Source organism: Macaca nemestrina, chromosome 7 (assembly GCF_043159975.1).
Source record: "Macaca nemestrina isolate mMacNem1 chromosome 7, mMacNem.hap1, whole genome shotgun sequence".
In the NCBI taxonomy this organism is placed as follows: Eukaryota; Metazoa; Chordata; class Mammalia; order Primates; family Cercopithecidae; genus Macaca; species Macaca nemestrina.
Genome location: NC_092131.1, coordinates 50,741,831 through 50,886,009, shown reverse-complemented (window position 1 = coordinate 50,886,009; position 144,179 = coordinate 50,741,831). Strand labels below are relative to the sequence as shown.

Here is a 144,179-nt window from a genome sequence, read left to right as displayed (position 1 = left end):
CAATTATGGAGGCACCTGGAAGCATTGTCCCATCACCCCACCTAGCGGAACTGGCAATGCCTTGGATGTGTGCGATGAGAATTTTTAAAGACCAAGCTTCTTTTTGCCTTGAATCCCTTTGGCTGGTCATAGCCCTGTTTTACAGCACAGGTCATGCTCTCTTCTTGTTTAATAAATTGATGAATATAACCAGACAGAGGAACCTATCTAGATAGGCTCAACATTTTGGGTAGGATTCATCTTCAAAAAATGTGAAGTTTGTGGAATAGTGACATGGAGTTTGGTTCAGCCTGAGCAAGGATCTGAATTGGATGCTGTGATGTGCCAGCCCAGATCCTCCTTCAGCACTGAAGAACCTCTTCTCCCAGCTGCTGGGGGTTTTGTTGGCACAGTGCCCTTGGCTGTCAGCCTCTCTGGGAAGATCCTGGCTGAAGAGAGCTTCTCTACACAGGACACCTCGTGTCAAATTGATTGATGTGTGGTTCATAGGTCCTGGCCCATCTAAGCACCACTCTGAAGAACCATCTTCACTTCAGAGCTCCTAGGAGGTCACCTGAGACATTGATGCAGACTGTATCACAGCCTAACTTCTCCCACTTGCCCAGTCCTCACCCTTCCCTTTCCACGGTTGTTGATCCCCAAAGCATTCCTAATAAACATGCCGTGTATTCATCTCCATTTCAGAGTCTGCTCCTCAAAGGACCTTACTTGTGACAGGATCTGATCGAATTATCTTTATAGAAGATATGTTTTAGCTGCCTCTCCACTCCCCCAGCCTGGGAAGAGTGTTTTAGAAGAGATATTTGACAACTAGGGTAGGGAGGGGGGACCTAGTTGCTGGCTTACCCCATTAGAAATAGATCTCACTTTGCTTTTCCCCCGTATCTCTGGTTCTGATGCCTGTTCGTTGTATTGCATTGTGAATTGTTGAAGGACAGGGCCATCTCTTAGACATCTTTGTAGTACCCCTGGTGGCTAGCAGAGATCAGAAGTGCTTAACACCAGACTCAGTACCCATGTGTCCTCTCACCTCATTAAATTTCAAAGGCATTCATGTCTTATTCCTGCTACTTTCCAGTGGGTCCTCATAAACAAGGTAGAGGCTAAGGTGATTTGGTGGTAAATCATATGAGAATAATTTATATATGCCTTTAATAACTAGAGCCAGACTTTCTATGCTACTGTTTAGAACTCTTGGGACAGAGATTAGGTGTACAGAGCTGAATGATGCCCCTAAACAGATACGTCCACATCCAAATCCCTGGCACCTGTGAATCTTACCCTACTAAGATTGAAAAAGGGATCTTTGCAGGTATAGTTAAGTTAAAGGTCTTGAGAGGAGATCATACTAGATTACCAAAGTGGGCCCTAAATCCAATAAGTATTCTGGTAAGAAGAGAAAACACAGAAAGGCAGAAGAGGAGGCAGTGAGTGACCACGTCAACAGAGATGGTAGTGATACAGCTGTAAGCCATAGAACGCCTGGAGCCACAGAAGCTGGGAGAGGCCAGGAACAGAATCTCACCTGAGCTTTTAAAGAAAGCATGGCCCTGCTGCCCCCTTGACTTCAGACATCTAGCCTCCAGAATTGAGAAAGAATGTTTCTGTTAGAAAGAATAAGTTTCTATACCATCCAATTTGTGGTCATTTACACAGAAGCTCTAGGGAACATTAGGATTGGAGGGCTAGAGAATCCAGAGTGAGTTCCACCTATACTATGAAATCCATATGTTGAGACTTGGATTTCTACTCTGACACCCCCCCGACACCACCCTGTGCCTCTCCCATCGCAGAACAGACCTCTGCAGTATGTTCATAGGTAGGACATTGAGATCACCCAGAAGTCTAGAGTAGTGACTCTGAGGCCTGTGGCTCAGCACTGGCCATGCCACGCCCTAAACACACCAGAGGAGGGAGATGGAGCCTCATTTGAGCAACTTTCCAAACGTTTAACAAAGATGTCCTTGAATTCATGATCCAACTGCTCAAAAAACTCTCAAGCAAATGCAACACTATGAGATAATGTAGGATTTACTGGAGTAAAAACGAATTCTTAGCACTCATAGAATAACTTTCAGTTTAGATGAGAAAACGAAGGCAGCAATGTTTTAATGTGACCTATGGCCGTAGTCAGAGGCGGAGTCTGAAGTCGAATTCAGGACATTCTTCCACCATGCCATACCAATGTACGTTCTTAGAACATCTCTGTTTTTGGTTGTTCCAACATTTTTAAATTACCAAAGACAATTGCTTATCTATGCATTTTAAATGAGTTATATAAAAGTCAAGTATTAGTCCTAATTTTAAAATAGCTGTGTTTTGGACAGATATTTAGAATTCCAAACCAGTTTGCATCCTGGTGACATTCAGCTAGATGGAAATAGAAGCAAACAAACAAAAGGAAGGCTTAGAGAACTGACCTCCCAGCTGCACGGAAAAATGGCTTTGAGGCTGTTCACCCCAGCTAGGAAGAGCTGCGGTGAAACAGCGTGTCTACACCATACACATACATATTCAGACGCTTTGTCAAAAAAGCCCAGTGCTAGAGCATTTCAATTAACAAAGTGGGATGGTTTACCTGATAAAATGCTCCCTGTGTGAGTGTAATTACATATTTATACCCCACAGAGATTTTTTAATTTCTGTTTGGTTTGTTTGCCTTGAAAGTGTTTGTCACTGGGAGTGTTCTTGATGTGCAATTTTAAAGCAGTGTTGGCCAACTGTGTGGCTTGTTTTCATTTTAGATTCATTACAATTTGAAGATGATGCTTTTCCCCCTGTATACACACAATATTGATACTTCCACAAGAAGACAATACATCAAGGGACAGGAAAAGCATTAAAGGAAATCTGTCAAGTACCTGTTTTTTGGTTCTCCCCTTGTTGCTTTCTCTTGTTTAACTCAACCAGAGGCTACTAATTGAATCTGAAATGCTTGAAAACATGTTTTCTTTCTTTGCAAGTATGCTTGTTTCTCATCTTCTGCACATAAAACTTTTCCTTCACTTCACCTCCCTGTCATCAATATAGCAAATAAAGCTGGAGAAACAGAGGTCCTTTCTGTGGTTCTTCACCCTGTCCTTCCCTGATGAGTACAGAGACACGTGGATCTACATTGCTGATTAATTGGGGCTGCTTTCATTCCATCAGTAAGCCTCAGAGTCCCTGCTGTGTCCTGGGTACCACTGTCCAGCTTTGGGTATACAGAGATAAGTTGTAGCCCCTGATCTCATGGAGCTTGTGTGCTAGCAGAGAAGCCACGCATGGAGAGAAGCACTTACAGTCCAGCAAGGCAAGTGCTGTAACCGAGGTGTACCTGAGGCATGGGGGGAGGCACTGTGGAGGTGGAAATCAATTCGGCCCAAGGCAGGCTTTATGGAGGAAGAGGTGGCTCTGGAGGTGGGTCTTAAAGAGATCACTCACACACTTGAGAACTCATCAGTTGCTCAGACCAGAGATAAAGCCCTGAGTAAGACCATAGTAAATGCTAAGATTTACTACATTAAACCTGTAGACTTACAGATCACCTACATAACATGCAGCGAAGTTTGATGGCCACTATTCTCCTTCCACCCTGGGTTACACAATTTGTGTTCATCTCAGATAATCAGATCTTAGCTGATCTTTCTCATTGTTCCGCCTCAGACTGCAACACACTCCAATGCATTCTTCACAGTTGCCAATCAGGTCGTGTTGGGCCATGATCAGAATCCTTCACCAGGACTGCCTGGAGAATAAACTCTCCAGATAGATTCTCCTCCTTCCTCTCTGGCCCATGCTCTGGGAAACAAATGACCTAGAATTCCCCATTTCAACTGTCTGTGCTTTGCACAGCCATTTCTACCTGAATGTCCTTCCCTCCATGAGATGTTTTTCAACTGTTTGCTCTTTAGCGTGCCTGCCAATGCCATCCCCCAAAGGAGACTTGCTGGGTTCTTCCTTCCAGCCACCGTGATGTCTTGTATACAATCAAACTTGTTTTAGTTGGCTCAGGTTGCTATAGCAAATATGTCATAGACTATGTGGCTTACACAACAAACAATTATTTTTTACAGTTCTGGAGGTTGGAAATCCCAAGATTAAGATGCCAGCAGATTCACTGTCACTCATAATCCATATATCTCCTTTACATTTTGCTCACTTTAGGAATGTGATTGAGTAGAAATTAAATAACCACATTTATTCTCTTTAGATGTTCTATTTCCCTAACACAATTGTAAAGCTTAGAAACCTATAGCCCTCCAGAAATGAAAGTCCACGTTCTGTGCATGTGCATTTCTTTCACATTTTCACTGGCTCTAGGTGTAGGATTTTCTCCCACTGACTCCAATTTAAGGAAATGTTCAGTGGTCCCCTGGCTATTGTGAAAAATTGACTTAAGGTCTCTCCTATTGGTACGCAGGCAATGACGTCATTTTACCTGGTAGTATATGAAGTTCAAATGCTTGGGAAGTTTGCCGTATAAATCAATAAATAACAATAGTAATTGCATATTTATCCACTAGGCCACCTGGAATATAGTCGTGTGATTTTACTCAGCATTCAGGGAAATGCAAGGTTTTCATTTTCTCTCTCTTTTTGGAAGGAAGCATACTGCTGAGACTATTAGAGAAAATGCAAATCTCCTCGCTGTTTGGGAAAGCTCCAAAAGAGTGAAAGTGAGCAGTTGTTACCAGCAGTGTTTGGATGAAAATGTAAACTCTTTGTCTTTAAAAGTGTTTATTTAACTGCAGAGAGTTTACACAGCTTGTGGAGAATTACAGTGGAAGAAATTACATTTCATTTCCACCATCGTCAGTTTTCTCCACCTGCCAATGGTCCCCACTTCAGTATGCTGGGGCATTAGTAATACTTAAAATGATTACAAAGAAATACCAACATTTCCTATTAAGATGAGGAAGAATGCAGTGGGCTCAAAATGAGGAATTTGCATCCCTCCTCGTCCCTACACACTGAGAATAATTTCTTCTAAAATAAGTTTTCCTATCAGATTTATGTTCTACTTTCTCCTCACCCTGTTGCTAATGAGGAGGACAGAGAAAGTTGCTAAAACCACTGACCCCTTGACAAACAGAACTCTGCTCCATAAATATGTGCTGAGTAAATATTTTTAAAGTGAATGATTACATTCATTAGTGATCGATTAATGATTACTGATTAATTAATGGATTTATTCAAGTTATTTTTGAGAGGGAAGATATTCCATTTGAGGCAGAGGTAAGGTAGGGAATGTTTAGATTTCCTGTCTCCTCCTACCTAAACTCTTTCCCTACTTTCTGCCAACCCTAAACATGGGTGCCACAAGTAGATGCCAATTAATAATGGGTGAGCTGACGATCACCAAAATGACCTCCCTGCTTTGAGTTTCTAGAATCTAAGTCATAAAACTCACATTAACACTTTGTTCTTCTCCTATTAACATAGAAATTATAAATCTCAGAAAAGCATATCCACTCCTTATCCTATTGAGATGATGATGTGGCCAAAAGGAAACATGCAATCATACCACATCATGTTTTCAAAGTGCAATGAGTGAGGCCTCTGATGGTTCCTAAACCAGATGGTCAATTCATGTGGGGAAGCTTTAAAGAAAAAAACAAAAACAAAAACAAAACCCTCATAATTCTTGGGGCTATCCTCAAAAAAATCCGATAAAATGGATCTTCATGAAACCTAGAGACCTATATTTTTTAAAACTTCCCCAGATGATTCTTGCGATCAGCCATGCCTGGGAATTGTTTCTTCACACTGCAACAGTGTGGTCCCCAGCAAACATTCAAATATGTGTGATATTTGGATGACAAATACAAAATGAAAGATATGGACATGTTATAAAGAATATATTTAGTTTCCTGTGCAGCAGATGCTTGGCCGACTAAAAGGCTGATGACCAGATTCTTGATTTCATTCACCTTACGTTGATTATTCTGCAATGGCCTGGAAAATCACTGAGTTGTTTTGAAATAAGCACCTTTACACTCTATCAAGGTCAAACCTTTTACTTGATGTACTTAACTAACCATGTAAAATATTACATCAGCAAGCCTACGAGGCACTTAGAGATATATTCACATTTGCATAATGTCCTCTGTAAGTTAGTCTTTGGTCCTTAAGGGTGTTTAGAATAACTGCATGCAAGAATATATTTAATCCAATCTCATTTTAGCTTTTGCTCTTTTAAGATTTCAAAATTAATAAATCCTCCTGATACTCCAAATTACCATGAGCTTTTATAAGCATAACTTTGTAACTTTAACCCATTTATGAACATACCCCACAGGCAAATGTACTAATGAATAAGAAATAACATTAGAAGTTTAAAAGATGGTCTCTTTATGAAGTAATGTAAGAAAATCCTGTTAGCTGGATCAAGTACAAAAGTGCGATTTCTTAAAAAATAGAAAATCCGTCACAAAATTACATGTAATTACAATAACCAAAGGATAGAAAGTAAGAATAGTTGAAGTACCATGCATTATTTAACTTAGTACATGTTATCACTTGCTTGCATATGGATGAAAGCAGGGGAAAAAAGGAACTGACATAAACTCTCCGCCTGCAGCTAAAGAAATTGTGGTATTTTGTACCTGACTTCCTTGTATGTGAATTCTTGGCCAAAACCATCAACACACCTGATAGGTAGAATATGCTTCAGGTTTCTTCAGTCATTACCTGCTGGCTGCTTCTCTTCTTTAACCCCCTTCTCACTGTCTACCTTATTCTAAGGTTACATTACAAAATAAAGTCAGTGTTCAGAGCTGAAGAAAATACTAAAATCAGCTTGGTCAACAAACTAGGCCACTCCTTCAATCTGGGCAACAAAATTACGAGCCATATCTTATTATCATAGGCACACTTACATGTGAATTTATATCTTCCAAATTATTTCGTGGTGTTTTTATTCCATTTGTTGGTACTAACTGCCATACTGCAAAACAGCCTCTCTCACACCCTCTAGTTCACTGAGTAGGACACTGTCGCATACAAGGGATAAATTGCTTGCCCAATGTCACATGCTAGTGCCTGCCTGGGCAGAAAAGAGAATTTAGATTCATTGAGATGCTAATCTTACATGGTTCACTAAGGAGATGTCTGAAAAAAGGATGAAGTACTGCCTTAAAGCATTTGAAAAGAAGATTGTGAAGAGCAGGAAATGATATTATGTGATAAGCTGCGAATACGGAGAGAGTCTTGCATGTGGGCCAGCGGAGTCTTCACGGCAGAATGTCTAGTATGTTATCTGCAGCCGAGGGCATGAGGAGAGGGTGGGGAAGCAGTGATGGGTGGGATGTTTCCAGATGGAAAAAGTGGGGCTGACTTCTGCAAGCCTTTCCTGGAATGGGTGCTCTCCGATGTTGCTGGCAATCTTCCTGGAAAGCGCCACAGCATCAAAAGTTTCTATTCTTCCTGTGTTAAGTAGAACTGAAATGTTAGCAAAATCCTATGTTCAAAAATTAGATACAGACTTATGTTTATGATGAAAAATTAGGAATAACTTAAATAACCAACAAATGGAAAACAGTAAATGATGGTATATTTATGTGATAAAATATTTAATGTCATGGGCAAGTGCTTTTTCTATAATATTATATTTAAAAATATAAGTGTATCAAGTAAAATAATCCCTAATGAAACACATTAAATTGTTAGTAATGATTTTATCTCTAAAGGGTAGGGTTAGGACAGGGTTTAATTTTTTTGTCATTTTTTATGTTTTTCAAATTCTTTATAATAAGCATGTATTACTTTATAATCAGAAACATAACTTTTTTTTTTTTTTTTTGAGACAGGATCTCACTCTCGCCTGGGCTGGAGTGCAGTAATGCAATCACGGCTCACTATAGCCTCAACCTCCTGGGCTCAAGTGATTCTCCCATCTCAGCATCCCAAGTAGTTAGCACCACAGGTATGCACCATCATGCCTTGCTAATTTTTATACTTTTGTAGAGATGGGGTTTTGCCCTGTTGCCAAGACTGATTTCAAACTCCTGGCCTCAAGTGATCCTCCTGACTCAGACTCCTGAAGTGTTGGGGTTATAGGCATGAGCCACCATCCTCTGGCCACATTTTTAAATTACCATACAAGATTCTTTCACACAGTTGGTGGAAGGATGAATTAGTATCATCACTTAGTGTGCAAAGATATATGTAAGGATGTTTATTTTAGCATTAATTGTAAAAATAACAAATTGGAGAAAACAAATGTCTACCAGCAAGGAAACGGATAATCACTATAAATATTATAATTGTTATTATTATTAAATAAGTAACATTTATTGGTTCTTATTAAGTGCTAGACATAGTTCTAAGTATTTAAAGTGTCTTAATCTTTTTCATCTCCACCATAATTTTTTGAAATATATACTATTATTATCCTCATTTACAGATGAGATATTACAGACATAATATTCATTACCTCTAGCTTTTAAAGCTTGAGATTCTGATGCACTGGCATGGATGCCCATGATAAAGCAAATCACAAAAGACAATATTTCAGATAATTATCTTTTTGTTTTTAAAAAACGTGTATACAAAAATGTAAGCATTTGTGCATTTAAACAGGTCTGAATAAACAAATCAGATTCTTGATAGGGCCTTCTGGGAAGTAAGTGTAGAAGTGATGAAGGAAGTTTTACATGTTAGTTCATATAGTTCTCAATGTTTTATATTGATTCTTGTAATTAATATATTATGTTTTTAAAAGAACAATGGCTGGGCGATGCCTGTAATCCCAGAACTTTGGGAGGCTGAGGTGGCAGATCACCTGAGGTCAGGAGTTCGAGAAAATCCTGGCCAACATGACAAAAACCCATCTCTACTAAAAATACAAAAATTAGCCAGACGTGGTGGCAGCCGCCTGTGATTCCAGCTACTCAGGAGGCTGAGGCAGAAGAATTGCTTGAACCCGGGAGGCTGGAGGTTGCAGTGAGCCAAGATTGGGCTGCTGCACTCCAGCCTGGACAACAGAGTGAGACTCCATTTCAAAAAAAAAAGAAAGAGGAAAAGAAAATTACACTATCTTTAGACAACTTACATTGAGGAAAACAAAATGCAAACCAGCTAGAAGAATTCACAAACCACCAAACAGAACTTGAGCGTGCAAACTACAGGATGGTTGATATTATCTTAGCCAAGACTACATGGATAAAAATAGTAGGGGCACATTTGAGCAAAGTTACTCAGAGAATAATGAGAACTACAAGTTTGGGGTCACAAAGGAAATGGCTTAGTTAAGCAAAGGGTATATATTAGGAAGCCAGCAAAATGAACTTGGTAAGGTAATATAGTTTGTTAATGGAGACCCCTGAATAGCAGGTTCACAATGTGGGGCTTGATCCAGTAAGAGGTAGTAACTACTGTAAGTTCTAAGGCAAAGAAATAACATGTAGGACACAGAATATTTTCAGATTCATCTTACAGGTGATTCAGATGGATTAGCAAGAGACAAATCCATAGGTAGTTAGGGCTAGATCAAAATCAAGGCATAAAATAAGAAAGATCCAGGACTAACGCAGAGACTTGGGGAAAGGAGAGGAAGAGCCATCTCAAAACAGCTCCACCCTTAGCCCAGGCAAGAAGGCCCCTGCCTGGGATCCAGGATTTTAGAAGCCTCCACATATTGCAAAAATTCAAACAACTAAATTTAGTCAGTTTAGTAATGAGCACATGGACATGTCTTTCTGGGTTGAATGTTCTCTAAAAATCCACTCTGTAGGCCTCGGGGAAATGCTTTTCCACCCTTTTTGTCCTATTCCCTTAAGGTGAATGAAATGCAGTGATGTTCAGGCATCAACCATGAAGGTTTGCGGTTTGCGCTTCTGCCAACATTAGAAACATACTGCTTTGCAGTACAAGAGGGCCTGAGCAGAAGTGCTTGCGATCAAGAAAATGCAGTCACTTCCTCGCCACATAGAAGACACAGATTTTTGCATAACAAAATATTTTGCTCAGCAGCATTGAGCGTGCATTTTTGTGCTTCTCTTTGTGTTTCCATCCATGGTTTCAGAGTCCTCATGATTAGTGAGAGCTGAGGAATACGCTGTATTAAATAATTTGTGTTACTCTCACATTTGAGGATCTAGATATAATATCCATGTAACACACTAAAGATTTTGTGCAGTTTCATTCTTACAAAATTATTTAATAAACTTGTTAGAAATGTAAATAAAAATTGAATTAACCTGTCAGCTTTATCTAAATAATTTTGCTTTAAAATATTTATATTTATTATTTGTATTTTAGCTTTTAACTTTAATAGTTAAATTTAAATATTTTAGAAAAAGCTTTTTTGAAAACACATTGATAAATAATTTTTATTTTTGGTAAAAATATCTTAATTTGTCAATATCTACCTCAAGTTATACCTTTTCTGAAAATACATTTAAATGTATTCTTGAATACAATTTCATTTTATTTTTAATCTTTCAGGTAGTTACTATTAATACAAATTGCATGAAAATCTTGATTATAACAAAATAATTGGTGATTTGACTGAAAAGAAGCCAAGAAAAATTAATTGTATTAAATTCACACATAATGACTTATGAAATATGTATATCTTTATTTTATCACTCATCTAAACAGTGCCAGCCCATCAACAGAACACCCAGACATGTATAATTATAATTAAATTCTATTGCCTTTGACATTTGGCCAACTTTCAGTCATATGTAAATTATAGCTTTACCCAAACCATGTTATCATGAAGGTATTTTTCAAGGGAAAAAGGAATGCAATTTAGTCAATGGTTTGTAAGCTTGATTTTTTATAACTTTCAAATGCTTAGATATGGAGTATACACGCCACTATTATATTCTTGCCCTAGGTCTCTAAGATGACACAGGCAGTCCCGGATTAAAGAGACATTAAAAAGAAATGTCTAATAAAGGACATGGGAGCAAAGGAAATGGAGGCATTAAGGATAAAAAGATGACTAATCTGGTATCCCCAATGACAGAAGGAGGGAAGTTGGAGAGCGCAGCTTGAATCCACCTGTCCTTTCGTAAAGCCTGGTGAGTATGAGTGGTTGTAATCAGTCACAAACCTCAGGCGTCAGCTAAGGAACCACAAACTCAGAATCAATAGTATCAGTCAGGAGTAGGAGGGTCAGCTGACCCACACCTGACCCAGCCCTGTGAGGACAGCAGCTATGGAGTAGTCCCTGAGCGTGGTGGCTGGAGTGGACAGCACTCTGCTGGATGGAATCAGATTTCAGTACTTCTACTACGGACAATCCCAGAGTGGATTTTAAACTGAGATTCAGAAACAGGTATTATTTCAGAACACCTAATCACATCATAAGGTTGCCAGAAGCAAATTTTATTAAATAAAATCTCTAGATCTTTTCTGTTACTGTTCTCTAAAAATCACTTCCTTCTCTCTCAGCTGGCCACACATCTGGGCATTGCCTCACACTGTGGTGCTCTGCTGACCTCGTCTTCATGTTCCTTAGGCTTTGTGTTAAGGTTACCTTTTTCTTTTAGGTCATCTAACACTTTAAAGGACCAATCACTCTCTTCGCTTGGCCTCAGGCTACTTTTTCCTCCTTGTCACATTCGCCACCCAAGTAGGCATTACCAGTGGCAGCGGGGCCAGCACACTGATCCTTCTCACAGCCTAGTATGACTGTTCTAACTCATTTCCGTCTCCTCTGGCTCTGCCCTACATGGAGCAGGTCTGAATATGACCCTCTCACATTTGAGTGAAAAAAAGATTAGGATTTCAGCAAAGAGCCATGAGGAAGGCTAACCCCCACGCTAACAGATGATTTCAGCTTTTCCTTCCTTTCAAATTCCTTCCCCTCCACCTCAGCCACTACTACCACCTAAGGCATTAGGAATCTTCCGGGGTCAAAGCAGTGCTTTCCATAACTGACACACACACAGTCTTTAAATAAGACTTTCAGGCTGGGCGTGGTGGCTCACGCCTGTAATCCCAGCACTTTGGGAGGCTGAGGCGGGCAAATCACCTGAGATCAGGAGTTAGAGAGCAGCCTGGCCAACATGGTGAAATCCCATCTCTACTACAAATACAAAAATTAGTTGGGTGTGGTGGTGCACACCTGTAATCCCAGCTACTTGGGAGGCTGAAGTAGAAGAATTGCTTGAACCCAAGAGGTGGAGGTTGCAGTGAGCCAAGATCATGCCACTGCACTCCAGCCTGGGAGACAGAGCGAGAATCTATCTCAAAAAAAACAAAAACAAAAACAAACAAAAAAAAACTTTCAAAAGGTCTTTCAATACATTTGAACGTTTTGTAGACTGTCTTACTCATTTTATGAGGTTAAGATGTAGTGACACTCACCCCTACCCACATTCAATTCATGCTGTTTTAAAAATTCAGTTCAAGTCAATTAATCATGCATAGGATAAGACTTACTAATGTATTCCCAGTCTCCATTCACCACCAACCCCCCACCCATCCACACACACATATCACCCCCTTACCAGCTAAGGGAATGTTGTCCATTTCTCCTCATTCTGTCATCCTCTAAGCACATTTTGGCATTTGCCAAACCAGTTTGGGCTCTTTGTGAGACAGAATTTGAGGAACGAGTAGACAGAAAAAAAGACCTGAGAAAGAGAAAAACGGGAAAAAAATCTTGCTAGCTGAGCCACTTCCCTTGCTCTCCTTTGTTGTTAAAAATTGAGGTGATAGGTAAAGCTGAAAAGGAATTAAAAAAAAAAAAAGCCTGAGCTATTTATTTTCTTACTTTTCCAAATGGAAAGATAGAATTTCAAAATGGTGGCCTTTTCCTACATGAAAAATTTACTATAGAGAGGCTTCCAATATTCTATTTCTTGGCCTGTTGGTGGATCCACAAATGTTCTTTGTGATGGATCACTGAGCTAAATATTTTTTATTTTTGCATTTTTCTGATATGAGAAAAAAGTTGAAAGTTATTAAAAGCATGACTTTCTGCGGTGTTGTCCACTAATAACTGAAACTCAAAATGTTGGGAAAAGTGTAAAACGATCTTTTATTCTTTTTGATAGTCTCAGAGTTGGGAACAGCTCCTAAATTTGGAAACATCTAGGTTTGCACATTCACTATTACTGTCTCACCCATTAAGAAAAGACTGACTCATTTAAAAGCTACTTTTTACACATTTAGAATTTAGGGAAATCCTGGAAATAATTTACCAAACACTACCCTGCTCCTCACTTTACTATTGAAATGTATTTACATTTTAAACATAATACTATCCAGATATTTGCTCATAATTCTGCCATGCTTATTGTTCCAAGAAATGTGGATTTCCATCCATCAGAGAGTTTGAAATCAGGTTCCAAAACAAGGAGCCTAACTCTGAACAAGAACCCATCATTTATCATGAGGATATAATTCACCTCAAGAAGTTGCCACAGTTTAAGTATGCCAGATTTAGGGATAAAATCCCTTTGGGTCTGTGGAGAGGGTGGAAATTTTAATCAACTATTTTCTAGCTCATAGAATCCCATATGGTGTTGGGTCATTGTGAACATGGGAATGCTTTGACATTGCACACCGCTTTTGTTTCTTCCCCTAAAGTAAAGCCACAACATCCTCTGTTTGAGGAGCTGCATTAGGTGGAAGTTACTCCCAAGAGCCTGTTGATATATGCTGGCAAAGCTACCCAAGCAAGTCACGCGTGAGTAGTCTTCTTGCTAATGTTTTGGCATGTCATGATTATGCACTGCTAAGTCTTTGTCAGGAATAAACCTGTTGCCAATATTTGTTGTTCATGCCTGTTGTTATTAATTTTCTTTTTTCCCCATCCTTATAGCAATCACGCTCTATTGCAAAGGGGAAGGAGAAAAAGGAAGGAAGATGAAGATTGCTGTCCTTCCCAATTGCTTGCAAGAGCACAGGGAGATGAAGTCTGGGAGAAGGAGAGGAGGGTGTATCAAACAACCTCCAGAAAGGAAGGTCATTGGCATGAATTCCTAAGCCTAAAGCAGTTGTACTCTACCTTGGCTGCACATTGGAATCACCAGGGGAAATTTTAAAAGGTTGATGTCTGGGCCCCTCCCCCATGTTTAAATGTGTCTGGGGATGGGCTAGAGCATCAGGACTTTACTTAACTTCCTGAGGTGACGCTGATGTGGAATCAAGATTGAGAGCCACTGCTCTTAACTCAGTGAGCAATCCCTGCCAGGATCCACTCTTCAATGGTTCCTTGTCTTCCATTCTGACTCATGAAATTATCCCCTTTCAGATGTTGTAGGATCACGTGATATTAGAGCCATCCAAGATCTGCAAGACCAGTTCATCTTGCCCTCGCTTTTGAAGTAGCTATGATGTGCCTGGATCTGGGTCACTCTTCTGCCTCTTACTTAAATGAGCTATGACAAGTCCCGATGTCTCTCCCAGCCTCTTTTATCTAAGATACTGGACATTTGAGAAATTCAGTGGCCATTATAAAGGCATCAGATTCAGTTTCAGGCATAGTTGGTTAGTAAATGATCCCTGTTTCTGTTTTTATAGATGGCAGTATACCCCAAAGGGGTAATTGTCTGGAGCTCTTTCTATTATCACTGATGCTGTCAGCAGTTTCTTGCTCAAGTGCTGATTTTTTGTTTTTTGGTGTTGTTGTTGTTGTTGTTGATGACAGAGTCTCCCTCTGTCATCCAGGCTGGAGTTCAGTGGTGTGATCTCAGCTCACTGCTGCCTCTGCCTCCCTGGTTCAAGCAACATTTGTGCCTCAGCCTCTCAAGTAGCTGGGATTACAGGCATGCACCACCACACCCATTCAAATTTTGTGTTTCTAGTAGAGACAGGATTTTGCCGTGTTGGCCAGGCTGGTCTCGAACTCCTGGCCTCAAGTGATCCACCCGCCTTGGCCTCACAAAGTGCTGGGATTACAGGTGTGAGCCACCGCACCTGGCCTGTTTCTGTTTTTTAATAGGACCAAGTGAAAACACATCATTTGAACTCTATCCATTGGTCATCTCTCATCCCCTTCTCCCATCACCAAACAAACACACATACCCACAAACTTGGTTCAAGAAGATTTATAATACAGGGGCAAACAGAAATGTTAATACTGCCTTGGGATTTCTAGGGCTGGGACTGCTCACTGACTCCAGCTCTGAAAATATTTCCACTTTGGAGTCCCAGACAATCTATCCACACCTTCTCTGTTATCTCCTCCATCGACAAAATGGAAAAATTCCACCAGAGATTAATTCTTGCCTGCATGGCACTTTAAAGATTAAAATGCACTACATTAAAAAAGCAAAGCATAAACCATAGGGAGGAGTAGACAAAATCACCAAGGGAAGAGGTAATAACAAGTGAATCAACCAGAAGGTAAGCCTTTACTAAAAATGAGTTACACAATTGCTATAAACTTAGATTTCCTGTCTTGATCCCTTGAGTATCTGTAGTTTGCCTGATTGAGACTTAACTGAAATCAAAATTCCAGGCAAAGCTGTTGTGCTTATATAAAAGGAAAAGCCTGTTTTTTTAAATTAAAAAATCCAAGATAAGTTAGTTCTTAGGTGAATATTGGGGTTCTCTCTCTCTCTCTCTCTCTCTCTCTCTCTCTCTTTCTGTGTGTGTGTGTGTGTGTGTGTGTGTGTGTCTTTCTCTCATTTGTTGGGCCTTACATCCAAACATGTCACAGTTGATGGTGTCTTAAGTCATGGATGGATACAGCTAAATATCTACCCGTGAAAAGCTTTTTCTCTACTGCCAAAAATTCTAAAACACTATCAGGTACCAATATAGACTCTTGTCTATATTGGAATCACTGCATCTTTCCTGGAAGTCCTGCCCACCACAGGACCCAGAAGCTTTCCATGTATCTTTAAGCTGGAATGGACACGTGCCACCAGGTGACACTAAACTGTGGCCAGGATCAGGACGGAGGTAGATGGCACAGACCGCTGCAACTCCCAGATGGTTGGCTAGTTGGGCAACCTCATTCTAGTTATTTCATTAATCTTGCATATAACATCAGATTTTAAGCCAGTGAATTTTCTGGATTATGCTTTTCTTATTATGGAGAGAGTTTTACTCTACTTCTTCTTCTCAATTCTATACAGTATTATTTTTAAATTTGTATGTTTTAACCTTCAACCAAATTGCAAGTCCACTGAGAGGAAGAATCATACATTCTATGGCTCCTGCATACCTCAAGCCCAAAGCATCTAGTGTGGTATGGATAAAGGAGAGACACTCAACAGCTGCTGGTTTCGTTGCTTGTTGAAGCTTTAGTGCACTATGCAGTATCTCCACACAGATTTCTTTAACCGCCTGGAAATAAACCTGTCTGCCACAGATACTCCTCTCTGAAATATACCCCTGTATACACAGGAGGCTCTTGCAGTTAGCTCTATTATTGGCCAGACTTTCAGAATACAAGTAGTACATTCCTTTATCAGAGAAGTAAACAAAAGTACAAAATATCTTTGTGATTCAATTGCTTGGTTATAAATACAGGCATCAACTTTTTCTGATTTTCTGGTTTTCCACATAGCTACTTATGAAACCTCTATTTTTCCTGCCGATGCTAAGGTACTAGGGAAATAGAACGTCCCCCGCAACACACCTCCCCAACACACACACTAGCAGTGTGTCCTTCTCAGGGGGAGCCACCAGCATAAAAGTCTGGAATGTGCTTGGCTTTGCACCCATCACAGCAAGGCATTAGAAATATTGGATTTAGTGTTGTGCGTCCACAGATATAAAATTAGGCCGACAGAAGTCTGGATCTGGGCCTCGCTCCATACTGCTAACTTGTAGAGCACCAGTAGCCAAAAGGGTTTGGAACGGTTGTCTCTCTACAGATGCTGCCATTCATTTCTGTGGGAACAAGACCACTTACATCTAATTACAGTTTCTGCTTAAATTAACAGGACAGATATGACAGCAAAAACTTCTTCAGACTAACTGGTGGGGAGACCTTTAGCTGACACAGCTTATGAAGTAGTTGGCTTGCAGCAAAGCATGTCAATTTTTAAAAGTAATTTAGAATTCATATGATTCCACCCAGCAATTTGTGGCAGCAAAATACTTGGGGTGGGGAGGTGGGGCAGTAGGTAGGCAGGCAGGCACACACAACCTTTTAGAAAGAATAGACTATCTTACAGAGTAGATGATTTGAGAAAGATTGGGTTATTTTATACATTACCATTACACACTAATAAGTGGTGGAGCTGCCATTTGAACCCTGAGAGCCAAATGGCAGAGCTCTTGCTTTTAACCTTGACTGCCTCCAGGGATATCTCAACCCCTAATACATGTTGAAAATGCCACTAACAAATAATTAAAGGAGATTTTGTGCTTAATACTGGTTTGATGACAGTTTTACCAGCGTTCATTCTGGCCAGTCCACTTTATTCTATGGAATCCGAGGTGAACTGGATCCCTCAGGAACCTATAAATCCCTAGAATGGGTCACTGCATAACCCTCAGGATAGTCCTTATGAAAGCCTGCCTCCAGTCAGGAAATGGTGCCAGGACAACTTTGCAAAGTGATATCCCAAAAGACATGAAATTCAGGGTTCATAGAATTTGCCTCTGAACTGCTCTCTTATCAGTATTACACCTTGCTCCATCTTCCTTCTTTCAGTTTGCTAAACCTCTCTTATCCATCTACCTAACTTGTCCATCTGATAGCCCTTACCAGACTCCAGTTCTTGCATTCATGACCTGAGCTCTGACTACCATCTCTTTACTTTGATCAAACAACTGAGCAAATGACCACTTTGGCAGGGGGCAGTCTTAGCATAACAGATACCCACATACTGCCCTGTGGACAGCTCTCACCTGGAGCAGACCAACTCTGGAATCAGACATATGCTGGATTTGGGATGTCTGTTTCACTTGGTGCCTAGAGAAGGACAAGGAGGAACCCAGTCTTGTTATTTGTGAATGCAGCTAACAAAAATAAAGTTTGCAGCAGTCATTATAGAGTTTCCAGCATATTAGACAGGTATATTTTAGAAGCATAGATAACTGTATACAATGGAGATATACATATAAACATGTACATATGTGATACATTTTTTATGAGAAACAAACCCCATTTAAAAGTTGTATTTTTAAATGAATCACTTAAAATTCTCTTAATCACTCATTCTAATTCCTAATTCAAGAGCAGGAAGTCTGTCTTTTTAAAGCATAGTTCTGGAGACTGAATCACAGAAGTCAGAGTTGTGAAGTGATAGCTTCTTGTCTACAGCTGACTGACCTTCATATTTTTCCTCCAAAGCAGAATAATATAACAAATTTACCCGAAAAAATTCTTACATTAGAAGTCAGCAAACCATGGCCCTTGGGCCAAAATCTAGCCCACTGTTTTTCTTTGTAAATGTTTTATTGGAACACAGCCATGCTCCTTTATTTATATATTGTCTACAGCTACTTTTGCACCACAGTGACTGAGTTGAGCAGTTGTGACAGAGACCTTATGGCCCACAAAACCTAATATATTTACTATCTGGCCTTTTATAGAAAAAATTTGCTGACCTGTGTCCTAGATGAAAAATACAAGACACAGCTTGCAACATGGATTTTTATTATCAAAAAGAAGCTTCTTAGTAGGTCTGCTCTAAGCCTAACAAAAACACTACACTTGATGTACAGAACTCAGGACACACTGTTCTAAACAGTTGATTTTTTATTCCTATACTTTAAAGTCAAATCATTGAAAACTCAACCTTGAACTCAGATACTAAGATATTTTTACCAGTTTACTACAAATCATTCATTCTTTATTCCCATAGTCTCAGACTAGAAAGATTAATATTTGCCTGGTTGATTTAAATAATAAAGAATAAGTGAAGAAAAGCGATTAACAGGTTAATATAAAATCTTGGCTAGGCGCAGTAGCTTGTAATCCAAGTACTTTGAGAGGGCGAGGTGGGAGGATCATTTGAGCCCAGGAATTCAAGATCAGCCTAAGCAACATGGTGAGGCCCAGTCTCTACGAAAAATAAAAAAAATTAGCCAGGCATGGTGGTACACACCTGTAGTCCCAGCTACTCAGGAGGCTGAGGTGGGAAGATTGCTTGAGCCTGGGAGGTCAATGCTGCAAGGAGCCCTGGCCGTGCCACTGCATTCCAGCCTGGATGACAGAGTGAGACTTCAACTTAAAAAAATATATAAATCTCCATTTCTTTGAAGGTGAAGATAAAAGAATTGGGGAAATAAATAGTGATAAAATTGATTCTTCCTTAGAGGAAAAAAAATACTGCTTTGGACTACTTTAAATAATTGCTCATTTAAATAGCATTTGGCTATGTGATAATGAGACAGGTTAATGTTTTCCAATCCATTCCAATCTCTCCTAGACACAAAATAATTTCAAAACATTTTCAGTAAACAAAATGAAACACAGCTTTACCTATGAACTTAAAGAAGGTAACAAGGGGGACTTCTTGAGGTTGAAGCACACTGGGGTTGAAGAAGCAGAGCTTGGGAATTACAAAAGCATGTGCTGGACTCATGGCCATGAATAAAACCATCTCTGAAACTTTGGGCACATACATAAAAATCTGTCACCTTTTGAGTCCAATTCACATTTGTTATTTTAACAAAGTGTTTCTGTTTTTATTAATGCTAGACCATTGTTTGGACTACTTCTTTGTGTGGGGGAGGAGAAAAAAATGGTCAGCATCTCAGATATATAACTGACATGCTACCTGACATTCATTGCTTCAAAGTACAGGTGGAAAAGGATTTGGGCTAATTGCAAGCAGTTACTCTCATCTCATCTCCACTGCTGTCTTGCTGTGTTATCTTGGACAAGCCATTTGCCTATTCTGTGCCTCAGGTTCCTCATCTGAAAAAAAGGAGATCATGAAAACGGCCACAACCTACCATCATGTAAAGCTGCAACAAGAAAATGAGATAGAGAATAAATTAAAGGTTTAATTAAAATTAGAATTTTTCTTTCAGGAGTATGTTACTTGTATTTGCAACTCAATTTAAACATAACTGAAGCATTTTCTTACCTCTAGTTGTGCTAGCAGTCTAAATAGAGAAAACCCTCATTAGTTCGAATATACCAAGATTGGCAATGAGGTCCTGTCTTCCCCCAGCCCTCATGCTCAGATGGGCCTGGGCAAAGTTCTTATCTTCCCTAGGAAAAGGGTGAGGCCTCAGGGAAAACTCTGGGAAGCAGGGACATAAAGAGTGGGACCCCACCTTCCAGGAGCCTCCCAGGCCAATCTCGAAACCGGCCAAAGAAAGGAGAGGTAATTATCTGGGAGAATTTTGGAACTGCTGTCATTGTCCTGTCAGTCCTACACAGTCACCAGACCTAAAATTATTCCTATTGATAACATAAGTCAGAGTGAAAAAATCACCACGGGTGGTGCCAAACAAAGTTGGCAAAGGGATGGATGTGGATGGTTCATTTTTAGTACTCAGCAGCTAGTCGAACAAGCTTGCTCTGGCCATTTTCTTGTAACCCTGTGACCCATATTTTAGCCAATTTACTTTTTTCAGCCCCCACTTGTCACATTATGATGGGTAATGATGACAAAAGAAAGGCTTAAAATGGGGTGAAAGCCAGGGATCACTGTCTCTCTCCCTTAAGTATTTGTTGGCGAAGAAATGAAAGAATCTAGTATTTTCACTTTACCATTAAAGCTTTGATACAGGGCTTGTTACCACACAGCAGAGTCTTGAATTCATTATTAAATGAAGAGGGAAATCTTACTTAGTCCTGGACTTATCTCATAGAATCTTAGAGTTGAGTAACATTCAGAAACTGCCTTTGAATTTGTAGGTCTTGAATTTCTCTTTGTCTTATCAATTAGAACCTGAGAAATAATCTTTTAGGACTCAAGAATAATAATAAAGTAAGAAAAGTGTTTTTCCTATGCCTCCCTAATGTGACTAGTCGGATGTTAATATCAGAGGGGTGATCATATGCAAAACAAGAAAATATACATTATTAGCTATTGCTAAAAAGTGCCATTTTACACAGATCTCTAGCACATTCTGAAAGCTGAAACCGACACAGAGCCCTACTTAGAGAATATGACCAGCAGTCCTTCAGATAGCCACTCCAGTGAGTAAAGTGATAGAAATGGAAATTTTAGCCTTTAGCACACTGGTACTATCCTCCTTGAGGCCACCAATATGCGTTATGATCAAAGGAAAGGCAATTTAAATTTGTTGGGCTGAATTCTTTTTCCCAGCCTATGGGCAAACCTGTTTTATTTGCTTGACCCTCTCTACTCCTAAAACTATTTATGGTCAGATATTACCAAACGTGTGAAGAGCCACAGAACAAAATTACATTTCTTTTAACCAAGGGTAGGGGAAAGAAGTTAATTTCATGCTATTTCTTGAGGTCAGATAACAAAATGCACATTTACCCAGGAAGAGAAATGATAGGCTTTTCTTCCCAAAATTGTGAGTCCTGAAAGTAAAAGCAGCTGAACCCAGGAAGTTGATGAAACTACACTTTGAGAGAACAGCTCCTCAGATGGAGAATCCTATGGCAGCCATTAAGTTTGTGCCATTAAGAGGGAAACAGACAACTGAGATGAGTACCAAGTACTTTTGGGACATGGAGGAATTAATCCATGAACTTCAGAGCTGGAAGAGAGACCTGAGGGATCGTGGAGTCAAACCCCTTTTTACAATTGTGGGAACAAAGGTCCGGAGAGCTGCCTTGCCCATTATACACAGCAAGCTGGTAGGAAGGCAGGACTAGAACACATGGCTCTGCACACAGGTCAGTCTTCTTTCTATCAAGTTACATTGTCTCTAGTTCAGGAAGGTTAAAGTGACTTTAAAAATAGAGGAAATGCTTTCTACTTATATAACATTCTGATCAGAAATTAAACTCAACTAGGCAGGCTGTCCTAGCCTCTGTTCTTTACATGTCTAAACCTTGGAACTGAATCAAAATTATCACTCTATTGGTGGGAATGTAAACTGCTAAAGCCATCATGGAAAACTGTATAGATATTCCTCAAAAAAATTAAAAATAAAATAATCATGCAATCCAGCATTTACCCAAAAGATTTTAAATCAGTATGTGGAAGAGATGCTTGCATCCCATATTCACTGTAGCACTACTCACAATAGCCACGTTATGGAATCAACCTAAGTGTCTGTCAACAGATGAATGGATAAAGAAAATGTAGCATATACAGACCATGCAATGCTATTCAGCCTTTAAAAAGAGAAATGTTATCATTTGCAACAAAATAGATGAAATTGGAGAACATTATGCTAAATGAAAAGAGCCAGGCACAGAAAGCTAAATGCCACATGTTCTCACTTACACATGGAGTCTAAAACAATCAAACTCATAGAAGCAGAGAGTAGAATGGTGGTTACCAGGGGTGATGGGATGGGGGAAATGTGGAGCTAATGGTCAAAGGGTACAAAGCCTCAGTTAGATATGATGAATAAGTTATTTTCTTTTGAGAGCTATTGCACAGTGTGGTGAATTTCAAAATTGCTCAGAGTAAATTTCAAATGTTCTCATCACAAAAATAATAAGTATTTGAAGTGCTGGATATGTTACTTAGCTTCGCTTAATGATTCCACATTGTATTCATAAATCACGACATTACTTTGTACCGCATACATACAACTATAAATTAGATCCATTTATAATAAAAATAAATTAACTAACTTAAAAAAAATTTTCTTTTTTGAAACAGAGTCTCGCTCTGTCCCTCCCAGTTCAAGCAGTTCTCCTGCCTCAGCCTCCCAAGTAGTTGGGATTACAGGTGCGTGCCACCATGCCCAGCTAATTTTTGTATTTTTAGCAGACACAGGGTTTCACCATGTTGGCCAGACTGGTCTCAAACTCCTGACCTCTGGTGATCCACCTGCCTCAGTCTCTCAAAGTGCTGGGATTACAGGCCTGAGCAACCATGCCTGGCCTAAAAAAACAATTTATGACTCTAATCAAACCCATGCTTTGTCACAGCCAACTATCCAGGTAAACAGGACCCACAACTTCTTACTTCTCTGGCATCCCAATCATCCTCCCACTCCTCAGTGGATTCATTTGTGAACTACAGAATTCCAGACAATGCCTCACTTTTTCCTCCTAATCCTGTCTTCCTCTCCCACTACTACCAACCAGGATGCAAGTTTTGCCCTGGGATTTACTAGATTAAAAGAATTGAGGCATACTCTAAGAAAAGACACAGTTTGCAAATTCAAGTAGTTTACAACTTTTTATCAATATAGTAGACAGCAACCAATACATTTCAAATAAAGCTCAATTCCCCAAGGGGGTGACTACAACAAAGGTACCTGAGAGAATACCCTGAAGATCATCATCTCTACTTCTAAAGAACCAAGAGAAAACACAGGTGGCCACAGCTTCTAGATCAGTGGTTCTCAACCTTTAATAAGCATCAGCATCACCTGGAGGTTTGCTGAACACAGCTGAGCCTCACCCTCAGTGTTTGTAATTCAAGAGATCTGGGGGTGGGGCCAGTGATTTATTTGTATTTCTAACACATTATCTTGATGTTGGTGCTGATGTTGATGCTGATACTGCTGGCCTGGGCATCATACTTTGAGAATCACTGCTGTTTCAGATCAACACTAGGAAAGCCTTCGAATGGGAAAATATAAACTCCTGTTTCCTCCTGAATCGTATTTACGTGTCAGATTCCATCATATAATATTGATGAACAACCTCAAATCCTAACAATAAAGCTCTTGCTTGAGGTTTGCTTTGTATTGAAGCCTTGGTAGACTCTCACATCCCCAGGGAGTTATATATCAAGAATGGGGTCCTTTAACGGCTGAGAGACAGGTAGACTACAGCTAAGATGTTGATTCTAAGAGGAAACTCTAGTCTGACATCCTCAAAATCTACACAGCTCCCTGTCTGATTATCACAAGCTAGAGTGACTTAATCTAGAGCCCCACCTAAAGTCAGATCAACAAAACCCAGTAGCCCATACAAATCTGATGCCAGATTCTGGGGCAGAGCATCCAATGGATGATGTTCCCAGAGGCTGGTGTCAAGGACCCTTGAGCTGTGACCTCAGGCAGGCTAGACGATGATCTCAGTAATTCCGTTCTGAAATGATGCACAGACCAGGAGCTGATGCCGTAAAAATATCCCCAAACAATCCAGGCTTTTTTCATGTGCTTCTGAAGAACTTTTAACAGTTCTTCCCTGTCGGATGGGCCAATGAAGGGGGAGAAAAATCCCTTGCACAGCATGCTATGGTTGACAGAGTAATTTTCACATGTATTCTCATTCAATTCTTATGATTCTGTGAGTGTTAGTGTTAGTATCATTCCCATTTTACGGATGAGGAAATAGAAATCCAATAAAGTTTGCCCAAGGTCAAAGATCCGAGATTCAAACCCAGGCCGCACAAGCTCGATGCATGATGCCACACTGCCTCTCAGAGGCCGAGGAACAGATGTACAACAGCAGCCCTGAGAAATGGTTCTGAACAAGTCAGGAGAGCAACCAACAAAACTCATTAAAATTCTTCACGCCAAGCAAAGTAACAAGACAATAGGGCCAGGGGCAAGCTGTTTGGCCAGCAAATGATGGAGAAGTAAACAAAAACAAGATATAACTGGAATGCTTTAAAAAAAAAAAAAAAAGACAGATGTTTACATAGTCATTTCACAATAATAGATTGAGACTTATTTCTCTGAGAGCACACTTAAAGGTTCTTACATAAACTATCCCGAGAGATCCGTAAGCAGAATGCTCACCACTCTCCCAGAGACATACTTTAATTCTCCATTTTGCTAAAATTTTTTAGAGTTATCCAGGAAGAACAAGTGCTATAGGAACTAAAACTGCTGTAGTTGAAGGTGGTCAGTTTCCAGTGCTGGAAACTCAAATAATAATTAAAAGAATACTTATTGAGACAGATTTAAATATGTATTCATGGCTGGGAGCAGTGGGTCACTCCTGTAATCCCAGCACTTTGGGAGGCCGAAGGAGGCAGATCACCTGAGGTCAGGAGTTTGAGACCAGCCTGGCCAACCTGGAAACCTCATCTCTACCAAAAATACAAAAATTAGCTGGGCATGGTGGCGAGTGCCTGTAATCCCAGCTATTCGGGAGGCTGAGGCAGGACAATCACTTGAACCCAGGAGGTGGATGTCGCAGTGAACCGAGATCACACTACTGCACTCCAGCCTGGGCGACAGAATGAGACTCCCTCTCAAAAAAGAAAAAAAAATGTATTCATGAAGATGCACTTTTCTCATAAGCTCATTCTCCTCCTTGCTTCTTATCACTATTATGTCCTGAGTCGAGCCAGCCCTAGGCAAAACTGACAAACAAAAGTTTATTTTCAGCACTACCTCTCTTCCTAATCTCCACTCTCCCCATCTCTTATGAAAATCCCAGGTACTTCTTCCTACCTCCTTTTGGCTAAAGACTCAGTTTTCTTTCCTTCCCAGTCAAAATCTGCCCTCCAGGAAGAATATGATGTTTTTCACACTCTAGACCAATGGGTCCCAACTTTGGCTGCATATTAAAAATCACCTAAAAACAACAACAACAACAATTTGTTGTTGTTCTCCACCCTAAACTAGTTAAATCAGAATCTCTGACAGTGAAGCTCTAGCATTGGTATTTAAAAACTAACAAACAAAAAAACAACTCCTCTCTTCCAAGTGATTCTAACATGCGGCCAGGGTTGGAAATCACTATACATACATTGATAAGAAGGCTTATTATATTACTCTTTCCCAAAATATTTGTATTTTATATCATAACAAAGTCTTAGTAGTGGGACATTTAGGCAAGCTACATGATCAATGAAGAAAAGAGGAAGAGTTAGAGAAGAGAAGACTCCTTTGTTGAAATTACTCCCTGCAGGCCGGGTGTGGTGGCTCACGCCTGTAATCCCAGCACTTTGGGAGGCCAAGGCGGGCAGATCACAAGGTCAGGAGATCGAGACCATCCTGGCTAACACGGTGAAACCCCGTCTCTACTAAACAAAATACAAAAATCAACCGGGCATGGTGGCGGGCGTCTGTAGTCCCAGCTACTCGGGAAGCTGAGGCAGGAGAATGGTGTGAACCCAGGAGGTGGAACTTGCAGTGAGCCGAGATTGCGCCACTGCACTCCAGCCTGGGCGACAGAGCAAGACTCTATCTCAAAAAAAAACAAAAAAGAAAGAAAAAAAAGAAATTACTCCCTGCAGAGGTGGATGTCATCTTAATTAGTGAGCTTCATGAGTTCAGCAATGAGGTCATTCAGACACCTGCATTTGGTTTAGAATCATTCTGTCTCATGGTTTCCCTCTCAGACACACCATCCTTTGACTGGTGTTCATGTTGGTGGCAAATAGACCGTTCAGTTATTTCTTTTTTCTCTCCATGATGGCAGGCTGTTTTCCTTCTTAGGTCTGACCAAATCCCTGTCTATAACTTTTAGCATTCAGCTAAGGGAGTAAAGTGCCCTGATTTATTTAACATAGTAAATGCTTTGGAGATGGTTCCCAGGTCATTCTCTAGAAGAGATGATCTGAGATGGCTGTCCTTTTCTTGACAAGCCTCATAGGATAGCAATTTGTTAGGATCACTGAGAAAGCAAGGTGTGGTTCTCAGTTTTGCAGGCTCTGAACCAGAGTTTTACTGTTGCACCAGAGGGTGATCAGGCCCTCGTGAGCTGGCTCATACCAATATACCACATAAGTCATAACCCTGCTGTACTCCCTTTTACTGAGATCTCTGACTGTCAAACGGACTACTCCTCTTGGTCAGCCTAACAAAGTCAGGAGCTTACAAAGTCAGGAGCTCTCTTTGTGAGAATAAGGATGGAGCAAAGGTACATTTAAAAAAGTGCCTCCACAAAATCTTCCAGAGGTCCCATCTAGAACTTCTAGAAAACCAGAGAGTCCAACATTTTAGCCGTACTCACTGCACTCCTTTCTTCTTGCCTTTGAAACAGAGGCCTGCTTACTGAGAGTTAGGCTTCGAGAGTGGCAGAAAGAGCAATCCAAGAGGATACCTTTGTTGAAAGGAAATTGCCAAAAAGAGTCAGTTATTCCAGGTCTAATGCAGTCTCTTCAACCAGACCAGTGGTTCTTAAACTCTTCTGCACATTAGAATCACCTGGGAGCTTTCAAGAATCCTGACACCTGGGCCACGCCCCCAATCAATTGGATCAGAATCCCCAGAGATGGGAGCCCGTGGCATCAATATCTTAGGGATGCTAAAAATACTACAGAAATGTGTTGACAATGAACTCAGATTATGGTTTTTGCGGATTTTTTAAACTACCACAGGTGATTCCCAAAAAAAGCCAAATTTGTGAAACCACTGAATTATGTCTGTGCAAATGATTTGCATAGCCCCAGTCAGATTCCCCTCTCCCCCAGACAAGGCTGGAAATAAATCCTTACTGTCTTTTTCTATCTGCCATCCTACTTAGGGGGTTTCAAGGTAAGGAAGGTTTGTATTTATATTTATATGCCAGACACAGAAGAGGCCTCTATGTACTTTGTCTCCTTAGTTCTGGACACCGTCTTCTCATCCCGATTCATAGGACTGAGTTACTTTAAAGTACATGTATCAACCACAACCCTCCAGTTCTCCTTAATCAGAAACTCTGAGATTGGGTGCCGGGAATCTGAAGATTTTTTAAATTCCCCAAATGAGCTGATTCAAAACTAGGGCTGAGAATCTCTGAGCCAAGTAGATCACCTGGCATTTGAGACATTTTTTGGCACTTGTCATAATATCATTTTTTATTCAAGGCCAGATTATAGGGTGGTTCAATCAGACAAATGCCTGTGGCACTTATATATTAGAAATGCTAAAAAAAAAAAAAAAAAAAAAAAAAACACACACACAAAAAACAAAACAAAACAAAAACATGGAAATATGTTGCCAGTGAACTCAGTTCTTTATGCATCCTAACACAAAGGACAAAATATAGCATGGTCCCATTTCTACTAAAGTAGATCACCTTTCAGAAGAGATTAAAATGGAGAAAGGAAAAGAAAGGAAAACAGGCCAGGCATGGTGGCTCACGCCTGTAATCCCAGCACTTTGGGAGGCCAAGATGGGTGGATCACGAGGTCAGGAGATCGAGACCATTCTGGCTAACATGGTGAAACCCCGTCTCTACTAAAAATACCAAAAAATTAGCCGGGCGAGGTGGCAGGCACCTGTAGTCCCAGCTACTCGGTAGGCTGAGGCAGGAGAATGGCGTGACCCTGGGAGGCAGAGCTTGCAGTGAGCTGAGATTGTGCCACTGCACTCCAGCCCGGGCAACAGAGTAAGACTCCTTCTCAAGAAAGAAAAAAAAAAAAAGCAAGACAAAACATCCTTGCTAGTATTGATCACTTCTCACTAAATAAATGTTGAACCATGATTTTCAACATACTTGGTGCTTACATATCTCAATCCAGCCCTAATACCATGTCTGATTTTCAATGATGCTATTTGGACTGGTTGTTCTGAGGGAGACCATACAATAAAATAACAAAGCCAATAGCACTGACATTTATTGAGCACTTGCTATGCACCTGGTGGTAGATGCTTACTGTAACTTGTTACTTACCATAGCTTCTTTAATAGAGGGGAAGCGTTCATCACTCATTCATTCAAGTATTGACTGCCTCCTGTAGAAAAAGGCAGTAGAATGTTTAATATTGCCAAGTACCTAAGCTTTGGAATAAGACAGCATGGGTTTGAGTGCCCACCCTGTGAGCTCCTTGGTTGTTACCTCTTCTGTAAAATACGGATAGCAATAAGATAACCATAAATGAGTAATTCATTAAAGCACTGAATGCAATGTCTGGTAACTATTCAGTAAAAGTAATAGCATCAGAGATGGTCATTGCTCCTATGTGTACTATGTGCTAGACACATGCTGGGTGGTGGGTACCCTTATCTCATGAGCAAATTCAACCATCCGTTTGTTTATTCATCTATTTTAGTAAGTCATTCAGTCAACAAACCATTTTTTAAGGCTGTGCTAGACTGTGAGGGCTCACAGGTAAGGAGGAGACAGACAGTAAACAAATCATGGAAACCAGAGGTGATGAGAGCTGTGTGGAGGGGTGTGTGTGTGTGTGTGTGTGTGTGTGTGTGTGTGTGTAGCGCCCTGGCAGTGGAGAGGAAGGGGCCAGGACCTTGGGGAGGGGGTAGTAGCCAAAAGCTTCATGGAGACACTTGAGCAGTTTCTGGAAGGAAGAGCTGCAGTGTGAGACCTGAGGGTGGGAAGTAGGTAGGAGAAGAGCATTCTAGGCAAAGGAAAAACCATGCAACAGTGTAGGTTTCTAGGATGATGGCCATCGCTGGCTGGAGAGAAAGGGCCTTGACTTTTCTCTGGATTTGGCAGTCTAAGGGGTTGGGATTTGATTTTTGAGCTGTAGATTTAGATCCAACTACTATACTCCTCTATATCCAATCTTCATTAAGATTTAATGAATTACCTATGTTGTCATTATGAATTAATTAAGCAAAGCTGAGGCAAGCAGTGTTTTCACTGTAGCAATCACCCAGTCATTTACTGGCACAAAACTATAAGTACAAAGGCAAAAACAAAATTTGGTTTGAAGAACATTTTGCGATGAATATATCAATAACATTTTCTTACTATCACTTGGATTTATTAGCTTTTAAATATCAAATGCATGATACTACAGCAAAACGGGCTTTTGAAATGTTAACAGAAAGAGGTATTATCAACATGCACTTATTAGGTTAGAGTATATTCTAAACACAAAGGATCCCATCACTGGGGTTTTAATAGAAAGCTCTGCTGACGCAGCTTACAAAACACAGACCAAACCTGTAGCAGGTTGTGTCACTCACGTCAACTCCAGAGGAACCCATTTTGAATGCTTCTACACACTCCTAGCAGCCAGGACGTCTCCTGGGAAGTACATTTTAGCCCTGAAATCTAAATATTTGCAACAAAATATAAGAAAAATAAATAGAAGACGATTCACAATAGTGACTGTTGGGAATGAAGGTAATGTTTATTTTCTTTTCATACTTTTCTGTATTTTTCAAATTTTTCTGTAATGAATGCATTTAACTTCTTAAACATTTTCCAAAAACTACATAATTTAAAACATCATGAGAATACAGGAAAGACACTGTATCACTTGGGCTTCACATGTAGTCTATTTCGCTTTGTCAAATGGAACTGTGACAAAGACATTGAACGCAGAGCTTAAGTGCCTCAAAAAAAAAAATCACTCCTGTTAATTGCTGTAAAATTTGTCTGTTAACTTTCATTCCTGTATATTTTCCTTTCTTAATGATATCTTGTTTTGGAGTTTATGATTTAACTAATTTTATTTTAATGTGTGATCAAATTATTGTCACAGCTGATAAAACAATTGTAATATAATGGCTTAACATTGATCTATTCCTTAGAAAAGCTTTGCTAGAAACCTAATAGGAGCAAGAGACTTGGAGGTAATTCATTAAAATTTCTCCAAAGAACTTATAACAAACAAACCACATGAAGTCAATAATGACAACATTTTAATCATTTATAAATACCAATAGCTAATATCATAGTTTGATAATCAAATCAGGATTAATATAATCTTATAGACTGCTTCTTTTCTCAAGAAATTAAATTATACAGAAAAAAGTCATCTCCTAGTCATACTCTTACACAGCAAGAAATATTTTAATTGTAAATGTGCCTTTTAGAACCTTTAAATTTCAAAAAGATGAGGAGGAGGACAGATCCTGTGTACTTACTAATCTGTAAATAGAGTACCAGGCCAAGAATCAATTCTGAAATGCGGCATCAATTGCACAGGCTTCCACTTAGTTTTAGTTGAATAAAAGCCCTACTAGATACGCAAATAACATCAAACTTGCCGGATTAAAGAGCGGCCCCTCATACTCTAAATCATGATTGTCAATCATCACCCAGGATTAAGGGATATATTTTTAAAACCTAAAAGCAAGCGCTTCCTTTTAACTTCTGCCTACTGCGCATTTTGGATTATCGCCCAGAAATAGTATTACTTGAAACAAGACTGCCTCCCTCCTACCATCTATGAGAAGTGCATTGTTACCATCTGCTGTTGTCTATTTGGAATAAAACTCAGCAAGGCATGCAGCTTAATGTTCAGAGCCCTTCAGCAGACTATGCTTGTGTTTAGAACGCAGCTTCACATTTAAATGGAGCCGATTTTCGGTTTAGTCAGTGTTTTCTCAACATTGCTATCCTCCCCACCAGAAAGAAGCAAATTAGTCTAAGAACTAAGACGACCACAACATATTTACATTGTAAAGTGGAAACTTCCTTTAAACCCTGCAGTGACCAGTGAAGCTTTACTTGTAAACTCTCCAGGTTTATTCAGGTGAATAATTTCCCCATTTTGTATTTTCTCATTAGCATTACCCTCTCCAGGCATCCATATTACTTTCACTATTAGGAAATATTCTTTTAAAAAGCATGTGTTCTTAGCAAATAAAACTCAAAAGACGTAATCATCAAAGGGCCTTGAAATAGTTGAGGCCCTTGTAGGCCAATAGTTAAGTGCAAATAATATCTCTAAAGTATCCACAACAAACCGATAACAGGTTTATTCATCTAGAGGTAGAAGGAGACTGAAAGTTTGGAGGGGGAAAGACATTTTACTTGTCTATTATTTTCTTGTGCTTTTTATTAACATGTAAATGTATTAATATTTTAAATGTATTAAATATTTTTTAGTCATAACCAATAAGAATATTTAAAATTGTGAAAAAGAAAGAAAATATATACTGGTTCTTTAAATTAAAAAAAAAATCACATTCCAGGACTAATCTTATCAAGAAATAACCTTTTAATAAGATTATTAAAACAAAGTATTAATTTCTGAAAAGTTCAGCATTCTATTAAAATACTAACAAAACACTGAATTACAGCCCAACAGTTTGCTTCATTGAATTCATTCATCTGCTCCTGGCAAAGACATTCCAAATTTGAACTTAATTAATATTCCTTCTCCTGGTTTCCATAGTTTCTTTTTAAATATGAGTACCAGCAGAAACTGGTGGCAACTTTACCCATATTCTCAATAATAACCCCCTCTGGCTGTCAATATGTACGAAAAGGAGAATTTTTTCCATACCCAGAAGAGCCGCCATTTTCATGTCTTTTGTTTGAAAATATGCTGGTAACATTTCTTTCTCTGTTATTTCACATATGCAGTTTGACATACTTAATTCTTTCCCTGCCTGTGGTTCACTCAATGCTCAGCTGAACAATAAATACTTAAGAGTAGTGTGGCAATTCCTGGATCTGAACAATACCCTCCCATTCTACCTCTCCATACCCTCAAATCTGCAGTGGTCTACAAAACTGGGGCCTGATAATTAAATGTCCTGGTTGGAATCAATATTATGGCTTGAAAGTTTGTTGGGTATGAAACACTTCTTTGTTTCTATTCTAACATCCGAATGAAGATTTTGACCACAGTAAACAAAGGAATTTGTAAGAATATCTGTATGAGTAAATGACAGGTGGATTCACTAAAGTGATTGGTTTAGGCACCACTAAAACACTGTATTCCATACATTTTCTCTAATGCTAGGTATTTTCTCCTAGCCCAGAGTGGATAGTCAGTCTCAGACCTGATCTTGGGCTTCCTCTCTGTGCCTCTCCTCCTCTCGTTATCCCTGCATGTCCTAGCCTGGCTGATTGCTTTTGTGAATCACTATGCTGGAGGGCTGTAGCAGCATACTAAGCATTTCTGTATCCACTTCATTTTAGTCTAGAATGTCCACGTCTTTCTGCCATGATGCTGTTGCTCTTATTTTTCATCTAGCTTTCCCAACTCTGTGCCTTGGCACATTTCACACTGCCGATGCAAAATATTTCTGCCAAGTAAATGTGTCTGTTGTGGGTTACAAGAAGGTTTACAGCCTTGATCTGGCATGAGCTCCATTTCCTCTGGTTTGCACAAATCAGGTCTGGACCATACATCACATCAGCTCTTGTGGCCCCTGCTTGTGCTGCTCTTAGCATTCACTCCTCACTGGCCATCAGTGTCAAAAGTACATATGTAGACCCCACCCAAGAGGCCACAAGGTCAGTGACCTCTGGTTACTTCTCTTTGGTCTTGTTGACAACCACGGCTATAAGAAGAAGTAACCACACAAGGCAGTCTGTTCTCATGGCCAGTATTGACCTTGTCTTATCCATTGCTACTCTATGAAACTCACTGATCTCTTTTCCTCTGAAAGGTTTTCAGTGAAAAAAATAAACTTGCAAGCAAAGGTCAGTTAGAAAGACAACATGCCAGGAAACAATAGACTACTTTTTTCTCATTGTATATTTCTATATGTCAAAGGACAAAATGCTTGTTTTTAATATGAAAAAGATGGGGCTTGCATTGAAACAACTGTTTCCCAAAAATCCTAAGAATAAACCCAAATGGAATTTTTTATTTATTAATTTAATTTTTTTTTTTTGAGACAGAGTCTCGCTCACTCTGTCACCCAGGCTGGAGTGCAGCAGTGTGATTCCCGCTCGCTGCAACCTCCACCTCCTGAGTTCAAGCCATTCTCCTGCCTCACCCTCCTGAGCCGCTGGGACTACAGGTGTGTGCACTACAGTGCTGGCTAATTTTTGTATTTTTAGTAGAGACAGGGTTTCACCATGTTGGCCAGGCTGGTTTCGAACTCCTGACCTCAGGTGATCCACCTACTTCAGCCTCCCAAAATGCTGGAATTACAGGTGTGAGCCACCGTACCCAGCCCCAAAGAGAATCTAAATTCAAATAAATTTAAAATGTGCTTACCTTAAATTTAAAAAAACGAAACAGTATCACTAAAGAACATAAAACCAGATGAAAAGATATACTATGTTTTATTATAGAAATAACTTAATATTATAAAAATACCAATCTCCTCCAAATGAATATACCAATGTAGTTTCAATTAGAATGTTAACCAACATGGCAGACATGCATACTGTGCATATCTCCTCTGCTTGCTTACATGCTCCATTGTGCCATCAGACTTCATTTAGCAGAACACAATTTCAAAGATAAAATTATCAAGAATTTCAAGACGATGACAGCAGGGCATTAAACCAAGTATAGACTCTTCTGGAGGCTAGTAAGCCCTGGGCAACTGCACAGGTCACACAAGTATAAGGCTTACCCTGCCATTCTGGTCACCATATTTAAAATTGAAACTCTTTCTCATCAACTCCTTTTTTTTTGCTGTACCTTGATCTATTTTCCCCTCCCAAAACACTTATCACTTTCTAACGTATTGTAGAATTGGCTTATTAATTATGTTGATTGTCTGCTTTCAGCTGCTGGGATGTAAGCTCAGCAATGTCTGGAGCCTCGTTCACTGATGTACCTCACATGCCTAGGAGAGTGCACAGTAAGTGCTCAATAAATATTTACTGACTTGAACAAATGATAAGATAAACCCTTGAGTGCTAATTGGGCATCTATGCTAGGATAATAAGACCCTGTGAGGCAGAGTCTTGTGGTAATACTTAACTGGAAATGTGTGCATTGACTTCTGAACTTTTCGCACCCTTCCATGGAGAGCAAAGGAGACATTGGGGGCTCTACACACACACACACACACACACACACACGTTTCGTTGCTCATTTGCTGGTTTGTCAGGTAACTGAGTAAAAGCAACCTTATACTAGGGCCAAGTTGTCGTTATTGCTCATCTTTAAACCTGTACCAAGCTTGAGGGTCTGGCAAACTAATAAAGCAAACTTCAGATCAGGCTCTGGGGCTGGCCTAGTCCAACATTCAGGCAACATTATTACCTACTAGCCCATTAATTCTTACCCACTAGCTCAGAAAGGAGCTTACTCTCTAAGTAAGGAAAGGCTTACTCCCTAAACTCTACATGTTTGTGCAGGTGCTTCTAACCTCTGCTCATGCTATGAAGGGCCACATTGGTATTAAACATGCTGCATATTTAAGCATGAAAAGCATGGATTTTCCAAGAGTAAGGAAGTGTTTTGGAAGCTATGTCAATTAAAATTTGTGACATGACTATTAACAGGGTTCAGATCTGAGGGGCAGGATTATTGGGATTTTTCACTTTTAAAATTTTAAGTGATCTGCTTTTTAGGAGATTGCTGGATAGTTTGGGCTTCTGATAGTAGATACATCCATTATACTCTGAGAAGTTCAGTTTGTTTGAGGAAATTTATCCAGAATAGGCTCTTTTGTTATACAAAGTAAATTTATTAATTCATTAGTTGATCTTGAAGGAACATGTGAAGTCACAGAAAATCCAAATCCCGAAATTACAATCTGAGCAACTGATTTTGCAATTGCAGCGAAGTGTTCAATAGAACAGATGCCAATGTTTGCCCATGTTCAATCCTCTACCTGGTTGGATTCACATTGGGTTTTACCTTCCTCTACCTGGGTGGATTCGCATTGGGTTTCTCCATGCCTCAACTCATGATAATAATGTTTGCATCTACCTCATAGAATTTTTGTGTAGATCTAATACAAAATCATTAAAATAGTATCTGGCACAGAGTAAATGCTCCATGAGTGTTAGCTATCCTTATTAGGAGTTCCGTTTAGTACCTGGATATGGAGTTGGCTGTGCTGGGCTCTTGAAGCTCTGGAGATGTACTTTCCTATGTGTAGATTTAGATAGTGTTCCTATGTGGTGATACTAAAATGCACTAACTTGAGATATGAGAAACCCACTCTACTGTGACTAACCTTCTGGTCCCATCTCAATCATTTTAAGGCAGAAAAATGAATGGGTCTTGAAATCAGGACTGACGGGATAGGGCAGAAAGAGCTTTTCTGAGTCTGGATTTGGAGATAAAAGTTCTCGGAGAGTTTTATTGGTGGGCATTAAGTTGACCTCAACATCTGGAGCCTGACAAACTCCAGAGGGTCCCTGATACTAAATTTGGGGCTGTTGAACCTAAGAAAAATCATTGCCAATGGCAAAGTAAATCACTTTGGAGGTATACTGTGGTTATCCCCCAAGCATGCAGTAGAATTTTATTAACCACTAAAACCTTAGGTTTAGGGGGAATTCAAGGTGTTGGATTGGAGTTGTTACAGTTTTAATATTTGTTTAAAAGTTGACCTTTCATAGCCCAAGCCAATAAAGCAGGAAGACACTACACTATGTATTTCTGGTGATATTATACTGCATATTTCTATAATGTTTGGAGTACTTACAGCAAGTATAATGAAAGCATAACAGGAAAAAATATATTATTAATATAAAAATATTACATATACATGTTTTAATCCATCTACAGGAATTACTACAATAGTTCTTATGCTTTGAGGTCAAATTATGTTAATTATTAACAAGCAGTACAAGCTAGAAGTTGTAGTATACCCAGAAAGTTCTAGAAAATGTGCCTTTAGGTTCTATAGTATTTTTTACAGCATCATTAATGGCTATGAATAAAAAGCTGAAGTAGTCATGTTTCAGTTACTTTTTAAAAATAACCCTTTTATTAGAAACTAACTTAAATAAGTGAACAAATTGTAAATGTATTATCAATGAATTATTACCAAGTGAACACACTCATGTAACTCTGCTCAGATCAAGAAATAAAACATCCTAGAAGCTACCATCTTGCCCTCCTCAGACACCATCCTTCTCTTCAAAGGAAAGAGTGGAATTGCTGGGTATGCATATGCAGTAGAAACAAACATAGTTATCCAAATAGCAATATATCTATTCTCACCAGAAACATATATATATATATATATGAATGAGTTCCACTTGCTTCACATTTACAAACACATGGAATTGTTAGGGCTTCTTATTTTTTGCCATTCTGGGGATGTGTAATGGCATCTCATTGTAGTTTTAATTTGTAATTCTCTGGTGACCAGTGAGATTGAGGACCTTTTCATATGTCCATTGGGCATTAGATATTCTCTTTTGTGGATCAAGTCTCAAATGTTTTACCCATTTTTCTGTTGGATTGTATTTTTCTTAATGACTTACATACATTTTTCATATATTCTGGATATGAATCTTTTGGCAACTATATTTTATATTGCAAATATTTGTTTTCCCTTCAATTCTTAAACTCCTATCAACAAAACTTTTCAAGAATCTTTATACCTCTAAATCCAGTTCCCCAACCTCTTGGCCCCAAAGATTCAGAGGCTCTTTTGCTCCCACTTCTTCACTCTTAATTCCAAAGTCTATTCATTTTCTGCCTTAGGATAACTGGGAGTGGGAATATTTTTTTTCCTTCCAGATGAAAGCTTCTATCCCACCCACTCAGTGGGGGATCTGATTCCCACAGTCCAAATGGTAAAATTCTACCAAAGTAGAAGGGATTTTTCAAAGCCAAGATGAGTCTACAAATTGATCTAAGCATAAGTTCCTAATTTTAATTTAATTTAGTTGGTTTTGTTACCTATAAAGATATCTTTGTTTACACCATAATGAAGATATTTGCCTATGTCACCTTCTAGAAGCTTTATTGTTTCATCTTTCATATTTGAGTGCATTATTCACCTAGAATTTATTTTTGTATATGCTATTAAGAAGGGTCAAGATCTAGAGTGAGAAACAGTAGACCATTTTTTAAAAACTGCCTCTCCCCCACTACTGTGCAGTGCCAATTATATCATAAATCAAGTATCTGTGCATTTCTCAGTCTATTTCTGGACTTCCTATTTTGCTCTATAGTTTTATTCTTCCTTGGCCAACATCAAATTAATTATTGTAACTTTAAAATAAGTGTTGATATCCAGTGGCTATTATTGGACCTTTGCATTTTCACATGAATTTTAGAATCAGCTTGTCAATTCCCACAACAAACCTGCTAATTTTGATTAGGATTTTATTAAATGTATGGGTCACTTGGTAGAGAACTGAATTATAATATTGAGTCTCTCAATTCATGAATATGGCCTTTCACTCCCTTAATTTCTCTCAACAATGTTTTATAGTTTTTCACAAACCTATATATTTGATGTTTTGGTGCTTCTGTAATCTGTATTTTTTAAATTTTATTTTCAAGTTGTTTATTGCTGGTGTAAAGAAATAGTTTCTTGTATATTGATTCTGTATCCAGCAACCTTGCTAAATTCATTTAATAGTTTATCTTATATGAACTTTATATGTACACAATCATACCTGCAAATAATGAGTTTTATTTCTTACTTCCTCACTTATTGCATTGGTGAGGATCTCCAGTACACTGCTAAGCAGAAGTGGTAGCAAGGATCCTTGCTTCATTACTGACTTCTGGAAGAAAGCTTTCAATATTTCACCATTATAATGTTTGCCATATATTTTTTGCAGATATTCTGGCATATTAAGGAAATTCCTTTTGATTCCTAATTTGTTACGTTTCTTTAAAATAATAAATGCATATTGAACTTCACTACCTGTTTTTCTCCTGCTTCTATCGAGATGATTTTTTCCTAATTCTTTAAATATGGTAAATTTCATTGACTTATTCAAATATCTAATCAACCTACTTTTGAAATAAGTCTGATATGGTTTCAGTATATTCTCTATTTTATATACTACTGGGTTTGGGTTGCTAATATTTTGTTTAGGATGTTTGCATTTGTGTTCACAAGAGAGACTGCTCTGTAATTTTCGTTTCTTGTAATGTCTTTGTTAATTTTTCACATCAAGTTTATGCTGGTTTCATAAAATGTGTTGGGATGTTCTCTCTCCTTTACTACTTTCTGAAAGGGTTTAACAATATTGGTATTATTTTTCCCTTTAATGTTTGGAGGAACTTATCAGGAAAGTCATTGGAGCCTAAATTTTCCTCACAGGAAAGTCTTTAATTATGGATTCACTATTTTGGACATAGACTGTTAATATTTTCTATTTTTATCTTATATCAATGTTGGTAAATTAAACTTTTATATATATATATATATATATATATATATATATATATATATATGCCAAATTACATACCATTAAAATTTCAAAATCATTCTATGTTTCAAAGCCATAGATGGAGTTTTTTTTTCTCCTGCCACAATTTCTAGCAGATTATGAAGTTTAAATTTTTTGCATGAACTGAACCAAGTTCTGGCAAAAGAGATGTTCTTTCAGTAGTCAGTGACATTCCTCCTAGACCTACTTTTCCTAATGTATATATTTTAAGTCCATAGTGTTGGTATTCACCAAGATATGTAAACTAAGAATCTCGGAATCATCTTTGATTCCTTTTCTTGCTTACTCCCCACATCTAATAAAGCAACAATTAATAAGTCCTATTGGTTTAATCTTCCAAATATTCCAAATATTTCCTGAATGCATCACCTCCTCTTCATTCCTGTGCTACTCCCCTAGTTCAGGCTTTCACCAGATTAATGCAGTAGCCTGGTTTCTGTCCTCTTCTCTCCTGTAGTCCACTGCATACATTCTGACCAGTTCTTTTTTTCTAAAACACAGAATTGTTCATGTCATTCATTTACTTAATTTTCAATGGTTTTCTGGTTTTATGATAAAGCCTAAATTAATTGGGATACCATTTTAAAGACTTTTTTTTTTTTTTTTTTTTGAGACTGTCTTGCTCTGTCACCCAGGCTGGAGTGCAATGGCACAATCTCGGCTCACTGCAACCTCCGCCTCCTGGGTTCAAGCAAATTCTCCCGCCTCAGCCTCCCGAGTAGCTGGGATTACAGGCACCTGCCATGTGTATTTTTGTAGACATGGCGTTTCACCATATTGGCCAGGCTGGTCTTGAACTCCTGACCTCAGGTGATCTACTCACCTCGACCTCCAAAGTGCTCGGATTATAGGCGTGAGCGACTGCACCTGGCTTAGACTCTAAATAAGCTAACCCCAATCCAAATATTCGTTTTAACTTGCCCTTTTTGATGGACCTCACACATTGAGCTCTACTCACACAGCAGTTTTTCCATTCAGTGATATACAAGTGACTCATGCCTCCACACCTTGCAAGTTTAAGTTACTTCTGCCTAGAATTCCCCTTCTCCTTCCCTACTGATGAAATGCTACTTGCCTTTTTAAAGCACAGCTGAAATGTGACCTCCTTTGTGAAATCTTCTTAGAGGTAACAGAGCAAAGTGGTTAAAACATAGGCTATAGAAGTCTAAAGATATAAGTTTGAATTCTGATGCTATTACTTTTTAGATACATAATTTTTGTGAAGTTATTTAACTTTTCTGTGCCTCCATTTGACTCCTATTTCACATTAAGTTTATTGTAACATCTATTATAACAAATCTAGCCCAGAGACTCCTTTCTCACATTAAGTCTTTCTTAGCATATATATTTTCTAATGGCCTACAAAAACAACAATTGTATGATCATTTTTCCTTTGAACTTTATTAGTAAAAATATCCTATTGGTATTCAGTACTTAATGGTCAGGTTTCCATTCATACAGTTTCTCTGATGAACTCTGTTATTAAATAGCAATTACAGTAGCAAGGAGATTATATAATAGAAAAACATACGGTATGCATTTCAAATTTAATTCTTTCAAAATGTAAGTTCTGTGTCTTGGGCATAACACTTTATCCCCTCTTCAATTCAGCTTTACTAATTTGCTCACTACATTAAAACAAACAAACTTCCACCAAAAATATAGTTGTTTCTGAGTGATAAATTGTAATTTTTAAATTTAATATTTTAAAATGTTTACATGATTTCTGCAATGACCATCCTTATTCCCTCAATTTGGTCCTAAAGCCAAAACTTTAAGAGCTATGTGAGATGAGGATGGTCTCCTCCTGAGAGAAGTGAAGCCCAGTACGGGGTATGGAAGCTCAAGTGAGGTGGGGAAGATGTTGCAGAGGGGAGCGTGTGTGCAGGTGTATATTTAAAATGTGTGTGTGTGTGTGTACACACATGAAGCCCCCTAGCATTATCTATTGAGAAAGAGTAGGGCTGGATATCTCAATAACAATAAGCACATCTCATGCACAAATCTTGGTTTCTAACTGCCAATTTCACTAAAAGGTAGAGGAATGGCTGATTCCAGAGCTAGGGCAAGTTAAGTACAAGATGAACTTGGAAAATCCTGTTGTGCCCAGAAGAAAGTGCTGTAAAAATGACAGGAACATGCCAAAACAACACAGGAGACAACCTGAAGAGGCTTCTTCTGACCAAACTGAAATAATTTGAGATTTGGTAAAATGACAGATTATAATCAACTGAACAAAAAACTATGAATACATAGTGATACCAAGAGAATTCTGATTAGAAGGATACATACACACACACACACATAAAGGATGGCTGGTTAAGGTGGCTCACACCTGTAATCACAGCACTTTGGGAGGTTGAGGTGGGTGGATCACTTAAGGCAAGGAGTTCGACACCAGCCTGGCCAACACGGCAAAACCCCATTTCTACTACAAATACAAAAATTGGCTAGGCATGGTGGCATGCACCTGTAGTCCTAGCTACTTGGGAGACTGAGGTGGGAGAATCACTTGAATCCAGCAGGCAGAGACTGCAGTGAGCTGAGACAGCACCACTGCACTCCAGCTTGGGAAACAGAGCGCGACTCTGTCTCCAAATAAATAAATAAACTAGGGGGATCTATATATGTCTGTATCTATTAACTAAACCTACCTCCAAAATATTTACAAAGGGAAAAGTAATAAAGTGCAGAAGCCTGGTAAACAGTACCTTAAGAAAGTGATAAAAATGAACATCATCAGAAATGGGGCAAATTGAAATTGTGTACTATGTGATAGGATGCAACAGTAACACAAAATTGCATCTGTGGTACTCCTGCCAAAAAGCACAACCAGAATCTAATTACGGGGAAACAGAAATCCAAATGTAGGGGTATTTTACAAAGGAACTTCCCTATAATCTATAAAAATGTCCGGAGTCACAAAAGTCAAGGAAAGACGGTGGAACTGTGTCAGAATGAATGAAACTAGAGACACTACAACCTAAAGCAACACATGATTTTGAACTGAGAACCTCAAAAGGAATTAGGACAGCTAGTATAACTCGACTGGGGTCTGAGGACTAGTAATATGTCAATGTTACGTTCCCAATTTTGATGTATTGTAGTTATACCGAAGCATTCTTCTTGGAAATACAAAAGTATTGGAGGATGGTGCAGCATCATGACAGTGACTTATTCTCAAAAGGGAAAATTTTTATTTGTACAGTATTTACAACCCTTCTAAGTCTCAGATTGTTTCAAAATTTTTTCTTTAAAAAACAGAATTCAGAACACTAATCAGTAGATTCTTACTAGAGCTGATAAAGAAATTCAATATGATATATAACTAAGAAAACATAATTTTAATCATGGTAAACTTTGTTCAATTCCTGTGTCCACTGTGCACATGTTCTTCAAAACTGTTTTGGTTTTATTATTAATTTCCTTTGAAATTTTTCCCATGCATGACTTTCAGAATCTTGTTTACACACATGCACACACACACATAATTAGGAGAGCAAAATGTTCATAGATGCTGTAAAGTTATGTGAGTTCTATTTTTAAAATTAAAAAAGTACATATTACTATAAAAATAACTTCTCCCCCTTGTGGCAAAAATTGAAAATACATTCTACTGGAGAACTATAATGGAGAGGCACTTGGGTATTATTCCTTATAAAATATTCTCACATAACTTCATGTGAAATCCCCCATGTTATCCTCTAAATGGTACACAGTATTTACAGACAATATACTTAGAGGTAGCTTCACAGTTTTCTTTACATCCAGCATTGTCGAGACTCTATTTGGATATTTTCTATAGCAAAAAGCTAAGGGTTATTTTTCTAAAAACAGGGACTCACTATGTTGCCCAGGGTGGTCTTGAACTCCTAGGTTCAAGTGTTCTTCCCACCTCAGCCTCCCAAGTAGCTGGGAAGCTGCAGACTTGATAAAAGTGCTACAATAAAAGGCCAGTTGAAAGGAACCAGTTACGGTATAAAGATTAAAATGATAGGCAGGCAAAGAGGGATGGCCTCACTTAAAGGCACCTGCCAACTTAAGATGACAGGGGCATCAGGAAGACTTCTCACCTCTCAAAGTTTAATCTCAAAACTCTGGAAGTCCACCATTGGAGACTAATTCCTTTGTTAGTTCTGTCCAACCATCACTTAGTTTATTAACATAAAGATAACTGGAAAGGATACGACACTTTCTTCATTTAAGATTCCCATTGGTGAAAACAAAGAAAGTCACTCATCTGAGCTATAAAAGAAACTTAACTTTCTTATTCCAGGTTCCTACTTCCTTTCTTAACCCTCCATATTTCCTCCTATTAAGTCACTAGGCACTTATGATTCTACGTTTTACTGACCTTTCACTGATTATAAAGTAATTTAAGTGATTTTTGAAAGTAAACTTAATTCCAGTTTCAGAGTTTTAAATTAAAAGTGGCTCAGTTGGATACTGTCTCTTAAACACAGTAATATAAATATTAGTATCTTGGCTAAAATGAATTATTGACAATTTTAATACATGTTGCACAGTACATATTAATATAGAAAAATACATGTTATCAGCAGCATAATGTTGACCATGTTCTAATCCATTCCACCTGCTCAAATATTAGTGCAAATAATTATATATTTGTAATGCATCACTGCTGTCTAGCAAAATCTACGCCTTCTGAATAAATGACTTTCCTCTGAGGTTGACTGCTATTTGAAGTATGATGTGATATATTCCTATTTAAACTGGCTTTGTATGGTGAGGCAGACTGCGACCTTCTAAACCACTTAGAAAATGGGCGAGCGTGTTTAATTACTCATCTTTTCCCCCAAAAGTAGATATTTAATCACAAAACAAAGGTTAATGGTACCTATTAAATAATAATGATAAAACACATGGCGTCTAGTTCAAAAATAGGAATTTTGTTAGGCCCAGGGGCAGCCTAACTGCTCTAATTTGGCAATTAAAATCTCTATTCTCTAAATGTCAGGTTTCTGTCCCCTATACATTTGAACAGTTGTTTCTTCCCTAAATTTGTAAAGAGAAATGATTGATCAGTGGTAGAAATAAAAGGTAAGAGTTATAACAGCTTTTAAAACCCTTAACATGCAATTCTGATTACATGAAAATGACTATCTACTGTTAATATACTAAATATTTTGCCTTACATTTTCACTCCAGCATTAGTCATTTAAAAACTACCAACGTATTAAATAGTTAACACAATTGGCAAGCCTATGACATTTAATAGTTTTTGAACATAAAAACACTGATTTCTTCATATCTTCCAAGGTAGAGTTGTCATTTACTTCTATGTCACAAAATATAGTACCAAATATTTGGTCTCTTTCTATTGTGAAAATTATCAAGCTAGAAAAGTATATAAAATAATACCAATAAAGATTTGTGATAGACATATTTCTATTAGGTACAAACTTAACATTAAAGTTTCATGACCACTTATAAAATTTAAAAAAATCAAATTTAGAAAGTATGACCACACATTGAACATATTAAGAAAAACACAACAGTAAATTAGATATTGACCCTGTATGCCAACTCTGTAATATAAATGCTACAATAAGACTCATATTGGAAGAAACGATTAAGCAAAACTAATGAACCTACCAAACTAAAGGATCTATTTAATGTTATGTAAGGAGAATAGCATATAGAACCTAAAAGTGAGCGAGAAAAGATTTAGGTTTCAATCTGCGCATTTTACTAGCTGTAGACCTTGACTGGTCTACTTACCTTTCTATGCATTAGGTTTTTCATCTGTCAAATGGAAATAATAGTACCCAAATCCTAGGGTTGCTCTAGAATCAAATAATGTATGCAAAGGACTTATTAGCACAGTGTGTGAGACTTAAATCAATACATGTAACTATAATTATCTTTATTATGCAGTAAAATTTTTTAAATTGCTAACTTTTAACTTTATATAGAATTATTCAGTCTGACAATATGAACTGATCTTTTCTTCTAAAGTACATAATAATGTATTACAGGATAGGTCAGAGAGAAATAGTACAGAAACTGAATACAGTTAAACTAATTGAATGAAAGCACAAAATGCTTTGTATGTAAAATTCAGTAATATATGGGTAATATGCAGAATATTTTTGCATTAAAAAAAGTTAATCTCCCAGATGTTGGCTTTGTTAGTCATCAATAAATTATGTACCGACTGAACTGCTGTCTCTTAAACACAGTTCAAGCATGCCTTAGCCACTACCTTGAGAACTTCACCACTTTAAGGGGTTTTGTGGCATTTCAAAAATCAACAGCTCTTTATCCAGATCCTTGTAAATATTCACCATCATAGGTAAGAAAAACGCATTTTAGGGAAGCAGTCAATTCTCCACTTGGAATCAATCTACTGATTGATAATTAAATTATTTCCCTGTGAACCAGAAGGTTAGTACTTAGAAAGCAAAATACTGGCCGGGCGCGGTAGCTCAAGCCTGTAATCCCAGCGCTTTGGGAGGCCGAGACGGGTGGATCACGAGGTCAGGAGATCGAGACGATCCTGGCGAACACCGTGAAACCCTGTCTCTACTAAAAAATACAAAAAAACTAGCCGGGCGAGGTGGCGGGCGCCTGTAGTCCCAGCTACTCGGGAGGCTGAGGCAGGAGAATGGCGTAAACCTGGGAGGCGCAGCTTGCAGTGAGCTGAGATCCGGCCACTGCACCCCAGCCCGGGCTACTGAGCGAGACTCCGCCTCAAAAAAAAAAAAAAAAAAAAAAAAAAAAAAAAAAAAAAAAAAAAAAAAAAAAGAAAGCAAAATACTTAGCAGTGAATGAGGGGGAAAAAAAGAATGATCTACAATGTAATATAAATTAACCTAATTTAAATTAGATTTTAATTTAACTTACTTTGGACAGTTCTTTTTAAAATAAGGAAGATTCTAAGGACTTGCAGCTATGGCAATCCTCAAAATGGGACTAAATATTGTCTTGGAATGGTCAGGTAGTCATCTGTCTAAAGATCCATCCAGCTACTATTTAATAATTCTTCATAAGGACACTTCATCTACTCTGGTGTTGACTGTCATTTTCAACATCATAATTTATATAAGGTAGGCTTCCTTTACTAAACTCATATTCTGCATTTCAGATATTTCTCAATTTTAGGAAAACAATATGCAGTGTGTTAGAGCGTATTTTCAACTTCATTCAATGCATTATGTAAATACTGCATATTAGCTCATGTGGTATTGTGTAATACTGCAAAGATTGCATTTATGTAAATGTTGGTTAAAGCTACCAATTATACAAAGCTCCATTCTCTACCTAAAATTTTACCATGTGCAAATGAAAAACATTTTACTTATTGATCATCTCTTCTGAGCCATACACTTTGGACAAAATTTTGTGATGGCTATAAATATGAAAACACTTAAAAAATCAGAATACCAAGAATGCATATTGCTTCACATGACACATTTTTTTTCCCCCTTAGAGAAAGACCATCTGTTTAGGATAAATTTCTAGTCTTATTTATATAGTCAGTATTTTTTACTAAAAAAGAAAGTGAGAAGACCTATGCTGTGAAAAAATTTTAAAATCTTAAATTTTTAAATAAAAAATCATTTATAAAATTCAGGATGGATGGCTCTAAAATATAAAAAGAGTGAAATAAAAAAAACAACTGCAGGGAATTTGTTTATTGAGCATTAATGTTAACACTTCTAAATTAAGTATTCACTTATGAATTTTGCCACTGTCCTATCAACGGACATAATAGAAAATATTGCACAGAACTCAAGCATGAAAATAATTAACAAAAGAACTAAGCAACAAGTATATGCTTTACATTTTAAAAATTAATCCAAACAAAATAATTTGAAGCACTTCTCTGATTTGGAAGTCTTAAAATGTTATCTCATGTTTTATTTGAGATTTTTTTTCGTTTTTTCTTTTTTACAAATTGACACTGTACAAAGAGCTTAAATGGCCAGTAAAACTACTGCCTTAAAATTGTTGGCTTTAAGTAACAGAGGTAAAATTTGAATTCACATCAGAGCTTTCTAAAATGGCAATAGTACAAGCATATGACTTTCTCTAGTATCCAAAACCTGTTCTGGCTTTTCCTTGGCTAGAAAACAAGACAGCCTTCTAAAGCTGTCATATATGTCCTAAAATTCTTTGAAAAAAGTTGGTATACTTCATTCCCTTGCTTACCTTGTTAACACTGAACTAAACAGAAAATGAAGAAAATTCAGTCAATAGTAACTTAAACAGTACTAAGTTAGCTCTGGACTTAGAAGGTTTGGTAAAGTTGATGACATTCAGATTAAGGTTCTCAGAAAAAAAGCAGTTTTCCAAAAACAGGCCTAAAAGCCTGTATTAAAGAAAAAATGCCAAGAGTAACACTTAAGTTTATCCTGTTCCTAGAAGACTATGAACAACACGATGGGAGCTGAAACATTACATATAATTTAGAATGCATTCTCCCAGAGCAAGTTTACAAGGTTTATAGAATAGCAATGGCCTTTCTAAATTTTCACTTGATGTTCAAAATTTTATAAGTGATTTAATACGTCATCAAATTAAGTCAATTCCATTAACTATATCCAAGTAGGAATAACTTCAGAAATGCTTTGAAAAAGGACAATGACAGACCTCTAGACATGAAAAGCAACCAGTCTTTGCAAAGCTCATCTCCAAATCTATCAATTCCTCTTAAAATAAAAGACTAACCACATATTCAGCCATTCCATCTTATTCAAGTTTAGCATTACAACAGAAAATCTTAAAGGGCTGCATTGTTGCTAAACACTGTCAATATTTCTTATATGCACTATTTAGACTATACCTCACTTTTTTTACTTCCCTTATAATATTAAAATAATGAATAAATATGGTCCTTTAGTTAAGGTCCTCCACCTTAAGTGAAATATAAAATAAGGTAGTTTTATCAATTTCTTACTAGAATTGGCTTAAAATCTATTTACCAAATAAGAAATAGTAAACTTTTAAGTTTTACCCAGAAAGCAGAAGTATTCTGATCCACTCCTAATGTCTACATAAAATATTTCATCATTTTAGTTCAGTTTATGACATTTTTTGGACTAGTACTAATGTTGTCCCTCAGAAAAAAATCCAATCAACCAACTACAGAAAGTAAACTTAATTGTTAACCTTTTGAAAGAGGCAAAAAAATTATTTATGAAAACCTAAAATAACCTGATTAACAATTGATGCTGAAAAGGTCATTAAAAACTGAGGAATAATAAATGTAGTTTTCCTGTATTTTGCCCATTATTAATGGAAAACAGAATGGCAAAATTTCTAAATGGAATATGTTAAAGGTACAAGAACCGAAAACACTGGTAACATTTCCTTTGCCTTCTGACAGCAACATTTTCTAGGATGAAAACAGTGACATGTAGTTTTAAAGAATCTGAAATTTCTACATTCAAGAATGGAATTAAAATTCAACATAAGGGTAAAAAAGCAAAATATAGTTAGTGGTATCCAAACTTTAAATAAAACCTCAAAGGTAAGTATGGCTGCTGTTTTGTTCCAGTCACTGTTTCACAAAATGTTGGCTGTGTCGTAAGGTATCTCCTGTGCTTTCTATCAACCGAGGCCTGCTGAAGTACAAGAAATTCCTCTGTAAAGGAATTGACATTGAATTCCTTTGTAAATTCAATCTCAGCTGAAGTGTCGAGCAAGGCGGGCAGATCTATAATCAGCACGAAGTTGTACGAAGGAGTGAAGTATATTCTTGTCCAGATTAGCAAGTTGTTCTCCTGAGCAGACTTGCTTTAAATTATCTGGGGCAACTACCAGAAGATTGCAAAGAGCATGCAGAGTATCAAAAAGATGTAATACCATTGGAATCTGAATTGAGAGAAGAAAGAAAGTAACATTGAAACAAAACAGTTTCCAGTTTTACAATTAGCTTCTAACTTCTTACATACTGTCAGGTGGGACTTACTAGTGTGCGTGGAGTTCAACATATTAGAATTTTTTTAAAGATCACAAAGCATTAAAACTTAAAGATTTCGTAGTTAAATAAACTTACTATAATATTTCAAAAAGATTCATATGTCAATTCTCTTCAATATAACAATCATATATACTTCAGTGGACTAAAACTAGTTATTAATATATAGCATTTTTCATAATTTAAATGTTACAGAAAAATTCAGAGGGACATAAATGAAGACAACGTTATTTTCCTAATGTGTGACATATACAGCATTAGTCATGGATGTCAATAAGTCAAAGACTGTGGAACTGAAAATACACCGTGAAGCAAAAATGTGTTTAATATTAAATATGTGGGCCACGTGTGGTGGCTCATTCCTGTAAACCCAGCACTTTGGGAGGCTGAGGCAGCGGATCACTTGAGCCCAGGAGAGACCAGCCTGGGCAACACTGTGAAACCCTGTCTCTGGAAAATAAAATAAAATTTAAAATTTAAAATTAAAAGAAAATGACTGGAACAACACTGTTTCAGGTAGAATGTGTTAATCTATCTCATACAATATCAACAAAAGTTATAAACCTTTCACTAATTATAAGTAAATAGTGATTTTTAATGATCTGACTTATGTTCCTGGGCTTATTTGCAAGATTGATGTTTTTGTGTATACATACCTTGAAGTCTTTGGCACACTTCCTATATTCAGCTACATCACAAATTGCCAACATGCCACCCATACAACTGTAGGAATATTGTTGAAGATGCTCATAGATAAGTCGATGAAAACGTACTCCAAGTTCCATCAAAACTGTATCCACATTCTTCCCATCCATGGAATTTTTAATCTTCTCCACTTGTTTTCTTACGTAAGCACAGACTTTTACACAAGCCTATAAAAGTTTTTCTACACTTATTACACAGAAATGTATACCAGCTTAGCTAAAGAGGAAATACATAAGTTTCTCATTAATCTGTAAGTATAAAAGAAAAAAATCTAGGGCACAGTAGGATACACCAATGAAAATGTTAGCAAAGTATTAACAAATTGAATCATTTTACTCACATTAGTATATTGAATCAAAACATTGTTTTCATCTTCTGGCTTAAAATCTGTTTTCTTTTGTTCTGCAGCCAAAATATGCTTCATCTGTCCAATCATACAATTTAATGTCCTAGAGAATTGAGAACACAACATTCTTTAACTCATCTAACTTATTCTATGTTTATATTTAATTATATTATTTATGCTAAATTAAATCAGTTATTTAATATCCTATCACCATAAAACTCTTTCACTATTGGTAAACTTTAGATATTAGAAAAAGTCAGCTCTAGATCTTAATATGAAAGAGCTCTTGGTTTTATTATCTTTCTGCTCAAAACAGAGGGCAAAAATTCTTTGTGCAATACTTCAAGATTCAAAGATCTCAGAAGCCTGTCACTAGTTTAATTTCTTAACAACTAAGGATCTTCAAAGGCAAAAACCACATACAAGTTAACTACCCCTTTCTCAAAATTCTTGGGACCAGAAGTGTTTTGGATTTTGAAATTTTTCAGATTTTGGAATATTTGTATATACATAATAAGATACCTTGGGGATGGGACCCATTCTAAACACAAAATTCATCTATGTTTCATATACATCTTATACATGTAGACTGAGAGTAATTTTATAAAATATTTTAATAGTTTTATACATGAAACATTTATGTTCACTGAGCCATCAGAAAGCAAAGATGTCACTATCTCAGACACCCATGTGGACAATCCATGGCTGTCTGGCATCACCATCATTCCTGACTCTGAATTTATATGCTACCAGTAAGCAATCATTTTCTTATACTTATTCACACATAAGTACTTAACAGTAAAAAAGATGACATGCCATTCATACAGAGAAAAAATAACGTTTAAGGTAACCAAACAGCACAGTAACATCACCACAATACCTGTATTGCCTATTAAACAACAACAAACAAGGTAGCAGGTTTTCAGTCTCCACCTACGATGCTGTGCTTTCATGAAAAGGTTACTCTATCCTACATTTTATTTTTTTAGGTGACAGGAAACATCAGAAGTAGTTGAGAGACCAGAAAGCAGGACCTCTTTGGATGAGGAGATATTCTGCTGGATGGCTTCTTAAAAGTTTCCTCTGGAGTTATCTGCCTCATTAATAACGGTTTTTGTCTTAGAAGTCTCTATTTGATTTTGTAAACTGATATGACTTCTTGTTCTGTTATGAATGTACACTGCTGTACTTTTTTTATAAGTCCATTGCACATTTTCACCATATAATCTACAGGCATTTTTTCTGCAGTGTTAGCAACATTACTTTGTCACTATTATCACAATCACCTTGATTTAGAACCACTTTGGCTATTTCACTACCAGTCCATGAATGAGCAACTGGAGTCTCACTGATGTTAAAAATTATTTGATATTCACTTCATCCAACTTACTGATAAGACTCTAAATGTATTATTTTTTGTATACGTAAGAAGTCAGACATCACTTTTTTCTCACTTGAAATATGGAAATCTTCAAAGTCACTACCTTGTTCATCCTCTTCACTGAACATAGCTGAAGGCCAGAGGTTGTGCCAGGCATGCATCACTGTCTTTAGTCACTGTGTTCCAAGCACTGGCAATAGCATATACAGCATCTTTCATGCTCAACTCATTTTGAAAACCTTCCATACTCCTACCTCTGTTCACCGTTGCTAGTATGCTGTTCAAGAAAGTGTTCTGAGAGGCCAAGGTGAAAGGATAGCTTGAGGGCGGGAGTTCGACAAGACTGGCCAACCTGGTGAAACCCTGTCTCTACTAAAAATACAAAAATTAGCCAGGCGTGGTGGTGGGTGCCTGTAGTACCAGCTACTCAGGAGGCTGAGGCAGAAGAATTGCTTGACCTGGGAAGATGAAGTTGCAGTGACCTGAGATGGCGTTGCTGCACTCCAGCCTGGGCAAGACTCTGTCTCCAAAAAAAAAAAAAAAAAAAAAAAAAAAGAAAGTGTTCTGAGACAGGGTCTCACTCCATCACCCAGGATAAATGCAGTGTGATGATTGCTCACTGCAGCCTGGACATACCAGGCTCAAGTGATCCACCCAACTCAGCCTCCTGAGTAGCTGGAACTACAGGCACATGCCAGAACACCTGTCTAATTCTTAAATTTTGGGCGGGTAGAGACAGGGTCTTACTATGTTGCCTTAGGCTGGTCTCAAACTCCTGGGCTCAAGTGATCCTCCTGCCTCAGCCTTCCAAAGTGTTGGAATTATAGGCTTGAGCCACCATGCCCACCCAAGAAAGTGTTTCTATATTTACTCTTCATTGATCTAAAGATACCTTGGTCAGAAGACTGAATAAAGTCACATTTGGGAAAAAGTATGACACGAACAGTTGTCAAGGAATAACAAAATCTTGTAGTTGTTATCCAGTCCAGCTTTTCTGCAGTATGTGCAAGCCACTAGTAAAAAACGTTTGTAAAACCAATCAGAAAAGACACCCTTGGTTATCCATGCCTTTCTGTTAGCATAACAGTGGACCCAACAAGAAATTCATTCCTTGGAAACAATGAAGATGCAAGCTTCAGCCTATTACAGCAAGCTTACACTTCTACATGCCTGCTGCATTAGCACACCCCAGCACAGTTACTCCGCCCTTGGCATCCTCAATTTCTGTAAAAGCCATCTTATCACCTGTATTGTCAGTGTCTTCCTGGGGCAGTAATGCCAAAATAGTAGTGTTTCATCAACATTATAGACTTATTCTCACACCAGATTTTCATCAGCAATAACCTTGGCAAACTCATTAAGGAATTTCTCTGCTGCTTCATGACCAGCAGATGCTTTATCACAACAAACCTTTGAAAACATAATGCCGTGTCTGTTCTTAACTTTTGGCAAACAGCCTATTGAATAGCCATGATTCCCTTCAATTTTCAATTCATTGTGATAGATCTTTGTTTCATCATCACCATACCATTAAGTGGCAATGTATTCATTGCAATGCGGACAGATCCACTCTTTCAATACATAATCAAGATCTTCACTTTTAGCTTTATGTAGTGTTTTTATATTTTTCATTAACTTCCGTTCATCACTTTCAGCACAGAGTTTCTCCTTCTGTTTCTTCAGGTAATATATGGTGGTCATTTCAATACCATACTCTTCTGTAATACATTTCACACTTACACCACCATCCTTTTTGTCCAACAGCTTTGATAAACATAAGTGCTGCTAGGTATGGTGACTCACACCTGTAATCCCAGCACTTTGTGAGGCTGAAGTGGGAGGATCACTTCAGCCCAGGAGTTCAAAAATAGCCTGGACAACATAATGAGACTCTATCTCTACATTAAAAAAAAAAAAAAAAAAAAAAGGCTGAGTATGGTGGTGTGCATCTGTGATCTGAGCTACTCAAGAGGCTGAGGTGGGAGGACTGTGTGAACCCAGGAGTTCAAAGTTGCAGTGAGCTATGATTACACCGCTGCACACCAGCCTGGGTGACAGAGTAAGACCATGGTCTCTAAACAAATTATTTTTATTTTTATTTATTTATTTATTTATTCATTTTTTGAGACGGAGTTCTGCTCTTGTTGCCCAGTCTGGAGTGCAGTGGCGTGATCCTGGCTCACTGCAACCTCTGACTGCTGGGTTCAAGCAATTCTCCTGCCTCAGCCTCTCGAGTAGCTGGGATTACAGGTGCCTGCCACGATGCCTGACCAATTTTTGTATTTTTAGTAGAGATAGGGTTTCACCATGTTGGCCAGTCTGGTCTCGAACTCCTGACGTCAGGTGATCCACCCACCTTAGCCTCCCAAAGTGCTAGGATTACAGGAGTGAGCCATTGCACCTGGCCACAAAAAAATTTTTTAGAAAGATAAACAGGCTGAGTGCAGTAGTTCACGCCTGTAATCCCAGCACTTTGGGAGGCTGAGGCAGGTGGGTCACTTAAGGCCAGGAGTTCAAGACCAGTCTGGCCAACATAGCAAAACCCTGTCTCCACTAAAAATACAAAAAATTAGCTGGGCACGGTGGCGTGCACCTGTAGTCCCAGCTACTCGGGAGGCTGAGGCAGGAGAATTGCTTGAACCCAGGAGTCAGGGGTTGAACAGAGCCAAGATCACGCCACTGCACTCCAGCCTGGGCGACAGAGAGGGACTCCACCTCAAAAAACAAAAACAAACAAAAGGATAAACTTCCTCTTTTTCTTACCACTGTTAACCACAGGGGTATCTGCAGGCCTTTTTGAGATTTCACATCTTTATACCACAGAGCACAGAATAAGGAGAAAAAAAAAAGCACACACACAGTGAGTAATACACACAGGTCTCAGCTGCATGTGGGGCATTGTGAGCAACCTACCACTGGCATGTCCAGCCTACACACATGCCATTTTATTATTCTTTGTAGGCATGCTTATTGTGGGGGGGCGGGTGGAATTCGGACATGCACAGAAAATATTTATCACAGCTGAAGAGGGTTGGGAGGGTCTTTTTTCCCTTGGGAGTACTCAAATAAACCATGTGCTGTGCATCTGTATTTTGACTGTGCCCTGTCACATGAGATCAGGTGTAAAATTTTCCACTTGTAGGGCAATTTCAGCACTCAAAAAGTTTCAGGTTTCAAATTTTGAAGCATTTTTATTTTGAATTTTTGGATTAGGGATGCTGAATGTGTACAGAATGCTTCCAGTGGAGATAGGGAACTTACGAAGAATTGACAAGGTTGGGAAAAACAGGTAGGAGCAACGCTGAGTCGCACTGTGTAAGGACAATCAGAAGGATGGGGAGGCTGAGGCGGGCGGATCACAAGGTCAGGAGATCGAGACCACGGTGAAACCCCGTCTCTACTAAAAATACAAAAAATTAGCCGGGCGTGGTTGTGGGCGCCTGTAGTCCCAGCTACTCGGGAGGCTGAGGCAGGAGAATGGCGTGAACCCGGGAGGCGGAGCTTGCAGTGAGCCGAGATCGTGCCACTGCACTCCAGCCTGGGCGACAGAGCGAGACTCCGTCTCAAAAAAAAAAAAAAAAAAAAAGAAGGATGGATAAGAGGTACTAAAGACTCAACTGAGAAATGAAAGCGTGGATTTGCAGTGGTACTAATAACGTATATGTTATGTGATATTCTCCAACAGCGAGGAGCCAACCAGTTATGGGAATAAAAGAGACTGCACCTATCAGAGGTTAGGGTCTGTAAGACAGTTGTGTTTGAAGGAAATGTACTTTAGGGTATTTCAAGAAAGTAATTCAAAAGATGGACCAAGTGATATAAGCATAATAACTAAAGAAATAAAGCTAGGAAAAGGATAATAGATTGGCAGAAGATGAAGAGATTAAGAGACAGAGTTCCTGCTGAAGTCAGAAAAATCCCAGGACCAGATGGCCTTACTAGTGAATTCTACCCAACATTAAAAGAAGAATTGGCTGGGCGCGGTGGCTCACACCTGTAAGCCCAGCACTTTGGGAGGCTGAGGCGGGTGGATTGACTGAGGTCAGGAGTTCAAGACCAGTCTGGCCAACACGGTAAAACCCCGTCTCTATTAAAAATACAAAAAATTAGCTGGGTATGGTGGTGTGCACCTGTAATTCCAGCTGTTCAGGAGGGTGAGGCAAGGGGAATTGCTTGAACCAGGGAGGTGGAGGTTGCAGTGAGCCAGGATTGCGCCACTGGTCTCCAGCCTGGAAAGATGGAGACATCGTCTCAAAAAAGAAGAAGAAGAAGAAGAAGAAGAAGAAGAAGAAGAATTAACACCAATCGTTCTCAAACTTTTTCAACCAATGGAAGAACTTGTAACACTTTCAAACTCATTTTACAAAGACAGCATTACAGTGATACCAAAGCCAGAGAAGGACAATACAGGTAAGAAAATTACGGGCCAATATCCCTGATGAATAAAGATGTTAAAAAAAAAAAAAAAAAAAAAAAAAAAAACTAGCAAACTAAATTCAATAGCATACTAAAAGGATCATACCCCATAATCAAACAGAATTTATCCCTGAGATTCAAGGATGGTTCAACATATGCAGATCTATAAATGTGACAGACCACATTAACAGAATGAAGGATAAAAATCATATGATTGTCTGACAATGTGAAAAAAAAACCACTTCTGGTAAAATTCAACACTCTTTCATGACAAAGACTTGCAAACAAATTAGGTATAGAAGGAATATACCTAAAGATAATAAAGATCATATATGACAAGCCCACAACTAATATCAAACTCCATAGTGAAAAGCTCAAAGCTTTTCCTCTAACTAACATCAGGAACAAGAAGGATGTCCACTCTCACCACTTCCTTTCAACACAGTAGTGGGTATCCTAGCCAGAGCACTTAGGCAAGAAAAAGAAATAAAAGACATCTAAATTGGAAAGAAAGTAGTAAAACTGTCTCTTTGCAGATGATATGATCTTAGAGAAAACTCTAAATTTTAGACTCCATCAAAAATAGAATAAAAGAATTCAGTAAAGTTGCAAGATAATCATCACACAAAAATCAGTTGTTTTTAAACATTATCAGCAAACTATCCAAAAAAAAAAGAAAAAAAAAATCCCATTTACAATAGCATGAAAAAGAATAAAATATTTAGGAATTAACCAAGGAAGTAAAAGACTTATACACTGAAAAAACTTCAGAACATTGCCAAAAGAAACAAGTAAATGGACACATATCTCGTATTTAGGGCTTGAAATAATATTGTTAACACGTCCATGCTACCCCAGGCAATTTAGAGTCAATGCATTCCCAATCAAAATTCCAATGGCATTTTTCACAGAAATAGGAAAAAAAAAAAACACTAAAATTCTTATGGAACCAGAAAAAATCCTGAATAGCCAAAACAATTTTGAGAATGAACAAAACTGGAAGCATTGTACTTCTTGGTTAGAAAATATATTATACAGCTACAGTAATTAATGCAGTATGATACCGTCATAAAAACAGATACACAGCCCAATGGAACAGGATACAGAGCCCAGAAATAAATCCATCCATTTATGGTCAACTGCTCTTTAACAAGGGTGCCAAGAACACACAATAGGGAAAGGATAGTTTCCTCAATAAATGGTGCTGGAAAACTGGATATCTACACACAGGAAAATGAAATGACACCTTTATCTTACACTACACCAAAAAAAAATCAACTCAAAATGAATTACATTTAATATAAGACCCACAACTATAAAACTAGTAGAAGAAAACATAAGAAAAAAGTTTCTTGACGTTGGTGTTGGCAATGACCTTTTGGATATGGCCTCAAAAGCAGAGGCAACAGAAACAAAGACAAATGAGATTGCATCAAACTAAAGAGTTTCTGCACAGCAAAGGAAATAATTAACAGCCTATGAAATGGAAGGAAATATTTGTAAACCGTACATCTCAGAGGGGTTTAACACTCCAAATATAGGAACTCAAACAACTCAATAGCAAAAAAATAAATGATCCAATGATTAAAGGCAAAGAACCTGAATAAAAATTTTTGAAAGAAGACATAAAGATGGCTAACAGGTATATGAAAAGGTGCTCAACATCACTAGTAATCAGGAAAATGCAATCAATTATCACTTTACACCCGTTAGGATGGCTCTTTTCAAAAAGGCAATAGATAACAAGCATTATCAAGAGTGTAGATAAAAGAGAACATTTGTACACTGTTGATGGGGATGTAAATTGGTACAGCCATTATGGAAAAGTATGGAAATTCCTCAAAAACTTAAAAACAGAGCTACTATATGATCCAACAACCCCACTTCTGATTATCCAGGCATACCTTGTTTTATTCTGCTTCATTTGATTGTGTTTCACAGATACTGTGGTTTGTTTTGTTTGTTTTTTTACAAGTTGCAGGCTTGTGGCAACGCAAGTCTATCAGTGCCATTTTTCCAATAGCATGGGCTCACTTTGTGTTTCTGTGTCACATTTTGGTAATTCTTACAATATTTAAAACATTTTCATTACTGCTAAATCTGTTATGGTGATCTGTGATCAGTGATCTTTGATGTTACTATTTTAATTGTTTTGGGTCACAAACCATACCCATATAAGACAGTGAACCTAACTGACAAATATAGTGTGTGTTCTGATTACTCCAGTTAATGGCTATTTCCCTGTCTCTCTGCCTCTCCTTGGGCCTCCCTATTCCTTGAAACACAGTAACATTGAAATTAGGACAATTAATAATCCTACAATGGCCTCTAAGTGTTTAACTGAAAAACGTCACATACTTCTCACTTTAAATCAAAAGCTAGAAATGATTAAGCTTAGTGAGGAAGGTATGTTAAATGCCAAGATAGGCCAAAGTAAAAAACTTCAGGATCCAATAAAAACAGCATTCTAATAAGGATGAAGGCAATATGTAAAAATAATTTTTTTTTTTATCAAATGTTGTAGCAATATGGTGGAATTAAGATAAATATTTTTCTTCTCTACAAAGTATTTGCATGCTGCTATAATATGGTGTTTTTATAATTTTAAAAAATGCAAGAGACAAAACCAACAACTTGCCTGTCAATGCCAGTATCCAATTTCATCTCCATTTGTTCAATTATTTCTTTTTTCTTCTGAAGGCATTCAGATAACTTAGGAGAAGAGCTATTGTATATTTAAAATGGAAAAAGAGTCATATTAATAATCTGAGATTTTCTAAAAGTTTTTCTTACATCGATGTGTATTACATTGTATACATTTATAAATACATCCATATACATGCATTAATATTGTTAACAAATCCAAGAAGCATATAAGAAGCAAAGTAATTATTTAGCATTCACTATGCCCAATTCATTATAATAGACTAAGGAAGAGGACCACTTAAATTTGTTATTTTGATCTCTGAGGAGACATCTCTCAAGAATATAAATGTGACTTTAAAATTGTGGAATTATTTGGTTTTCTTTATAAACAAATATCTAGTGTAACACCAACAAAAGCTATAGACTAGCATCACCAGAGTTTTAAGAATACAGTAAATCATACTATAAAATTTGGAGGGAAACAGCCAATCCACTTGTATTTTTAAAAACCTGACAATCATATTTGCCTTCTGAATGCTATCAGAATGTCAAAACATTCAAAATATTAAGAAATAGGCAACCCTAATAATTGTGTGAATTCTCTGCTATGTGGTATAACAGATCTTGAAAAGTAAATTTCCTTTCAAAGTATGACTCAGGGATTACAAGTGACTGTTATCTTTGAGACTGTTTCTGGACTATTCTTGGCATGTCAGTGTTTATAACAAAAAGTCAAAAAATTTTATATGAATATTTTTCCTCTTACATAATAGTGCTAAAGAGAATTTTGTAAAGCATGTTCACATATACACCATCTTATTTGATTCTCAAATGTTTTATAAGTTCACATAAATTGATATGAAGATATAAACCAAACTTTACTTAATGCCTCATTAAAATCTGTCCTATTAATCTTATAAAATTTTTTGTATGTCTTTATAACAAGTGGGTACATGGACTTTGTCTATGAGATCTTTTAAAAGATGTCAAATTTGCTGAGTTTCACTAAGCTGGAGGTCCTCTTTCACATGAGATTTCAGATTTAGGTTTGTGACAGATTAAATCTTTTGAAATACACCAAAATTAATAATATAGTGGAAAGAGAAAACAGAAATGCAAGAAGAAACAATATTTAATGTTTTATTTCCTAGGAATTTTTATATTTTTATTTCATTCCACTTGTCCAGTCTGACATTTTTGTGAACATGTACTTTTTAAATTTAATGAAAATACACATAGAATATTATGTAGAATGCTGTAACAGTCACTGAAATATCAATGAAAATCAGATAATTTGACTAACCTTATTAGTGGCATAAGGTGATCATTAAACTGTTTGTCAAAAAGATGAAAAATAGTATTGGCCTGTTGCACAACATCCAAAAAATAAAGATTTGCATTCCTAGAATCTGAAGAGGGAATTCCTAAAACCAGAAAGCATACATATGTTAGAATCATCCTTGAAGAAATTCATCTTGGCAACAGAAAAAAAGAATGTGGTTTTTTAATCTATAACATAAATGAAACCACTGTTTTAATACATCAGTAATGACTTCTGTGGACAGAAGAGGAAAATCAAGCTAAGCTTATACTAGTAAAACTCATCCAAAGTTATTTTTACGCCCAATGTTCACCATCTATCTACTTTGCCTTCATGATTCACGTGAGCCATGAATATATCTCCACATATTTCTTATAACCAGGCCTCTTTATCTCTGATAATAGTTCGAATAATTCTCTCATTGGTCTTCCTCATTAAAGTCTCTTTATCTTTTATCCTAGATACTGCTGCCATAGTAATATGCCTAAACTGACACATTTCACTTACTGTACTCTACACTATTTTCTCAAAAATACTCAAAATGTTCTATCTACAGATTACATACCTGATTTTATTCTGGAATTTATTCAGAATAAAATAAAAAGGGAATCAAGCCACTCCATATTCTGACCTCAAAATGTCAGCTGACCTCTGGATTTCCATTTCCTCCTTTTTGTAAAGAATAACAGATGAACTCTAAGGTCCTAGATGTTTATGTTTCTAGCTAAAAGACTTAAGAGACTAAAGAAAATATGCATAGCTAATGAGAAAATACAGGCTTGATACCTAGAGTTCTTTACAGGACAATGATTTTTTTGTCTTAATAATGGAAAATAAAGGTGTTCCCCTCCCCCACCCAAGTAAAAGACAAGATTACCAACTGGTAAGAAAACTGAAGGCTCCAATAACAAATAAACTTTACAAGAGAAAAAAAATCAATACATATGTAGAAAATATGAATCATTGTTATTAATGAAAGACATAAAAATTAAGGTAATACTGACGTACTTTTTTTCTTTATAGGCATCAGAACTCAGCTACGATGTATGTTTTTAACCATGAAATTAAAATTTTTAAAGAATATTCAATAATTACAGAAAAACTGGCACACACAAACAGTCCAGCAGTAGCATAAGTTAGTAGGAAAAGAAACCTTTAGGAAAACAGTTTAAATCAAAACAAAAAATTATTGAGAGGCTGAGGAGGGAGAATCGCTTGGAGTCAAGAGTTCAAGAACAGCCTAGGCCCCCATCTCTACAAAACAGCAAGACCCCATCTCTACAAAAAAAGAAAAAATTAGCTGGGTGCAGTGGCATGCACCTATAGTTATAGCTACTCAGGAGGCTGAGGCAGGAGTATTGCTTGAGCCCAGGAGTTCAAAGTTGCCATGAGCCATGACTGTGCCACTGCATGCTAGCCTGGGTGACAGAGCGAGACTCTGTCTCAAAAATAAAAATAAGGGCATATCAAAATTATTATATATACACACTGTTTAAAATTTTTTAATCCCTTACTCAGTTTTATTTTTCTTCATTGCACTTTCTAATCATTTGTCTATCTTCTCCATAAGCATGTAAACTCCACAAGTGCAGGAGTAGGCATTTAATAAGCATGTGTTAAATGAATGAATTCTGGTGAGTGGAGGCAGGCATTAACAGACAAAAATTTCATTGTGGTAAGTGCTATAAAAAAAGTTAATGCAATGATAAGATAATGAGGATAACTGGGCTGGGAGAAGAGAGCTACTTTAGCTACAGTGATCAGCAATGGTCTCTCTGAGAAGATAACATCTTAGCTGGGATCAGATGACTGAAAAGCCAGCCACGAGAAAAGCTGAAGCAAAAGGATTTTGGGGATAGGGAAATACCAAGTGCAAAGAGACTAAGCAAGGAAAAACAATGAGGGTCAGAGTGACTGCTCAGTGAGAAGAAACGCAACGAGAGATGATGAATACATACCAGGCCAGATAAAAAGTCATGCTTCTTTAGAGTTTGCTGTTGTTTTCCCCTTAAGAGTAATAGGAAACCACTACAGAGTTTTAAATAAGGAAATAATTAAACTGGCTGTTACATGAAGTCAGTAATGTGGAGAGGCAAGAATGTATACAGGGAGACCAGTTACAAGTTGTCAGAGAAAATGGTGTTTAAATTAGGGTGGCATCAGTGAAGATGGAGAAAAGTACATGAATCTGGCTTATGCCTGGAAGTATATTAACAGGATTTGCTGATGGACTGGCTATCAGGATTGATTTCTGAAAAGGAGGAATTAAGGAACTCCTGGGTTTTGTTGGGGCTTGAGCAAGTGGTAAATGATTAGTAATGCCTTTCAAAAAACTGACATACACTAATCATGCATATTGGTAATGCCTTTTAATGACATGGGAAGAATGGGAAAGGAACAGGTTTAGAAGGAAGATAAAGAGTTTCATTTTGGATATGTTAAGTTTGAGATGACCATTAAACAGATGAAGCAGACAACTGCATTAATGAGACTGGACTCAGGTCATTATTATGCTACTAATACTAACTACTAAGACCAAAAGACCAAAAGCAAAATAAGAATTTTAATGTGAATCTATTTTTTTCCAGACTTAGTTTTTAATACTTCTCTTTCTAAATCTAGATTACTCAATTCCCCAATCAGAACTGTTTTTGCCTTCATTTTTGTTCCTTGACAGCATTGTAAGACATTGTGTCATACATTGTAGTGACTTAGGTAGCCTATTATTCTATTATGCCGTATGTAAACAATATGAGAGAACCATTCTGTATAGCTTTTAGCACCTGGCAAATCTTTGCATTATAAAAGCTCCAACTTCATTGCACTGAACTGAATTTGACAAACAGAGATGATTATACGCAAAACATTATGCATATAGTTTAACCAAGCAGGATCAAAGGAATTTAACACAAGTGTAACACAAATATACTTACCAGCAAGTCCTGTTTCCAAAGCATAATCAATATGCTCAATACATAAAAATTCCACAAGAATGGTAAAAATTCTGAAGGCATTCCTTGGTAAGTCAGAAGGATCAGAGAGCTTAAAAACAAAAACCAAACAATTATCACTCCTCAAGTCTACCTTTTGAAAATGCCAATTTTTTAAGCAATTTTTTATAAGATGTAGTCAGTGTTTCAGGTATCAAAATAACTCACAGCTCCCCCCATACTGCGCATGCATGCACAAACACACATACACACAATTTTAACGCTCCATATTTGCCTATAACTCTCCTGACTTAGAGCAACGTTTTTCAAACTTGGACTGCAATCCAATAGTGAAATACAAGTACACCTTCATAAAATGTATACCTCCCCCATTTAAATATGTATACACAGGGCTAACATGTAAAACGCATTTCTTACTGTGGGTCAGAGGTTTGAGAGCCACTGACTGAGCAAAGAACAGTCTAGTAAAACTTAGAACAAAAAGAATTCTTTGTTTCACTGGGGAGTGGAGATGGAGAAATTAATAATAGATGCACCATAAAATATGACTGGCTCAAATAATGGTTTTATCATTTCCTGACTAAGTGAACCTTTGAGATGTTATTTAACCCCACCATGCCTCAATTTCTTCATTTGGAAGATGGGAATAATATTAACAGTACTTACATTCTAGCCTTGAAGTGAGAATAAAATACGAAAATAAGCGTAAAGTGTTTTTAGCACAGTATTTGCACATAGTGAGCTTACAATATTCATTTTGGTGCTGCTGTTGCTGTTAAACTAGCTATTTAGTAAAATAATTATTAGTTATGCTGGGAAAATAAAATCCTTTTTTAACAGAAAATTACTCGACTTCTTATAATTGCTTTCCATATTATTTATACATTGATTTCTGCTTCTGTCAAACCTATTTGTAGTCTTCATTCACGTATTCTCTTGGGGTTAATACTTATTACCTGATGTATTAAATTAGAAGTTGATAGGAATTCTATAACCCCCTTTGAATTCCCACTGATTATAATTTGGTATTACTCAGCTTCCTTCCTGGTCTTATTAATAACTACCCCAATCTTTACCCCTCCTTCATCAGTCTCTCTACTCCAATATTCACCCTCCTCCTCTAATCACTGATGCACAAAAAATGCTCTTACTTTCTTCACAAGCCATTCTTACACTCCTCCTATTTACATCCAAACATCCATGAATAATAGACAGAAGAGGCAAATGGAAAATTGGTAAAGATATAGAAGACTTGAACAACATAATCAACTAAGCCTAACTGACATTTATACAATACTCCATCCAACAACATCAGGATATATATATCTTTTCAAGTGCATACAAAAAAGATGGACCATATTCTGGGCTAAAAGAAAACCACAAGTCTTAATAAATTTAAAATGGGTTCACATCATACAAAGTACATCCTCTGACCACAATGGAATCAAATTTAAAATCAGTAACGGAAAGATATCTAACAAATTCCTAAATATTTGGAAACTAAATAACATATTTCTAAATCACGTTTGGGCCAAAACAAATCAAAAGCAAAATTAAAAGGATTTGAACTGAATGCAAATAAAGCACAACATACAAAAATTCTGGGGATGCAGCTAAAGTAGTATTTACAGGGAAATTTGTAAAACAAAACACCTGCATTAGATTAGGACAGAAGGAAGTTCTTAAATCAATGACCTCAAGCTTCTACCTTAGAAAACTAAAAAAACAGGGGGGTTGTGGTGGGGGGTATAAAACCCAAGTAAGCAGAATAACAGAAGTAATAAAGAGTAGAAATGGATGAATATAAAACAGAAAAACAACACGGAACAATTAATGAAATCAAAAGCTGGTTCTTTGGGGGGAAATAAATCAGTAAAATGAATAAACCTCTAGCCTGATCAGAAAAAAAAAAAAAATGACATAAATTACTATTAGGAAAGTGGTCACATCACTACAAATTCTACAGATATCAAAAGGATAAGAAAATATCATGAATATAATTTTATTCCAATAAATTCAACAACTTATGTGAACTACACAAATGCTTAAAACATACAAACTACCAAAGCTGACTTAAAAAGAAGTGGATAACCTGAATTGTTCTGTATCTACCAAAGAAGTTGAATTTGTAGTTTAAAATCCTCACACACAAAAAAATTCAGGCCCAAATGACTTCACTTGTGAATTTTACCAACCACTTAAAGAAAGAAAGAATACCAATTCTACGCAAACTCTTCCAGAAAATTGGGAGGGGTGGTGGAAATATTTTCCAACACATCCTACGAGGCCAACATTACCCTGATTCTAAAACCAGACAAAGACATAAAAAGGAAAAAAAGCCAGGCGCGGTGGCTCACACCTGTAATTCCAGCACTTTGGGAAGCTGAGGCGGGCGGATCACCTGAGGTCAGAGATTCAAGATCACCCTGGTCAACATGGCGAAACCCTGTCTCTACTAAAAATACAAAACTCAGCTGGGCATGGTGGCAGGAGCCTGTAGTCCCAGCTACTCAGGAGGCTGAGGCAGGAGAATGGCTTGAACTCGGGAGGCGGAGGTTGCAGTGAGCTGAGATCATGCCACTGCACTCCAGCCTGGGCGACAGAGCGAGACTCCGTCTCAAAAAAAAAAAAAAAAAAAAAAAAAAAGGCCAATATCCCTCATGAACACAGATGTTAAAATTCTTTACAAAAGTTTAGCAAAACTAATCCAACAATATATAAATATGACAAAAGGTCAAAGGTCAATTGATGACCAATTGGAGTTTATCAAAGAAGGAATGCAAGGCCAACATTTGAAAATCAACCACTATAACTTACCATATTAACAGAATAAAAAAGTTTTGCACAAAATCTAACATCTAATCCTCATAGTTAAGTAGGATAAAATAATTTTCTCAATCTGAAAAAGAACATCTATGAAAAACCCAATTAGTATCATACTTAATGGTGAAAGACGAAATGATTTATTCTTAAGATCAGAAATAAAGCAAAGTGTTCACTCTCACCACTTTTATTCAGCATTGTACTAGAAGTCTGGCCAGTGCAATAAGGCAAAATAACAAAATAAAAGACATCTATATTGGAAAAAATAAGTAAAACTGTATTTATGGGCTGATAATATGATAATCTATACAGAAAAGCCAGTAGAATCTACAAATAAAAAAAATAGGCAAATAGAACTAATAGGTGAGTTTAGTTAGGTTGCAGGGCTGAACCCAAAAGTATCTGAGACAAGTCTCAATCAATTTAGAAAGTTTATTTTGCCAAGATTAAGGACATTCCTGTGACACAGTCTCAGGAGGTCCCGCTGATATGTGCCCACCTAAGTTGGTAAGGGCACAGCTTGGTTTTATCCATTTTAGGGAGACATGAGACATCAATCAATAGGTGTGATGTACACTGGTTCTGTCCGGAAAGGCGGGACAACTTGAAGGGGTAAGAAGGTACTTCCAGGTTACAGGTAGGTAAGAGACAAACAGTTGTATTCTAAGTGTGATCCACCCTTTCACTGAATATACAATTTGCATGTCAGAGGTGGGTAGAGGAATAATCACTTATACCTTAATCTGGCTCAGTGAATCTACATTTTTACACAAACAATAGGACAGAGGAAACAATGAGATATGCATTTGTCTTAGGTGGGCTGAGGGATGACTTGAGTTCTCTCCTTTGTCCTGCAACTGTGAAAACAAGCTATCAATTTACATTGCCAAGGTGAAATTCAAAAAAACTGTTTTAGGGGAAAGATCTTGAGGCCCACAAGGAATTTCCTTATGGATATAAGAGCAACATAAAGAAATGAATTGTATTTCTATATACTAACAACTAAGTTAAACTAGAAATTAAATATAAAATTTAAAAAGACCATTTACATATACTATAATGGCATCAAAATATGTCAATTCTCCCCACATAGAACTACGGAGTCAATGTAATTCCAACCAAAATCTCAGACTTTTTCAAAAACGGACAAGCTATTATAAGATATAATACAAAATGATTTATATAAAAATGTTAGAGGACTTACACTACCCGATTCAAGACTTATTATAAAGTTACAGCAATTCAGACAGTATAGTACAGGCATAAAAACAGACCAATGGAACAGAAGAGTCCAGAAACAGACCCACATATAAATGGTCCATTGATTTTTTGACAAAGGTTCTAGAGTAATTCAGCCGGGAAATGATAGTTTTTTCAATAAATGAAACTGAAACAACTGGATGCCTAATTGTAAAATTATGAACTTTGATTCACAATACTGTATAACTTAACTCAAAATTGATTATACATCTTAACATAAAGCCTCAAACTATAAAACTGCTAGAAGAAAACACAAGAGGAAAACTTTGTAACCTTTGGTTAGGCAAAGATTTCTTATATGACACCAAAATCACCATCCAGAACAGAAATGTATTATTAAATTGGATGTCATCAAAATTAAGAACATCTATCCTTAGAAATACTGATGAGAATAAAAAGACAAGCCACAGGCATAAAAAAAATGTGCAAATCACATCTGATAAATTGTAACAATACAGAGTGCTCAAAAAATAAGAAAACACATGACTGATTTAAGAATGCACAAAAGATTTGAACAAACACTTCACCAGAGAGTATATATTGATGGCAAATAAGCACATGAAAAGATGTTCAACATGAATCATCACTGCATTAGGAAAATGAAAACTAAAACTATAATCAAATATCACTACACACTATTAGTTTGGCAGTTTCTTAAAAAAAAATACCATATGATTCAGTAATACCAATACTAAGTATTTTTGAGATTTATTCATGTTGATACATGTAACTCTACTTCATGTATTTAAATTGTTGTATAGTTTTCTACTGTATGAAAAACACCAGTTTAACAATTCTCTTTTTGATAGACACTGAGAGTTTGCTTTTAATTTTTCACCATGACAAAAACTGCTGTTATGATGTTAGACATATCACATGAACCTATGAGTTTCTCTAAGAAATTGCCAAATTAATCCTCAAAATAACCGTACCAATTTCACTCCCGTTGGTGGTGTGTGACAACTGCTATTGCTCCACTTCCTTAACAATACTTGGTCATCAGACTTCTCAATTTATCCCAACCTAATGAAAATGGGATGGTAATTCTCTTATTCTAAGTTGCATTTCCCTATTAGTGAGTCTGAGTATTGTACTAGTGACTTACATTTCTTTTTTGCAAACTGTGTATGTGTATCTTTGACTTGTTTTCTATTGATTTATATTCACATGTATAATTTAATTTAGTCTCAATATAAATGTAGATTATATACATCAACATAAATAATTAAGACTGCCTCAACTCTCAATCCACTACTTAAAAGTCATGTATTTCAGTTCTTTATTTGCAAAATAACAACCTCACAGGGTGGTTATATGATGAAATAAGTTTACATACATATATATACACACACACACACACATCCCCGTATGTAAACTACATACAAACAAGATACACACACACACACACACACACACACACACACACACACTCCACACTCTCTTAAACGCTTAGAAGAGTATCCGGCACTTCTCAAAAGAAGACATTTATGCAGCCAACAAACATGAAAAAAAGCTCATCATCACCGGTCATTAGAGAAATGCAAATCAAAACCACAATGAGATACCACCTCATGCCAGTTAGAATGGCAATCATTAAAAAGTCAGGAAACAACAAATGCTGGAGAGGATGTGGAGAAATAGGAATGCTTTTACACTGTTGGTGGGAGTATAAATTAGTTCAACCATTGTGGAAGACAGTGTGGTGACTCCTCAAGGATCTAGAACCAGAATTACCATTTGACTCAGCAATCTCATTACTGAGTATATACCCAAAGGATTACAAATTATTCTACTATAAAGACACATGCACACATATGTTTACTGCAGCACTACTCACAATAGCAAAGACTTGGAACCAACCCAAATGCCCATCAATAATAGACTGGATAAAGAAAATGTGGCACGTGTATACCATGGAATACTATGCAGCCATAAAAAAGGATGAGTTCATGTCCTTTGCAGGGACATGGATGAAGCTGGAAACCATTATTCTCAGGAAACACACACAGGAACAGAAAACCAAATACCGCACGTTCTCACTCATAAGCAGGAGTTGAACAATGAGAACACATGGACACAGGGAGGGGAACATCACACACTGGGGCCTGTTGGGGGGCGTGGGGGGGCTAAGGGAGCACTAGCATTAGGAGAAATACCTAATGTAGATGAGGGGTTGATGGGTGCAGCAAACCACCATGGCACGTGTGTACCTATATAACAAACCTGCACGTTCTGCACATGTAACCCAGAACTTAAAAAAAAAAAAAGTGTCTGGAACATATTATGTACTATAAAATTATTGGCTACTATTATGTTTCATACACTCTTTTGCTAGTAGTATCATTTACTAATACTTTATCACTCTGACTTATCTGTTTATTTTGCTAAACTGTGTTTATTAGAGAAGAAAATCTAAGTTTTAATGGAGCCGAATCTTCATTCTTTCCCTTTGATGTTGATGCTCTTAAAACACTGTTCTTTCCCTGATGCACGATTTCTTCAAGAGAAAAGTCTAACTTCCTTTTCACATCTTCATTTAATCTTACATAACAAAAATTTGATCTGGTCAACTTTAAAGTTATTTTAAATGCGAATTTAAATTCACATTTATTCCTAATTTTAAAATTATTCTGATCTCCAAAACAAAAATCCTATCTTTTATTACAAAAAATAGTTGTTCCTAATCAGAGAGTAAATTTGTATCTTAGTAAAACAAGGTAAGACTTAAAACACACAACTATATAGTCAATTCTCCCTATCTGTAAGTTCTGTATCTGTGGGATCTGCATCAGCAGATTCAACCAGCCACAGATAAAAATATTTAAGAAAAAAAAAAGAGAATGGTTGCATCTGTACTGAAGATGTACTGTCATCATTCCCTAAACACTAAAGTTACAACTATTTATGGAGATTTACATTGCACTAGGTAATGTAATAACATATATAAAGTTATAAGTAATCTAGAGATGAATTAAAGTATAAAGGAGGATGTGCACAGGATATATGCAAATACTACACACTTTATATAACAGACTTGAGCATCCACGATTTTGGTATCCTTGGAGGTTTTGGAATCAACTCCCCACAGATATCAAGGAACAATTGTATATGTAAAATAAATTTACAATCACTCTTACCCTATGACATCTTTCAAAGGCTTGTTTGGTTTCTTGTAAAAGATTAACCACCACTTCTTGGGATAGAAAAGTTTCCCCATGAGTATCGATACTTGGCCCAAGTGGTAAGTTGGTACGTTGTCTAATTCTCTCCTTCAAATCCTGAATACTAGTACATCATAAAGAAAAATGAAAAAAAGAAAACATTTTACTTAGATTTCAACTTCGAGTACTTCCAAACTTAGTATATATCAACAACAACAACAACAAAAATGGACCAATAGCCAAGAGACCTAATTTCTAATTCCAATAACTAGTTTTGTGAAATAGAGTTAGCCTTGATCTCCAAATGGAAGATTTTCATCTGATAAATGAGTAGATTTGGACTTCTAATTTCTGAAGTTGCTTTACAATTCAGCCTTACAATTCTGACTCAATAGTAAAACTTGTTGGGTTTCCTTAGAAAGTGAGCTATTCCAAACAGGTTAGCATTCTAAGTGACTAAATAGTCCTGTTTAAAAAGAAAACTTTAAAAGTTTAACAATTTTAAAATGAAGTCATTTTAAGATTCTGCACATTTACTCATGATATTAAAGAAGATATATTAAACATAATTTAGCTATTCTTAATTACTGAGGGTCACCTGAAACACTTATATGGGGTATCTTTGGAGGGTTAGACATTTTTTGCTGTATCTTTGGAGGGTTAGACATTTTTTTGCTCCTAGGGTATGTAACTCCAGACTACTGTAAACTCACACACACACACACACACACAAAATTCCTATTACTCATTAGTTTTTCTCTTCCCTTCCTTGCTACTACCTTTCAGGTATACCTCTTACTACTAATTTTAACTCTCTCTAATCATTATTTAATACACAACAAAATGGGAAACAAGAAACTGGTTTGGATACATATGTGTGGGGATTCTGGACTCTCAGTCCACCAAAGTCATTCTGTCTCTTTTTAGAATCTGGTTTCCAGGCAGTTAAAGCCTGGTAGCTGAGTTGCCAACTATCCTTGGAGCAAGTTACTTTCTTCTAGTCTGTAAATAATTGCAGGCTTTAAGGTATTCATTTAATAGTTTTTTTATGCTAAAGTCTCTGAACAAAACTCACCAATTCAAGGTACTTAAACTGCAAACTATTTTCTATTTTTTTCACACCTGCAACAGTAACAAAAAAAAGATGTGTTTTCTGGTCAATAACCTGGAACTTATTCTATCTAGAAAAAAAAAATGAAAGAAACTATGGAACTTTTTATATTACTAGTGTTCTGCTTGATAGTTTTAAAAAATTATTTTTTTATTGACAAATATCTGCTTTACTTTTTTTTTTGACGTAGAGTCTTGCTTTGTCGCCCAGGCTGTACGTAGTGCAGTGGTGTGCTCTTGGCTCACTGCAGCCTCCGCTGCCCGGATTCAAGTGATTCTCCTGCTTCAGCCTCCCGAATGGCTGGGATTACAGGTGCCTGCCACCACGCCCAGCTAATTTCTGTGTTTTCAGTAGAGATGGGGTTTCACCATGTTGGCCAGGCTGGTCTCAAACTCCAGACCTCAGGTGATCAGCCCACCTCGGCCTCCCAAAGTGCTGGGATTACAGGCGTGAGTTACTGCACCCGGCCTACATTTTAATCATGTTATGTTAGGTCATTTCAACATGTGGTTTAAGAGCAAGATTTGATCAATAATATAAGAATCTGGATTAAAAGAACTCTTCATAAAAAATTCTAATGATAGTCAACATTTGATAAATTTGCCCAAATAGAATGAAGTTATTAATGTCTTCAGTTTTAACAGTAGTATTTAACAAAAATACTCACCCTCCTGTGCCAATGGATCTCTTTTGATGGTTTTTCGAATCATAATAGCGCTGAAGGATCATAGCACTTCTGCTTTTCAAATATCCAGTCTCCACCTCAATATAGTTCTCCAAATAGGAAATGAAAATGGATTTGATAAGCTTAGACAAGAAAGTCTGTTTATCAGTACCTAAATTAAACTCCATCAGCTTGCTGGAAAGATTGGTGGTTCTTTTCATGAAAAAGGGGGAGAAAAAGATTAATATATGTTTTAGGTATAGTAACAATATTAAGGAATACAAATTTTTACAATGTGACTTTAATGATTTATGTTAAGCCACCATTTCTTAAACTCCGGGAGAGTACTTACGATGCAGAGATCAACTCTACAGGGTTACATGTAAAAGTACAGTGAAATATTATGAACAACTTTATGGTTTTGAGAACTGTTACAAATTCCTAGGAAAAGAAATTGTGAGGCAATGAACTAGTCCAGAAATGGCGACAGTGGCAGACTGGCCTCAAGTATGTCTAATGCCATTCATCGCATGTGACCCAAAACAGAGTACTGAGAGATCTACTGTCTGTTCACCCTCTTTTGTTTTGTCCTTGTAGACTTTCCCTCTAATTTTCTATTTCCCGTTGCTGAAGATAGGGTCAAAACAGTGTTGTTGTTGAGATGGACTTCCTCATTACAGTAACTTTGGAAAAACCTTCTCCCAAAATGAAGACACTGAAGAAGAGTAATAGGGTGGGGAAAAGTCAAGAGAAAAAAACCCCCACAAAACTCCATATGAAGCTTCTGAGATAATCTCTAAGAGTAACACTGACATTTATAAAAGCACAAAAAAAGTTCCTACATAAGACTTAGAGCTGAAACTATCGTTTAAGATTACATCACTTCCTTTTGCAGTTTCTAAAGTTTTGACTGCAGATAAATGTACACTAATGCTTAGAGAAAAGATAAAGCATAACATCCAATTCCTCAAGTTAATGTATTAAGAATGTTGTACAATACAGTCTTGTGCAATAACTAGTCTATACAGCTAAGCATTTAGTGCTAAAAGGTAAACTGGTGACAAACTTATTCAAAAATACCTGAATACCTCCTCATTTTCTATCAAAAAAATAAAAAAATCTGTTATCTATTATTTTCTAATCATTAAAAATTTACCTTGTATAGAGATCATAGAGATTTTTGAGATACTGCTCTGCATCAGACTTCCTACATTCTTCTAATTGCTCTTTCACAAAACTCTAAAAGAAAAAGGTTAATATTCTGTTAATTAGGCAAACATTAAATTCTGTAACTTCTCAAGATATTCTTTTAAAATTCACTCCACAGTTTTGAACCTTTCTGACTTACAATCCAATCAAAAAGGTAATGTACAGAAAACAGACCAATCATAAAATATTTTAAAACAGGTTTTTAAATTTTACAGCTTCTCGTATTTACCTGTAGAGGATCTATATCAGTCTCAGGAATAAGTATTAAGAATTTAGAAATACCTTTCCTTTTAAATTGGCCTATTCTGCTCTGTGAGGTAGATCAAAAAACAAAACTGAGAGTACAAATAATAGAGTCAATTCCTTAAAGCAGCATTTCCCAAACTGAGCTCCAGGTAATACTAGTGTTCTTTCAGACATCTATAGGCATTACTATAAAACAGGGTTTCTTAGTAAATGTGTGAAATGCTATACATTACATCCCCACTTCTTGAGAATGACAACACTATCAAAATTCCCGAAATGTGTTAAAATTAAAAAAAAGCAAGCATTTATTGAATGTTGTTTAATCCAGTAGTAAACATAGTTTAGGAAATGTTATCTGAAAGTACAGTGATATGTGGGTAAATTGAATTTCTGTGTTTTCCCTTTTCATGTTAGTACCATATTATTAAAAATTCTACAGACTGGGCCAGGCACGGTGGCTCACGCCTGTAATCCCAGCACTTTGGGAGGCCAAGGCAGGTGGATCACAAGGTCAGAAGATCGAGACCATCCTGGCTAACATGGTGAAACCCTGTCTCTACTAAAAATATAAAAAACTAGCTGGGCGCGGTGGCGGGCACCTGTAGTCCCCGCTACTCGGGAGGCTGAGGCAGGAGAATGGCGTAAACCCGGGAGGCGGAGCTTGCAGTGAGCTGAGATCTGGCCACTGCACTCCAGCCTGGGCGACAGAGAGAGACTCCGTCTCAAAAAAAAGAAGAAAAAAAAAAAAATTCTACAGACTACTCTTGGAATTCTTGTTCAGTTTCACAAATGACATCTATTGGTGAAGGCAGGGACCAAAAAAAAGAAAAGTCTTCAAGGCTATCTTACCACAATATATTATATTACTACTACGAATACTACACAAATTTCATGCGTGTTCTCTGATAATACTTACTGATTAGCACTTTCTTCTTGGTGGATAACAAAACATTTTTTAAAAAGCATGAGGATTCCTTTCTCCTTAACTAGATTACTATTTCTAAGGTCATTACCTAAGTAAACTAAATTTTAAAAATACTTTTAAAATACAGGAAAAAAATTACATATTGCCTTAAGAACTATTTACTTTGTTACTATTTAAAATTACCTGTAGTTTGATTTCAAATACATTTTGAATAAGTTTAGCCAGGACTGTTTCTGGATTACTGAAGATATCTCCAACTTGTTTGTTCACTCGTTGACAGAGTATTGCAGCATCTTCAAATATATCATTTCTCAAATAAGCACCCTAAACAGCAGAGGCATTTTACACAGTGAACATATAATTTCTAAATGATTTTAAAACACCAAATTAGCAAAAAATAATATCCAATAAAGTGTACTGTTACGTTACCTCCTGGCACTGCTTTATATAAACATCAACACAATGGGAGTAACCCTACAAGGAAGAAACACGTTATTATTCTGGTTCAATTATAATAATTAGTATTTCAATAAAAGAAGTGTTATATGTCATAAAGCTATGTCTATTTACCAGTAAATGGCTGATAGCAACACCTGTTGGACTTAAATAAAATTAACTGTAGAAAACCAATAACTTGATAAAGTTATCGTCTCCCTAGTCACTTTCTATGATAAAATTTATCAGTTGGTACATATCCTTGTTGAACTTTGGACTGAAACAAGAAAGATGAAGTATGTAACTGAGTTCTTTAGAGTGATTTTTGTCCTATGATCATTCTTTAGCCATCTCCTCCAACTCCAAAACATACCCACTCACACCCACCCACCCACATGCATACACACACACACACACACACACACACACACACACACACACAGTCAAGGTCTTGGGAAAAGGTTTTACATATATATATGTATGTGTTTTATATACATATAAAAATATTTATATATATTAAAACGTGTGTATATACATGTGTGTGTATATACACATATATATGTATTTCTTTTTGTTTTTTGAGACAGGATTTCACTACCGTCACCAGGTTGGAGTGCAATCGTGTGATCTTGGCTCACTACAACCTCTGTCTCCCAGGTTCAAGCGACCCTCCTGCCGCAGCCTCCCGAGTAACTGGGACCACAGGCGCACGCCTCCCCACCAGCTAATTTTTGTATTTTCTGTAGAGACAGAGTTTCACCATGTTGCCTAGGCTGATCTCGAACTCCTGAGCTAACTGATCCACCCGCCTCAGCCTCCCAAAGTACTGGGATTACAGGCGTGAGCCACTGCGCCTGGCCTTTCTCTAGCATTTAGTTTTCCTTGCAAGAATCTGGACAGTTGTATTCAGCTGGCAGTTTGGAAATTTACTTTTTAAACTGAATCTATTTTAATAAAATGTGTTTAAAACAAACTAATTTGTCATTAAGCTCACTATAATGAGATTTTTGCCTATTAATAAATCATACATAAAAACCAGTAAGGAAAGCAATATGAAGTGCACTACTGTCTCAAGAGCCATTCTCAATACTCATTCAGATTTTACCAAAATGAAAAGTCCAACAAATAGGCTTCCCTTTCCCTAATCTGATACAAATCAAAGAAACAGACTGAAGGAAGAACCATTTCTTTAAGCACTTTCTTTGCAGAAATATACTCCTACACAGGGATTCTCTCCCCAGTTCAAATTCTAGGAAAACAATTCTGTAATACAAGGTCCTGAGGTCCCCTGGATTTAACTCTCTTACTAGTCATATTCCATCTACTCTCTGGTTCCTATATTCTACCAGATATTTACAGTCAAGTTTTCTTTCTTTTCACCTGTATCATAATATGTGAAAGTAAAAAGGCAGACAGTATGATTTTATCAAACTACAAAAATTCACCAATATGTAATTGATCAATTAATTTTAATTCAATATTAATATTGAATATAAAACCTTAAATATTAAATATATAACATTTAATACCATTTACAGAGTATAAACTATGCAAATTACTCAAAACAATGAAAATTATCACTGTGATATAGTTACATAATGATGGGGGAAGTCAGAAACTATAATATATAGAACTTACACAATTTCCATAGCCTTGAACACTAGTCTTCATTTTTAATTCTTAGTATTTACCTTAAAATGAAGTAAAACTGCTGCTACTTCTCTCATTCTGGAGATTTCACCTCTTCTTTGAGCACTGGTAAACTCCTGAATCAGCTGGCATTCTAAATCATGGTATTTACCTAAAAATAAAGTCATTCAGCTACACTGAAGCATACAAGGCATCCACGTCATTTAACAGTATCTACATTATTTACAAATATAATGACTATGAACATAAATTTATTTTGAAGGAATTACAAAAACTAATGAGATTATAGGCAGTGAACCTAGCCCCTATAATACACTGTGGCATATAAATCTGTATTTTCAAGACAAAAAACTTCCAAACTGGCAAAACTACTGAGTGTTTCCAGAGTCTGATTGTCATATGCCATTGTTACTTAAACCAGTAGCTAACTGGAAAAAATCCTCCAGATGCTATTTCTGATAGCAACGCACATGAAAAATCCTACATACGGAAAGGGTGAAGAGGACTACAGAACTCTTTACTAGAGTTCTGATGCCTCTACCTTGAACTATAGTGGACTGATGACTGAACACCAAATCTCATCCTGATAATATGCAGTATTTATATTTTTTTCACTTTTTTTTTTTTTTTTTGAGACAGTTTCTATCTGTCACCCAGTCAAAGTGCAGTGGCGCAATCTCGGCTCACTGCAACCTCCACCTGCTGGGTTCAACTGATTCTCCTGCCTCAGACTCCCAAGTAGCTAGGATCACAGGCACCCGCTACCATGCCTGGCTAATTTTTCTATTTTTAGTAGAGATGGGGTTTCACCATGTTGGCCAGGCTGGTCTTGAACTCCTGACCTCAGGTGATCCACCCGCCTCGGCCTCCCAAAGTGCTGGGATTACAGGTGTGAGCCACCATGTCCGGCCCTATTCACTATATTCTTGAGGCTAGTATGGTTCTCAATGAACACCTGAACTTCACACTAATCTATTGTGATCAAAAATATTCCCAGGAAGTCTAACTAGCTGTGTCACCCTTATTCTAAGACTTTTTGGGAATACAGATGAATCTTTGAATCCTCTATGCAGTGGCCTACTCTAAATAGTGACCCCGGCTACCACAGAGCCTGCAAATTTAGTGGTCTTTTCAAAAACCTAGAATGATCTAACCTAAAATAAAATCCAAGACTGGCAAGAACCAAACTAATCATGTAAGGAGTTAAACAGATACTGAAATGCTTACATAATCTTTAAAAAAAAAAAAAAAAAAAAAAAGAGAGAATCTTATTCAGAGAGAGATGTATGGAAAGCACACAATTTCCAAAATGCACTGTTAAATTAAAAATGCAAGGCATAAAGCTATTTATGTAGTATGGTAGCAATTATTTAAAAATAAATGAGGAGAGAAGTACATATAAATATCTATACACACACATATACATGTACACACACACATATATGGAATTTATGTGTTATGCTTGTATATCCATAGATTATTCTGCAAGAATATCCAAAAAATTGGTAATGGTTGTTTTCAGGGAAGAGAAATCAAACTCAGGGATCTTCTATGCAGTGGCCTACTGGGGTAGGAAGATGACATTGTTCCTGCTTTTTCTCCTTTTGCTATTTGTTGTATTATTACACACGTAGTTTTTTTACTTATTAAAAAAAGGTAAAATAAATACATCACTTACTTGCAATTTTGGATTTAACTTCTGAAAATCTGAAAGACAAAAACCAACGACGAGGTTTGTTAGTTGTGACAAACATCCTATAGCAATGTAAGATGCTAACCAAAGGGGAAAATGGATGCAGGGTATATGAGAACCATCTGACTATCTCTGCAACTTTTCTGTAAATCCAAAACCATTATAAAGTTAAAAGGTTATTGTAAAAAGAAAAAAGACCAAATCAGATGAGAGAATACCGATAGGAAGCATGCCAGGTGATAGAACTTAATGTAGGTAATTCAGATGGGGTAGCTGGTTCTCATTTAGGAAATTTACATTGAAAATCAATTCTCTTTTTAAAGAATCAACTGCTCTGCATAAGACACTAACAACCCAGCCAGTCCCAAAACTGACTTACTGTTCTTACTTATATTTGCTGGCATTTTAAACACACTTTATTATTTGTCTCCCTCCCCACTCCCATGGTTGGTATTTTTAAAAATAAAGTTCAATCATTATTATTCAAAAGAAAAAGATGATCAAATAATATACTATATGATAATGATGTATTAATGACAAAAGATAAAAAGACCCAGCAATGTGCCTAGCAGAGTAGCCATTCGATCTTTACAAATTAAAAAACTAAAATACCACACAGTAGAATTTTTTCAAATTTCAAATATCTAATTGAAATGCATAGCATGAAAAAGAAATGTTTTAAGATTGTGTGCAAAATTGTTTGCAGAGAGAGGAAAGTGGCTGGCAAAAGAGATGCCAAAGACAAATGAAGAAGGAAATAAAAATCTAGACTGTTATACAAAAATGATGTATCAAAGTCACAGTAGATCAGATCACATATAAGGCCATATTAATCTGTGTGAAAAAAACTGAATCTAATTAGGATATATATTCAACTCCAAGACTTGGTGAAGAGGCTAAAGCAAAACCATAAGAGAAGTATGTTCCTGAGTGGTGGTGAATATGAGTGTGTGTGTGTGTGGGTGTAGGTGTGTATAAATATATATTTATATATGAAAGTGTGTTCTGCAGTAGAAAAATAGAATGAAGACAGGGGAGGGGAATGCAGTCAATAATTATTATGAGCCTATTTTGAGCTAGTTATTTTACCCATTTAAGTAAATAGTTCAATTCTGAAATGAGATAAAGTTAAAGAGAAGTTTTGGTGGGTGGCTTTAAAAATTATTACAATAAGTTAAATCATAATGCTGGGCAACTGCCAGATTATTATTAAGAATGACAGATCATCATTATTGCTAATTCTTCATGATAATCAGAGTTGAGAATAAAACAGACACATTTTTTAGGGGGAATTCATTACATGTTTGGGAGATAATGGTTAAGCTTTAAGTATAGCAATATGTCCATACTTCATCTGTTCCTGAAGATCTTCAAGTATCAACAAAATAACATGTCTATTAATATGTATCATTTGTAATATAGTAAATCATATTTCTTTCAAATATTCACATGGAGGAAGTACTAATTTACCAAGAGTTTATTAAAGAGTCTGACATTCCATCACTAGAAGAAATCATGAAAAAATTTCCTTCTCAGTGGATAGTTTATTTTAGGATGAAATCTAACTTAGTAATGGCTCTGGGGCCTTGTATTTTAAAAAAAAGGGGTTCTTAATGTGAAGTCCCTAGGAAGAGTTCTGTGGATAGGCTAGAGTCTAAAACACCATGAAATTGTATACAATAATCTGTGTGTATCTTAATTTCCTGAAGAAAGGTGATAGCGTTCATCAGCTTTTCAAAGGTGTCCAAGGCCTCCAAAAGCGTAAGAACCTTCATCAAGAAATAGGAAGTGTTCTCTCTATCGTCTACCTGCTTCTCAAAGTCCAAAATGTGAAAATCCAAATTTTACCTCAGTTGATTTCAAAATTCTCCATCAAATTTTTTTCAGAAGACAGGGATTGAAATTATTTCAAGACCTATCATTAAATTTAGATATTAAGAAGAGACTGTATTTTTTCAATAAATTATTTTACACTGCATCTTGTACAAAGTGAATAAACTAGCAAGTAAATGAACCAGCAAGTGCTCAATAAATTCCTGTTTAATTAACGGGCAAAGAAAATCATACAGGAAAAGACACAATTTTATTTTATAAATTATACCATACATTCAAATTAGCTCTTGAGAAATGAACTTGCCTATCAAAAGGTAACTCTTGGGCAATTAGGTGCAACTTCTGAATGATGTCTGCTGCTTCCTTTATCTATTAAAAAATAAATAAAAGCAATAATTTTAAAAACTTTTAGGCATATCAAAAAATAATTACGTATTTGAAAGTAGTAATATCTCCCTGCAAATGCCCACAGTCCCTTCCCTAAAAAAATTTCCTTTAAAAATTAACAACAAATAAAACTTTATGAGCAACAAGAATACATTTGGGGTGTTATCAATAATTAGTCAATAAAATATAAACATTTATCTTACTGGTACTGAAATTCTGTGATTTTTTTTGATGCCATAATCCCTTCCCAATGAAACTCATAGTTCAAGTTTATTCTAAAGAAATTCAAATCATTGCTTGCTGAAAGCCAAGTGTAAATCTCAGAATTCTAAGTTTATGAACCCGAAAAGGATAAACAAGATTTATAAAAATAATTTAGAGTATACTGCCACATATATCCTACTTTAAGCTAAATGCCTGTCATTTACTGACCATATGAATTTATAACACTTGTTCTAAAAGAAAATATAAAGTTTAATGTAAAGCCCCATGATGAAATATAATATAGAAATGTGTATATTTATTTTCTTTCTCTTTTTTTTTTTTTTGAGACGGAGTTTCACTCTTGTTGCCCAGGCTGGAGCGCAATGGCGTGATCTCTGCTCACTACAACCTCTGCCTCCCAGGTTCAAGTGATTCTCCTGTCTCAGCCTCCCAAGTAGCTGGGATTACAGGCGCATGCCACATGCCCGGCTAATTTTTGTATTTTCAGTAGAGATGGGGTTTCATCATATTGGTCAGGCTGGTCTTGAACTCCTGACCTCAGGTGATCCACCCGCCTCCGCCTCCCAAAGTGCTGGGATTACAGGCGTGAGCCACCGAGTCCAGTCAGAAATGTGTATATTTATTCAAGTTGTGGAAGTAAGGAACTTAGGCAAGAGTTCTAAAATTCTTTAATGCAGATATCTGTGCTTATTTACACAACAGTGTAGGGGAGTTATATAATGTTCATTTATTCTTTAAATTTCAAATTAGTTCTGTTTTACTTTGGCACAATTTTAATAATTCACTTTATGAAGATTCATTTTCTTTTACATTTGAAAAGACAGTGAGACTCATAAATATGAAGGAAGAGCTAAGAACATCAATATATATTTTTTTTCTTTTCTCTTTTTTTTGAGACAGAGGCTTGCTCGGTCGCCCAGACTGGAGTGCAGTGGCATGATCTTGGCTCATTACAATTTCTGCCTCCCGGGTTAACGCAACGCTCGTGCCTCAGCCTCCCAAGTAGCTGGGATTATAGGCATGTGTCACCACACCCGGCTAATTTTGGTATTTTTTTAGCAGAGATGGGGTTTCGTCATATTAGCCAGGCTGCTCATATTAGCCAGGCTGCTCTTGAACACCTGGCCTCAAGTGATCTGCCCACCTTGGCTTCCCAAAGTGTTGGGATTACAGGCTTGAGACACCATGCCCTGCCCAATATAGATTTTTCTAAGTAGGCATATCAACTCTGACAAACAACTGTGAATAACAACAGCAGACCCTCTTCTCCCTTCTTGCTCCAAATTATAGTGAATATAGCATTTCTGCTTCAGTCATCTCTTTTCTCCTAGTCAGCAGGTCACTGTCATTTTCAACTACCAAACACTCACTCTGTTCTGCTGTATATGGGCACAAATATTACTGCAGTATCTGTCCTCACCATGCCATTTAGTTGTATTAGTAAAGTCCATCATTTTCTCCTCACCAATACCCCCTTCAGAAATAATATACTAGGCATATAGCCTGCTCTATGCTTCCATAAGGAGTTTGCTCATGTTCTTTTAAGAAGTTGTCATCATCATTGTGCTGTCTGCAAACTTTGTTTAATGTACTAAGTAGAATAGAGGTAAATGCACTTGTTTATATTGAATTTCCATAGCAAATTATTTTATAGAAATTGTGTAAAGCACAGGTATCTCTTAAGGTTACAATATATGACATTTAGTCAGTTAAAACATACTACAACAATAGGTAACAAAAGCTGTCAAAACTATATTCTAATAGTTACTGATATTTGGGCGAGGTGAGAGACTACCCTTGCTAATAGTGTTAAAGATAATCACAGTCATCAAGTATTATCCACATGAGGTACAGTAAGCTGTCACTCTAGGTAAAAAAGAAAAACAAAAAACAAAAAACAACATATATGCAAGGACAGAGGTAAACAAATAATAGGGTTTTTTTCCCCAGAATATGAGAAGATTCCTTTTTTTTTTTTTTTTTTCTTGAGACAGGGTCTGTCTGTCACCCAGGCTGGAGTGCAGTGTGGCAGTCACAGCTCACTGCAGCCTCAACCTCCCAGGCTCAAGCAATCCTCCTGCCTCAGCCTCCTGAGTGCTAGATCTATGGATGTGTGGCACAACGGCCAGCTAATATATATACACACATACATATATATACACATCTATACACATATGTATATGTACTTTTTTTTTTTTTTTGTAGAGACGGGGTTTCACCATGTTGCCCAGGCTGCTTTCAAACTTCAAAGCCCAAGCAATCATCCTGCCTCAGCCTCCTAAAGTGCTGGGATTGCAGGCCTAAGCCACCATACCCAGCCAAGATTCTAAAAGAGAACAATTAAAAAAAACAAAAACGACTAGGGGGCGAGAAGAAAAAGAATATGATGTGTTGATATCTTAACCCATTCTAATTCCTCCTACAATCACACATTGGTCTAGCTCTGTGGGTGCTTTCTCCTTTTCTTTCCATTGGGAAGGTGACTGGTACAGAGTCTAGAAATTGAGATAGCTAGGAGTTTATCTAATAATTGGCAATCTAATACTACATAAGTTCTTAAGGATGGCTAACTGGTAGAACCAGGCCAAAAATTAATTTAACTGCAAATACACGGAACCAACCTAAGTGCCCATCAACCAACGAGCAGATAAAGATAAATATGGTACATTTACACCATGGAAAACTACTCAGCCACAAAAAGGAACAAAATTATGTCTTTTGTAGTAACTTGGAGAGAGCTGGAGGCCATTACTCTAAATGATGTTACTCAGGAATGGAAAACCAAATACCATGTTCTCACTTACAAGCGGGAGCTAAGCTATGAGGACAAAAAAACATACAGAGTGATATAACGGACTTTGGGAACTCTAAAGGCAGAAGTTGAGAGGGGAATAAGGGATACAAGACTACATATTGGGTACAGTGTACAATGTTTGGGTGACAGGTACACTAAAATCTCAGAATTTAACACTAAACAGCTCATCCTTATAACCAAAAAACCACCTGTACTCAAAATACTAAATTTTTCAAAAACGCCTTTTCTTTAGAGGAATTATCTGTACACACATAACTATTTTCCAAAGAACTCTAAAAATTATAAATTCTATAACCCTATAGAGTTATATTAAAAAAGTGCTGCTTAATTCAAAGTAAGTGTCAATAATACTTAGCTTTTACATTCCAATATCTGAAATATTCTATGGAGTAAGTCTGGAATAATTCAGGAAGACTGTATTCAATATGAGTGGACAATGTTGCTATGTACACCTAAGATCCATAAGAATGTCCATTTTCTCACACATTTTGTTTTTTTTTCCCCTGAGGGAAAGAAAGTGAGCGAAATTACCTTCTTTCAAGATTGCAGAGCAACCAATACCATGTACCCTTAGACCAGGAGTAAGTGACGAGTGCTATGAAAAGGATTAACATAAACAATTAATTCAGAATTTTTTCAATTCTCCTTGGTCCAAACTGCTTTAATTATTTATAAGAGATCTTTATTCAAGTAATAAAAACCAGAAGTTCTGAATTCCTTCTTCCTTTACAGAAAAGCATCTCAGCTTATCAATGATTTAGGTCAGACCACCCCACCACCACCCAATAGACTGTCCCTATTTAAAGACTACAGAAATTCTGTTAATATTGAAAGAAATGTATGGTAAAGAGATACTTATGAACACAGTTACCACAGCATTTTTAAGCCACAAAAAAATTCATTTAAAAAAATGCCAGGAAACCCAATTAAAAATCTCAATATTAACACTTCATCAGCAATCTACAAGTGACTATATTAGTTTACGTTTCAGAACAATAAAAGCTTTTAATAAGTCAGCTTCTCAGTGATTTGAAGTCTAACTCTGGAAAGCAATTAGTGCAGTTCATAATTAGGGCACTGTTATTAATGCTGTGATTTGGTTTTATCCTCTGACAGTACTTACCTTTTCAGAATTTGTAAAAACATCAGATTTCAATTCTCCATCTAGAAACTCATTAAAGTATTTCATCAATTTCTGAGCCTCCACTGCCCGTTGTCTGGGTGTGTTTACCCCCTCTAACTGGTCTCCAAGGTGACAGACTTTAGTTGCTACATAGCTAATGTGCTCATCTAGTTCTTGGAAATGTTGGAAGGCAACCTAGGAAAAATGTGCATAAGCATAAAATACAATCAGTGTGCTCAGTTTATAATCTAAACTACTAATCTTATTGCTACTAACTAAAGATAACGGAAGATATATATGAGATGATCTACAAAATTCATGCTCATTAGTGTGACATGATCTGAAAATCTGTTAACCAAATTGCAAACTTTTATACCATTAACTATTAAAATAATATTTATCATGAGTACATTAATCAACAAAAAAGCAAACAAAAAAAGCTATTTACTCCTCATCCTGTTTTAACAAAACACTCAACACCATTTAGTCCCAAATAATGATTCTGAAAACAATTAGCTAACTAAACTGAAAAGAGTAAAAAATATGTCAGTAGGAGGCCGAGGCAGGCAGATCACTTGAGGTCAGGAGTTAGAGACCAGCCTGGCCAACATGGTAAAACCCACTCTCTACTAAAAATACAAACATTAGCGGGGTGTGGTGGTGGGCCCTGTAACCCCAGCTAGCTGGGAGGCTGAGGCAGGAGAATCGCTTGAACTCAGGAGGCAGAGGTTGCAGTGAGCTGAGATCACACCACTGCAGTCCAGCCTAGGTAACAGAGCAAAACTCTGCCTCAAAAAAAAAAAAAAAAAAATGTCAGTAGTAAAATATACCTATTTATTTTAAATATTTTAAAATGTGATGTTTATATATAAAGTAAAATAGTTCTTTCCCAATTTTGAAAACAGAAAGGTAGCAATTATTCTACTAAGGCAAAGGTATATTACTTTCTAGAATATTCTTTCCCTTCTACCCAGGTACACTGATTTTCCTGTGGCATATCGAAATTGAATGCAATGAATGCCTTGTAATTGCCAACAGCAGAATTGCTGATAATCTAGTATGGGACTTTTTTTCCAACCTTAAATTGAGGTGGGGAAGAGCTGTAAACATTTATTGAGGACTTTCTCTGTGCTACACTAGACACTGTACTAAGCATATTACATGTATTTACTTATATAATACTCTCAACAACACACTTTACAGATTTAAAAAAAAACTGAGTCGTGAAAAGTTTAAATTGCTTGAGATTACACAGTTCATAAGTGGCAGAGCTGAAACTAAAACTCAGGCAGACTGGTTCCAGAGTTTATTAGCTTAACTATTAAATTATTATTACTAGCAAGGGAAAACTGCATTAGAAGTGTTTGGAAACTGTGACCTTAACTACTTAAAAATGCATTCCTTACCTTAAATTACTGCCTTATTTCTCATAGCCGCATATGTTTAAGTAAAGCAATCTTAAAAATTGAAACTTTAGCAGAAATCAGTTTGCTAATCCCTAACACTAAAGAATTAACGATCCCTGGGAGGCAGCAAAGCTAAACAATATCACAAACTACACTAAGGGCAATCAAGGCCAGTAGCAGTAGCTCACACCTGTAATCCTGGCACTTTGGGAGGCCGAGGCAGGTGGATCACCTGAGGTCAGGAGTTCAAGACAAGCCTGGCCAACATAGCAAAATCTCTACTAAAAATACAAAAAGAAATTAGCTGGGTGTGGGAGCATGTGCATGTAATCCTACTTACTCAGGAGGCTGAGACAGGAGAATCACTTGAACTTGGAAGGCGGAGGTTGCAGTGAGCCAAGAACACACCACTGCACTCCAGCCTGGGCGACAGAGTGAAACTCTGTCTTAAGAAAAAAAAAAGACAGTGCAATCAAATTCCAGATAAGGCCCAGCCTGTGAATGGGATTCAGAGGTTCCAGATTAAGTCTAGGACCTAAGAGTGACTAAGAAGTTTGGTCTGCTTAGCCTCAGGACCAATCTAGTGATCTGGTTTCACTCCAAAACGGATCAAGGCAGTTTTTCCTATAGTTACACTAGAATTCTCACTGGAGCATATACCTCATGACTTTTGTGAAAGTTCCCAGACCAGGTTTTCTCTAGGGAAAACCTAATCCAGACAATAGTTGGTTTCATATTACTTTGTCTTATGATTAAAGAGAATGCAAATGACTACCTAAATATCCAAGCTAATAAAGAGTCCCTAAAACTAGGGGTCTATTGAAGTGTCATTCTTGAAAGTTTGCATTATTAGAGGAGAATCAAGGACCACACTCAACTGGATACCACTCTATCCTGAGAAGAGTACCATGATCCTAAACCAACACTATGGAAAGCCAATGCCAAGAGTACTTGATAATAATTCATTAACATTTTACCCCATGGGACTGAGGCAGTAGAGAGAAATCTTGACAGTTACTACCATGTGACTAGACTTTTTTAAGAGCTTAAAACTGGAAGGAAATAAAGATATTATAGCCTATATAAAATACCCATTTCTTAACAAAATGTTTACCTGATTGCTTTTCTGGAGCTCTTGTACCTTCTTGGCAAATTCTTTCGCTTCTTTCTGACATTGTTGCTCTAGTTTCTCTACTTTCCTTTGAATCCTTTCATCCATTATCTGGAGTTCCTGAATATGATTTACAAATTCTTCTAATAATCTAATAGAGGAAAGTTTGAATATGTATCAATCTACCTATTTTTAATCCTTAGGAACTGACCAGTTAACTTATAATCATAAAGTCTTAATAAGAAGTGTTCCTTGAGCTTCAAATGATCATGTTAATTTTTTCTTTAGCATCTTGTTAGAAATTTCTTCATCAAAAGATCAAGTCTTTCTGTAATTTCATAACTTCCTCATAGTTGTGTCCAGGCCACATGGCTTTAAAGCAAACATGACGTTTGAAAATACGGCCAGGCTTTAACTATTGACTTTTTTTTTTTTTTTTAATTATTATTATTATACTTTAAGTTGTAGGGTACATGTGCATAACGTGCAGGTTTGTTACATATGTATACTTGTGCCATGTTGGTGTGCTGCACCCATCAACTCGTCATTTACATCAGGTATAACTCCCAGTGCAATCCCTCCCCCCGCTCCCCTCCCCATGATAGGCCCCGGTGTGTGATGTTCCCCTTTCTGAGTCCAAGTGATCTCATTGTTCAGTTCCCACCTATGAGTGAGAACATGCGGTGTTTGGTTTTCTGTTCTTGTGATAGTTTGCTAAGAATGATGGTTTCCAGCTGCATCCATGTCTCTACAAAGGACACAAACTCATCCTTTTTGATGGCTGCATAGTATTCCATGGTGTATATGTGCCACATTTTCTTAATCCAATCTGTCACTGATGGACATTTGGGTTGATTCCAAGTCTTTGCTATTTGGTGGAATATCTCAGAGGTGAATGAAAACCTCACCCAGAATCCCCATTAAACCCCTACAATAGAAATACATTTTATAGCCTATTTAAAATAGTCAAGAAGGTAAATGTACTGTATAAAAATAATAATATACATTCTAGAGTTCAGTGACTCTGTTCCCCTAATTTACAACTATATTTAAAACAATGTATTTAATGTTTTTATTTTAGAAGTATAACCATTTCTAGTTTATGACTCATTAGAAGAAATGTCAAATTCTTATACTCAATAAAATTACTTCCTGCATACCAGTAAAACTGCTTCGTTAAAAGAATGTCAAAGAAAAAACAAAATCTCAAACTTTTAATGCTCTGCTGATTTATGTCTTTTATTGGCCAATTGTTAACTAAAATCCTTGTAGAGGAATGTTGAAAGCAATCTCAACAGTTATCTCTATTCTAACACTAATGTGTACCAGATTAGATCTGTGGGGAAAAAATTTTTTTTTATTTCACCTTTTAGGATCAAAAGCTTCAGGTCCACCTCTAGAGCCTCCTCCTGGGGTTCTCCATACAAGACGTTCAATATATTCATCTGCCACAAAAGGCTCCTAGTTTACAAAATAAATACGCTTTAACAAAGTTTCACACACAAGTACTTAATATTATTTATAAAATTAAAACAGCTACTAGGTAAAAACTTAAAATGAAATTACTGTTTAAATACATCTATATTAAAATATACAGTTTTTTCAATTAAAAAGTCTTCAATAAAACAAACTACTTAACGAAAATTAGGATATTAAAATACTAGAACAGTATTAATGACCAACTGGAACAACTCAACAGAAAAATGAGCAAAGTAAACAAACAAGTAATTTATAGAAGAAATAAAATGGTCAAAAAATTATTTTTAATGTACGGCCTTACTAGTAATCAAATTATCCTTTTTTTTTTTTTGAGCCGGAGTCTCGCTCTGTTGCCCAGGCTGGAGTGCAGTGGCACGATCTCGGCTCACTGCAAGCAGCTCTGCCTCCCGAGTTCACGCCATTCTCCTGCCTCAGCCTCCTGAGTAGGTAGGACTACAGGCGCTCGCCACCACGTCCGGCTAATTTTTGTGTATTTTTTAGTAGAGAGAGGGTTTCACCATGTTAGCCAGGATGGTCTCGATCTCCTGACCTCATGATCTGCCCGCCTCAGCATCCCAAATAGCTGGGATTACAGGCATGAGCCACCGCACCCGGCCTATCCTTTTTTTAAAAATCTCACAAACTGACAAAGTTGTTTTTTTTTTTTTTAATTATAACAAGCAAGGCAGGAAAGGATAAACTGAAATTTATACTCTCATTATTGTTAGAAATGTCAACAGTTAACTATCTTTTTGGAGGCCAATTGGTACTAGGTAACATCAATAGTGTTACAAATGCTCGTATACCCTAACAGTAATTTTATTTTTAAAATCTAAGGGAAAAGCATATATGAATGCAAAAATTTCTGCAGAATGTTCATTGAGCATTATGTATATTACTAAGAAATTGTTTACATAAATAATATTCACAAAGCCATAACTGACAAATTACGGTAAACTTACAGGATGAAAAACAATGTTCCTATTAAAATCATGATCATGTAAAGAGTTTAGAAACGAGAAAAAGTCTAACACATGATAGCCGATGAGAAAAAGATATGAAATCTTATAATTTTCTTTAAAAAACCATTTTTTAAAAAAGGATATTAGAAAAGGCTCAATCAAGAAAACTTCAAATGTTCACCATCAGCAGATAATACATTTTTTAGACTAATACACACTAATTTACATACTTTTCATACTACCCTCTTTCATGTAAATGGATACCACATATTGCCTCCTACCTAGCATGTAACTTAGTGATCAGCAGCAATTGCTGGTGATTACAATTTGAACTTTCATATCTGCAAAGTTTTTTCTTAAACTTTTAAAGATATAAAGTGCTGACATGTTTAAGAATTAAGTTCCAAGGATGAATTAATATCCTTACAAAGAAAAAAATATGGCACCCTGAAATAAAATGAACGCATTTAGCAACACATAATCATTTAGATAATCAGCCTCTAGTCTGCCTCACTTCTGTCAAAACAAGAGTTGATGCGAATCTAAAGATTTTTAACATCATCTAAAATTGAGAAATATGAACTCAAGATGAACTTATATTTAGAACTACTTAGAACTTTAGAAACTAAGCTACTTAAAAATTTTAGAAAACTTGGCCATCACATGAAATACTCCTATACAATGAGATGGCGATGACAGCTAAAGTTTTTTAAGTACTTACTATGTGCCAGACATTGCCTAGTATTTTACATACTTTATCATATTCAATATGTACTATGGTAAGTAGTAAGTCTACAAGGTAGGTTCTATTAATACCAATTCAATTTACAGTTGTGAAATTACTTAAGGAAGTAGTCAACCCTTTCAAAAATCTACAATATTTCCAGTAAAAAACTTCATATAGTAATCATGTACCTTTTCCCTATCATTGCTTGGCATACACATTTGTATAAATACTTAATAATCTTAGTTCTTGTGTGTTGTTAATTTGTTGAGTAATCATAGTTTTCAATTAAACACGTTATACTGTTCATCAATTTTAATATATTAGTTTTATTAAATGACATATACTAAAAACTTATAAATAGCAGGTATTTACTGACATAAAAAGTTAAGCATTTTTTTATACAAAATATTTTCAATCACCTGAAAATACAGTATTCCTTCATTCAGCAAATATTAATTGAGCACCTACTACATGCTAGAGACTATGCTAAATATCCAGGAAATAGTAAAAAAGGAGCAAAAAAATCTCTGCTCCTCTGGATCTAGTGGAGGAGAGTGACAGACAAATGAGCACAAAAAATGACAGCGGAATAAGAACCATGAAGAAAATGAAAGAGGATACAGAATGATGGGTAAGAGTGAGATGATGATGATGAATTTTTTTTTTTTTTTTTTTTTTTTTTTTGAGACCGAGTTTCACTCTTATTGCCCAGGCTGGAGTGCAGTGGCATGATCTCGGCTCACCGCAACCTCCACCTCCTGGGTTCAAGCGATTATCCTGCCTCAGCCCTCCTGAGTAGCTGGGATTACAGGCATGCACCACCATGCCTTGCTAATTTTGTATTTTTAATAGAGGTGGTATTTCTCCATGTTGGTCAGGCTGGTCTCAAACTCCCAACCTCAGCTGATCCGCCTGTCTCAGCCTCCCAAAGTGCTGGGATTACAGGCATGAGCCACCGGGCCTGGCCAGAGTGAGATTATCTTTGAAAGAAGTCACCAGGCAAGGCCTTTCTAAGAAAATAAATTTTGAGTAAAGACCTGTATGCGGCCAACTAATAAGCTATCTGAGGGAGGAAGACTCTAAGCACAGGGAACACTCTTGGTATACAATCAATGAAAAGAGGCCAGTGTGACTAAAAGAGAGTGAATGCAGGGGAGAATAATTGTGGATGAGGTCAAGAGAGGTAATGAGAATCCAGAGTTTATACCAAAGTCTTATATGATGTACTATGATATATTTCCTGTTATTGATTGAAGAAAAGGCCAGGTTCTCAAGAAGATAGGTATTACCTTCTTCTTGGGAATGCCAATACACAATAATAATTCTCCTATTCCTTCTTCCAAAAGAAGCTACAACCATTTACTTTAGTACGCTAAGGAAAGAAAAATATGCAAATATTTTGAAGTCTGTTGGACATAGGGTCCTAGTTGGCACTGGCACTTGGCTGGCCCAAGGCATCATGGACCGTGTCAGAGTGAGAACCTATGGGGGCCAGGTAATAGATTCCTGGCCAAGATCTGGCAGAGTCAAACCAGTATGTCCATGAGCATACCTAGTGGTGATTTCTGCAGTCTACAAATGTTTAACAGGTATAGACACACTTAAGTGGCTGATATGACTCCAACACTGGGTCCTTGGTCTATAAAATAAGAACTATTACAATGAGGAAGCCCAAGTAAAAATCCCTAAAATTGCCCCTGTCCAGTCAAGGTAGTTAATCATGTAGGATGGCAAAAAGCAATGCCACTCTTAAGAATATAAAGTAGAGATCGACAATTTTTTCTTAGAAGACCAGATAGCTAGTATTTTAGGCTTGCAGACCACACAGTCTCTGTTAAAACCATTCAACTCTGCCACTGTGGTGCAGATGCAAACATACACAACACATGAATGAGCATGGTTGTGTATCAATAAAACAGACAGGATTCTGGGAAGATGGTGGAGTAAATCTGTCTCCCCATCTAGGTAACAACTGCACTGGCAGAATCTAACTATTTTGGAACTCTGTAGGCTAGTGAAGGCTTATATCTTCCCAGGTGAAGACTTAGACAAGAAAATGTGGTAATTTTGGTCAATTTCAGCTCTTAGCACAATAGCAGCTACCCAGGTCCCACCCTAGCCCTGTGGGAGAGTGCTGTACACAAATTTCTGGAACAACATGCACACAGGTTGTAGAGGCCAGCATGACCAAAAAGGACCCTGTCCTCTAAATATCTGGGATCCCTGCGCTGAGGGCTAATTGCTGCTTCAGACCACAGAGGCATAAAAAGGCCTTTGTTGTTGCACCTTCCCCATTTTTGCAAGCCCCTCTCCCTCTGGATAAAGTGACTGTCAGAGGATTTAAGTAAATGGATCAAAGAAGAAATTACAAGGGAAATTGTAAAATACTTAAGAAATGAATGAAAATAAAAACACAATATACAAAAACATAGGGCACAGTGAAGGCAGTGCTAAGGAGTAAATGTGCAACTAGAAATATTTATATTAAAAAATAAAAAAGATCTCAAATCAACATAACTTTAAAACTTAAGTTACTAGAAAAAGAAGTATAAACTTAAGTAACCAAGAAAAAAAAGAAAAACTAAAGCCAAAGCTAGCAGAAGGAAGAAAATAATTAAAACTGGAGCAGAAATTAACAAACTAGAGAACAGAGAAACAATAGAAAAAAAATAATGAAACCAGAAGTTGGCTTTTTGAAAAGATCAACAAAATTGAAAAGCCTTTAGCTAAACAGACTAAGAAAAAAAGGGAGAAGGCTCAAAATACTAAAATCACACATGAAAATGAAGACGTTACTACCAATTTTATAGAAACAAAAAAGATTATAAGACAGCATTACAAACAATTGTATACCAAAAAATTTGATAACCTAGATGAAATAGAAAAACTCCTAGAAACATAAAATCTACTAAGGCTAAATCCTGAAAATATAGAAAATATGAATAGACCTATAGCCAGTAAGGGGGATGAATTAGTAATCAAAAATCTCCCGACAGAGAAAAGCCCTGGAACTCATGCCCTCACTGTTGACTTTTGCTAAACATTTTACAAAACTAACACCAAGCCTTCTCAAACTTTTCCAAAAAATTGAGGAAGAGGAAACACTTCCTAATTCACTGTATGAGGTCAGCATTACCCTGATACACCAAAGCCATGCAAAGACTGTGCAAGAAAACTATAGACTAATATCCCTTTATAAACATTCATGCAGAAATCCTCAATGAAGTATCAGCAAACCAAATTCCATAGCATTATTAACATGATTATATACAACCTACAGGAGAAAATATCTGCAAACTATACATCTGATAAGGGGTTTATCTAAAATATATAAGGAACTCAAACAACTCAATAAGAAGAAAATAAACGACCTGAATTTTAAAAATATGTGAAGGGCAGAAACAGACATTTCTCAAAAGAAGACACATAAATGGCCAACGAGTATACGAAAAAATGCTCAACACCATTAATCATCAGGGAAATGCAAAATAAAACCTCAGTAATGTATCACCTCACACCTATTAGAATGGCTATTATCAAAAAGACAAAAGATAAGTGTTGGTAAAAACGTGGAGAAAAAGGGAACCCTTGCACACTGTCGGTGGGAATATAAATTACCATAGCCATTACGAAAAACGTTATGGAGGTTCCTGAAAAAACTAAGAACAGAAATACCATAATGATCCAGCAATCATACTACTAAATATATATCTAAAGGAAATGAAATCAGTATGTCAGAGATATCTGTACCACCATGTTTACTGCAGCATTATTCACAATAGCTGAGATACAGAATCAATCTAAGTGTCCATCAATGGATGAATGGATAAGGAAAATATGGCATATATTCACAATGGACTACTACTCAGCCATTAAAAAGAAGGAAATCCTGTCATTTGAAAAAATATGGATGAACCAGGAGAACATTATATTAAGGAAAATAAGCCAGGAATAGAAAGACAAATACCACATGACCTCACTCATATGTGGAATTTTAAAAATGTGATCTCATAGAAGTAAGAGTGGATTGGTGGTTACCAAAGAAAGGCTGGGAAGGGTAAAGGGGAGGGGAGGAGGAAGAAGACAGCCTGATTAACAGATACAAATACATAGTTAGATAAAAGAAAAACTGAAAAATTAGTTGCCATTTCTATATACTAACAAGGAACAATCTAAAAAGGAAATTATGAAAACAATTCCATTCACAATAGCATCAAAAAGAACAAAGTACTTAGGAATAAACTAAGAATTAGCCAAGGAGGCTAAAGACTTGTACAATGCAAACTATAATACTTCGAAAGAAATCAAAGAAGGCACAAATAAACGGAAAGACATCCTATGTTTACAGACTGGAAGACTTAATATTGTTACAATGTCAATACTACCCAAAGTGATCTACAGATTCAACTCAATCCTTGTGAATATCCCAATGACTTTGCTCTATTCAAAAACAGACAAGAAACCCCAAAGAGCCCAAAACAATTCTGCAAAAGAACAGAGCAGCAGGACTCACACTTCCTGATTTCAAAACTTACTACACAGCTACACTGATCAAAACAGTATATGATACTGGCATAAAGACAGGGATACAGAACAACTGAACAGAATAGAAAGCTTAGAAAAAAACCCTCACATATTTGGTCAAACAATTTTTGACAAGGGTGCCAAGACCATTCGAAAGACAAAGGACAGTCTTTTCACACTTTGGGAGGCTGAGGCAGGCAGATCTCTTGAGGTCAGGAGTTCGAGACCAGGTTGGCAAACATAGCAAAACCCTGTCTCTACTAAACACACAAAAATTAGCTGGGTGTGGTGGCGAGTGCCTGTAGTCCCAGCTATTTGGGAGGCTGAGGCAGGAGAATCACTTGAACCAGCGAGGCAGAGGTTGCAGTAAGCTCAGATCACTCTACTGCACTCCAGCCTGGATAACAGAGTGAGTGAATCTGTCCAAAAAAAAAATGCCCAACATTACTAATATTTAGGGAAATGCAAATCAAAACTACCATGAGATGCCACCTTACACAGGAAATGGCAAAAGGCCTAGCTATCAGAGAAGTAAGATTGGAAGACCAAGGACAAGGAAGTCTAGAGTAGAGGCATATGGACGATACAATGAAAGAACTGTCCTGCCAAAATTCATAGGTTGAAGACCTAACTCCCAATGTGATGGTATTTGGAGATGGGACCTTTGGGGAGGTAATCAGTGTTAGATGAGGTCACAAGGTACAGACCCTCATTATGTGATTAATGTTCCTACAGGAAAAAGAAATCTCTCTCTGCACACATAAAGAAGAGATTACACAAGCACAAAGTGAGACGGTGGTGCCTACAAGCTAAGAGAAGAGGCCTCAGCATGACAACTACCTTGCTGGCACTTTGATCATGGACTTCTCAGCCCACAGAACACTGAGAAATAAACTTCTGTTGTTGAAGCCATCCAGTCTATGGAACTTTGTTATGGAAGTCTGAGTTGACTAAGACAGACAGATATATGAGACTGGATGAAAAGTATGAAGTTCTTTGTATAACACGTTAGCACCAGAAAACATATACCATGAAAGAGGAACTAAACAACCAAGCAGAAAAAATGACTCTGCTTGGCATTAGCACTCTGAGCACATGAACAAAGCAGACACAGTACAGAGACAACATGACCCCAACTGCAAGGGGTCCTACTTACCAAGGCTGATTCAGCTACTGTGAAACCAAAAATCTAGCCTAACAGTGACAAAGACCAACTCTAAGCCCCTTAAATAGCCCCATTCAAGACTAATCACATGGTTGGCAAGTTGACTACACTGGGCCCTTCCCACTCTAGAAGAAAGAATATTTTACTTTGATAGAGAAATATTTGAGTTGGATTTGCCTTTCCTCCGAGGGAGTGTTTGTTCCTCTGGCACAGGACTTCACATACCACATCACACCAAAGGACCCAGGCACCCAGTTTACAGCAAAGGAGGTAACCATGGGATTCACTGGTCATATCATAAACCACACCAAACAGAGGTAGGCAGACTAAGAGAGCACTGGAACAGCCTGATGAAGGCACAGCTGAAGCACCAGTTCAGAGGGTGTACTCTATCAAGATAATGCACTGGTCGGGCGTGGTGGCTCATACCCAAGCTCAGGAGTTTGAGACCAGCCTTGGCAACACAGTGAAACCCTGTCTCTACTAAAATACAAAAAATTAGCTGGATGTGGTGGCGGATGCCTGTAGTCCCATCTACTTGGGAGGCTGAGGTAGGAGAGTTGCTTCAGCCCGGGAGGTGGAAGTTGCAGTGAGCCAAGATCACACCACTGTACTCCAGCCTGGGCAACTGAGCAAGACTCCGTCTCCAAAGGCAAAAAAGAAAAAAAAAAAGAAGCACTATCCTCCAAGATGCAGTATATATTCTGAATTAAAAGGCTTTATATGATGCTTTGACTCCAATACGAAAAACACATGAGTCTGGCAACAAGGGGTAAAAGCAGAAAGTAGGTTCACTTATCATGATTCCCAATTTGTGCTTGGGATCCCTGTGACTCTAAGTTCTTCGGGAATAGTCTTGGTCCCCAAAGAATGAATACTTTTGCCTACGAACATAGTATAAGAGTATCATTAAACTATAACTACCAGTACCGCCTGGTCATATTGTCTCCTTATACCTAGGGAATAAGAAGAGGAGTGATCATCTTTGGCTGGGGCAATCAACCATAATGATCAGGATGAGGCAGGGCTGCCCACACACAATGGGGGCCGAGAGCAGTATGTTTGGCACACAGATGATCCTCTTGGGGATCTCTTGACACTCCCTCAACCAATTCTGAAAATGTATGGACAAGTGTTACAACCCTGGCCTAAAAAGGGTATTGTAACCAGTTAAAATACCAAGAACATCAGAGGTACTAGCTGAAGGTAAGGCAGAGTTACAATCGACAGTAGAGGTGAGAGATAGTGAATATCAGTTGCAACTCTGAGACCAGCTATAGTAGTGGGGGCCACAGTTCATCTCACTAGCCTTCTTCTTCGAATTTTCCTCCAGGATAAGACTCAACCAGAATGTCAGAAGAGCTACTCCTCAAATGTATATGAAGAAGTGAAGTCTAGTAGTGGAACAAGGGTGGTCTGTGGTGAACACAACTATGTGCCATCCAGCTCGCCCTTCAAGAAGGGACTTGCCCTAACTGCTAACAGTGCTGCCAACAAAAAGGCTTCATGGGCAGTATTTTCAGGGACTTCATCAGATGCAAAGAGCCACTTCACCCAATGTCATGCCTTTCCCAATGTGATCCATAGCCAATGACTGATTAAGATGGGAGTATAAGGGCCAGACCACTTTGGTCCAAAGCAGGACAACTCTGACAGGTCATTTTAGTTTCAGACCTCCCCACAGGAGCCATCAACACTGCCACTGGACCAAAACTGTAACTCTGTTTTTCCACATGCCCAATCTTGTATCCTTGCTCTGCCCCCTCATAAATGTTTATCCAAGGTTACTTCCTAATAAATATTCTGCATGCTAAACTGTCTCAAAGTCGGCCTCCCAAAAGACCCAACCTGCAATACCTTAGTAGTCCAGTCAAGAGACGGCAGTGACTCAGATGAAAGTGGCAGTGGATGAGGTGGTGAGAAATAGGTTCATGACATTTTAAGGCATGCATTCATATAAGTTGCTGATAGATTGAATATGTGGAAAAAGAAAAAAAAGGAATAAAAGATTACTCATAGAGGTAGAGGTTTGCAGCCAGGACGACTCTGTGAATGGTGGTGCTAATTACTGAGATGGGAAGATCAGGGAAAGAGATGGATGAGGGAGCAGTGAAACAAGAGTTTTGTTCCGCATATGTTATATTGTAGACGCCTATTAGATAAATAAGACAAATATAGAGCACATAGATGGAAAAACAAGTTAGTAATACACGGAAGAAGCTGGAGCTTCACAAAATTTGAATCATCAACACATAGATGGTTACCGAAGGACTGGGTGAGATCATCTAGGAGGAAGAAAGGCATGCCAACATTTGGAGATAAGAGGAAGAAAACAATCCAACAAAAGAAAACAGGAGGCACCAGTGCAGGCAGAAGAAAATTAGAGGTCAGTGTCCTGGAAGCAAAGTACACGTTTTATCCTCAGAGACAAATTATCACTAGGGTTTAAGAGAAGTCAGCGATTGATCCCCAAGGGATGGAAGTTCCAAAAAAGCAAAAAATAAAAATAAATAAATAAATAAAAATAAAGAATTCTGCTTATATAAGCAAATAAATCCTAATGCCTTGCTTTCTAATACTTTACCTTGCTGCAAAGGCACTTACAGTGAGAAAAAGATAGCCAAATTAACAAATCCTAAGACCTCCAAATGACCAAGTCCTCCCAAGAGACTTCTCAAACAATTCCCTATAATACAAATACCTGTAAAAAATTTTTTAAATCCTTTAGAATTTTATAAGCCTGACAAAGGTTTAGCTTCACTTTCTGTTTGCTACAGTAATCAAAAGCAAAAATCACCAAGCCAAAACAAAAATCTAGAACTATGCACTAAGATACTATCATATGAAACTTAGCTTTACATAATTGGTTGTTATATTGCTCCGTTAAACTGATTTTAAATGCTTTACAAATGTTACCAATTGTAATATTAAAATATGGTGTTTGTCATTGTGGAAGACAGTGTGGCGATTCCTAAAGGATTAGAACCAGAATTACCATTTGACCCAGCAATCCCATTACTGGGTATATACCCAAAGTATAACAAATCATTCTACTATAAAGACACATGCACATGTATGTTTACTGCAACACTATTCACAATAGCAAAGATTTGGAACCAACCCAAATGGCCATCAATGATAGACTGGATAAAGAAAATGTGGCATATATACATCATACTATGCAGCCATGAAAAAGGATGAGTTCATGTCCTCTGCAGGGACATGGATGAAACTGGAAACCATCATTCTCAGCAAACTCACACAGAACAGAAAACCAAAGATTGCATGTTCTCACTCATAAGTGGAAGCTGAAAAATGAGAATACATGGACACAGGGAGGGGAACATCACACACCAGAGCCTGTCAGAGGGTGGGGGACCAGGGGAGTGATAGTATTAGAAGAAATACCTAATGTAGATGAGGGGTTGATGGGTGCAGCAAATCACCATGGCACATATATACCTATGTAACAAATCTGTAAGTTCTGCACATGTATCCCAGAACTTAATGGTGTTTGTGGTCATTTCTACTGAAAACTCCCTTGGATGTCAATCCCTTGGACAGGAACATAAATCCCTAATTTAAATAATGTTGCTTCCTTGACAAAAATTCAAATGTTTGTATTTTCTTATATCTCCATTCCCAAAAGTAGATCCAATACAATGTGTTGGAACCACCCACAGACTCAAAGAAACTAGGATATTTACCCCAGCCTAGGTAAAAAAAAAAAAAAAAAAAAAAAGTAAGTCTCAGATCATTTCAGAGAGATATTTCTGTATCTTGTTAAACCAACTAACCCATCGGTTCAAAAGTACTGCCTATCATGTATTTTCCTTAAATTTATTATGGATACCACTATCTAACAGATCATTAAAACACTACCTCCTTTTAGTGAGAAACTTCCCTATATAATTCCTATTACACTATCGAATTCACACACTTTTTTTTTTTTTTTTTTTTTTTTTTTAAAGATATAGTCTCACTCTGTCTCCCAGTCTGCAATGCAGTGGTATAATCTCGGCTCACTACAAACTCTGCCTCCTGGGTTCAAGCAAGTCTCATATCTCAGCCTCCTGAGTAGCTGGTATTACAAATGTGCGCCATCACGCCCGGGTAATTTTTGTATTTTTAGTAGAGATTGGGTTTTGCCATGTTGGCCAGGCTGGTCTCTAACTGCTGGCCTCAAGTGATCTGCCCGACTCAGTGCTTGGATTACAGATGTGAGCCACCACACGCAGCCAAGTTCACACTCTTATATCTACCCTTTAGGGTTCTTATCTTGTACCACCTACCCAAATTTCTCTGTACCTCAAAACAAATAGCCACACTTCCATCAGACTATGCCAGTCTTCTTTTTAAGCCCATGTTACTCCTGTTTCCTAATCTGTGGCCAGGTAACTCACCCTACTAAGTATGCCCTTTCTCCTCCAAAACTTCAAAGACTGCTACACCATTACTTAAAGCCTGGCTCCATTCCCTTTTCTTCTTTGAAGGGTTCCTTCCCTACATGGTCTCCATTAATTTCTCCACTCTTAAACCCCTATGAAGCTTAAAAATTCAAATCCCAACACAGAATATTACTAACTGTCATTTTATCATTTATTGATTTAGAATCATTTTCGTAAGTTTCACTCTTTTCTCCATACTTAAATTGAAAGCAAGGGGAGGCTGTGTCATACATTTCTCTTGCTTTCCAGTTGTAGTCAACAGAACAATGCTGAGCATACCAAAACACTAGCTAGTTGGGGCCATGGCTGAAATCCCTGCAGAGGGTCTTGAAAGTCATGCTCTTGATCCATATATCCAAAACCAAAAGGGCAGGACCACTACCCCACAACCCAGAAATAAAGAACAGGCATTACATGGTACTATCAATCCAAGATTCTAACAGAAACCAAATATGAGCCTAATACAATTCTGGCACTACAAAGAACTAAAGAATTTTACAATATTTGGCCTCTACTTTCTAACCCCATTTTCTTTGATTTTTCAGTGAGATTCTTTACGTGTTTTCTGTATATTAATAACTTATATTTATTGACTACTGATTTTTTTTAAAAACCACAAAATATTTTGTCTCCAGCTAACAAAATGGATTTCAAAAGTAGTATGAAAAGGTAGAAAAATAAAGCATTTTAAGACACAAATATAACTAAGGCAAACTTTGAAAAAGTATTTTGAAAACTACTTGCACAAACACTACAAAATAAATAATTTTACTTTTTAAAATTAGTCAATTTTAACATTCAATCTTGAAGCCCTTTAAACTATGAAATTGGTCAATTAATCATGTCATCAAAATTGTTTTGAAGACTACCTGAATGATGGTAATTTAGAATCTTACAAAATATTTTAGATTCTCTTAAGAAAATATTTTTCCAGGATAGAATATTTCTCATTTCTAACCGTAAAGTAATATATATCATGTGTATGTCCAAAAGGGAGAGGTAACAAAATGTTACAATTCCTGTTATACTAGGCTCAGCAGAATCATATAATCAGATTTAAAATTTGTAATGCAAGAATGTTCTTTAAATATCATCACAGCCCAGCTCTTTCATCTCATTTTTACATATGAGGAAACTGAGGAAATGAAATTTAAGTCTTATCAAGGTACTAAACCAGTATTCTAACCCAGATATTTTTCCCACTCTATTACAGAGACTTTAATATAGACTGTGAAATTACTTTAAGTATTTAATAAAATCTGCCATTAGCATTTCAAATCAAATTAAGTGTATTTACAAATATACACATTAAATATTCTTACAGGCATTTAATAAACACCTTGGAAATAAAATTAAACAAGTAAGGAATCATTGCTTCTTTCATTTATTATACCCTGAATAAGCAAAGATATATAAATAACTATATTTTCTTATTTTCATATTTCAGCTTCAAGGAAATAGCATCAGAAAAGTTTGCTAAGTTTTAAAAATACATATATACATAAAATATTAACCACCAAACTTTTAAATTATTTATCACTCAACTAGAACTTTCATTTAATTTGTAGGTTATATGTTTATTTGCCGGGTGTTATGTGCAGTTGCAATCCACTTTTAAGAGAACAAGGCAATCACTCTTTCAAATCTCTCTCACACATGTTGGGCACACACACACCTCAACGATTTAATTTCCTGGGAACACCAGGGATTCAGTATTTTAAATTAATTATACACATGTGCAGTCTATAATACTGTCCTCAATTTAATGACTTGCTTATTCCAGAAGTTCACTTTCAAGTTGGTTTGACTGGAGAACTCCAAAGCATAAAACACTTAAATGGAACTCTATTACTCTTAAGCATCAACCTCTACCTCTATCACTCTCTCCACTAACACCAATAGAAGGTAAGAAATTGATCAGCCTCTGTTTCAGTTATCTATTGCTGCCTAACAACCACTCAAATAGTTAGTGGCCTAAAATAACAATAATCATACTGTTCACAAATCTGATTTGAGGAGGGCTCAACAGGGAAATCTGGTCTCTGCTCCACATGAAATAAGCTAGGGCTGCTCAACTTGGCTAGAAGATACTCTTTCAAGATGGCAAGCTGGTGTTTACCGTTAGCTGGGAGTTCAGCGAGAGCCAAGGGTGAAGGGCCTTGGTTCTTTAAAAGGGCTGCATGGGCTTTCTCTTGGTATGGTTGCTAGAGTCCAAGAGGTTAGGTCATCAAAGGTAATACATCTGGCCCTCTATGGGGCCTAACCTTGCAAATCACTACGTAGCAACACTTCTATAGTCATAGGCCTGTACAGATTCAAGAAGTGAGCAGAGACCCTACTTCCCTATGGGAGGGGCATAAACATCACAATGTGGGATGGCAGATCTTGTGACCATCCTGAAAAATATAACCTTCCATAGCCCCTTTTTGTAATCCTCTCCTACTATAATCTCCTACTTCTTGGATCATTTACTCTAAGTCTGCTGAGACCGACAAGGCTGAAGGCTTTCTCTCCCTGATAGATCTTTAATCTAGTTTTCATCTCAATCCACTTAAATTGAAAGTGGCCGACACCTAATTTTTAAAAATGGATACTACTGTTTTGATAGTATGCTAAGCAATTTAAATTTCTCAATTCAATTTAGTCATCAAAAAAACCTTCTGAAGTAGATACTACTATTTCCCCCATTATACAGATGAGAAAATTGAGGTACAAAGAGGTTGGGTAACTTGCCAAGATCACACAACTAGTAAGGGGCAGAGCTGAGAGATGTCATCCACCTCCTGACTAAATTACCACCCATATAAAGTGATACTTCCTAAACTGCTATCTCTAACTGTGATCTCTTTCTGAGTTACTAATTCATATTTCCATTTGCCTAGTGGACTTCTTTACCACGATGTCTTGCTAAAAACTCAAAGTATAAAACAAAATATATATATACATATATAAAATAATATATATATATTTAATGAATATATTATTTCTTTCCCCTGCAAAGGTCCTTCTAATTTTCTCTGTCACAGTTAATGAATCACCAACCACCTACTTTTCAAAGTTACAAATTTGGAATTTTAACTCCTCAGTAATTGAATTATTTTAATTCTTCCTCCAAAATGTCTTTTCAAATTTCTTCTCTGTTGCCATTGAATTAGGTTAGAATTTCATCTGGCAAGATTAATCAGTCAACAGATAATTCTGGAACACTTACCAAATGACAACAATTATGTTAGGCTGCCCATGATCCCAATTTTCCCAGCTAACAATTTCTTCCCCCATCGAAGGCCATTCTTCACACTAACATTAAAATTGTCTGTCGAACGAGAGCCTGTTCGGCGATATGAAACTGCTCACCCACAATCTGCTGAGCTCGCATGTGCAGGGGGTGGGGTCCCGTGGCTTCCCCCTGAGCCTCCAAGCCACTGAGGTCCGTATCTGCCCTGTGAAGTTCAACCCCAACTTCGTGGCGCCTATGATACCTAAGGTGGAGTGGGCGGCGTTCCTGGAAGCGGCCGATAATTTGCGCCTGATCCAGGTGCCTAAAGGCCCGGTTGAGGGATATGAGGAGAATAAAGTTTCTGAGGACCATGCACCATCTGCTGCTGGAGGTGGAAGTGATAGAGGGCACCCTGCAGTGCCCGAAGTCTGGACGTATGTTCCCCATCAGCCGCGGGATCCCCAACATGCTGCTGAGTGAAGAGGAAACTGAGAGTTGATTGTGCCAGGCGCCAGTTTTTCTTGTTATGACTGATGTTTTTGTTGATGTATACCCTGTTTCCAAATTCTGCCGTGTGTATCCCCAACCCTTGACCCAATGACACCAAACACACAGTGTTCTTGAGCTCGACATTATAAATTTTTTCTCATTAAAGGTTCAAAACCAAAAAAATAATAAAAATAAAAAAAATAAAATTGTCTGTCTTCCTGACCCTTACCCAAAAAAAGTAAGATCAGCCCTCTTGCATGATCTATAAAAAGCCTTCTTAAAAATTCCCCCGGGCTGGGCCCAGTGGCTCATGCCTGTAATCCCAGCACCTTGGGAGGCCTGAGGTGGGAGGATCACTTGTGTCCTGGAGTTCGAGACTAGCCTGGGCAATATAGTGAGACCCCATCCCTACAAAAAATAAAAAATTAGCCAAGCATGGTGGCACATGCCTGTAGTCCCAGCTACTTGGGAGGCTGAGGTGGGAGGATTGCCTGATCCTAGGAGGTAGACATTGCAGTGAGCTGTGATTACACTACTGCACTCCAGCCTGGGTGACAGAGCAAAACTCTGTCTCAAGAAACAAAATAACTGGCCAGGCACGGTGGCTCATGCTTGTAATCCCCCAGCACTTTGGGAGGCCAAGGCGGGTCGATCATGAGGTCAGGAGTTCGAGACCAGCCTGGCCAACACAGTGAGAGCCCATCTCTACTAAAAATAAAAAAATTAGCCGGGCATGGTGGCAGGCACCTATAATCCCAGCTACCCAGGAGGCTGAGGCAGGAGAATCGCTTGAAACCAGAGGCAGAGGTTACAGTCAGCCGAGATCATGTGACTACACTCCAGCCTGGGCAACAGAGCTAGACTCCCTCTCAAAAAAAAACAAAAAACAAAAAAATGAAAAACTGCCCTCGAACTCCCATGGTCTCAATGCCTTGCCACCACTCCCTGTTCTTAAAATATGCACATACACATCCTAACTCTTCTCAGTTGCCTCACCTTACAACAAACTGGAGTCTTCTTGTGTCTCTGCCTTGGAATGCCCTTCTCCTGTTTGAAAAATCTCTACTCATCCATCAATATCCAATTTCTATATGCCATTACTAAATGAAACCTTTCCTAATAATCCCTGGAAAAGATTCTAAACTCCCACTGCACTGTATTAATGTATTAACATGTCTGTCTCCCTCAATCAGATGCTTAACTCAACATCTTTTAACTCTAGTACCTGGAATAATGTCTGGCCTACACATTCATTCAATGTTTGCAGAATGAATACATTTTATCATATACATGATTGGCTACATTGGCTACAATTGGTAGCCAATGTCTATAAACACTTAACAACTAATATGGTTAAAATAAATAGCATTTCAGCACCTTGACAGTTAACGGGGTGCTCCTTACTTGTATATCTCATGCTCATTAGTATACACCTGGCTAGCTAATTGAACAAGAGACATCATTTTCAACAAGTCCATTTTTAAACAGCTTTTGTAATTTAGTTTGAAAAATTAAGAGACAAATAAATGTGGGAAAATGTGTTCTTCAATATTCATACTCTAATTTGGAAGTCAAACAGCCATTGCTATCACAGCCAAATTACCTGACCTCAAGCACTATTATCAAGGAACCTACATTTACAGAAAGAAAAAAAAAAATGAATTTTTAATCCTGGCATTTAAGACCTCCAAAATTAAACCCCAATTTACCTTACATGCCACTCCTCCTCTTTATGTGTGCTATACTCCAGCCAAAATGAATGTTCCCCTTATCTCCAGGGCCTACAACCCTCCCTTTATGTCTTAGCTTTCATTGTCTGCTTTACTGAAAAGTCCCTCCACCCAGTTCCACAAACTCAAATCTAATTTTTCCTCTGTAGATAATTCAAATGATAATAATCCCTCTGTAGATAATTCTAATCCTTTCTTTCTTCTAGAGGTAATCTTCCCATCCTCTTGACACCTATGGCACTTGATCTAGACTTCTTTGAAACCATTTATAACCTTATTTTTAAGAGTATAGTATCATATATCTACCTTCTCTCCCTCTATTTGCTAAGGACAGGTTCTATACTTAACATTTTCCAAAATATGTACCTTGTAATTCACAAAATTAAGTTAACAAGCAGTAGAAAATAAAAATCTCTTTAAAAAAAGAAAAGAGTCTCATGGTGAAAAAAGTTTGGGAAATGGACTTCTCATCATCTTTAACATATTAAGGTATACTGCAAATCTCCAACAAAACAGACTATGCTCATTTCCATAAGTTATTTGGCCACTGAACCCTGTTAGTTTTTTTGCAACACATCTTGTAGGATTAACATTTCTTTGGCATGCCCTTTGAGGCATGCAGATAAAGTTCAAGAACTTTACCTTGAACTTAATAGGTACTCAACAAATATTTGTAGAATGAATGAATAATTAACCCTAGTTACTAACCAAGAACTCTCCCATAATGGTAGTCTAACCAGAGAAAAGGGAAGATTCTTGAAGAATTATGGGGAAAAAATAAGCAAATGAGAAAAGAATGTCCTCAGTAGTACAATAAAAGGAGAAAGGAATATTTGCAACAACATAAAAAGAACTTCTGGCGGGGCACAGTGGCTCACACCTGTAATCCCAGCACCTCGGGGGGCCAAGGTGGGCAGATTGCTTAAGCCCAGGAGATCAAGACCAGCCTGGGCAACATGGTGAAACCTTGTTTCTCCAAAACAATTTTAAAAAATAGCTGGGTGTGGTGGCAGGCACCTGTAGTCCCAGCTACTCTGGAGGCTAAGGTGGGAGGATGGATTGTGCCTGGAGGGTAGAGGCTGCAGTGAGCAGTGATCACCCAACTGCACTCCAGCCTGCGCAATAGAGCAAGACCGTGTCTCAAAAACAAAGAAAAGAAAATTTAAAAAGGAATTTCTGAGCCCAGCCACTTTGCATATGTAGAAGATACAATTTATCTACACCACGTAACAATCCTTATTCAGAATGTCTATCCTGAGAAGATTTAATAACACTGTACATGGATCTTTTCAGAAAGATCTGTCAACAAAAGTTGAAACTAAGAAGGTATTCTGAGAAACTTTCAGGATATACACTATTACAATAGCCAAATCATCTATTACTAAATCATTTCGGTCAACTGAGGAAATATAGTACAGTCTGATTTTGTTATATGAAGTTGTTTTCATTAAGTGTCATGGGACCAATAAGATTTTAAAAGAAGTATAGTTAACACAATTAAATTTCATGGATTCAAAAGCTTAATTTTGTTTTCATTTAACTTTTCTTAACATGAAAAGTGAAAGTACAATTCTATTTAATAGTGCATGAAAATTAGGATGAATAAAAACCAAACATCCTTGACTACATCCTGCCTTCTGTTTTCCACAGTTCTCCAGCTGGGACTAAGAAAGGGAAGCAGGGGGAAAAGATACTTCCTTTGACTTGTACTAAAATCTAGATGCTATGGCAGTAGCTACAGGAAACTGAGCAGTGACAAGATTTGTTTTTCCTCCTCCCTCCAACGCCAAGAGATCAACTTTTCACTTGGGGATGAAAACTTACTCAAGAGTAGAGTCCACTGTAGGGCTGGATTCATAGCAGTACCAGAAAAAATAAATGCATTTCTTAATTATAACTACTAAAATTTAATTATAACTATTATGCTTTTAATTTTGACGAAGCAACAATCTACATACAGTCAAGAAAAAAAGTCACATAAGTTTTACGATCTATATATATGTTTAAATTTGTTCTAAAAACCCTCTGACCTAAGAGTAGTGTAAGGGCTACTGTCTCTATTATCACTGAATCTTACTGATAACCATATAACTAGAGTCACTAAATTACATTAAATCCTAATCTGGTTTAACTACTCAACCTAATGGCCGGACCCCAGAAAGCAAAATATATATTTCCCCACCTCCTCCCCTTCCCCGCCAGGGAGAGGGAGAAAAAAAATCAAACATATTTCCAAATAAGTTACCAAAATCATGCGGTCAAATATTTAAATAAAAATATACATAAGATGGTCCAAGGTACAACTGGAACTGGATTAACTCAAAGGATAATGTCTTGTGAACTGTATGACAACATATATAATAGTTTTCTGTTAAGACCTGGCTTGTCAGCAAATACATTAATTGAAGATCTCATACAACTTCATCGTGTTCTCCTTCTGTAAGATGTGAAAAATAAAACAAGGAACCACGGCACTACTTAGTACCCAGGGACACAGTAAAAGTTCCTAGCAGGAAAAGTGTCTCCCCGATCTTGTGTCAATAAACAGATGGCACAATTTTGGAATTACAGAAATTAATGTAGCTTATCTCCCAACACTTAACTGAGAAAATACAGTATCTCTGAAGTCTTTCTTGTAATTACGATCCTTCATTCACAAATTACTGTCTTATTACAAGTTATTATATCAATAACATATATTATTCCTCTCAAAAAAAGCACTATCGATCCGAAAGCTGACTGATATGCAAAATATAGTAACAATAACAAATGTAAAGTTCCATTTATCAAAACTGTGGCATTCAAATTGTAAGCCACAAAAACTGCTGAATCTTAGGCAGAAAAAGGATACCATTTTCACTTATGGAGAAGTTCCCTATTGTGGATTACAGTCTTCTCAATTATTACACTTTTGTTATCCAATGTGAAACACAAGCACACACACACAAAAGGGGTCTTTTCCTTTTTCTCATGTGTTTTCATTTATTTCACACGAGATGCTGTATAAGTTTCATTGTTTTGTAGTCCAATTAGTTTTCCTATTCTATTATCTCAAACTTTTATCACAGCTTCTTACACCAGACTTCACGAAATTAAATTTTAAGGTTTAGATACTGAAAACGCTCGAGGAAAGATAGTATTCTCACTATTACGTATTAAGGATTCTCTAGCTTGCAGTTTGGTGATTTTATAATACACGTAAATGAATATAATACACTTAAGGTGCATTATATATATGAAACGAAGTGTTCGTTTTATAGTGTTCATTTCGGTTTTATTTTATAATACACGTAAATGCTTTCAGTGTATTATTATGTATTATATGAAATAAAGTGTTCACTTGAATTTTGCCTCCCTTCAGTCGAAAGAGATAAGTAGGCCTTTATTGTACAAAAAAAAAAAAAAAAAATTGTCCCAGCCTTTTCAAATGTAAGGTTAAACTGGCAGGCCTATGAATGCCACCTGCAGCCTTACTAATGGAATAATTATTCAAAACGAGAAGCCCCCAAGAGTCCCCATCTTAAGTGGCTTCCTGCTATTATTCCCGCAAGAATCCCAGCGACAAGACTCGCCCAACCTGAGGCTCCTGGCTCTCTTTCCTCGTCCTGAGTCAGCCCTTCCCACTACTCATCCCGAGTAGACATCTTCCAACACCCGAACCTTCCAGACTCCCCCTCTTGCCCCCACAGAGAAAACCAACCCTCCTCCCTTCGGCCACCCGGCTTCCCCTCTCGGCCGACCGGTCGCCCAACCCACCTCGGCCCCAAGCACCCCTCCCCCATTTCACGCTCCGCCCGCGCTAACACGGAGCTGCCACCCCAACCCTTCAGTTTCGCGTCTCTCTCCCGAGGGCTCCTCCTGGGTAGCCAGCAAACGCCCGCTCCTCAGCCCGCCCACCTAGCTGCCTGCAAACCCCGAGCCTGCCACTCCCTGAAGAGCCGCCGGGGCCCACCTCGAAGAGCTCGGCCGTGGTAGCCATCCCGGCCGGCTGAGAGGCTCGCCCCGCACTGGATGCCGTCTCCGCTTCACATGCTGCGCCTCAGAGGCGCGGCGCACAGGTCTCCGCTCGGCTCGCCAACCCTGGCTCCGGGCCGCCGCGGGCTCCCCCACTCCCCACAGATCCCAGGCGGGGCGGGAGAGCTGCCATGAAGCGAAGCCGCAAACGCCTGTCAGCTGCCTCCCGGCGCCACCCGCGCTGCTCCCATTGTCACCGCCTCACACGCCGGAAGTGGAACTGCGCGCGTCCCGGAGGTTGTCGGGAGGGGCCAGTGAAGAAAACGAGCGGCTGGCGATCCGAAAAGAGGCTCGACGCTACGGTATATGAGGAACTTTGATCCTTGCGGGCCACCGTTCCGGAAGTGGAATTTAGAGGAAGAAAGTACCGGAGTTGCAGGGGATAGGTAAATTTCTCAACGTTATAGGTTGGGGTTCTTAGAACTTTTTGTGGTGTATGTTGAGCTAGAGCGACTCAGAATTGTTAGTTACCTCACCTAAAAATAACCTCTCTGCTGAGCGCGACCGGTTTGTGGCGCAAGATGAGCCTTGAGGCTTCTGAGACAGCCGGTCTGCACTGTTCCTCGGTGGCGACCTTAATTATGAGATGAGTTAATGCTTCACTGACTTACCATGGCGCAGCGGGCAGTGTGGCTTATAAGTCACGAACCGGGAACTCCACTTTGTGGCACCGTGAGATTCTCCAGGTAAATGCAAATCTGAATCCTGATCGATGAAGTAGCATAGTTTTGTGGTGCTTCGTGGCCCAGGTTTGCCACGAATAGCTGCGTGACCTTGGACTAGCCAGTTAACAGACCTCTGTTTCGTCTGTTAAATAGAGATTTTAATAGTCTTACCTTACAGTGTTGTGAGAATTGAGTTGATGACTCGTACATATTAAGTATTACGGTGTATGTTTTCTATTAGTATTGGATTTTAAAATGACCTCCGTCTGCTTAGGATTAAAATGGAGATGACTAAGGGAAAGGTAGAAAATTTACTGAGCACTAAACATGTTTCACATTTTCAACATGCATTGACAAAATCATTCAGGAACATTTTATTCTACTGAAAAATCCATGCTAAGTTACATCAGACTTTTTTGTTGTTGTTGTTGTTGTTATCGCTATTTTTTGGAAACGGAGTCTTGCTGTGTCCCCCAGACTGGAGTGCAGTGGTGCGATCTCGGCTCACTGCAAGCTCCGCCTCCCGGGTTCACGCCTTTCTCTTGCCTCAGCCTCCCGAGTAGCTGGGACTACAGGCGCCCGCCACCACGACCAGTTAATTTTTTGTATTTTTAGTAGAGAGAGGTTTCGCGTGTTAGCCAGGATGGTCTCGATTTCCTGACCTCGTGATCCACCCGTCTCGGCCTCCCAAAGTGCTGGGATTACAGGCGTGAGCCACCGTGCCCTACCCAGACTTTTATTTTTATCTTGTAAATTTGTGTCATTGGTAGAAATCATCTGTTTACAGTTCCTAATTGTTGAAGAAAATAGAAACACAAAAAAATTAATTCACTTTTTCGTATATTGTGTTAAGTTGATCTGGTCCCACTTTTAGAATTTGCCCTGTGTAATCAAAATAGCTCTGTTAAGAGAATTATACAATAACTCATTGTAAAATGTTGGTGGCAATCGACTGGGTCTGTTCACCTTCTGTTATCTGGCCGTTGATAATTCTTTTTTGTCCCAATTCATTCTTCCCTGAAGAAAGTTTATAGTGAAGTAGCACCATAGTAGAATTGAGATCGTGGCAGAAAAAAAATGATTGTAATTTTAAATGAAAATTGGTTGGCAATGAGGATATGAAAAATTCCTTCTTTGCAACCTAAACAGTTTTTGTTCCGGAGGGCATCAGAGTTGGAGTTTACCATATCCCCGCAGGATTTCTGGCTGACACTAAGCCCAACATTTGTTGTTGGATCTCAAATACAGGAGATTATATATATTCTTTAGTACATACTTTACCAGGCGCATCAGTCCATCCAAAGTATCTCTCATTTTACTTTGGTTACATATTCCCTTTGGTTACCTATTTCTAACTGCCGTTCCCCTCCCCTTGACAGGTAGCTCTTACATCTTCGATGTTACCCTTTTTCATTGTATGCATTTTTCAAATTACATAATTAAATGTGCTTTAGACTTCACTTCCTAATGTTACATTTGTCAGATTTCTCAGTACTATTTTAAAGAAACATCCATGATACTTTGTGTTCATCTAAGGCAGCATGCCCAATAGAATTCTTTATGATAATGGAAAGGAGAAATGTTCTTAATTTGTACTGGCTAATACTGTAGCCACTAGCCACAAGTACCTATTGAGCTTTTGAACTGCAGCTAGCATAACTGAGGAACTCAATTACTTTTGGGTAATGTTAATTAATTTTTATTTAAGTTTAAATAGCCACATGTGGGTAGTTCTACTGTGTTGGACAGTGCAAATCTAGGCCATTGTTTTTTCTTGCTCTGTATTACTCCATGGTTCACATCCTACACATTTTACCTGTCCCCTTTCCCTAGTGACGACCTCTCCCAAATTTTGCCTCCAAAGAACACTGCCAAAGTATGCATCCTCAAATTGGTCCATTGGGCATGTCTATGCTGATTTTGACTAAAGACTGCCAAATAATCTGCACGTTCACCCACCTACGCACTCACTAGCAGCAAGAAGGGGTTCCCATATCTCCATTCTTTCCTAACATTTAATTTTTTCCAGTAAAGGACATCTTATTTTCGTTTGCATTTCTGTGTGTAATAATGATTGTTAGTCCTTTAAGTTTCCTTTACTGTGAATTGCCTGTACATGTCTTTTTTTTCTTTCAAAGTTGCTTGTTTTTTCCTCTGAATTTGTAGGAGTTTGTTTTGTATTCTTGATGTTAGTTCTATGTCATTTTTAGAAAGTACTGATATTTTCTTTAATTTTACCATCGTCAATTAACTTTATGTTTCCCTTGGTTAAACAGAAATCACTAATTTTGATGCAATCGAAGTAGTCGCTTTTGGGAATTTGTTGAAGTTGTTTCTTACCCATATTTCCCAAAAATATCTTCCTACAGTACCTTCTCTTAACTTTATAATTTCACCTGTTACATTTAGGTCTATAACCCATATGTAGTCCATCTTTGGATATGGTGTTAAGTAGGAATCCCATTTTGTTTTTCTCTGTACTGTGGATCAGTTTTTCTGACACCACCTTTTAAGCAGTATGTCATGTCTTCATTAATTTGTGAGGCTATTGGTAATGTTAGTTATGTCTTCTCATATAAATGTTGGTTTGTCTCAGTTCTAGTGCTTTGTCTTTCTTGTGCCAATACCATATCTGTTGCTTTTGTAGCTTATCTTAATATCTCATAGAGGTAAACTTTTTACTTAAAAAGAGTAAACTTTTTATCTTAATATCTCCTAGAGGTAAACTTTTATTTTTACTTAAAAAAATAAGTTTCTTAAATCCTAGTTTTCAGAATGACTTTTAACTGTGCTCAGGATATTATTTCAGAATAAAAAGTCAGATATGTTTGGATGGGCTTTTCAATACATTTATGGAGGTAGCAAGTTGGGTTCAAATAATTTAATTCTGTATCATTGAATGACTTAGTTAAATTTTATTGCATTTTCAGTTTTCTAACCTCTTGGGGCAGGTGTTAGAGCTACACAGATATGCACTGACATAAGTGTCAATAAGTGGCCAATATTTAAGATTTAAGAAGGCAAATGATATTTTCTCTATCTAAGTACTTATTTACCATGACAAAACTTGGTTAAGATTCTGGTTTAAAGGTTTCCTTTCCAGATAATAATAGCATCCAGTTACATCTGGCTTAGGCCGGTATCATACCCCATAGTTGTAGACCCATTTAAGCTTTGAATCCTGTTTTAGAAAAAGCATATAATAAATTAGAAATGATAGGTTGAGTCATCCAACAAAATATTCATTGAACACATATTGAGACATTGTATAAGGGTCCCAGATTAACTTATCTTCACAGTCAGTTGTGAAATTTTTATACTTAAGAACTTTATCCTCTAGAAAATTAGATAATAAGAGATTGGACTACAGTTTAGTACAGAGATCTCTACTATTCATATACAGAGATTTAGATTAATAAATGGCATTAACCTGCTATGCCATGTCATTACTGGTGTGCTACCTGATTCTTCCCCTTTCTCACTCAAGAAAATGCATCAGAATGTAAGTGAGATTTACCTACACATGGGTAACTGCTTTTGGGTTTTTTGGTTGGCTGGTGGTTTTTTTTGTTTGTTTGTTTTGTGTGTGTGTGTGTGTGTTTTTTTGAGATGGAGTCTCACTCTGTTGCCCAGGCTGGAGTGCAGTGGCAAGATCTCAGCTCAGCTCACTGCAACCTCCACCTCCCGGGTTCAAGATTCTCCTGCCTCAGCCTCCCGAGTAGCTGGGATCACAGGCATGCACCACCACACCCAGCTAATTTGTGTATTTTTAGTAAAGACGGTTTCACCATGTTAGCCAGGCTGGTCTCAAACTCCTGCAAACTCCTGCCCTCAAGTGATCTGCCCACCTCAGCCTCCGGAAGTGCTGGGTGAGCCATTGCACCCAGCCTACATATAGATAACTTTGAATACATTCTATTTTATATATATATATATATATATATATATATATATATATATATTTTTTTTTTTTTTTTTTTTTTTTTTTTTTTTTTGAGATGGAGTCTGGCTCTGTCGCCCAGGCTGGAGTGCAGTGGCTGGATCTCAGCTCACTGCAAGCTCCGCCTCCCGGGTTCACGCAGTTCTCCTGCCTCAGCCTCCCGAGTAGCTGGGACTACAGGCGCCCGCCACGTCACCCGGCTAGTTTTTTTTGTATTTTTTAGTAGAGACGGGGTTTCACTGTGTTAGCCAGGATGGCCTTGATTTCCTGACCTCATGATCCGCCCGTCTCAGCCTCCCAAAGTGCTGGGATTACAGGCTTGAGCCAACGCGCCCGGCCTTTTATTTTTTTTAAATATTAATAAACATCAATTTTTTTTAGCAAAAAATGTTTTAGCCAGGTATGTTTTTGACTCTGGTAAAAACTGCTGATTTGTTGCCACCCCTTTATTTACAAACAAGAAGACAGGCTAAGGGAAGTTAAGTGATTTACTCAAAAGTTAACAGCTGATAAATGACGTTGTTCTGGACTTTGGAGTGGAGGTAGAAGGAATGAGGAAAAGTACATATTTTGGAACTGAGAAACTGTGATCTAACAGATTTCTGTAAATAAGCAAAAGCATCTTCTGTTTCCAACCAAAGAAAAGATAAATTAGTAACTGCTTACTGTTCAACTCAGCACATGCAAAAACATTCTGATTTTATTCTTTTTTATTACCTAAAAGTATCTTCCAGGGCCATAGAGATAAACCGTTATTACTAAAATGATCTTCCTTGTGTTTGTAGGGATTGGCAAGAAGACTCAGGGTACCTGTCATTCACTATAGGTTGAGTAGAATAGAACATTCCTTTTAAAATTATACCATCTCAACTAATGAATCCAAAATTGTGGAGGGTTAAATTGAACCACTTTGTTAGTCCTACTGTAGCTGCTAAGACAGAATCAGAAGAAAAAAAAAGTTCTTATAGATGCCTAAAATGGTTCAAGTATATACTCCTTGCTGACCAAGATGATATCTGAGTGGCTGAGAGACAAGGATTTTGAATTAGAATCATGTACTCTACCTAAACTAAATAAATAAATTGAATTAAGCATTTTCAATAACAGATTATATACCAAATATGAAAGTTACTCTAATAGTAACTTAATGGGCATTATAATTTTTTGGTTGTTGGCATTTGTGGTTGTGTGTATGTATTTGTTTCTCATGTATTTTATTATTATTACTGTTTGCCTTATATTTGGGAGTTTTTAAAAAATTCTTTCATCTTGGTTTTACTTGGAAGAATCACTTATAATGTTTCTGTTTCCATAATGCAGGCGGTATCCAACGGTTGAAAAACGAGCCAGAGTCTTCAATGGAGCAAGTTATGTGCCTATTCCCGAAGATGGTCCCTTTCTTAAAGCACTGCTCTTTGAACTTAGATTATTGGATGATGATAAAGACTTTGTTGAGAGTCGTGATAGCTGTTCACGCATCAATAAAACATCCATTTATGGACTCTTGATAGGAGGTGAAGAACTCTGGCCCGTTGTTGCTTTTCTGAAGAATGACATTATATATGCTTGTGTTCCACTAGTTGAACAAACTCTGTCCCCTCGTCCGCCATTAATTAGTGTTAGTGGAGTTTCACAAGGCTTTGAATTTCTTTTTGGGATACAGGATTTTCTTTATTCAGGTCAAAAAAATGACTCTGAGCTAAATACAAAATTGAGCCAGTTGCCTGACTTGCTTCTGCAGGCTTGTCCATTTGGCACTTTATTAGATGCCAACTTAAAGAATTCATTAGATAATACCAATTTTGCATCTGTGACTCAGCCACAAAAACAGCCAGCTTGGAAAACTGGAACGTACAAAGGAAAACCACAAGTTTCTATTTCTATCACTGAAAAGGTAAAATCCATGCAATATGATAAACAGGGTATAGCGGATACATGGCAAGTTGTTGGAACAGTGACTTGCAAGGTGAGATTTTTCTCTGGTATTTGCTTTATCATTTTATTTAACATATGGAGAAAGTTAAATTTGCTAGTTGTGGTTTAAATAACATTTTTTATTTTCATCTTAAGCAGCAGTTGTTAAATGGGAGAGTCATGTAAAATTTTATATTGTCTTTTTAATTCCTTACCAATTATATTAGTTATCTGTGGCTGTGTAAAGAATTGTCTCATTGTCCCCAAAATAGACATTTATTATTTTCATAGTTTCTGTGGGGAAACTACACTGGGAACTTTCAGTGTAGAGTCACTCATGAAGTTGCAGTCAGGGTTTCAGTTGAGACTATAGGCATCTGAAGGTCTGACTGAGGCTAGAAGATCTACTTGCAAGATGACTCACTCACATGGCTAACAAGTTGGTGCTAGTTATTGGAGGAAAGCCTTAGTTCCTTTCCACGTGGACTTCTCAACTGGCTGCTTAAGTGCCCTCACACTTGGTGACTGGCTTCCTTCAGACCAGATGATCTGAGAGAGAGAGGAGAGAGAGAGAGAGAGACAGCCAGGCAGAAGCGATTATTTTTATTACCTAGCCTGGGAGGTTACACTTCCACTACTTTCTGTTCAGTAGAAGCAAGTCATTAAGTGGTCCATATTCAAGGGGCATGGAATTAAGCTCCACCTATGAAAAGAGTAACGTCAAATAACTTCAGAACATACTTTAAAGTCACCACTCCTATTTTCCATTTTCTTTAGGGGGTGAAATTGACATCTCTGACATATCTAAAATTATATTGAAGGACTCTTATTTAAATAAGTCATTAGATTAATATTGGGTTCTCTGTAGAAATAGAAAATAGGAAGGAAAAGACAATGGAAATAACAATACAGTTAGTGGTGAGTCATGCCATGTTGAATAATGATTGAAAATAAAATCCTCCAGGTAAACTTTCTACAAGTTTATATTAATAGTATTCTCATTTCTTTATTTTTCTTTCTTTATTCCCTGCAGTTATGTATATTTTTATATGTCAAATTTAATGTGTGGCTGTATATAAATCTGATAGATAAAACTAGAGTTCAAGAGCAGAGAATTAGAACAGTCCTGACAGAAATATTGGGTCTTTTTTTTTTTTATCCTGTTTAACGTTAAAGTTACGTAAAAGTTTTTGTGCCTATTTTAAACTCATATCTATCATGGTCAAAAATACATTCCAGTTACTCACTTTCTTAGAAATAACTATTGTAAATGGCTCCAAAATTGAGGTGTTCATGGATTATGTCATTCTTAAGTTTTAAAGTAGTTGAATCTTTTTTCTCATAAGTTCAATGAAATGAAAATAGAAAAATAGGGCCCGGCGCAGTGGCTCATTCCTGTAACCCAGCACTTTGGGAGGCCAAGGCAGGCAAATCATTTGAGGTCAGGAGTTTGAGACCAGCCTGACCAACATGGCGAAACCCTTTCTCTATTAAAAATACAAAAATTAGTCAGGCGTGATGGAGCACGCCTGTAATCCCAGCTACTCAGGAGGCTGAGGCATGAGAATCACTTGAACCTGGGAGGCAGAGGCTGCAGTGAGCCAAGATTGTGCCACTGCACTCCAGCCTGGGTGACAGAGCTAGAGTCTGTCTTAAAAAAAATAAAATAGAAAAATTCACCAGTTCTGTTTTTTTTTCATTCTGTAGCAATAAATAGGGAATATGTTATTTTTGATATAATGCTAATTAATACCATGGCATTTAATGTGTCTGTTCATTGATAGGCTGACTGCAGTTTACTTGTAGGAGAATTTCAGATTGGTTCCTACTCTTAGTCCTGATACAGATTATCATGATGGGCAATTTTCTTATTTAAAAAATGTTCTTAAGGGAAAAAAAAGGGGTATACCTTAACCTACATGCTAAATGTTTCTTTAAGGTTGTATGTACATAACATAACTGTTAGCCAGACATTCTTTAAGTACTTCCAAAACTTACTGTTTAAAGGAATTTTATTGTGAAGCCCACTGTAAATGGAAATAATCATCTTCATTTTATCCTACTCTGGTAGAAAACCAGAGCCAAAGGCCAGTGGTCCAAAGTTCTAGACCTCATTCTTCCACTAATTTTCTGTATGTCTTTAGAAAGTTACACAATTTTGTGAATCTTTTCTCATTTTTAAAATGAGATAAACTCTTAGGTGCCTTTTTTTTTCTTTAATAACTTTTACTGCTAAAGTTGGGTTTACATATGCCAGATTGGTTTAAAGGGTAGTACACCAATTCCTTCTAGAATGGATGTTCTCATCCTATAGTAAATAACTGATGATCTGGCATTTTAAGTGCCCAGATAGATTCATTGGCAGGTTCCATGATGGCTGATGTTTCTCTGACCCTTTACGAATGTTAAGAGATTAATTTACTAAGTATAAACTGAATATTATTAAATTATAATGGTATTTACTATTGATGTTTGCTTATTTTGTCTCCATAAATATCTATCAAAAACAAAACTACTTTTCATTTGTTCTTATTAGTTCACATATAGAAAATAGCAGATGGTTTAAAAGTTAAAACCCTAAGTTTTTTTTTTTAAGTTTTAAAGTAAGATTATATGGCATATTTATTTTTAATGTGACTGACATTGTTGTAATTGTCACTGACAGACCTTATAAAGGCACTGATTATATGTAGTACTCTTCATAATGCCTGCCTGCTAAGTACTTACATTGTATAGCAGATACATAATGAATTCCCACACATGTCAAATAGTAGATAAAACATTAAAAGTGAAACATTTCATATTAGAAATTGAAAACAAAAGTAGGTTTATAATTAGAAAAAGATAGCCAGTCAGCAAACATTTTTTATTACTGTTTTCTATGCATAGAAATGTGTCAGGCACTAGAGATACTAAGAAAAATGTAACGATTCTTGTTTCAAAGAATTTAAAACTTGAAAAGAGAAATGGACCAGATACCTGTAGATAGTAGACTGTTAATGCATGGTGCAATCTATGTATATGATAGTGCATTAGGAACTAAGTGTTATGCTTTCAGAGTTCACTAACTCTTAAAATATTGTGTAGTTCTGGTGAAACAGAAGATACTAATAATTCTTATGGGGCTCAGTTGGTCAGTTTGATCCAGGCTTTAATAGAGGTGAATTTCAAGAGAGAGGTACAAAGACCCTGGCTACCTACACAAACACAAGTAAAGTATGTCAGTCTGGTTGGGCCAGAAGAAGCCACTATAAGATTTATAGGAGTAAAGATGTTTAACATAGAAATTAGGGCTTATTCAAGAAGCACTGAGGAAATAAGTCTTTGATCCTCTAGCTATAGCCTTTCAGAAACAGTCACTGAGGAGATAGTCAAATCAAAAGTTCACAAAGAAGTCTGAGAAACTGCCATGTCTGTCTGTTAATGACCTCACAGAGGAAATTCAAGGAAAGGTCCGCAGAAATATAGCATCTGGCCACTTTGGCCTTGAAGTAGGAGTTCAAGGACAGGTTTGAGAAGCTGACCTATCTGGCTTCAAGGAACTTTCAAGAAAAGTTACTTCCTTTTCTCTTTTCCCTTGTGAATCTCTCATGAGTACCTCTCATTGGCAAACTAACCCAGACTACATAGGGAAGAAGATCCTGGGCTTCTCTGCATAGCAAAGGTAGGCTATAGAGGTGATAGAGAGTGTAAGACTTCACAGAAAGCATCAAATGAGCTAAGACATGAAGAATGAAAGCATTTACAGGGAGAAAACATTACAGCTGGAAGGAATAGCACATGCAATAGCACATGCAAAGGTGCATTTGGAGGTATAAGACAGTATGGTTTATTTAGGAAAATGCAAGAATCCAATATGACTACATGTAAGTTGCAGGGTAGAAAATTATTAAGGAGGTAGATTAAAAAACAACCCCATTAAAAAGTGGGCAAAAGGCATGTACAGACACTTGCCAAAGGAAGACCTACATGCAGCCAACAAACATGAAAAAAAGTTCAACATCACTGATCATTTGAGAAATGCAAATCAAAACCACAATGAGATACCATCCAACACCAGTCAGAATGGCTATTATTAAAAAGTTAAAAAACAACAGGTGCTCGCAAGATTGCAGAGAAAAAGGAACACTTTTACGGTGTTGGTAAGAGTGTAAATTAGTTTAACCATTGTGGAAGACTGTGGCAATTTCTCAAAGACATTGAGGCAGAAATACCATTTGACCCAGCTATTCCATTATTGGGTATATACCCAAAGAAAAATCATTCTGCTATGAAGATACATACACACGTATGTTCATTGCAGCACTATTCACAATAGTAAAGACACGGAATCAACATAAGTGCCTATCAATGATAGACTGAATAAAGAAAATGTGGTACATATACACCATGAAATACTGTGCAGCCATAAAAAGGAACGAGATCATGTCCTTTGCACGGACATGGATGGAGCTAGAAATCATTATTCTCGGCAAACTAATGCAGGAACAGAAAACCAAACACCGCATGTTGTCACTTATAAGTGGGAGCTGAATGACGAGACCACACGGTCACGGGGGGAACGACCACACTGGGGCCTGTCAGTTGGGGAGGTTAGGGGAGGGAGAGCATCAGGAAGAACAGCAAATGGATGCTGGGCTTAATACCTAGGTGATGGGATGATCTGTGCAACAAAATACCATGGCACGCGTTTACCTAGGTAACAAACCTGCACATCCTGCACATGTACCCCAAAACTTAAAAGTTGAGGGAAAATAAAAAGGAGGTAGATGAGAACCAAACAATGAAAGGCTTTACAAGTAATTCAGAATTGAAGTAGAATCACTGAAAGCATTCGAGCATGGAAAAAGTATAATAAAAATTATGTTTCATTAAGATAGCTCTGGCATGGAGAGCTAGGAGGATGGAGGATTAGAGGACTGATTATAGGAAAGCAAGTCCAGAAATATTTAGTGGGCTGTGGCAGAAATTGTAAGGGCCCGTATTAATGTGGTTCAACAGGAATGGAGAAAATTCAGCAGATTTAAATTATCTTTGTAAGAGCTTTAGAGATAAGCAATGGAGTCTATGAGGGCCCTCCTGGTCTCTGGCTTGGGTGTGTAAGAACATGATAAAACCATTAAGAAGAACACAGAAAGCAAAGAGAACAATACCTAGAGAAAAGTAAGTTAATTGGGGAAAATGACTTTGGTAAATTTTGAGAAGCCTGAAACAGACATTTGCTTCTGAGATTTTGGTGATAATCTTTCTGTTTGCATTTCAGTGTGATTTGGAAGGAATCATGCCAAATGTTACCATCAGCTTGAATCTCCCCACCAATGGATCTCCACTTCAAGATATTCTAGTTCATCCTTGTGTAACTTCTCTTGACTCTGCAATTCTGACTTCTAGTAGTATTGATGCAATGGATGACTCTGCATTTAGTGGGCCTTACAAATTTCCATTGACTCCACCTTTAGAGTCATTCAACTTATGCTACTACACTTCCCAGGTAAACAACCCTAGAATAGTTGAGAGTTTGCTGATCTTTATATTCATAAATACTATTGATAAGTAAATAATTCACACTCTTGGTATGAGAACTTAGAAAAAGTTCTATTTATCAGACAATAATTGATGAATGAAGATGAAGATTTAGGCCGGGCACCGTGGCTCATGCCTGTAATCCCAGCGCTTTGGGAGGCTGAGGCGGGTGGATCACTGGAGGTCAGGAGTTCAAGGCCAGCCTGCCAACATGGTGAAACCTTGTCTCTACTAAAAATACAAAAAGTTAGCCAGGCATGGTGTCGTGCGCCTGTAGTCCCACCTACTTGGGCGGCCAAGGCAGGAGAATCACTTGAACCCAGGTGGCGGAGGTTGCAGTGAGCCAAGATTGCACCAGTGTACTCCAGCCTGGGTGACAGAGTGAGACTCCATCTCAAGAAAAAAAAAAAAATTCACTTCTTTGATTGAGATACCTCTTATCTTTGGTGTCGGTAACTACTTGTAAATAGCTTTCAAAATAATTGAATTTTTTGTTTTAATGTTCCCTAAAAATGTTCACGGTCATGGGATAGATTTTGGTATGATTTAGTCGTGGTTTTAACCATGAACGTAATAAAATACCCCTCATCGCAGGCAACCTGAATTACAAATATATATTATTACTCATATCTATTTATTTATTGAATAACTGCTTGTGTGTTAGACATTGTCCTAAGCATGTTACATGTATTTTCTCTAGTACTGTAGTACTGGTAACAACCTTTAATTAGACATTATCCCCATTTTACAGCTCAGGAGAGTCACAGAGAAGTGAAATGACTTGCACCAGGTCTATAGTTGATAAATGGCACTGCCTGGATTTGAACCCCAATTTTTCAGACTCCCAAACCTCTTTTCTACTATACCATTTATCTCTTGTCCTAGTTGTGGATGAGCAGGTTAGAAAAACCTACTCAAGCTAGCTTAAGTAGAGCAAATTTATTTTGAGAATGCAATAGGCAGTCTCATTGCCATTTAAGAATAAGAAAAGAAGCAGACACAGTTCTTACTGGGACTGGAACCAGAAAATTAATATCAGCCTGTACTCAAGGTCCACCTTATCTGTCACATGTCTGCTTCTCAGTCTCCTCTTTCAGATGGCTTTCTCTGCTAACACATGACCTTACAGCTCTAGGGCTCGCACTGTGTAAGTAGTCTTTCTGTGTCTTACTTCACATGTACCAGAAATAATGATTGGCTCACCCCAGCCTACAAGTTGTTTCCCCTTCAGTCAGTTATTGATGACCAACCAAGTAAGTTACTGCTGAACGAGGGGATTGGAGAACTCATGGGATTCAATTGGAGAACAGGAGCTGTGGGCAGATTGGCAGTGCCTGCTGCACGCCTACTGTATACCCTATGCTGCAGGTCAGAGAACATGGAGACGGGGAGCCTGGATGAGCAAGTATAGGAACAAGAATGCATTGTACACCTTTGTAAAGCACTTTTCTCATCTCTGAAAACAGAAAGAGAGAAGAATCCCTATCCTTAAAGCGAATATAGATTCATCATTGCTGTTACTAAAACAACTTGGAATAACCGCTAAGTCATTAAAAGTAACTCTTCTCAGTTACTTTTGGTGTTTTAGACCCATTAACCTGAGAATTATATAGACATTTATGTTTCTTTTTAGGTCCCTGTCCCACCAATTTTGGGATTTTATCAATTGAAGGAGGAAGAAGTACAACTAAGAATAACCATTAATTTAAAACTTCACGAAAGTGTGAAAAATAATTTTGAATTCTGTGAAGCTCATATACCTTTTTACAATAGGTAGGAATAAAATCTGTATTGCCATAATTTCTGTCTTCCTTAATACATTCCCACTGCTCCACAATAAATTGTCTTTCTCTTTTACCTTATTTTTAAGGTCTGAATAATTTTATTCTATTCAAATGAATGCTGATTTTCATGATATAGTCATAAAAATAATCTGTTTACCTTTAAATATGCCTTTATCTTTCTAGTAAAACTTACTAGTAAATTATACACTTAAACCAATGTAGCTTCCTCAGGAATTATTTTTCTAGCAATTTTTCCATATACAAGTCAAACCAAACTATCAACAACCCGGTGAATTAGCCAATTATAATATTACTTTATTATCAGTTCTACTTTTAAATTTATTCTGCAGCACAGATTTTTGTCAAAGTATATCTACATATGTAGTAAAACCATAGTCTTAATGTTATAGCAACCTATGTGACTGTATTAATACATTTTATATGATTTCATAGTTGTCTTAAGAACTAATAATGAAATACACATCATCACCAAAAATGTTTATGTGTGTTTTATTGTTTTTCAAGATTTAATATCCATTATTTTTTCTATTCTGGAAACTTGAATACACATCTGCTTTTATGCTGTCCTTGTATTAAGTAACAGTGGCCAAGTTTGACTTAGATCTCTTAAAACTGTTATATCTGTGATCTTTTTCTATTTTATCCCTTTCTTTTTAAAGAGGTCCAATTACACATTTGGAATATAAAACTAGTTTTGGCCAGCTCGAAGTATTTCGAGAGAAAAGCTTACTGATCTGGATTATTGGTGAGCAAGTTTTATTTATTGGTTTTTTTTTTTCTTTTCATTTACTATAGAACCTACTTGATTTAGAATAGTTGATTGGTATATTTGTGTTTTAGGCCAGAAGTTCCCAAAATCAATGGAAATTAGTCTTTCTGGAACTGTAACTTTTGGAGCCAAGAGCCATGAGAAGCAGCCATTTGACCCAATTTGTATTGGAGAAACAGCATATTTAAAGGTAAACGTATTTATATGGCTTACTACAGTAAAGCCCTTCCTTTGTTTATAAATTGCATATTTCTAGTTGATTTTTAATGTTTTCCACCAATTGTTTTAGAATTCTATTCTTTTTGTCTGGTGTAAGTTCTCTTTTGGATTTTTGTTTGATTTTTTATTGTTGTTTAGTATTAGTCACTTCTATTTCACTTAATACTTGAACATTTTAAAAAGCCAGGCATAGTGGCGGGGTGTCTGTAGTCCCAGCTATTGGGGAGACTGAGGTGGGAGGATCGCTCAAGCCCAGGAGTTCAAGGTTACAGTGAGCTAAATTTTGCCACTGCACTGCAACCTGGACAACAGAATGCAACCAGATCTCTTTTAAACAAGGGTTTTTGTGTTTTTTTAAAGGGAACCAGCTAACCTAAATACCCCAACTCAGTCTAATTCCACTCAGCTCTTGGTTATCAAATTTGAGATTTGGGCCAGGCCTGGTGGCTCCCACCTGTAATCCCAGCACTTTGGGAGGCCAAGGCGGGTGAATCGCTTGACTCCAGGAGTTCAAGACTGAGACCCCACCTCTACAAAAAATAGAAAAATCAGCTGGGCATGGTGGTGCACACCTTTAGTCACAGCTTTTTGGGAGGTTCAGATAGGAGAATCACCTAAGCCTGGGGAGTTCAAGGCTGCAGTGAGCCATGATAATGCCACTGCATTCCAACCTGGGTGATAGAGTAAGACTCTGTCTCAAAAAGAAACAAAAAATTTGAGATTTGTGTACAAAAAATAGAAGATGTAGTCCTTATCCTCCAAGAATTTTTCAGTGTTGTACATCAACAATTTATCAGTGCTAACAGCTTTGATATTTCAAGAAAAAGGTGCTACAGCTGAAGTTATTGTGGAAAGCTTTACAGTGGAGGTGAAGTTTAAGCCAAACTCTGAGGCCTAGATATGCATGAATATGAAGACTTGAAGACTGACTAACAATTGTTTAGGTAAAGAAGTTACTTAAAAGAGTAAAGAAGGATAAACAAGGCATGCTTAGAAACCAGTGCTAAAAGTAGTAGTACTATAAGAGACTGGATACATAATTTAGATTAAGATTATACAGAATTTGAATCTGACTTTTATTCCTTTGGTTGATGGTGTACTTTTTTAAGTAGGGGAGTAGTCTTTCACAAGTGATACTTTATGAATGTTAATCTGGAATGGACGTAAGCAAGGTGAGTAAAAAAACTAGAGACAAGCCAATCTATAGCATATTAATATTCCATGTGAAAGGGTAATATTATAATAAGTTAATAATGCTGAGTTAGTGTAGTGTCAACAGAAAGAGAAAAGAAGGGAAAAGGGAGAAAAATGAAGGGACTGCTGTAAAAGCTGTGATAAAAGTAAAGCCTTGACTACTAAGTAAATACAGAGACAAGAAATGTTGTTGTTCAAAGATGATATTGTTAAAAAAAAAAAAAATGGAACTTAAACCAAATTTGACGCTTTTGAAGAGGGTAGAGACATGTGAATCTCATTCGTTCATTGTTTTATTCCAAATATCTAGTCCAGGACCTAGCACATAAATATTTGCTGAATGAATGAATATACCTAAATTATTGATATGAAGAAAATTGGGAAGAAATGGGTTTCATATCATATTTTTGGCTGGTAATAGCAATATAGCCCATTGTAAATGTTCAGTGGGTAGCTAAAAATCTAAAGCTTGATTCATAAGAGAAGGCTCAGCTGTATATAAGGATTTAGGAATTATCCACAGAGAAGAAATAGTTGAGGCAGTGAAAATAAATAACCGAAAAAAGATAAAATAATACAGGAAGATTCAGAAGAACAAGTGAGGCAATTGAAGGAGTGATTAGAAAGGTAGTGAGAAAACCTAAATAAAATGTATTAAAGAAATCAAGAGAAATACAGGCAATTAGGGGAAGTGGTAGTGAAGTCAGAAGTATACTGGTGATAATTCATTTCTTCTATCTTGGCTTCACTTGTGTCCAGAAGCTTTGTTTCAAGGATTATTATAAAAATTCCTACTTCAGATACCTTTCAGAAAAAAATGTGGAATGTTACCACACATTGTATGTCCTTCATGGGTTGGAATTATGATTTTTCTATTCATTCCCATCACCAACCAGTTACACTCACATTGAAAGCATGTAGCACATTTTTTTGTTGACTGAATGATCTAAGTGTGTTTTACAGTATTTCAGTTGTATGGATATCAGTCTGGTCATAACTTATACTTATAACTATACTTAATGTTGTATTGAGAATTATACCAGCGTTGAGAATTATACCAGCATTGAGAATTATACCAAAAAAACAAGCAAAAGCCCTTTATTATCAGAGATAATTTGAGTTGCAACAGGAAAAAAAAATTGCTGAGAAGATCTGAAAATTACATTCTAAATCCCATCTTATGCATGTGATCAGTTAGTTTGGTAATTAATAAAGTTAGGAAATGGGAGAAATTTTGTGGGAATAGAGATAGGAGAAAAAATATATAAAAAGATATCAGGGTACTGCAAAAATCGGGAGCATTTAGCAGCAGAGATGAGGAGAATCACAGCAAAGGAGAACAGGTGCTCCATGAAATGTAGATTTTTTTCACAGGTCATGTGAATGTTATTGTAACTTAGGGGCACCCTGGCCACTACACTGCAACCTGGACAACAGAGTGTGCTATGTCTTCAGAGAAGGTACTAATGATTCACTCTCTTACAGCACAGTGTAATAGTTGGCATGTGTAGTGATAGCCCCACATTGTCAATGAAATCCAGGAATTATGGAGGATGTTTTAGAAAGGTTTTCTAGGTAAGGGAAAAGGTAATTCCTAAGCTTAGTTCTATAAAAGTTAAATTTCACCCTTCTGGAAAATTAAGTAGTACAGCTCATTCACCCCAAACACAAGATAAACTGATGTTTCTGTTTTCATAATTACATTATATTTTGCTAGAAGGTTTACACTTTCCTGCCTGTAAAAGACTTATGATCTAGAATATATCATAACCACGTAGCCCTAGGGATAGAAGAGAATATACGCATACAAGACAGCAGCACAGTGGGAGACAGCACCAGCTTTTGGAGTTGGTGTGGTCTGAGTTCAAATGCCAGCTCTGCTGCTTATGTGCTGGGATACCAGTTGCTTCCATCTTTGAACCTCAATTCACTCAGCATACCTTGCAGTATGGATTAGAGCTGTTAGTGAAGTACATATTGTGTGTTAAGTACTTCATAATGACAGCCTTACAAAGAAATGGCCCTAAGGCAAAGGGAAAAAAAATTATGTGTGTGTTTTTGTATACATATGTGTGCACACACACATGCACACACACACAATTCAAGTTTAATACTTGTGTATTAAATTTTTTATTTTATTTTGTCAACTGTGTAAAATAAATTCGCTAAAACTGGGTCAAGGGAAAAAATGTCACCATCCTTTTTACCAAATGATCACCTTAATTTGGTATATTTCTCTCTTCTTTCTAGCTTCATTTTAGGATCTTAGATTACACACTCACTGGGTGTTACGCAGATCAGCATTCAGTTCAAGTTTTTGCATCAGGAAAACCAAAAATAAGTGCATGTAAGTTATACAGATTCAAACTAACTTAAGGGAACTAAAATGGTGTTTGCAGTTATTACCTAAGGTAAAATTTGAATGTAACAGAATTTAGAAATTAGAGAATAATCCCAATTTATAAAATTCTGGACTTACCCTACCCCACATAACTGTTTGTGTACTTTGCACTGTCCTCTGCCTTCTCCTTGTTTATAAAGTGGTCTGGATGAGCAAAGATTGGGATAGAGGTGAACTTCAGTATAAAATTAGATTTGTTTTTCTCTGGTTATTTTATTCAGAGATGATTCACAGAGACTGTGGTGTTGAACAGACAGGACCTAAGCCTGGCTCAGCCATTTCATTAGGTGTATAACTTTGGGCAAATTAGTGAACTTCTTGAAGTTTTAATTTTCTTGTCTATAAAATGGAAATAATAGTGTGATTTACCTCAGGCTTGTTATGAGGTTTAAATAAGATTATATTGACTCAGTATGATACTTAGCATATAGTACGGATTTAGTAGATACTAGAGATGGTTCTTATTTAAAACTTTTAAATATCTTTAGCAAATATTGCAATCAATAAGCATTTAGCACCTTCTCTATTCTTAATCAATAGGAAGACAATAAAAAAGACGTTTCCGGATTTTAGTATGTTTAATGGTTGGTAAAGTATGGATCTATATGTGTGTACACACACACACAAAACATATGAAAATATAATGAGACAAACAAACAATTTATAAATGAATCAAAATTATTTAATTCAGATCAAATGGAAATATGTAACATAGAATAGTAGCTAAAATGAGGTAGAATTACCTAAACTTAAGCAAAACCTTTTTGCCTCAAGGAGAATAAAGCTGTTATATGTGTGGACAAGAATGATCCCAATTTACACACATTTTTATTATTATAGTTAGATTAATATTTCTTAAACTAAGGATTAGGGTTCCTAAAACAGGAAGAAGAGGAAAGGACTCTCCATGGACATTTCAAGAGAATTAGAGAACTTAGAACTACAGAATTTTAAGCAGCTACTGTGCATGACAATATAACTTCTATGTAATGTAACCAGAGTAAACCAGTATTCTTTACTTCCCTAGGCTTGCCCTGTGTTTTCTCTTACATCATTTTTTTGTTGTATATATGGGAGACTGAAAGCAAACAGACCAGTATTTTAGATTGTCTATGGGAAAATATTTTAATTTATTTATGTTAACTAAACATACCACAGTAATTTCCAGAGAGCATAATACAGGATGGGAATATACCTACTTCTTAATACAAAATATGTTGAATGAAAGAACTCATTTTAAATTAATATTATGACCCATCTTTTCTTCCTCTGTTAGTTTCGGAATCTGACTGCCAGTTTGTGCAATTATGTAAAACTTTATTTTGCCATCATCTTGACAATAAAATCTATTTTCAAAATATACAACTTAGTTTAAAAATAGTAATAATAATACTTTAAATAGTAATGGCTAATTTAATTTAGTAAGTTTAAATAATAATGGCTAATGATAATTTAAATAATAATGGCTAATATTTATTGCTTACTATATGCCAGGCAAAGTTCTAAGTGTTTTATGTATATTATCTCACTAATCCTCACAGCACCCTATGTAAGTGTTGTTATCTCCATTTTACAGATGAGGACACTGATGGAACTGAGAGATTAGGGTCCCATAGCTAGTAAATGGCAGAACTGGGAGTCAGATACTCAAGCATTCTTGCTCTAGAACCTGTCCACTTAACAGTATGCTGTCTTGCCACTCATTGTTACTGGGTTTGAGTACTTTGAAGAGAACAAAAAAGACAATATAGTCTATATTCTTTTCATTTATGAAGAAGGGCATGAAGAAGAAAGTGAAGGCTGAATTGTGTATTTAATTATATTTAATTGGATATTTAATTATATATATATAAAGAATTTACATATGTAATTCCAAATGAACATTATTATCTCAACTTTACATATCAGAAAACTTTAGTTCAAATAGGTTGCCATTTTTGTAGGGTTTCAAAGCTATTTTTAAAAAGGCTTAAATTGATCAGAACTAGAATAAGAAATCAGTGAAGCGAACTGTTTAGAATGTTGCTAGGAAGTTGGGTGTTAATTTATATCTCTGACATTTTGGGTAAAGAATAGCAAGACCCAGAATCAGGGCCATCGTGATAAGGTTATAGAAGAGAAACCAATGAAAAATGTTTACTGTTTTTACAGTCAGAGTAATGGTCCATACGAAAAAGATTTTAGAGAAAATGTGAAGATAAAATTGACAGATTTGGCACAAATGAGAGATATTTCATGTAAGGTCAAAGATGGGTTGTTCAAATATTTAATGAGTCCGTATTTGTAAAATGGTAAAAGTTATAATAAAGTCTTGATAATATCAAATTAAAATGAATATTTCAAAGTATTGCCTTGAAATAACTGCATTGCACAATTTCAAAAAATCATGACTTTGCTCTCGTTGAATTTTTGCTAAGATAAAATAGTCTTATCATTAATTTCTTTTTCTTTTCTTTAGACCGGAAACTAATTTCTTCTGATTATTATATCTGGAATTCTAAAGCCCCCGCTCCAGTAACATATGGATCATTATTACTGTAATAGTCTCATGTTTAAATGGGATTATATAATGATAACAGTTTGAAGGAAATCATAATCTTATATTTTTAATGTGGATGCATAGAACCTGTGAGTGAAAAATCACTGAATTATTTAATTGTAAAAGTAGTCTTATTTGGTGTTTGTAGTCTGATAGAACTTGAAAGGATGTTTTAAAAGCTAATGTCTCCAATTTTGTTAACCTTTGATTTTATGCCAGTATAATTCAGAACATAGAAAAGTAATGATTCACTTGGGCTCATTTTAGACTAGTCCTGGGTCACCCTGCCACACTTGTTTCTTCGTGTTTCTGTGGCAGACATTGCTAATCAATTATAGCCCTTTTCTGTACCGAGCCTTGGATAAAGGGTCAGGCTCCTTTTCAGTTCAGAGATTCAGGGTTGTAGATGATGTGCAATATAAAAACTATTTTCTCTTCCACATCTAAGTACTAAGCTCCTAGTATAAGGTGTTGTTGCACAATACCAGAGGCCATGTTAGAAACAACTACATCTCTTCAAAAAACAGCCAACAGAGACAAAGGAAAAGTGTTTAAGTAGTAACCTGTTCTTCTTAATCAGAACTATCCTATTGACTAATAAAGAATCTGCATAATTCTACTTTTCTACTTAAGGTGTGTAATCTCTGTTCGAGAGTTAGTTTTTAAGTAAGCTTGTTAATCTGCCACAATGACATTTTGCTTAGGATGTCAGTAGCCATATTAAGATGTGTGGAATAGCTTCAGAAGAGGATCATAGTGTTTTGTAATCGTTTAATGTCTGCAGCTAAATTTTTAAAGGTAATTTAGATCTAATACTGCTCTTTCTGTGTCTTATTAAGTTAAAATTAATGAATGAATTCTGGAAAAAAATTCAAAAGGCACTCTGTGGGTAGAGAGTATCATTTAAGCTTATTTTAGTCACATGTAGTATATATCTCCTTAAAGCTGTCACTCTCACTTTCTTACCATTCTCTTGATTTCTTCAGAAACCATCTAATCATCTTTATTCTCTACCTACTTCTGCAATTATATGTCATATTATGTTTTCAGAGCAGTTCATTGTCAAGTTGGACTTTAAGTGACCATTCAAGAAAAGATGAAATCTCACGAACCTCAAAACTTCATTCATGTCTTTTTACAGATTAGAAAAAAATATGCATTAAAGATTAATACTCAATTTGATAATATCTTGGGTTCTGTTTTTTAATGAGTCTTCTAAGGAAAAGCTTAGAAAATTTGCTAACTCCTCAAAAAAGAGCATGATAGTTTAAAGGGATTGTGCATATAAATTTAGGATTTGAAATATGATTTTTTAATTAAGGTCAGTCCTACTCATAAACTCATTTTCTGCAAAGCATTATCATGGCATAAGGTTCTGTGTTCAAAATTATCCCAAGTAACAAAGAAAAAAGAATAATTGCCTGACCAGGACTTTAACTTGTTATTCTAGCTTAATCATAGATAATCAGCAGTGAAAACTTTCCTTTAGAAAGAAGAAAATATCATTCCCTGTAAGTTATTTGATCTCTCTTAAACTCAAATAAAGCTTAACATTTCACTTATGTTGATAAGTTAATGGTAATGGAGCCATTTGGAATCTTGATTGTATAAATGTTTACCAAATACACTAAGGTAAGCAAGAGGCATTTATCTAGTGAGTAGGCGAAGATTTAATATAATAATCCCCTAGGCAAAAGTTTATAAGCAGTTAGAAAAATCAGTGAATCTTCTATTTGGCATTTCTAGAAACCGGAGGAAAATCTAGGGTGTCCTGGAAAAGTGATGAGGTGTTGAGGAACCTGATGCCATCTGTTGCCATTCCATTCTAACATAGTGCTACAGAATTGAACCAACTTAGGTTTTCATCCCATTGAGATCAGCTGGGCACACTGTGATGCTTTTGATTTTGTCTAGAAACCTGTCACTTCAGGATAATTTCTGAAGACAGAGTCTGTTTCCCGTTTGGTAGGTGACCTGTTTAATGTTTTCCCTGTGTCTGGGAACTCCTTAGTGTAATTAGCGACCTTTGAACTCCACAACTAATCCTGAGCTATTTTGTATTCCTTACTCATCTTTAAGGCTGGACCTTTCTTTTCTTCAGAGTCCGCTGCCACAATTAAAGAAGAAACAGCTGCATTTCAAAGGGATTCCTATTCCAGAAGCTTAATCGTGATTGACATGTTCTTATTCTAAGCTATAAGACACTCTAAGAGTCCTTTCTTGGGTTAAAACTTCAATCATTTTCTAAAAAATTATCTCACTATGGATTTTATTCATTTTCTTTGATAACTATTCTTTGCATTTTTTAACTTGAAAGATGCTTTGCGTTTGCAGTGCATATGAGCAGCTACTTCCAGTGAAAGATTTGGATAGTGTCAGACCTTCTCTAGATGCAAAATTGCTAAATTCCCTTTTAGTGCCAAAATATGATTATGAAATCTGATGTCTATCACATAGGTAATTATTCTTCAATAAATTCGAAAGGTTAAAAAAAAAAAGTGTTAAATTTTTTAGAATGAACTCCAGAAAAGATGGTTCATGATTTTGTAAACCCTTTTCTCCATTTTTTACTAAACAATATTTTAAAAACTTTTTAAAGCCAGCAATATAGTACTCAAGCAATACACCCTTACAGTAGTGGCATTTTTTTTTTTTTTTAACTTTTTAAGCAATTGATTCAAATGTCAAGTTTGCAGTAGGCTTGTCAGGAATTCCAATGACAATTATTTGTTTAAAAAAATTTTTGTATTAAATATTAGTCTGTCCCATAAAATAGTTTTCATTTTTTCACACCAATTCAGTATTTCTACTGGATTAAAATTATTATGGTGTTTTTATACATTGTATGATTTAAGATCTTTCAAGGCAGACATTTATACTTAGTCACAATTGCCAATTTTTTTTGGTTTTTGTTATAGTATTTCAAAATACTTCATAGACATTGATAAACTGCTACACTACCCCTGGGAGCTAGGTAGGTGGAATTATCATCCAGGAGGACTTCTGTAGGGACTGCTGCCACAACAGAATGGTTGTTCCTAAGACAAAGGTCAAAAAAAGGGGTGTTAATAAACAGTCCTCAGGTTTAAGGGACTTTTTTAGGATTACATCTTAAATTCCAACAAATCAGATTTAGGAGTTACTGAAAGTGAAATTGATCCATCCCTCATCCAAACTTTGCAATACTTTCCTGTTCTGACATCATTTAGATAGTTAGCTGTATTATCAGATTAGAAACCATTGTACCAGGCTGCTGAAAGGAAAAGGAGGCAAAAAGCTAAACATGGGATGAATTCTGAACCTTTTAACCTGGCTGAAGTACGTTGGTCCCTGTTATGCAAATACCTTCAATCCTCTGCTAAGTTCAGTGGAAATAATTTTCTTGAATGACAGGTTTATTCAGCAAGGATTCAGTTGGTGATTAATCCCCCTTTGATCTAGGGTATTTCACTTAACTACCAGTTACCTCGTTCTGACAAAGTGCAACTGAGATTAGGGAGATCACTAGAACACTACCAGGGTGTGCGTTTATTCTCTATAACCTTTTAAAGCAAGGGCCAAGAATGCAATTTATTTTCAGTATTTGAAGATGTAAAGTCCTGTCTGCTAAGTTAGAAAGTCAATTGAATACCAAATGAAGTTTATGTCTTACGTAATAGAACAAACATTTCTTTTTGCTTTGCCTAACAATGATATTAGGAAACACAGGCTTTGAAGAAAGAAGAAACAAAGACTACATTCTAAGTATTGCTTCTAGTTTTGTTTCATGCACTAGAGTATACTTACTGGCCCTGAGATAACCCAAAAATCAAAGCAGTGGCTATAACTTAGGCTGAGAAAATGCTTCTGTTTTATTAAGCTGCGTGGTTTCTTCTCACCTTTCCCCCTACCACCACCACCACCACCATTAGAAAATGTCATACTGTGTGGTAAAGAAATCCAGTTGAGGAAAATGTGTTGCAGTACACGGTTATCCACCTTAAGACTAATGATTCTGAAGCTTTGTTAACTATTTCTTTTCTTGAGGCAAAGGAGCTTCTTATGTTTCCATTATAAGAATAATTGCATTCATTGTCAGGACGCTTTTTAAAAAAAAAAAAAAAGTGACAGCATTACCAAAATACTCGAGTAATTAAATTTTTTCTGCCTGCCTTTCTCTCAGTTATCTGAGTACCTCTTCTTCCATAATTTTAAATTTTGAAATATTACATGGGATTTTGCACAGTATTTTGAGAAAAAAATTTAAGATCATGTTTCATGCTAGGTTTCTCAATTTGCTGTTTAAAACTGTTTCAATAGTAATGTCAGTCTTTATCTTGCAAGATGTCAAATCAGAGGATTTATTCCTCCAGTATATTTTAAGACCTTTAAAAAAAAAGTATACTGATTTGTCACAAAATATGTTTTTAAAGATTAGATTTTGATTAATGATTGAATTATAAGCAAAGCATTTTAATGCTTAGTAATTACTATTCTAGTAGTATTTTACAATACAAGTGATGTATTTAGATTATTATACTTTTTTTTGGCTCAGACTTTTTGTGATCTAATTTATAAATTGAAACAACGACTCAAAGAAGTGCATATCTAACTTATGTTTGTGCCAAGCCAGCTTCCTCTAGTTACAATTTAATAACTAGTTTCAAAATATATTTTGATAGCAAGTTCCTAAACCACAACAAAATTGCGGATCAGGAAAAATATAAGATGCAGTATTCTATAAAGATAGAGGGCAGGTTCCCATTGGCTATGTTGCTAAGAAACTAGTGTTTTTAATCATTACACTCTGTGCAGTTATATTTATTCAATAAAACAGGATATATTTTGAAATTGACCATCATAGAATATGTATATATACACACAACATACATATACAAGTATATGAATTTATGTAAATGTATACAACACTAGTGTGTCTGACTTGATGGGTTTCCCTGTGAAACATGTCGGTATCATGTAAGATAAAGAATATTTTAAGATCGAATATTCAAATATCTTTCCTCCAAACACAGTATTAGTTAATAGTAGTGAAAGGATTCATTAAACTGAAAATTGCCAAGGAACTCATGAGTTGGTGATTGAAACAAAGTGATTAAAACTCTTATGACCTGAAGTTTTTCCAACTAGCCTCCAACTTTCCTCACCAGCTGTTTTATGGATATAACATTAGTGTTTGTGTATAGCCTGGAACAATACAAAGCTGTACCTGTATCACTGGTTTCTTGCCTTATAAGCAGGATACTGCAAGGGCTGTTAATTTTTCTAATGCCCTGGCCAATCTGTATAATTGACATCAGTGTATTGTTAATGTGTGATGCACAAGCATTTACAGATGGACAAATACTCCACACTAAAAACCACCTGCTGAATTTTTTTTCCAGTAGGATGTGAAAATTTGCATTTCTAATCTGTCAGACATTTAAAGTCAAAACTGCATATTTCCTTTAAATGGCCTCTTTTAAATATTTTATGTTTATAAATTTTGTTGTAATGAAAAAATTTTAAATTAGTTATTCCTCTTAAATTTTTACTTTTTCCTTCAAGGGACTTGGGTGCCCTCTGCAGGTTATAAAGAGATAATTAGTGACTATATTTTAAAACCCTGTGATTTTTCTCTTTCATACACATAGCCTGCTTACACCCAATTTCAAAGAAAGTGTGAGCTAATTTATTTGTGTTAACTCTTATTAATTTGCCAGTGGTTGAAGTTGGAGTTTCTTTTCTCCACTAGTTTTATAGGTGTGTTTAGTGTGAAGAATGTGATACCATTGAACTTCCAGACTACTTAGCTGGAGCTCTTTAAATGTTGGAACTGTAGTAATACACATTCCCTCACAGAAGGGAGATTGGGAAAATAACTATTTTGAAATTTATTGCAAATGTAGGGAATAGCTTGTTTCCCATTACGTTTTTAGAATATTACACATTTGGAGTAAGCCTTGCTTTTTCAACAGTCGTCATGTAAAATTACATGAAAGAAAATAATTTGAAAATTACACAAGATTTCTCTTTCTTGATCTTGTTGATGATGATGATTGTGTTCTAGCTCAAAAAGCAGACCTTCTCAGAATTGCTTATTTTTTTAAAAAGTGAGTACTAAACAGATCATGCGTAGGTACTGCCCATTGCAGACATAGGTCTACTAAACTAGAAAGAGTATTTGAAGAGCAAAAGGCAAAGGTTTCCTCACCATCCTGTGGAAGTACATGAGTTACTCCTTTCAGTACACCTATACTTTCTCAACAGGTGTAGCAGATTTGTTTCTGAAGGACATAGGAGTTCATTTTTTATATGAAACTGTAGAACTGGAGTGGTAATGGCACTTCTGATTCAATTAACTTACTTGGTGAAGCTGCCAGGGAAGCTAAATATGATGAGAACAAGAGGAATGACTGGGTCAAATTAATAGAAATAGATCTTTTTGCAAGCAACATAATGATTCTGATCATCAACCTTGAAAAGTAAATTAGAACAAGCAAATTGCTGTTGAAAAATTCTTTCAGCACTCTGCTGTTGCTACTCAGCTAGTCATAGCTCAGCCAGAGGGAAGGAAAAAATGCACTCAGTTTTGCATTAACAAAGGAAACATTATTAAAGTGAATGTTTACATTGTGTTTATTGAAGTGTTGAAAGAATATTTGTTGCATCTTCAAGCAACCTGCTGCTCTCCAGACTTACAGTGCATGAGTGATAATAAAAATGAGTCAGTCACTTGTACATTTTAGAAAATAAATAACTTTTAACATAATATTTCTCAACTATGTTAATTCAAAATATTTAAGTGCCAAATTTAATGTTACCTTCTCTGCTAAAGATTTTTGTCTCTAGGAAATATATTCCATCAAAAAAAAAAAAAAAGAAAAGAAAAGAAACTCTCATTTATTTATTTATTTGAGTATACCTTCCAGTTACTTCCAGATGCTTTATGTAACTTTCCTCCCAGAAGCTACAATACATAAGAAATAATAAGCTGAAAATAATCAAAAAATGAAAACAATTGTGAAATTACTGAAATGGGCATGTAATATATGCATTGGAGAAATACCAGTTGATTACTGTGATAACTTTTGAGCGCTGCAGTTATTTTGAACTACCTCATAAAGACTACATTGAGAATGAAAAAGCCATTGAACAATAGGTGTACCAATTTGACCTTTAAAAGTTCAATCTTTATTATATGCATTGATAAGTGGGAAAGTTAATAATTAAAAATTTAGAAAGAATTTTAGCCTTTACCTTTTTAAAATGAACAATTTAAATCACTCTTACACTTTAGAAATTGAAATATAGTATTTAACAGGTATTAAAATGTTTTACTTGGTCTCTTAGTGTTATTGAATACAAGTTTAGTATTCTGTAATCCCTTATGGATTGGCTGATTTTTGAAGAACTATTTTCTTAGATTTACCAACAGGACAAGTTGTCGGCCTTTTCCCACATTTCAACCTAAAAATGGTATCTATCGCGGTTATCAAAGATTAGCCCTTAAAAAACTCTTAGCCTGTTACTTTATTACTTACCATTTCTATAATATGTATGTTTACAGAGCATCATATATTTTAAGTCTAGAATCAATAAAAAGTTGTCTTTGTCAATAATCAAAAAATTTTTAATCTAAAATAAAGTAGATGTCACGCCTCTAATTCTGCTTTTGCTAAGGCAATCATCAGTAGAAGTGGTTAGTAATATTTGTTGCTTGTTAACTAACTGGAGCAAGAGGACTTTTTAATATGAATAACAGTGGTCTCGTGCCATAAGTATTTATTTCCCTCATACATATTAAAATAGCACATTATTTTATTTAATATTTAAGGCCTAAGCAATTGATCATAAGGTATGGCTTGGAATTTAAAACTGCTGAGCAGTATGGTTCAGAGGGAGACCTTAATTTGGTCAATAAAAATTCATAATTAATGTTAAGCTTTGTGCTCATGTTATATGCTACTCTGGGATTAGACACAAAGACAAAAAACAGTTCCATATTTTGAAGGATATATTCTTGCCTCCTGCAATGTATTAGTATTGTAGTGTAGAAGACTATTTGTATATGTTGTTAGTACAGAAACTGCCCAAAAAGGTGATGGTGGAAGTCTACCTGCCAGTTAAACGGTATGCCGCAGGGGCAGCATATCCCCATGGGTCTATCTCTAGCAAACGGAATCCTGGAAACTTGAGCACCTGATAGAGCAGAAGGAAAGAAAGATTATAGTAAGTATATGCATGAGAGAGAATTTGGTTTTGCCTCCAGATGTTTGGGGTTTGGATACGTAGGGTAAATATAAATGTCTAATGAAAGTGATTACTATTGTATTTGATTTGATATTTAATTTATTATACTGAAATACTAAATTAAATACAAAAAAACTCCTACATACTGAGTATACGTTTCTCCCATTGATTCCCCTCCTGCCTCCTCCACTGATTTTGAATGTGTGCTCAGTTTGCTAGTATGAGATTTACCTCTGCCTTACCAGTGAAGAAAATATGATGTCTATATAGAATTATAAGGAAAATATATATGTGAAGAAATGTTACGTAATCTAACATTTGTATGCTAATGTGTCTTAGATTTACCAGCTATCCTAATGTGTAGTCCATTGATAAACTAAATTTTTCTTTAGTATAGTTCACATCCAGTAGAACTTCTACCTTGGAACACATTCTTAGCCTTGTTCATTTTGAATATGTGTGTATGTGCATGTGTGGAAAACAAGAAAAATACAAGCTCTAGAGCAGTGGCCTCACACTGGTTTATATTAGTGTGCCAGTCTTTCCCCTACTTCCCTAATATTTCAAACCTCTTGTGGACCATGACATTCATTTTCATACCTTCAGATTTCCGGTGCCACCAGAAACACAAAAGCAGCTTAGTGTTGATTTAGTGAAGTAGCAAAATGTTAAATACATAATAAAGCAGATTGTCGTGTCACCTAAAACAAATTAGTGATGTTTGAGTAATTAGGGTTTTGCATGTGTGTATAGAAAGGCCATTGTGCAAACAGTGGTTCATTCTGTATTGGGCACAGGTGAATTCTGCCCTGTGATTGCCATCTTTATAGCACTTTTCAGAGAATTTGTTGCCATTTATGACACTGATCTTCAGACACACTTTGTAGTGCCTTGGCTTAAACTGTCAGACTGGCAACAGCTGAGGCTGCCCATCATAGGACACATTGCTTGCAGTTACGCTTCAGTGAACCTTAAAACATTTGGCACTCGTATGTTAGAAATGTCCTTCTGAAACTCACTCTACAACAGCTTTGTAGGCTCCCTACTATTTACTAGAGTCAATCCTGATTTTGTTTGGCATAATACGACCTGGTATGCTATGACTATCCTATAAAACCACAGCTTTCAGCTGTCCCCGTGTACTAATGAAATGGAGTCGCCAGTATCCAAAAGTTCCAAGTGATTATTTAGAACATTTCCATTAACCATAAAGGCAAAGTGGTATAGAGAAAATAATACAGTCTTTGAAGTCACACAGGCCTGATTTCAAATGCCAGCTCTGCCATTTACAATCTGGGTGGTCCTGGATAAATTACTTAACCTCCGTGGTCTTCAGTTTCCTCCCAACTTTGTAGGGTTATTGTGAGCCTTGAATGATACTAAGTTATAAGTGCAGGCCGGGCGCGGTGGCCCAAGCCTGTAATCCCAGCACTTTGGGAGGCCGAGACGGGCGGATCACAAGGTCAGGAGATCGAGACCATCCTGGCGAACACGGTGAAACCCCGTCTCTACTAAAAACTACAAAAGAAGTAGCTGGGCGAGGTGGCGGGCCCCTGTTGTCCCAGCTACTCGGGAGCCTGAGGCAGGAGAATGGCGTGAACCCGGGAGGCGGAGCTTGCAGTGAGCTGAGATCTGGCCACTGCACTCCAGCCTGGGCTACAGAGGAGACTCCGTCTCAAAAAAAAAAAAGTTATAAGTGCATAGGTATTCAATCAGTGTTCATTCCCTTCTGTATTAAAGATTCATAATGGCCTTTTCATGGAACTCTCTCTACCTATAATTATGTGATTGTGCCTTCAGATTATCAAAATTAGATGAATTATCCATGTGCCCTTGGTTTTGAATGTTCAACTCTGTATTGCAGAATGCCTACTCAGTTGCTTGAATGGGTCTTGGAGTTAATAAAATGGCTGTAGAATTGAGTGGGCGTAAGTGTTTGCTAAAGTTTGCTAAAGTTTAACAATTCATCATTATTCATGGAAAGACATTTAGTCAAAATTCACGAATTATAAGAAAACAGTTATATTCTACCCAAAGTGGGACTGAGTGAAAATAAAACTTATCCACAGGAACATTGGACAAATGTGGTAATAATGCACAAACCATTAATAGAGCTCAATTAACTTCTGGAGGTCTTTTATATTGTCCAACATATGGTCCGTACCATTCATAACAAATTGCTATTTGTGGAAGTCATTTCTTTTTAAGATGAACCATGATCATACCTGAGTTGGATGTCTGGTAAAGAGATGAATATGTTCAGAATATTCTAACACACATTACGTAATATACCGTACTAGGGCCTGGTTGGGGTTGCGGGGGTGGCGGGAATGTAAAATTAGAATAAGTACCTGCTTTCCTAAAATTTACAATCTAAAAGATGTAGAAATGCTTGAGTACCAGCTATTATCTCTTGGGGTTTCTTCACTTTTTTTTCACAAAAAATAGAAAAATATTGGCAATATAAAAATTTTTAATATCAGATTGCTTGATTTATTCATGTGGTGAAACATTTGAGTTATCAAATTTTGCTTCCTGAAAATCTGAAGTTTCCGAACAATGGCACTTAAATCTCAGTAATGCTAAAAGGAGTGGTAATTTATTTTCATCTCACAGAAGAGACACATTTTGTTTTGTTTTGTTCTACCAGCATTTTCCCCAAATTTGCTCCATTGAATAAGGTATCCTAGGCTGCAGCTACATATTTCTGATGGCAGTGGGTATATTCCTTAATCTTCCCTAGGGTTGCATCTCTGCCAAATGCCAAGTTTCTCTCATGTTTGAAAGGAGAAAAGTAAATGACATCGAAGCCTGGATTTGACCCTCAGAAACTCCCGGAGACCACTCCCCTACGAGGAGCTTCCTGACTTCCCAGTCCTGCATAAGAGGGCCTCTGCCCTCCAGGGAGGCACAGTTGGTAGTGCTGGAGAGCTTAGGAACTACATGTATTCCCGTCTTTTAATAGTTACTTCTCTGTGTCTTCTGTTGCTGGCAAACACATTGGTTTTACATTTTTAATAGTGATTTAAAGTTCTCTTGAAATAAATTTAAAATGAATTCATATAAAGAAAATTAGTAAATCATTTGGGTAGAGTATAGCTAACATAAAGGTTAAAACTCAAATGAGTGCACAGTAATCTTGGGCCTTTGTGAAAACCAAAGATTGATGCTTAGGGAATCCAAAAGAAAGATAACTTTTTTTTTTTTTTTTTTTTTTTGAGACGGGCTGGAGTGCAGTGGCCGGATCTCAGCTCACTGCAAGCTCCGCCTCCCGGGTTTACGCCATTCTCCTGCCTCAGCCTCCCAAGTAGCTGGGACTACAGGCGCCCGCCACCTCGCCCGGCTAGTTTTTTGTATTTTTTAGTAGAGACGGGGTTTCACCGTGTTCGCCAGGATGGTCTCGATCTCCTGACCTCGTGATCCGCCCGTCTCGGCCTCCTAAAGTGCTGGGATTACAGGCTTGAGCCACCGCGCCCGGCCCAAGATAACTTTTTATTATGCTACCTATCGATAGTTTCTCAATAAAGCCTTTGGTGGGTTTAGTAAGCAGTGTAGTCAGTGGAGTATGTATTCTGGCTGTAGCATTAGGCAGGCTACATTTCAAATGCCATCTCTGTTTAAGGAGGTCTCCTGGGGCCCAGGGACCTCATTTATAAAATAGGAACCTTACCTCTTCAGATTGGTGTATGAATTAAAGACGTAGCACATACAAAATGAATGCAACATAGCTGATACCTTTTCATTCCCTCTGACTCCCCTCGAATATCAATGTCAGCTGTTTCTATTCATGACTTATGAACTGAAAATAGGTCATAATTATTTACATCCAATTATTGGTTGTAATGTATTCTAGTAAAATAAGGAAAAGCCAAGTGTTAAATCCTCATGTTTACTGCAGCACATAGAAATCAAAAGTTTATGTCAATGGCAGAGTCAGGTTTAGATTTTCATCTAGTTGAGCTAACCAGTGCCACTTCCCCTACACACACACACACACATATTAGTGTATATATGTTTTGTAACAGACTGTTTTCCTCTCTGGTTTGATAACTAGGAAACTGAGAGCTGAAATTCTGATCTTTATTAGAGTTGTGCAGAGCCTTTTCATGTACATGCTTTGTTAATAGCTTTGTATTGTCTTCATTTTTCTATTCTTTCCTGATTTTCCCTTTGCCTCAATTTTGTTTTTGTTTTTTTTTTAGCTAGGGTCTTGCTCTTTTACCTAGGCTGGAGTGCAGTGGTGTGATCACGGCTCACTGCAGTCTCAATCTTCCAGGCTTAGCATTCCTCCCGCCTCAGCCTCCCAAGTATCTGGGACTAAAGATGCCTACCGCCATGTCCAGCTAATCTTTAAAACATTTTTTTGTAGAGATGGGGTCTCGCCATGTTGCCCAGACTGGCCTCGATTTCCTGGGCTCTAGCAATCCTTCCACTTCAGCCTCCCAAAGTGCTGTGATTACAGGTGTGAGTCACCTCTCCCACCCTCAATCTATTTTTTTATGTTGCATCCTATTGTACTACCCTATCATATTGTACTGATCTTTATTAATGATGTACTACTATATCCTTTATAGTTTTCGCAAATCATTTTTGGAATAAGGCTGAGGATAATTATATATACAAAATAATGTCAACCCACTGCTGAGTGATGTTCTAGGCCAAATTTAGAAAAAAAGATGGGGGAAAATGTAATGTGACCCTGAAACGGATGTCAGATAATTCCCTGGTGGCTTCTAAATTTAAGCACTTCATTCTTGCCCACACACAGCTGTGTTATGCCACTGATTGTTGCTTCACATCAATAGCCATTAAAATCTATTTGACTATTAAAAGAAAAAGGAGGACTCACATCATTAACAACTCTACCAGTTCAAATACATGTCTTTCAAATTAGCCTCCTCTGAATATGATTCCAGTGTGTCATAGCTAGAAAAGTATTCAGGGTACCTCTCTTACAAAAGCCTTCGTAGCTAATTTAGAAGCTACAGAAGAAAAATGAACCTCATAATTCCCTCTTCTGTTTAAATAACCATTTTATCTAACATAATTAACCACCTTATATTCATGAGGCTCAATACATCAAATGTTTGGAAGAATATGCCACATGGTTTAAGGGCCATTCACAAGGAAAAAGAAATTCCCAGAAAGATTTGGCGCAATGGCAGAGTTACTGGAATAAGTGTAGTTAACCAAAAGCTACTTTGAGGCTCAGTTGCAAGTTCTGGTATGTTTGTTTTTAAATGAATCTCAATAGGACACCCCATACAGCATAATCCTACATGTTTCTAGGGAGCCAAAATATTCTAAATATCAAGATTTATTTGGGTTCTGTTTGTACAAAGCATAAAGATAAATTATAAAAACAAAAATAACTATTTAGAAGTCTTTTATAGCAAATATCTATTTTGGCAGGAAAATTACAGCAATCGTACCTGTAGTGTATAGTCTAGGACTGGGACTGCTTTGAATGAAGGGAAAATAAAAGAGTATTTGTATATGTGTTTTCATATTCTGATTTGAAATACTCTATCAAGAGAAACTAAAAATTATGTTTTACAGCTCATTCTCATTCTTATGACAATCTTGTGATTATGTTTATTTAATGTTAAATATTTTCTGGCATTTTTTTAGTTTAATTATTTT

At 36.9% G+C, this 144,179-nt stretch overlaps 2 protein-coding genes, 1 long non-coding RNA gene and 1 pseudogene across 16 annotated transcripts; 2 read left to right on the top strand and 2 right to left on the bottom strand.

Annotated features, from left to right (window-relative positions):
- Positions 1-6,055: 6,055 nt before the first annotated feature.
- LOC105473604 (uncharacterized) lies at positions 6,056-38,740 on the bottom strand. 6 transcript variants are annotated; one of them, XR_011625853.1, is made up of 6 exons: positions 29,352-38,740; positions 28,475-28,535; positions 26,828-26,917; positions 17,755-19,771; positions 12,447-12,572; positions 6,056-7,407 (listed from the first exon to the last, which is right to left on the bottom strand). It is a non-coding gene; the product is annotated as an uncharacterized lncRNA (long non-coding RNA). The 6 variants fall into 6 exon arrangements; XR_011625850.1 differs by lacking the exon at positions 29,352-38,740 and having other exon boundaries at positions 17,755-19,054; positions 19,632-19,771; positions 28,475-29,345; XR_011625851.1 differs by lacking the exon at positions 29,352-38,740 and having other exon boundaries at positions 17,755-17,818; positions 19,632-19,771; positions 28,475-29,345.
- A 1,436-nt stretch (positions 38,741-40,176) lies between these two features.
- LOC105473607 (exocyst complex component 5) lies at positions 40,177-109,495 on the bottom strand. The gene is made up of 18 exons (XM_011727463.2): positions 109,277-109,495; positions 87,950-88,044; positions 86,587-86,734; positions 84,067-84,261; positions 79,821-79,885; positions 77,669-77,697; positions 76,032-76,141; positions 74,335-74,379; positions 74,089-74,229; positions 72,682-72,764; positions 71,529-71,738; positions 69,727-69,874; positions 62,489-62,597; positions 59,538-59,658; positions 58,227-58,313; positions 49,786-49,894; positions 49,397-49,612; positions 40,177-48,634 (listed from the first exon to the last, which is right to left on the bottom strand). Exons 1-18 carry the CDS (start codon positions 109,301-109,303, stop codon positions 48,446-48,448), a joined length of 2,127 nt encoding a protein of 708 aa, XP_011725765.1. The 5' UTR covers positions 109,304-109,495; the 3' UTR covers positions 40,177-48,445.
- LOC105473606 (multifunctional methyltransferase subunit TRM112-like protein pseudogene) lies at positions 103,214-103,755 on the top strand (annotated as a pseudogene).
- Positions 109,496-109,504: 9 nt separating the features above from the next.
- Positions 109,505-141,724, top strand: LOC105473605 (adaptor related protein complex 5 subunit mu 1). 9 transcript variants are annotated; one of them, XR_011625846.1, is made up of 10 exons: positions 109,505-109,724; positions 115,264-115,909; positions 121,121-121,348; positions 123,014-123,153; positions 123,845-123,930; positions 124,026-124,144; positions 126,768-126,827; positions 127,618-127,714; positions 130,227-130,396; positions 131,358-137,055. XR_011625846.1 is itself a non-coding variant. In XM_071100115.1 (9 exons), the coding sequence occupies exons 1-9, from the start codon at positions 109,645-109,647 to the stop codon at positions 141,318-141,320; spliced, it is 1,497 nt and encodes a 498-aa protein (XP_070956216.1). In that variant the 5' UTR covers positions 109,505-109,644; the 3' UTR covers positions 141,321-141,724. The 9 variants fall into 9 exon arrangements, 7 of the variants coding, with proteins under 7 accessions (XP_070956216.1, XP_070956215.1, XP_070956217.1 ...); XM_071100115.1 differs by lacking the exons at positions 130,227-130,396; positions 131,358-137,055 and adding an exon at positions 141,280-141,724; XM_071100114.1 differs by having other exon boundaries at positions 130,227-137,055.
- Positions 141,725-144,179: the final 2,455 nt, after the last annotated feature.

What these genes read in the sequence shown, in the direction of transcription:
- LOC105473607 (XM_011727463.2), bottom strand. Translation starts at nt 109,303, where the DNA reads ATGGCTACCACGGCCGAGCTCTTCGAG. An exon ending in CAGTTTTACTTCATTTTAAG is followed by an intron (nt 74,380 to 76,031) that starts GTAAATACTAAG and finishes TCTTCCTTGTAG; the next exon opens with GGTTACTCCCATTGTGTTGA. An exon ending in TTGGATACTGGCATTGACAG is followed by an intron (nt 49,895 to 58,226) that starts GCAAGTTGTTGG and finishes TCAATTCTCTAG; the next exon opens with GACATTAAATTGTATGATTG.
- LOC105473605 (XM_071100114.1), top strand. Translation starts at nt 109,645, where the DNA reads ATGAGGAACTTTGATCCTTGCGGGCCACCGTTCCGGAAGTGGAATTTA. An exon ending in ACCGGAGTTGCAGGGGATAG is followed by an intron (nt 109,725 to 115,263) that starts GTAAATTTCTCA and finishes TCCATAATGCAG; the next exon opens with GCGGTATCCAACGGTTGAAA. An exon ending in TATGCTACTACACTTCCCAG is followed by an intron (nt 121,349 to 123,013) that starts GTAAACAACCCT and finishes GTTTCTTTTTAG; the next exon opens with GTCCCTGTCCCACCAATTTT.